This window comes from Mesoplodon bidens (genome assembly GCF_964165515.1).
Source record: "Mesoplodon bidens genome assembly, chromosome: 2".
In the NCBI taxonomy this organism is placed as follows: domain Eukaryota; kingdom Metazoa; phylum Chordata; class Mammalia; order Artiodactyla; family Ziphiidae; genus Mesoplodon; species Mesoplodon bidens.
The window spans coordinates 140,599,660-140,720,554 of NC_138177.1; the positions used below are offsets into that span (position 1 = coordinate 140,599,660).

Consider the following 120,895-nt stretch of genomic DNA (forward strand, 5'->3'; position numbering starts at 1 on the left):
AATAGTGGAGCTGGGATTTAAAATCAGGTCAGTCTGAAACCTCAGTCCTGTGCTCTTTCCATTTCTATGCCTTCACCATGATCATCACTATCACTGTGATCACCATCGACATCACCACCTCCATCACCATCACACCACAATCATACAACCATCATAACTACTATCACAACATCACTACCACCAGTACCACCATCACCACCACCACCACACTTACCACCATCATCACCACAACCACCATCACCAGCATCACTGTAATCACCACAATTACTACCATCATCACCACAACCATCACCAGCATCACCGTAATCACCACCACAATTACCACCATCATCACAACCACCATCACCAGCATCACCGTAATCACCACCACAATTACCACCATCATCACCACAACCACCATCACCAGCATCACTGTAATCACCACCACCTCCTCTACCATCACCACCATCATCACAATCACAACCATTACCATTGCCACTATTGCCATCAACACAAACATCACTGCCACCATCATCAGCACTGTCACCACCACCATCACCACCACTGCCGCTACTACCAACACTATCAGCATCACCATGAGCTTCACGACCACCACCATCACTACTACCAACACCTCCATTAACCTCTCAATTACCCCCATCATGACCATGACCACCACCACCATCATTACCACTGCCATCACTTCTACCACCAGTTCCACCACCATCATCATCATTGTCATTGTATCCAAAGCTCATTCAAAGAGTTTTAGAGTGCTAAGTCCTCCTCACTTTCTCAACTCCTGTTCAGTTGTTAACAAAATCAGCTTTCCCAATGCAGTTTGTCCCCAGATGTGTCAATGCCAATCTTTCTCTGGTGGGTTTCCTACAGGACTTTCTGTGGCTGTATCAGCCAGATGGTTGATACACATAGAGTGTTGTGTGGATACTAAACAGGGCTCCCTGTCCACGAGGAGCACATTGAACAGCCAGGAAAGCGTGCTCAGAGCACATAGTTAGGCAGCATGGCTCCTCGCTTCACCTGAACTACCTGACGTAGTGGGTCCTAAAGTCAAAGTGGCCTGGTTTCAAATCCTGGCTCTGCCTTTAAATGGCTCCATAACTCTGAGCCAGGCCTCTCCACACTTCATCCATAAAATTAGATGAGTGGCACCTATTCCTAGACTTTTTGGGAGAAGAAACGAGATAACGCCTGTAATGTGGTAGCTCAGAGCTGCCAGGTGTCAAGTGTCTACTATTAGTTCTGTCTGCCCCGAGTCTAGCACAGAGCTTGGCCTGTTGGTCCTATTGATTGATCTCCCCTGAACTCCTCTCCCCAGGCGGTGTGATCAATCTCTTACAAAGGTAGAAAGAGCCACAAGTGTTGAAAGGAAGGAATGACAGAACTCAGCTGGAAGCTGAAGGTGGGGCAGGAGGCACTGATCAAAGGGGACTTCATTGGTGATTGAGCTCACTTTGAGGAGTAGGCAGGGTTTCCCTTGGCCCTGATGGATGGGAAGGAAAAGCAGATTTATTGTCCCTTCTCTGCCTTATTTTTGAGCCTTGACCATTGTACAGTTCATGCTGCAGGATGCCCACCACAGAGCTGACTTGCAAACAAGCTGTTGAATGAATAAAATATAAAGTGACTTTATTTACATATTATGCTATGACCACCACTAAACTGGGCACCCCTGAGAGCAAGAACCACACCTTCTGCCTCTCTGTACCCCAGCACCCAACAGGGTCCAACACATTGGCAGTGAGCTGTGTTTGCAAGCAACGTAACACAACTCCAGATAATTAAGCAGAAAAGGAACACATTAAAGGATCTTGGGTATCTCACTGCATCTCTGGGAGGCCCGGAGAACCTGGCTTGGAGACTACACAGCCTTGAACAAAGCCACAGAAGGTGCACGGGCTTCAGCAGTTGTGGCACATGGGCTCAGTAGTTGTGGCTCGCGGGCTCTAGAGCGCGGGCTCAGTAGTTGTGGTGCACAGGCTTAGTTGCTCCGTGGCATGTGGGATCTTTCCGGACCAGGGCTTGAACCTGTGTCCTCTGCGTTGGCAGGTGGATTCCTAACCACTGCGCCACCAGGGAAGTCCCTGTGCTGAGCATTTTCCACACTTTCTCTCCCTTAACCACCAGCACATCCCTGTTAGGTTGTGTACTGTCCCATTTTACAGATGAAATCCGCCTTAGACTTGCTCAAAGCCACACAGGTAACAAGAGGAGGAGCTAGAATTTGAACCCAGATGTGCCTGTGCCCTGAACTAGAGTTCTCGCCTGCTAAGCTCTTTTTCAGAGCAGAGCTTAGCCTTAGGGATATGGCTGCAATGGCCATGAGTTAGCAGGATGGGCTGCAGAGGGAGACAGGGGCTGCAAGACCATTTAAGTAGCAGAGCATCCTCCAAGCTTTACGTGCCTCCTATCCTTTTGGTCTCACTTGCCCCTTACTCAATTCTGAATTCCTCAGGTCGGAGACTACTTTAATTTACCTTTGCCGCCCAGCCACTGGCTCAGGGCCCAGCCCCCAGTAGACCCTCCACGATGTGAGTTGAGTGAATTGATTGGATGCCCTGTGTGTTTCCAAGACAACAGGCCTGTCCCATTCATCTCTGCAGCCCTAGAGCCTGGCACTGGGTCTGGCACGTGGAGGGCCCTGAATGGCCACTTGGTGCTCACCAGGCTCCTCATAAACCCAAAACCTTCTCCAAGGAGACTTTAGGCCTCGACTCCCTCCCTGTCTTAACCTCGTCAGAAAATTACCTCCCATTTATCTCATCCTCGTGGACAATTTAACCTTCCTAGGTCACCATGTGCTTCTTGTTCTTCTCCGCTGGAACCTGATTAGAACATCGACTTGATCCCCTTTTAACAGCTTGTGTCCTGGCGGCTCTCCAAAGCATGGTGTCAGCTCTTTGCCTGCATCATTTCTAATTCTAACAACCCAAAGTGGGGTATTACCTCCATTTTCCAGAGGAGGAAATGGAGAGAAAGTGCAAGCAATTTGCCTAATAATCGAAAAAGTCTGATTAGAAACCCAAATCCTGTTAATGCTAAAACCTGGACTTTAAGGCCTGTCTACGGGTCTCGCATTAAAAGAAAAGTGTGTAACAGCTTCATCCATTCTGTGTGTGTGTGTGCGCGTGTGTGCGTGTGTATATTTGCTGCTATGCCCAGGCACTCACTCCGATAGACGCCAGACTCATCATAATGACCCAGTGGCCGCCCTCCAGGAATTCAGAATCTAGAGGGGATGTTTTATTTATTTTTAAATTAATATATCATAGAGTATCTTGGCCAAGGTCCAGTTATTTTAACAGAGAGAGTTTAGTATAAAGAAATATAAGGTCAGTTAATGTTGTTGACTCGGTAGCTGAAGAGTCAAGAAGGAAACACTTAGGAGAGAGTAAGTGCAAGAAGCTGCTGACTCCGAGGGCTGGGGGACTAAGGGAAGAGGTTGGAATTATTCAAAGTAAACACTTGGGGGAGGGCCCTGTGGGCCTGGGACCCAACCCCTGGGGAAGGGGGGCTGGTTGCTGCTGCTGGTGCCTGTGAGGATGTTCTGCAAGGACTGGGAAAACTGCAGACTGGATCCAGCTGCTGCTACAGGGAGGAACTGCTACTGCAATAGAAGCACTGCTGGGTTCTGCTCACAGGGAGAGGATGGCAGACACAAGTCCTCTGGAAGCAAATAGGAGGGAGCAAGTCCCTTCTTCCCCCTTCCCCTCCCCCACTCCAACTGATGGCTGAGCAGCCTTTCTCCCTCTCTCCCCCCCTCTGTCTCTCTCTTCCTCTCTCTGTCTCTGTCTCTCATCTCTTGAGCACATGCACAGATCCTAATGTAGGGCCAGTGGGCAAAGCGGAACAGGGTAGTTTGCAGAATCCCATCTCCAGTATCCAAAGCCAAGCATAGAAAGACAGGGTTGGAGCCGAGAGGCGATAACTTACTAACTGACACACAGGATAGGAAAGGGTCTGGACTGGAAATCAGCGTTCCTGAACCTTCTCCTGCCCCTTCCACTAACTTGCCATGTGGTTTGAAGTATGTTGCTTTACTTCAAGCTTTGGTTTCTTCTGCTGCAGAATGAGAGGGGTGCTCTGAACTCCTGCTTCTCAAACTGTGGTCCTCAGACTAGAAGCTTTGGAATCTCTTGGGAGCTTGTTAGAAATGAAGACGTTCTGATCCCACCCCGACATCCTGAATCAGAATCTGCATCTTGGCGAGATTCCCAGTGCACGGTCAAGTTTGACAAACAGTGCTCAGAGTGCCCCTCCTAGCCAGGCCCAAGGCTGGCAAGCATAACAAGGCCAGGGACAGGACCGAGGCTCGTGGTCACACAGGTCTGACTCAAATTCTGCCATGGGAGCGGCAAGTTGCTTAGCTTCTCTCAACTTCAATTTCCTCATCTTAAAAAAAAAAAAAAAGAAGAAGGATTTAATGAAACTCATGGGATCACAGTAAGGATGAGACAAGGTGAAATATGCAAAGTCTCCAGACACCAGCAGGAGGGCCTTAAGAAGACTTTTATAGAATCTGTTACAGAAGCAGTGTAACAGTGTGGGTCAGTACATCAGGACAGTCAGTCTTCCTGGGAGCAACACTGAAACCGGACCTCAATGAATTCACAGGACATCAACAGATTAACCACACTCCAAGGAGACTGGCATCTGAAGAGACTTCTTAAAAAGCCAGAAATGTCAAACATTTGTTCTCGTCTCTAGAATAAACAGTGTGCACCTAGGAATGCCTCGTATTGGTTGTGTGTTCTTGAAGTCATGATGACTCTTCTCCTGGCCTCAGTTCCCACATCTGTAAGATGGGATCATTTTGTAATTTTCCCATGGTGGACATTACTTATATAATGAAAAGACATTTGCAGAGTCGTTTATTTTTTAAAGAGTGACTCCAATGCTTCCGGCTTGGGGACTGTACTGGTTGTGCCACATTCCGGGATAGGGCCTTTGGGAGGTTAAACAGCAAGAACTCCAGGCATGCTGAGGTTGGCGTTCCCGCAGGACTCTAAGAGGAGATGTCCAGTAGCATTGTCTATATGGGATGAGAATGGGGTATGTTTGTATATGTGTGCCCGATATGTCTCACTCACTTCCTCAGTGTACAAATGTGGTCACATCTTTGTTTTTCAAATTAACTGCTCAAGCCCCCACCAGCCCTTCTTAACAGAGAGTCCAGTATCTCTCTGTTAAGAGACCTGTTTCCTGTATGACAGACTCTAGGTCTATCCACCTCATTACAAATAGCTCAGTTTCGTTTCTTTTTATGGCTGAGTAATATCAGAAAGAGAAAGACAAATACCGTATGCTAACACATATATACGGAATTTAAAAAAAAAATGTCATGAAGAACCTAGGGGCAAAACGGGAATGAAGACGCAGACCTACTTGAGAATGGACTTGAGGATATGGGGAGGGGGAAGGGTGGGCTGTGACAAGGCGAAAGAGAGGCATGGACGTGTATACACTACCAAACGTAAGGTAGATAGATAGTGGGAAGCAGCCGCAGAGCACAGGGAGATCAGCTCGGTGCTTTGTGACCGCCTGGAGGGGTGGGATGGGGAGGGTGGGAGGGAGGGAGATGCATGAGGGAAGGGATGTGGGAACAGATGTATATGTATGACTGATTCACTTTGTTATAAAGCAGAAACTAATTAAAAAAATAAATAAATAAACTTAAAAAAAAAAAAAAAAAAAAAAAGAGACCTGTTTCCTTCCCAAGGAGGATTGAAGTCCTTATGTCACTGTTGTAATGACTCACCACTGTCAGATGGTGTCACTGTTCAACACCCCTCCAGCTGCAGCCCACAGAGGCCAACAGCCCTCTCCTTCATTTCCCCAAACAGAAGAGCAGAGCTAAGCACTGCCCCGAACCAGCCCTCCCCGTCCCTCGGTGGATGCTCATCCACTGGATCCCTGTGGCAAGCTGTCGGTTGAGACTTTTGCCCTTTCCACCAGCTCCAGGACCAGGGACAAGCTCGTGGGGTCCACCTGCTGGGTGTCTCTACCTTCAGATCTCAAGGAGAAGGGGTTGAGGAGGGGGCCCTCTTCTCCCCAGCGGTGCTGGATTCTTATGTAAATTGGCCCATGTTCCCCTCAGATCCCCTGCTTATCCGAGCCTGAGTCCAGAGACCCTGCACAGAGCCAAGGTCAGTGCCAAGGCGTCTTGCTTGGGAACGGCATTTCTGTCTTGCCAGACACCTGGTGCCCAGAAAGGTTTGGGAGCCTCTGCATATAGGTGAAGAGTGAGGTCACAGCAGGGCTGGGGGTTGAGCACTAGGAGAGCCACGGGCCAAGGAGGGGGCCCTGAGCCCCACCAAGGCTGGGAAGAGGGAGGGAGGGGGCAGTGCCAGGTGGGAGGCTGAGCAGACTGGTGGAAGGAGGGCATGGGTCACAGGCCAGGGGGGACAGGGTTTCAAGGAGAGAGGACCAAGAGGGCAGGGAGGAGGCCTGAAAGGACCCTCTGGGTCAGGCAATTCTAAAGTCATGGGTGGTCTCGATGCAAGCATTAGGAGGGGGTCACAGCAGCCTAAGTGAGGTTGCAGTGGGATTAGGAATGAGGAAATGGGCAGAAGTATGTGTAACTTACCCAAGGAGTGTGTCTGTAAAGAGAAGCCAGAGTTGGGGTAGGGAGGGGGGCAGGTCCGGAGAAGGCTTTGCTATCACAGGGGGGTGCCCGTGAAGATAGCACACAGAAGGGGTAATTGACTTGACTGAGGGAGGAGAGAGAGGGATTGAGGGCAAATGTTGGGAGGAGACGGAGAGGAACAGGAAGGGTAGGTTGGCCCCATCTTGGGTCATCATGTGATACCAGCTTAAGGAACCTGCTTGTAGCCAGCAGGGAGCCATGGAGCTGGTAGAGCAGGGGCTGTGCTTGGAGAAGATCATGTGACTGGATGTTTACTTCACATTTAACCAAGCTGGAGATCTCTGGGGTTGATGTTATGTTTTAAGCCAACTTACCGAATGAATACCAGTGATCTAATTAAGACATATATTTCTACACTCTGACTTCTCAACCCTATCATCTCCACAACAATCTGCGCCACATTTCTGTGCTGGTGAAGAAAGGCGGGACTTGACTTGGGCTAAGGTATTCATTCACTTGACCTTTATTACAAAGATAAAGTTGTCAGTTTCTTCTGGGGAATCAAAATGTTCTAATTCGATTAGATATGATGATGGTTGCACAACTCTGTAAATATACTAAAAAACCATTGAAGTGTACACTTTAAACAGGGAAATTTTATCATATGTAAATTCTATCTCAGTAAAGCCGTTAAAAATTTTTTCATACCCAGCTAACGGGCAGCCGCCTATGAAGCACCAAGCCAAGGGGAACAATAGGTTTTCCAACCTATGATGAAAGAGTACTGTCTTCCTGGAGGCTCCAGCTCTCCCAAGCTGCCTACACACATTGTTCTCTGCTACTGACATCTGCGGCCCAGCACTGCTGGCCCACGCTCCACCGGTCCACAGCCAGCGATAGGCTGAGTTTTCATTGCTGTGGACCAGAGTTCTAATTATAGAACCTCTGACCTTCCCCATGGCATCCCCACAACCTAGCAGATTGTCTAACACATTGTAAGTTGCTCAGTATTGAATGAATGAAAGAATGGCCTAGCTGGAAGGAACATAAAGATTTCTTTTTAATATCCCTAACTTTAGGGACAAGAGTACTGATTCTCAGAGAGCTTAGCGAATAAGAGGCAGTGGGTTCAGTTCAGCATGTCCTTAGTGAGCATCTGTCTATAAAGAGTTATTCTGAGGACTGTGAGTGACACCAACACAATGAAGGTCAAGTCCTCGCTCTCCACAAATAGGGGACTTAAACTGCGTCATGCCCGTACAGGAGAAGGGAAGAGACGCTGAAAAAGTCCTTGAATCAGGCTCTGAGCCGGAGCCGTATATTCGCCAGTCTCCTTCAGTCTCCTTCAGTCTCCATAATTTTATTTTCCCCAATTTACAGATGAGGACATTTAATCTCCGGGACATGAGACACTAGAGGAAGATTCAAAATTGGAACGCAGGTCTATCTGGTGGCAAAATCTAAGCTCTTTTCCTAACACTATTATAATTCAAGAAATAAAGGTCAAATGAGTTCAAACAAAGAAGTTGCCTGCATCTCTTGGAGATGAGAGAGTACTTGATTGAAAACTTTGACAGAAAGCCATGAGGTGGAGGGAAGGTAAGGAGATGGGTGGCTGTCTTGGATGGAGAAAATGCAGAAGGAACTTCATGTATGAAGAAAGGCCCATAAATCAGTTTAGCTGGAACTAGAGTCCATGTCAGGCAATAGTGGGGACAAGAGGGGAGTGGGAACTTAGGGCCATATCATATGCAGACCCTTGAAAGCCAGGAAGAGAAACTTGGACTTACTTTGAAGATAGTGTTTCAACAGGGAGATGGCACACATAATCAGAGCTGGGCTTTGGGAAGAGTAACCTATCAGTGTATGCAGGCCAGCTTACAAAAGTGAGAAACTGGAGGGAGGGAATCAGGAAGTTGCTGAAATCATGCAGGGCCAGAAATAAATGGGTGTTCGGTGGAGTTGGAAAGGAGACAATGGTTTATATTGCTATAATGTACATGTGTGTGGATGTGATCCATCTGTGCTATAATTATATAATTGCTGAGTACATCTACTCAGTAACAATAAGAGATATTTACTGAGTACTTACAGTGTACCGGGCACTTTGCTAAGTGCTTTATAAGCACAAATTCATTTACTACTCATAGCAGACTTAAATGGATGCTGTTATTATCCCCATTGTACAGATGAAGAAATTGAGGCTTACACAGAATAGGAAACACATGCCAGGTCATATAATTAGCAACTGCAGAAAATGGAACTCAACCCAGATTTGTGTGACTCCAGAGTCCATACTGTTACCCACCTGTTACATACTCAGTCCTCATGGCTACCTCTTCCTGGCTCAGCCCCCCCTAAAATAAGAAGATTTTGATGGAAATTTAAGGGCAACCTCATACAGTGGAAAGAACATGAGACCAGGAGTGCCACAGGCCTAAGTGTGGTGGAATCCTGGCTCAGCTACTCACCAGCTGAGGGATATTGGGCAGTTACTTGACCTCTCTGAACTTACTCTTTCTGTAAAATGGAGATAAGAGACCAACTTCCCAGGGTTGTTGAGAACTTTAAAAATGAGGAGATATGGAATATCCCTAGGCAGTGTGTGGCACATAGTATCAAGTGTTCAATAAATGGTGGTTGTTAATAATGAGAATAAAGGGGCATTCACATGAGGGCAACCAGGCTGATGAGAGGACTAGAGATCGAGCCATGTGAGGACCACTGATGAGCAGTGGCTGTGCTCACCTGGAGAAGGGAGCTATAATCATCACCTTCAAATGTAGACAGTGTGTTGTCAAGTGCCAGGAGACAGGGAAGAATCATTCTGGGTGGCTCAAGAGGGTAGAACTGGGACCAGCGAGACCCATCCAGGAGTTTCGAACCACCTGAGCTGACTCACATTGAAACAGGCTTCTTTGCGAGGTGGTTGGGATCCTGTCATTGGAGGGTTTCCAGAGAGCATCTGTGCCATCCATCTAGAAGGGATGCTTTGGGGGACATCCCTGGCTGTCCAGTGGTTAAGGCTCCATGATCCCAATGCAGGGGGCACAGGTTCAATCCCTGGTCAGGGAACTAAGATCCTGCATGCCACAAGGCACAGCCAAAGGAAAAAAAAAAAAATAGAAGGGATGCTTTGCAACCATGGTTCTTCTCAAACTTGGGTGTGTCAGCATCCCATGGAGGGCTTGTGAAAGTACAGGTTGCTGGGCCTGCTTCCAGAATTTTTGCTTCACTAGGCCTGGGGTGGGGCCTGAGAATGTGCCTCTGTAACCAGTTCCCAGGGGTGCTACTGCTGGTCCGGGCCCAGGCTTGGAGAAACTCCACTCGAGAAAGCAGTAGTTTCTAAATCCCAGGCCCATTTGGTCAGTACATAGCAACACTTCCAGAAGGTGCAGCAAAGTCAGAAAAGTCATGAAATGCAGCAAGTGTTTTGCAATGCCAAATGTGTTCAGTTTGAAGGACTGTCCTTTATTCTGAGACTGTGACTTTCCTACTTTCTCCAACGTTAAGATTTCCTTCCTTTCGTGGAAAGATGATAACAGATGGCGGTTCTCTCGTTAGTTTCTTGATTTCTTTACATGGCAAAATAACAAGCTGGCAGCCCTGTCATGGTCTTCAATTTTTTAAAACATCTTTTTGGTCCATGTACTTCTAAAATTGAGGACACGCTGCTCCTGGGCATGTAAGAGTTTAGACTGAGTTTCTCTAAGAGATGCCATCCAAAGTTAAGCTAGGGGTCTTTTAAAAAGGCATTACACACCTCTTTGCCTGGCTGAGCTGCTTACTCGGAATATATGTGACCTTTTATTGATGCTTCAATGTATTATTATACACATCTATTACTATAAAGCCCTGTCAAACCCACAAACATGCCCTCAGGGAGGCTACTTAGCAAAGGACTGTTTGTCCCTCATTAAACCACCCAGACTGCTTTCCAGTTGTGAGTAGCAATCCTGCTGCCTCTGCAATTCACTCTCACCCCATCCGCTGTTGTCTATTCTTCCACCCATCACCCACAGAGTGTCAGGCCGCCAAGCTTATTAAATCAGTGGTTTCATTTTACACATTTTTAAGTCAGTAGTCTGTGACTTTGGGACTGTTTATCTCTGCCAAGGAATGAGGCCATAGGCCCAGTACACGATCAAAGAGATTTGCCCCTTTCTTCTGGGAAATGATGACAGATAATATTCACTGGGAATTTACCACCTGCCAGGACTTCTCTAGGGTGGATAAGTAACTTGCCTAAGGTTCATATATGGAGGAGTCAGGATTCAAATCAGAGCTACGGGAATGAGATTGGTACAGCTAACCTGTATTCCACCTGCCTTCAGGGGTGTTTGCAATGCTGAGCAGCTGGAGGTCTGAGCACTGAATAAATGAAGGTTCATAGATGTTATTGTTTGTATGTGATGCTTAGTCAGTGATAATTTTTTAAGGGGTGTACTGATTTTGTTGGGAGAAATTGAAATTATTCTGATTTCAAGAATCAAGATGGAGAACAGCTAACTTCCGGACACTGGCCCTGTGCTGGGCACTGGGCAACTAGGAGACAGCTCTTTTGTCCCCAGGAGCTCACAGCACAGCTGCAAGAGAGGAAAGCAGGACTGGGTATGGGAAGGGAGGAGCAGGAGACTGCTATTTTTGTGAAAAAACCTCTTATTGTGCTTTGGCCTGTTGAACTATATATATGCTTGTGGCCTTCGCTGAAGTTGAACAAAGCCCGGACCCATACCACTTGTGTGTGCCTGGTACATGATAGCTTTCTTAGGAGGTCAATGCCCAACATCTTATTCTCTTTGTCCAGCTCCCTAACCTCTCCAAACACTGATATCAAGGGCACATCAATGCCTACATTACAGTGTTGTTTTGAAGGTTATATTAAGATGATGGATGAGTCATGCCTGGTACAACAGGTGCTCAATTCTTCTCCTTATGATGATATGCCAGAAAAATTTCCCTCCCTGTTAAGTATTCTGCATAATTGGACCACTCATGAGGTATTTAGCATATTCTACTTTGTACTGTTATATTGTATTTAATTGTATTATGATATTGTATTTAAATGTAGAGCATTGAGAATTGTGCCTGACAAAGAATCATGTTCCATAAATATTAGCTGCTATGATTATTATGATTGGCATTGCTTTTTCTGCATATATATCTTACCTACCACACTATGACCCATGGGACAGAGGTCCTGTTGGATGTATCCATCTTTGCTCTCCCAACCTGTTCCCGGCAGTGATAGGCACATAGTAGGCATTTGACCAATATTTTTGGAATGGACTATGGCCTATCTTATATAGTTATGAATATGTATATAACATTCCCAGAATTTCACTAACAGTTGTGTTTGTCTCTCAGTTGTATAGTACTCACATTCTGCCTTACTTTATAGTTAGCTTTTGTCATGTCTCCCCATTAATCCATGATCTTCCCGTGGACAAGGACTGTGTCTCTATAACCTAAGAACCAGTTCAGTTTGCTGTATGGAGTTAAAGGTGGATACACAGAAAAGTGTTTATATGAAATAAATGAAACTTAAGCTTCAGGGACCCTCACTTACCAGAGCACCTCCTGAATCCCTGGTTAATGAGTGTCCTCAATTCAAAAAGTAGAGATTATTCACTACATGAGAAAATTCGAAATGTTTTGAAAACTTACAGCTCATAATTGAAAGAAACTTAATAGAAATTTTTCCGAATTTGATAATGATCCGAAAAAATTTGCCATGACATTGACAATAGCTACTTATATACCAAAACGTTTCCAAACTATCAATAATAAAAAGCAAATGTTGGGCTTCCCTGGTGGCGCAGTGGTTGAGAGTTCGCCTGCTGATGCAGGGGACACGGGTTCGTGCCCCGGTCCGGGAAGATCCCACATGCCGTGGAGCAGCTGGACCCGTGAGCCATGGCCGCTGAGCCTGCGCGTCCATAGCCTGTGCTCCGCAACGGGAGAGGCCACAATAGTGAGAGGCCCACCTACCACAGAAAAAAAAAAAAAAAGCAAATGTTGATCAGCCATGTTGGAAGAAGTACTGAACTATCATTTTATTCTCTCTGCTTATAAAATGATACTATAAAATTGTTTTCACATGAAGAAATGATAAAAGAGAATTGAGCCCCAAAAATATAAGAAAAAAGTATTAGAGAGGTGTATCCAGCAGTTTAATAAAAATTTTGTTATTTTTCTAGATTTTTTTGTTTGTTTGTTTTTGCGGTACGCGGGCCTCTCACTGTTGTGGCCTCTCCCGTTGCAGAGCACGGGCTCTGGACGCGCAGGCTCAGTGGCCATGGCTCACGGGCCCAGCCGCTCCGCAGCATGTGGGGTCTTCCCAGACCGGGGCACGAACCCGTGTCCCCTGCATTGGCAGGCGGACTCTCAACCACTGCGCCACCAGGGAAGCCCATTTTTCTAGATTTTGTGATATTTGTGGTAACTGTCAGCTTCTTAAAATGTATAATTCGTGCTTTTTTTCTCATTCTAAATAAGTAACCACATTGATGCTTCATAATTTTGTGGTCTTTTCCTTAAAAAGAGCATCCTGAATTGTATAAAACTTAGACTCTGGGAATTCCTTGGTGGTCCAGTGGTTAGGACTCCACGCATTCACAGCAGAGGGTGTGGGTTCAGCCCTGGTCAGGGAGTTAAGATCTTGAGAGCTGCATGGCGCAGCCAAAACAAACAAACAAACAAACAAACAAGCTTAGACGCCATAAAACCTGGAAATATCCTTATTGATACAGGTTGCTTGTTAAAATAATAATCTGACTGTATTACTCTGAAATTTTTAATGTTTTTTCTGGCCCCCAAATGAAGTCCAGAATCATTACTGTGGCCTAGCTCCTGCCTGTCTCCTCCACTCTTCTCCTTGTTCCTTAAGCTCCAGCCACACAGGACTTCTTCCTGTGGGTCCTCCCAGGCCCAGAGCCTTCCTTCCAGGAGGCTATTTCCTCCATCTTGACCAAGTCTCACCCCCAGTCGTTGCCTGGATGATGCCTGTTCACTTTTCAGGTTTCTCAGGCAAACTGTCCCTTCTCCCCCAGACAAGATCTTGTTAAAATGAAGATTCTGATTCTGTAGGTCTGGGGTGGAGCCTAAGATTCTGCATTTCTACCAAGTTCCCGGGTGAATCAGGTGCTGCCGGTCCAAGGACCACGTTTTGAGTAAGAGGCTCTGGACCTCATGAAGTCCCTTGCTTTACTACTCTATGTTCCTCTGCTGTGCAACTTGTGTACTGTGTTCAAAAACATGTATGATAACGAAAATTCACTGGAACTTTGCCCATCATAACAAAACTTTGAAAATAAATGTCCTTCAGTAGAGGACTGATTGAATAAATTAAGCCACACACACAAATACCCCCGTACACATACATACAAACACACACTGGAATACAAGGAAACCATTAAAAATGTCTATAGCCTATGGTTCAGTTTTTATAAAGCAAACTGCAAAGTTCATGTTGAGTTGATCTTGTTTGGGAAATTATGTACATATATGTACGTGGGCCCAGAGGTATGTCTAGGAGGATGTTCATGAATATGGGAACTTTAGTTGTCTCTGGATGATGAACCATTTGAGATGATTTTTTACTTTCTTTTCTGGCTTTTTTTGTATAGTTTGAATTGTTTAGAAGAATATACCCCACATTTCAAAAGCAATAAAGCTACTTTTACACAAAATATAATAAGTTATAGTATTATTAATCTGCTTTTTAAAAATATTGCTCCTTCTAAAACAGCCATGCCTTTAAAATAGCCACGACAAATTAGTAAGGGCTAATTTGCTAGATTGATTCATTAACATCTTGGAAAGAAGACAACAGTGCCCTAAAGGCAAAGGATCAGAAAATGGACTCCGATGGCTTGTCCACTACTCACCCCAATGATGTCCATTTACCATTTCTTTGCCCCAGACTCAACAACCATAGACTCACTCTCTCAGTCAGTGTAACAGAATACTGTAGAGTGGGGAGCTTAAACAACAGACATTTATTTCTCACAGTTCTGGAGGCTGGAAGTCTGAGATCAGGGTGCCAACACGGTAGGGTTCTTGGTGATGGCCTTCTTCTTGGTCCACAGGTGGCTGCCTTCTCACTGCACCCTCACATGGCAGAGAGAAAGAGCTCTGGTCCTATCACCTCCTTATAGGGGCACTAATCGCACCATGATTAGCTCTTCCCTCATGACCTCATCTAACCCCAATTACCTCCCAAAGCCCTCATCTCGTAAGACCATCACATTGGGGATTAGGGTTTCAACTTATGAATCTGAGGGGACACAAACATGCAGTCCATAGCACTCATCTTTTCTCGTACTCTGCCCCCAACCTATCACTTTACAGTTGGCCCTCCATGTGTGCAGTTCTGTATCCACAGATTCAACCCCCTGGGAATCAGGTGATACTGTAGTATGTATCTAGTGAAAGAAATCCACACATAAGTGGACTCGTACAGTTCAAACCCATGTTGTTCAAGGGTCAACTGTATAGACATATATATATATATAAAATGTATACAACTCTTCATGTGCTTCCATAGTACCCTATAATTCCTTATCATAATACTTAGCACATTGATTCATAATTGCCTATTCATTTGTCCAGATCCCTCACAATGATCTGTCAGGACAATGACTGTGTCTAGTTCACTACTGTATCCCCAGTACCTTGCACGATTCCTGCACATCAATAATCACTGAAGACTGTAGACACGGTTAATTTCCATCTAAAATTGATTCCCCTTCTCCTCCAGGATGTTGCTGTATCTGATGGAGCCCCTGGAACCGTGGCCACTCTGGCCATTATCAGGGAAGCTAACCCAGGAAAGACAGAATAAGCAGAAGACAGGAAGAACCGGGTCTTTCAAGAAGTCATTGAGGGGCTTCCCTGGTGGCTCAGTGGTCAGGAATCTGCCTGCCAATGCAGGGGACATGGGTTTGAGCCCTGGTCCGGGAAGATCCCACATGCCGCAGAGCAACTAGGCCCATGCGCCACAACTACTGAGCCCGTTCCCGTGAGCCACAACTACTGAGCCCGTGAGCCACAACTACTGAAGCCCACGTGCCTAGAGCCTGTGATCTGCAATAAGAGAAGCCACCACAATGAGAAGCCTACACACTGCAACGAAGAGTAGCCCCCGCTGGCCACAACTAGAGAAAAGCCCTCGCGCAGCAATGAAGACCCAACGCAGCCAAAAATAAATTAAAAAAAAAAAAGTCATTGAGCTAATGACTTAACCAACTCTGGGTCAAACTACACTCAGGCTTCTGGCTATATGAGAGAATAAACACCCTTATTGTTGCTGCTGTTTGAGTTATAAAGCATCACCAGTGAGAGGTTGAGGAAACAAATGAATTACTCTGACCACAAGCATAAGAAAGCCAGCTCCCCTAGAATGGAGTTAAAGTCTTGTCCTGGAGACTTCAAAAACTGCTTACTGTTCTTAAGATACACAAGGTGATAATACAACAAAGGCTTTATTATCTTTGTTAGCTTATTATGGTTTTCCAGATAAACTGGGCTTTTAGGCAAAAGCTTTTGCAAGGGAAAAGAATCTCTTATTAGGGCTTCATTTAAAAACAAAGATAATATTCTTAGAGATGTTTCAGAGTCCATACACATTCAGTCCAATCTCCTAAATGTTAGCACGTGTAATCATAACTTGGAGACCTGTTAAAAAGCTGACTCCTGGGCCTCACCTAGGGAGATTCTGATTCAGTGGGATGTGGTGGGGTCCTGGAATCTGCATTTTAGCCGGCAATCTGATGTGGATGGTCTCAGACCACACTTCAAGAAACCCTATTCTTTTTTTTTTTAAATAAATTTATTTATTTTATTTATTTATTTTTGGCTGCGCTGGGTCTCTGTTGCTGCACGCGGGCTTTCTCTAGTTGTGGCGAGTGGGGGTTACTTTTCATCGTGGCACGTGGGCTTCTCATTGCGGCGGCTTCTCTTGTTGCGGAGCACAGACTCTGGGCACGTGGGCTTCAGTAGTTGTGGCACACGGGTTCAGTAGTTGTGGCTCACGGCCTAGTTGCTCCACGGCATGTGGGATCTTCCCAGACCAGGGCTCGTATCTGTATCCCCTGCATTGGCAGGTGGATTCTTAACCACTGCGCCACCAGGGAAGCCCAAGAAGCCCTATTCTAAAGTTTGCACTTCGTATCTCTAGAACCTAACCACAAGATATGGTGTTTCACACAATAATCAAGGGAGCAGATTCAAGTGATGGAAAGATCCAGAAAATGGGAGCCATATCTGGGCTTCTCTATTCACCAGAATAAGGCACTGATCAGGCAAGTCTCTCAAGCTCTGTCTGAATGACCCCATTTATTAAAAACAACTCAGATTAATAGTTCTCTGTATTGCCACCCCTCAGACTGGTTGTGAAGACCAGATGATCTCAGTAGCTGTCCTGTACAAATATAATAAAATGCTCTTTGTTAGGACTCTGGTGTTTACTGAGCTCCTTAATAAGTAAAATTATTTGTGTTCCTTAGGCTCTATTCATTAAGCAAGAAATGGGGACTCACATTTTAGAAAGATTGTTTCATGGTCAAACTGTAAAAGGGATTTTGCTTAATTTCCAGTTAACCTGAGTACTTGTTAACCAGAACATCCTATTCCTAAGCATTCTAACTAGGTTTTTATGTAAATAATATACATTTATTAACAGTAATTAATGAGTAGACTCCCTATCAAAGGGAGCTTCCTTGACTTGTGCAAAAATTAATGGGCCCAACAGCCCACAGAATTGGAGAAAATATTTGCAAATCATGTGTCTGATAAGGGATAATATCCAGAGTACACAGAGAACACCTAAAACTCAACAACAATAACAAAAAGCCCCAATTCAAAAATAGGCAAAGGATTTCAACAGACATTTCTCCAAAGAAGATATAGGTATGGCCAAAAAGCACATGAAAAGACGTTCAATATCATTAATCAACAGGTAAATGCAAATCAAAACTACAATGAGATACCACCTTACAACCATTAGGACGACTACTGTCAAAAAATCAAAATAGAAAGCAACAAGCACTGGTACAGCCACTGTGGAGCAATATGGCAACTTAAAAATTAAATACAGAATTACCATACAATCCAGCAATTCCCCTTCTGGGTATATGCCAAAAGAATTAAAAGGGTCTCAGAAAGATATTGGTACACACATGTTTATAGCAGAATTATTCACAATAGCTAAAACATAGAAGCCACTCAAGGGTCCATGGATGGATAAATGGATAAGCAAAATGTGGTACATAAAATGGAATATTATTCAGACTTAAAAAGGAAAAGTAATCAATATCAAAATTATTAATGAGGTATTCTGCATTCTCTTTTTTGTACTGTCTTTGAAAGCCAGTGTGTGTTTTACACTTAAAGTATGTCTCAGTTTGGACTAGCCACGTACCAGTAGCTAGAAGCTATTGTGTAAGAGAGTACAAGTCTAGACAATTCATTTTTGAAGCCTAGTGCAAACAGTCTCTATTTTGACTTTTACATTTACTTGAATGTTTGAGCCTCTGCCTACATTCTTCCTTCATTCATGGTCAGCAAACACTGGCGTGCCCACTATGCACCAAGCATTATGCTAGAAACTAGAAATACAAAAGTGGACATTTTAACCTAAAGCTCAGTCTGTGAGGGTGAGACACCCAGAGATGATTATGAAATAATGCAAAAGAATCATGACATAGACACCCTCTATTTTATGAGCACCTGAAAGGAGAAGGAAGGAGAAGGAAGTGCCATAAATGTAGTTTTAGAGGTGTCCCTGAGTCGACTTCAAGGACCTGTAATGTCAGCTCTATGAAGAGGATGGGATAAAGCAGAAACTAATAAAAAAATATATATTAAAAAAAAAAAAAAGAGGTTGGGAAATGGCATTCCAGAGGTGTCAGCTTGAGCAAAGGCCTGAAATGAGAGATAGTGGGGCCCTGGGAACGTCCAAAGAGTGCGTGTTAGGGCAGAGACGAAAGAGAGGAAAGTGCGGAGGCAAGCAAGGCCACTGAAGGGCCTGGTAAGTCATGTTTGGCTTCTAAAATAAAAAATCTACACTTCCTAAAATTTCATAAGAAGTAACTGTAGGGGCTTCCCTGGTGGTGCAGTGGTTGAGAGTCCGCCTGCCGGTGCAGGGGACACGGGTTCGGGACACGGGTTCGTGCCCCGGTCCGGGAGGATCCCACATGCCGCCGAGCGGCTGGGCCCGTGAGCCGTGGCCGCTGAGCCTGCGCGTCCGGAGCACAGGCTCGGCAACGGGAGAGGCCACAGCAGTGAGAGGCCCGCTTACCGCAAAAAAAAAAAAAAAAAAAAAAAGTAACTGTCTCTCTACAGGATTGCGGTGGAATGCAAATGACACTGGATTTAAGCTTTTGCTGGTAACAGTCACGCTCCTCTGGACTGGCTGCTCCTTGAGGGCTGGGCCGTCTGCTTTGCTCACTACCCTGTCCCAGGGCCTGCAACGCTGCCTGGCAGAGCGGGAACTATAAGTTTACAGAGCCGGTACCTTCCTTCAGTCCTTTCCCCCAGTCCTCCCCTCCCCCTCAGTACAGAGGGAGAGGGGGAAGAGTGCCAACCCTAGCCTACGCTTCTTAAGTCCTCGGGAGTTCAGAGGCAGGCCTTCACCCTTCTAGGATGTTTCCTCATCTATAAAACGGGCTCACAGACCCGCCGCGCTGGACTGTTGCGTAACTCAAATGAATTTACAGAAAGCGCCTCGAAAAACGAAAAGGTGCATCTCGTGGCCATGAGGGCATAGAGTGACACGACCTGTGGAGGTCGAGGCCAGGTTTCCACCCTCCCTGGCCGGTACGGGCATCCTCGGCCAAGCTGCAGGGTCACTGACCCAAGTCGTGGGGCGCCCCGACCCGACCCCCCAGTTGGTAACCGAACGCGTGACCACTTAACGAGCCTCACGAGAAGGCGCCACCTAAGGAGGAGGGGAGGAGGTTGCAGCCGCGCCCCTCAGCGGCGGGGCTACTCCTCAGTCCCCAGGGCCGGGAAACCTGAATCCCGGAGCCGCAGAGTGCCGTAGACCCCACCAGCGCCAGGGTCCCCGGCCACCCCCTCCCAGCGTGTCTGAGAGGAGAAGAGGGTGGAGCGGCCTGACTCCCGCAGCCAATAAAAGCAGCAGGTTCCTGGTCCGATCTCCGGCGCGGCTCGCCATTGGTCACCACCCGGGTCTCGGCCCACCGAACCTTTGCGACCCGAGCCAATCGCGAGGCGGCGAGGGTGTCCTCGGGCTCGCGGGGAGCGGGCCGCGGGTAGCGGCGAGCGCCGGCCGGCGAAGAGCGGGTGGCGGTGACCAGCGGCGCGAGCCGGCATCCCCTCCCCCGCGCGGTGAGCCGCCGGCTCCACCATGGAGCCCGCCGTGTCGCTGGCAGTGTGCGCTCTGCTCTTCCTGCTCTGGGTCCGCGTGAAGGGGCTGGAGTTCGTGCTCATCCACCAGCGCTGGGTGTTCGTGTGCCTCTTCCTCCTGCCGCTCTCGCTCATCTTCGACATCTACTACTACGTGCGCGCCTGGGTGGTGTTCAAGCTCAGCAGCGCGCCGCGGCTGCACGAGCAGCGCGTGCGGGACATCCAGAAGCAGGTGAGCGGAGCCGGGTGGGGCGGGAGACTGGCGCGAAGTGGTGCGCGGCGCAGGGGAGCCAGGGCTTCGCGGAGGAGGTGGCGTCTGAGCGGGATTTGAACTAAACAAAAATGTAACTGGGGGGAGGGGTGCTTCCGGAGAGGGAACGGAGTAAGCAAAAGAGTAGAACAGAGCATTGCTCCGACATTTATAGAGTGCCTACTATGTGCAGAGTACGTGCGGGGATCTGCAGGGATGTAAAGAATCATAAGAGAGGGTAGGTGAGCCATGCTCAAGTAGCTCTCACCGGGCCCAATCGATTTCAGAGGAGGAGGGGGTCTTCAGGAAGGTTCACCTGGCGCCGGAGACTGGGAAGCAGGGGGAGTGATTGGGGGAAAGTGTGAGCATAGGAGAAGAGAGGCAGAAGGTTGGAAAGTCAGTTTGGAACTAGGTTGGGGAGGGCCCTTCAGTTTGGAGTTTACTCCTTAGCAAGAAGGAGCTTTCCACCTTCTTATAATAGAGGACTAAAGAGAGAAGGTAGCCCCACACCAGGGTGGGGAGCCTCACAGACCCCGCGCCAGGCGCTCACTCTTGACAAGGCAGTGCCCACCTCCCAGTAACTCTGTACGCCCTCCCCTGTGTCAGCACCCACAGAACCCCTGCCCCTGCTGCCGCTCACAGCCGCGCCTCGTTCTTCATGGCCACAGCTGGCATGGGCATCAGGCCTGGGCATCAGGCCTGGGCAGTTTCTTGGCTCCCTCTGCCCCTCCTTATGTTCCTCTCTTACTGGCGTCAGGTTGCAAAGAGCTTCTGTTTCCTGCTGCCACCCTCGCCGCAGGTGTAGCAGCCTCCATGTTCTCTTTGCTGCTGGCTGGGTTCTGCCTCCAAGAGCATGAAGATGGATGCGGAGAGCCATCCCTGTGAGGGATAGACCTTGGGCCAGGTGGGAGCAGGCAACATCTGGAAGCGCTTTACTCGGGCTGCCATGGGTTGCGCTGGTCACAGTCACAGCTCCAGAGCCCAGCCTACCCTCCCTCCCAAATGCACCCTGTTGCCTAGTTCTTTCTATGTGTTCAGATTCTTGATTTACCTGCTTGTCTGCCCCATCAGAGTGTGAGCTACTTGAAGGCAGAGACTGCTGTCTGACTCCCCTCTATCCCATGGGCCCTGGCCCAAAGCAGCGCAGTGAGTGCTTAGGAACCTAAGCTAAACCAAAGGGCTCACTAGGGACAGAAAGACAACGGGCCTTGCCAGTCCGGCCCACCGCTGAGGACCTGCCCTGTGCCACCCCCCCATGCCATTGATGACCATTATTTCTCATCCTCACAGCAACACTGATAAGTCTTTTTTTTTTTTAACTTTTATTTGCTTTTTGCTTTTTTCTTTTTTTTTTTGCAGTACGCGGGCCTCTCACTGTTGTGGCCTCTCCCGTTGCGGAGCACAGGCTCCGGATGCGCAGGCTCAGCGGCCATGGCTCACGGGCCCAGCCGCTCCGCGGCATGTGGGATCTTCCCGGACCGGGGCACGAACCCGTGTCCCGAACCCATGTCCCCTGCATCGGCAGGCGGACTCTCAACCACTGCACCACCAGGGAAGCCCTGCATTTTTTTGTGTGTGGCATTTATTCCCAGGTCATAAGTTTTTTTGTTGTTGTTTTGTCTTGTTTAATTAATTAATTAATTTTTGGCTGCATTGGGTCTTCGTTGCTGCACGCAGGCTTTTCTCTAGTTGCAGCGTGCGGGGGCTACTCTTTGTTGCTGTGCAGGGGCTTCTCATTGTGGTGGCTTCTCTTGTTGTGGAGCATGGGTTCCAGGCACGCGGGCTTCAGTTGTTGTGGCACATGGGCTCAGTAGTTGTGGTGCGTGGGCTCAGTAGTTGTGGTTCATGGGCTCTAAAGCGCAGGCTCAGTAGTTGTGGTGCATGGGCTTAGTTGCTCCGCGGCATGTGGGATCTTCCCAGACCAGGGCTCGAACCCATGTCCCCTGCATTGGCAGGCGGATTCTTAACCACTGTGCCACCAGGGAAGTCCCGTAGGGCATAAGTTTTTATTTCTTCAGTTTCTTCTGGAATATCATTTTCTTCTGTGCAACCTCCTCTTCTGGTTTAGTAACAATCTGCTCTTTTTCAGTAAAGATCATCTCAGTGTGGCAGGGAGAGCTCATGTATGGGTTGATCTGACCATGAGCTCTGTTAAGTCCTGTGCTGCATCTTGGGGGCTTTATTAACTTGGATGTGCTCAGTGACCAGAGAATCTGCATTTAAGCCCTTAAGTTCAGCATTGCTCTCTGCATTTTTGAGCATGTGCTGTCAAAATTCAGCACTCTTTTTGGGCCACTGACCCCGCCTCCAGCCCCACTGTTTGGCCTGGGCACACCTACTAACTCCACCATTGTAACAACGGAATGGCACACATTGCTTCTGTAAAGTGATATCCTTCAGATACTTGGTGGCTTTTTGGATATGCATACCCTTAACGGCCTGGACAGTTTCACCCGTGTTCTTAAAGTGAACACGAAGATTCGAACCTCTTGATTTGCATGGTTTTGTGGGGTTTTCTGGGTCAAGTGAATACCGAATCATTTTTAGAGGTCACCTCAGGCAGCTTACCGGAAAAGGACCACCCTGGTAGGTCTTGTACCTGTTCTGCAGGTGGGAGATATTGAGGTTCAAACTGTAAGTCATGTTCCCAAGATGGTATAGCTAGTAAATGGGTCTGGAACTCAGGTCAGCTTGATGTCAGAGCCTGAGCTGTGACATTTCTTCTTTCCCAGCCCATTTCATTCCACCCTGGAGGTCTGGTTCTGTTGCCTCACACCTGGAATGTGATAATAGCTACCTGACCAGTTGCCTGTTCCCTGGGCCCTCCCCACCTCTCCTTGGCCTGCCCTTAGTCATAAGGGCAACACTCCACAGGATTACCTCCCTGCCCGAAATCTTGGTTGGCTCTGGTCAGGATCCAACCCAACCAATGTTTCAGGCGTGATGGCCTCTGCATTCAGTGTTTCAGGCTTGATGGTCTCCACGTTCACTTCATGCCCCACTGCCCCCCTTCCCATTCCAGGCTGCATGCAGCTCTCCCAACCCATCCTCCACACCTCTGATCTTGTATTAAGTCCTGCGACTGCAGAGTTAGGCAGGGGCAAGGTCTGCCTGGTCATCCCTTTACCCGCTACTCACAGGAATCCCTTCCTCAGTAACACCCCTCTGCGCGAACACCTCTGCTTCACGTGGCACCCTGGCCTCTCCGATCGCAGAACAGTTCTTCCCCACGTTGAACTGTTTGCCTGACCAGCTTCAGTCCAGCTTCTTCCAAGGACTCTTGGTTGCAAGTGATAGAAAATCAACTCCAACTGGCTTGAGCAAAAAGGGACTTCGTTGACCCAGGTCTTGAAAAGTCCAGGAGTAAAAGTGGCTCAGACATCACTGGATCCAGGATTCGTCTCCAGCTGCCATCCCTTGGCTCTGCTTTCCTCTGAGTTGACTTTACTCTCAGGGAGGCCGTCTCCCTGCGGAGGCCCCAGCAGTTTCTGGCTTACATCCAAACAGCCTAGCAACCCAAGTGAAGTGAGAGGGCCTCTCCCAGGATCGGTCTTAACTGGCTTCACTTGGATCACAGGCCCATCCCTGAACCAGTCACTGTGGCCAGGAGGATAGAATCAGACCTCAGTCATGTGCCCACCTCCTGGGGCAGGAGGGGAATCAGCTTCACCTGGACCAAAGGAAGATGGGAGTGTTACAAGCAGATGAAGAGGACATGGATGGTCGCAGGTCACAGCAACAGATAGGCACCTCCCTGCCCTTGTCCAACAGCAGGAAGGGAATGCTTCCTCCCATGTTCCTGATGGGCTTGTCATTTCCTGGGCCATTCTTCTCTGTATTTTGTGCTCTGGTCACTTACAGAAGGGTTTTGCAAAAGTCCTTCCTTCCATTGGCTTGGTGGGCCTCCCCTGCCTGTTCTCTCCCCCTGCTAGTGATGCGTGAGTTAACATGCGCAAATGCTTGGAACAGGGCTTGGCACCTAATAAGCCTCAGTCAATGTTAGCTGTTACTCTGTTGACTATTAACTCAAGCCCATTTATCCTTCCAGGCCTAAAGTTCGTTAGCTCTGATGGTGAATCTGGGCTCTGCCCTTCAGTGGTTGTGTGACCTTGGACAAGTTATTTTGCCTCTCATTTTCTTCGTCTGCAAAAGGAGGCAGGTCATCCCAACCCCCTGGGGTTGTTGTGAGAATTAAGTGAGACGAGATACAGCAGTGCTTGGTACAATGGTGGCAGCTAGTAAATAGTTATAATTTGTGCGGTTGTTATCACTACCATTACGAACCCTGTCCTGCACTTTGCAGTGAGAATCAATGTGTTCAAAGTGCTTTGATCCCGTTCTCTTGCTCTTTTTTCCTTCTGCTTTGTGATGTGGCGGCACTTTGGCTTTTCTGTCGGCCTCACTAGCCAGGGAGGGTCCGGAGGATAGGACCCGTGGGTGTTTCATCATCCCGCTCCTCCTGGTACCCGGAAGGATTCAGGGTCTCGGTAAATTCCCAGCTCCCTCTCCTGAAAGCAAGGCTGTGAGCTGCCCAGGGGATCTCTGGCAGGCCCAGCTCAGCCTCTTCTCATGTCTGCAGGTGCGGGACTGGAAGGAGCAGGGCAGCAAGACCTTCATGTGTACAGGGCGCCCTGGCTGGCTCACCGTCTCACTGCGGGTTGGGAAGTACAAGAAGACACACAAAAACATCATGATCAACCTGATGGACATTCTGGAGGTGGACACCAAGAAACAGGTGAGAGTGCCATGGTTCCCTGGCTCTGGGAGTGGGTGGGGCACTGCCCCTGGTGCAGATGACTCACGGGGAGATGATTTTAGCCAAAGGCGTCCCAGAGTGGACAGGACCAAGGCCCTTGGTCATCACAGAAGGCTCTGCCCACCATTGCCATCCTCTAGAGCCTCACAGCTTTGGAAAAGAATGGTCATAGCCCCATCTCACAGGTGGGCAAAGTGAGAGCTCAGGGGGATTCTTTGATTATCTGCAATTCTACAGGAAGACAGGGATGGGGAAATCATGGGCAAAAATGAGAGACAAAAAGGAACCTATTTACCTCTTCCCAGTAAGGAAGCGTGCTGGTGAAAATTGGGCTGTGGAGGTGGCTCAGAGGGTGGGCCTCGTTCCAAGCTTTCTGGGGACCCACTTGTTAATAGCCTTAGATGTGTGCATACTCTTTGGCCTATCTAGCATTTCTACTTCTTGAAACTGGGCTCAAGGAAAAGGGAAATAAACTTAAATCAAAAACAACTCGGAGAGAGAGATTGTATTACGGCTTTGTTTTTAATCAAAGACAACACAATATTGAATAGTAGTGAGTTGTTAAATATGGTATATCCACGTGATGGCATTTTGTTGTGACACCTTGGCCAAGTTGCTTAATTTCCCTGTGCCTTTTTTTTCCTTAACAGCTTTCTTGACATATACCTGACATACAATAAACTGCACGTAAAATGTACAATTGATAATAAATTTTGACATTTGTATGCACCTGTGAAACCATTACCACAATCAAGACAATGAACCATCACCCCAAAAGTTTCTTCATGCCACTTTGTAATCCCTTCCTCAGGTTCCTCCCTGCCTCTTTTCCCCACATCCCTAAGCAAATAATGACCTGCTTTTCATCACTATAGATTGGTTTGTATTTAGAGTTTTATATAAATAGAATCATGCATTATGTACTCTCTTTTATTTTGTCTGGCTTCTTTCACTCAGCGTAATTATTCTGAGATTCATCCATGTTGAAGCATGTATCAGAAGCACATTCTGTTTTTATATATATTATATATATATATATATATATATATATATATATATATATATATATATATATATATATATATCACAGTTTGTTTATTCTTTCACTTATTGATGGATATTTGGGTTGTTTCCAGTTTGGGGCTGTTACAAGTAAAGTGGCAAGGAGCATTTGTATATAGTCATTGGGTGGACATATGCTCTTTTTTTTCTTTTGGGTAAATACCTGGCAGTGGAATAGCTGGGTCATATGGTAGGTGTATGGTTAACTTTTTAAGAAACTGCCAAATTGTTTTCCGAGGTAGTTGTAGCATTTACTTTCCCGCAAGTATTCCAGTTGTTCCATATCATCGTAAACTTGCTATGGTTAGTCTTAATTTTAGCCATTCAGTTGGTGTATAGTAGGTATCTCAGTGTGGTTTTAACTTGCATTTTCCTAACGACTAATGAATGATATTGGGCATCTTTTCATGTGCATATTTGCCCTTTGTATATCTTTGGTGAAGTGCTTGTTCAAGTCTTTTGCTAAAAATTTTTAATTGGGTTGTTTGTTTTCTTACTAGAAATAAGACCTTCATCATATATACAATTCGTCAATATTTTCTCCCAGGCTTTGGCTTGTCTTTTAAAAACCAGAAATTTTTAATTTTGAGGAAGTCGGATTTAGTAATTTCTTTTACAGCTTGTGCTTTTGACATTTTATTTAAGAAATCTTGCCCTACTCCATGTCACAAAGGTTTTCTCTTCTGTTTTCTTCTAGCAGTATTATATTTTTTAGGGTTTACATTTAGAACTATGATCCATTTTGAGTTAATTTTTGCATATGATGTGAGATATGGGTCCAAAAAACTTTTTTTTGCACGTGGATTTCCAATTGTCCTAGCCTCTTTTGTTGAAAAGACAACCCTTTCTCCACTGAATTGCCTTTGCACCTTTGTTGAAATCAGTTGTCCATATACACAGGTCTGTTTCTGGACTCTGCTGTTCTATTGATCTATTTGCCCATCTGTATGCCAAGAACACACTGTCTTGATTACTGTAGCTTTATAATAAAAAGTCCAAAAGAATGAGTTGGGAAGTATTCCTTCCTTTTCACTTTTCTGAAGGAGTTTGTATAGAATTTGTATTACTTCTTTAATAATTAGTGGAATTAACCAGTGAAGCCATCTGGGCCTGGAGTTCTGTTTGTGAGCAAGTTTTTAACAAGTTAATTTTTTTTAATAGATATAGGGCTCCTCAATTTATTTGTTTCTTCTCAGTGAGCTTTGGCAGTTTGTGTCTCTAAAGGTATTTGTCCATTTCACTAAGTTGTATAATTGATTGACATAAAGTTATTCATAATATTCCCTTACTGTCCTGTGAACATCTGTAGAATCTGTAGTGATGTCATGTCTTTCATTCCTGATACTGGTCATTTTGTGTCTGCTTTCTTTTCTTCCTGAGCAGTCTGGCTAGAGGTTAATCAGTTTTACTGATCTCAGAGAACTAGCTTTTGGTTTCATTGATTGATCTTTCTTTTTGTTTGTTTGTTTTCTATTTCACTGACTTCTACTTTGATTTTTGTTAATTTCTTTCTTTGGCTGACTTTGGGTTTAATTTTACTCTTCTTTGCCTAGTTTTTTTTTTTTTTTTTTTTTTTTTTTTCGGTATGCGGGCCTCTCACTGTTGTGGCCTCTCCCGTTGCGGAGCACAGGCTTTGTTTTGGATGCACAGGCTCAGCGGCCATGGCTCATGGGCCCAGCCGCTCCGCGGCATGTGGGATCTTCCCGGACAGGGGCACGAACCCGTGTCCCCTGCATCAGCAGGCGGACTCTCAACCACTGCACCACCAGGGAAGCCCCTTTGTCTAGTTTTTTAAGGTGACAGCTGAGGCCATTGAATTAGACCTTTCTTTTTTTTTTTAATATAGATGTTTAGTGCTATAAATTTCCACCTAAGCACGGTTTTAGAGCCATCCCCAAATCTGATATCTTACCTTTTCATTTTCATTCAGTTCAGACTACTTTCTGGTTTCCTTTTTTTTTTTTGCGGTACGCGGACCTCTCACTGCTGTGGCCTCTCCCGTTGCGGAGCACAGGCTCCGGACGCACAGGCTCAGCGGCCATGGCTCACGGGCCCAGCCGCTCCGCGGCACGTGGGACCCTCCCGGACTGGGGCATGAACACGTGTCCCCTGCATCGGCAGAAGGACTCTCAACCACTGCGCCACCAGGGAAGCCCTCTGGTTTCCTTTTGATACCTGCTTTGACCCAGAGGTTTTTTAGAAGTATGTTATTTAGTTTCCAAATATTTGGGATTTTCCAGAGATTTTTCTGTTACTGATTTCTAATTTAATTTAGTTGTTGTCAGAAAACATACTTTATATGATTAGAATGCTTTTCAACTTATTGAGACATACTTTATGGCCCAGAATATGGTCTACTTGGTAAGTGTTCCTTGTGCCTTTTAAAAAAAAAATGTGTATTCTGCTGTTTTGGGGTGATGTGTACTGTGTCAATTAGGTCAAATTGGTTGATAGTGTTGTTCAAGTCTTCTATATCCTTATGAATTTTCTCTTTACTTATTCCATCAATTCTTGAAAGGGGGATATTGAAATCTGCCTGTGATTGTAGATTTGTTTATATCTCTTGAACTTCTTTCAGTTTTTGCTTCATGTAATTTGAAGCTCTGTTATTAGGTATATAAATGTTTGGGATTTTTATGTCCTTGATTAATTGATCTCTTTTTTTAAATAAATTTATTTATTTTTGGCTGCATTGGGTCTTCATTGCTGCACGTGGGTTTTCTCTAGTTGCGGCGAGCAGGGGCTACTCTTTGTTGCGGTGCGTGGGCTTCTCATTGTGGTGGCTTCTCTTGTTGCGGAGCACAGGCTCTAGGCATTCAGGCTTCAGTAGTTGCGGCATGCATGCTCTAGAGGGCAGGCTCAGTAGTTGTGGCGTACAGGCTTAGTTGCTCCGCAGCATGTGGGATCTTCCGGGACCAGGGCTCGAACCCATGTCCCCTGCATTGGCAGGCGGATTCTTAACCACTGTGCCACCAGGTAAGCCCAATTGATCTCTTTATCATTGTGAAATGAACTTTTTTTAAAAATTTATTTTATTGAAGTATAGTTGATTTACAATGTTGTGTTAATTTCTGCTGTACAGCAAAGTGATTCAGTTATACATGTATATATTCTTTTTCATATTCTTTTCCATTATGGTTTATCACAGGATATTGACTATAGTTCCCTGTGCTATACAGTAGGACTTGTTGTTTATCCATCCTATGTATAATAGTTTGCATCTGCTAATCCCAAACTCCCAATCTTTCCCTCCCCCACCCCACCTCCCCCTTGGCAACCACAAGTCTGTTCTTTATGTTTGTGAATCTGTTGTTTCGTAGACATGTTCATTTGTGTCGTAGTTTAGATTCCACATATAAGTGATATTATATGGTATTTGTCTTTCTCTCCCTGACTTACTTCACTTAGTATGATAATCTCTAGGTCCATCCATGTTTCTGCAAATGGCATTATTTCATTCTTTTTTATGGCTGAGTAATATTCCAATGTATATATATACCACATCTTCTTTATCCATTCATTGTCAGTGGACATTTAGGTTGTTTCTATGTCTTGACTATTGTAAATAGTGCTGCTATGAACATAGGGGTGCATGTATCTGTGAAATGACCTTTTCTATTACTAGTTATATTCTTTGCCCGGAAATCTACTTTGTCTGATATTAATGAAGCCACTCCGGCGTTTTTTGACTAAGTGGTGACATGGTGTATCTTTTTCCATCATTTTTCTTTTTTTTTTTTTTTTTTTTTTTTGCGGTACGCGAGCCTCTCACTGTTGTGGCCTCTCCCGTTGCGGAGCACAGGCTCCGGACGCGCAGGCTCAGTGGCCATGGCTCACGGGCCCAGCCACTCCGCAGCATGTGGGATCTTCCCGGACCGGGGCATGAACTCGTATCCCCTGCATTGGCAGGCGGACTCTCAACCACTGCGCCACCAGGGAAGCCCCATCATTTTCCTTTTAATCTATTTGTATCTTTATAGTTAAAGTGTTTCTTGTAGGCAGCATATAATTAGGTCTTGCTTTTTTATCCAATCTGACAATTTCTGCCTTTTAATTCAGATTTAAGACCATTTACATTTAATGTTATTATTGACACGGTTTGGTTTAAACTTGTTGCCTTGCTCTTTGTTTTCTATTTGTCTCATTTGTTCTTTGTTCCTTTTTTTCTGTCTGCTTTTGGATTACTGAATAATTTTTATGATTCTGCCGTAGCTCTTTTGTTGACTTACTAGCTATAAGCCTTTGTTTTGTTATTTTAGCAGTTGTTTTAGGATTTATGGTATATACTTTCCTTGTCACCCTCTACCTTCAAGTGATGGTATCCCATTTCATGTACAGTATAAGAATCTTAGAATAATATGCTTCCATTTCTCTTCTTTCCACCTTTGTGCTATTGCTGTCATCCTTTTACTTTTATATATGTTATAGACCCCACACGACATTATTGTTGTTATTAATAGTTATCTTTTAAAGAAATTTAAATAATAAGAAAAATCTTATATACTTACCCATATAGTTACCATTTCTTCATTCCGTTTTGTAGATATGTATTTCCATCTGTTTCATGTTCCTTCTGCCTGAAGAACCTCCTTTGACATTTCTTATATGGTGATTTTGCTGGTGATGAATCTTTCAGCTGTTGTATGTCTGAAATAATTTATTTTGTCTTCATTTCTTTTCCAACTTGTGTTGTGGTAAGATACACATAACAATTACCATCTTAACCACTTTTAAGTGTGCAGTTTGGTGGTATTAAATATATGCACCTTGTCATTCAGCCATCACCACCACCCATCCCCATGACTCTTTTCTTCTTGTAAAACTGAAACTCTATATCCATTAAACAATAACTCCCCATTCTTCCCTCCCCCCAGACCCTGGCAACCATATTCTACTATCTTTCTATGATTTTAACCACTCTAAGTAACTCATGTAAATGGAATCATGCAGTATTTGTCTTTTTGTGACTGGCTTATTTGACTTAGCATAATGTCTTCAAGGTTCATCCATGTTGTAGCATATTGCAGAATTTTCTTACTTTTTAAGGCTGAATAATATTCCATTGTATGTACATAGCACATTTTGCTTATCCACTCATTCATCCATGGACACTTGGGCTGCTTCTATGTTTTAGCTATTGTGAATAATGCTGCTATGAACATGGGTGTACACATAGCATTTCAAGACGCTGCTTTCAATTATTTTGGGTATATACCGAGAAGTGGAATTGCTGGATCACATGGTAGTTCTATTTTTAATTTTTTGAGGAACAGCCATACTGTTTTGCATAGTGGCTGCACCATTTTAACATCCCCGCCAACAGTGCACAAGGGTTTTAATTTTTCCAAATCCTCACCAACACCTGTTATTTTCTGTTTTTGTTTTGTTGTTAATAATAGCCATCTTAATGGGTATGAGGTTGCCTTCATTTTTGAAAGATATTTTCAGAGGGCATGGAACTCCAGGTTGACAGTTTTTTTCCTTCAGTACTTTAAAGATGCTCCAGTGTCTTTTTTTTTTTTTTTAATAAATTTATTTATTTATTTTATTTTCGGCTGCATTGAGTCTTTGTTGCTTCATGCGGGCTTTCTCTAGTTGCGAGCAGGGGCTACTCTTCATTGCAGTACGAGGGCTTCTCCTTGTGGTGGCTTCTCTTGTTGCGGAGCACAGGCTCTAGGTGCGTGGGCTTCAGTAGCTGTGGTACACAGGCTCAGTAGTTGTGGCTCCTGGGCTCTAGAGCACAAGCTCAGTAGTTGTGGTGCACGAGCTTAGTTGCTCTGTGGCACGTGGGATCTTCCTGGACTAGGGCGTGAACCCGTGTCCCCTGTGTTGCCAGGCAGATTCTCAGCCACTGTGCCACCAGGGAAGCCCTCCAGTGTCTTCTTGCTTGCGTTCTTTCTAACAAGAAATCTCTCATCCTTATCTTTGTCCCTCTGTATGTAACTTATCTTTTTCCTCTGGCTACTTTTAAGATTTTATCTTTATAACTAGTTGTGAGCAATTATTACAATGTGCTGTGGTATAGTTTTCTTCATAATTCCTGTGCTCGGGAGTCATGATTTTTCATCGAATTTGAAATTCGGGGGGTCATTATTTCTTCAAATATTTTTCTTTCCCTTCCTCTGTCTCCTTTGAGGACTGCTGTTACACATACGTTGGGCCACTTGAAGTAGTTGTACAGCTCAGCTCACTGAGCTGAATGAACAGCAGTTCATTGAAGGTTTTTTTCCTCTGGGTTTCATCTTGGATAGTTTCTACTGCTGTGTATTTAAATTCATCACTCTTCTTCTGCAGTGTCTAATTTGCTTTCAGTTCCAACCAGTGTATTTTTCATCTCTAACATTGTGGTTTTCATTTCTAGAAGTTTGATTTGGATCCTTTTGCTGCCTTTTAAATGTCTGTACTTAACTTTCTGAACATAGGGAATACAGTATCAATAATTACTTTAATGTCCTTGTTTGCTGATTTTAATATCTGTGTCAATTCTGGGTCTGTTTTATCAAAACAGATTGATTGATTCTTCTCATTATGGGTTGAGTTTTCCTGCCTCTTTGCATGCCTGGTGAACTTTGATTGGATTCTAGGCATCATGAACTTTACCTTGTGTGGGGTGCTGGATATTTTTATACCCCTGTAAACCTTAGTGAGCTTTGTTCTAAGATAGAGCCGAGTTACTGAGAAACAGTTTGATCCTGTTTGGTGTTGATTTTTCAGGTGGGCCTGGAGCAGCATGTAATCTAGGGGCAGTTATTCCCCGCTGCTCAGGCAAGAATATTCTGAGTACTCTACCCAGTGCCCTGGGAGTCATGAAGTTTTCCAGTCTGGCTTGTGGGAACAGATACTATTTCCTGCCCTGTGTGAGCCCCTGGCACTGTTACCTGCCAGGCTCTTCCCCTGGCCTCAGCCTCTGATAATTTCGTCCTGTGTATGCACCAATCAGTACTCAGTTGAATACTCAACGGGCACTCTTCGCAGTACTTCAGAGTTTTCTCTCTGCAGTTCTCTCCTCTCCACTACTCTGTCCTGCAGACTCTATTCACCTTGGTCTTCTAGGGCCCTCGACTCAGAGTCCACTGGGCTCTCCTTTCCTGCACTGCCTAACTCCAGGCAGTTAGCTGGGGCATTCATAGAGCTCACCCTGTTTGTTTCCTGTCAGCAATCATTAACTTCGCTGCCTGATGTTTACTGTGTTGAAAACTCCTGTGTCATATATTTTGTCCTTTTTTTCTCCAGGCAGCAGGTTAAACTGGTTCTTTTCGCTCCATCTTGACTGAAAGCAGAAGTCCTCTTGATGGCGTATTCGTGTGTCCATTAAAAATCATGTTTTGGGCTTCCCTGGTGGCGCAGTGGTTGAGAGTCCACCTGCCGATGCAGGGGACACGGGTTCGTGCCCCGGTCCGGGAAGATCCCACATGCCGTGGAGCAGCTGGGCTCGTGAGCCATGGCCGCCGAGCCTGCGCGTCCGGAGCCTGTGCTCCGCAATGAGAGAGGCCACAACAGGGAGAGGCCCGCGTACCACAGAAAAAAAAAAAAAAATCATGTTTTTTTTAAGCGTAAACTTTTTTTTTAATTATTATGTGTAACATAGGCAAAATTATGTAAGTCAATAAATTTTTAAGGATTTCCTTCTACTGCTGGTCACCTCAGTTCCTCCAGTGTTTGGGTCATAATCTTCAAGATAGCCCTTTCAAAAAGAATTTTTGCTCAATACACAGTTGTCTTGTCAGTCAGTCCACAATTCTTTTAGTTGGGCTTCTTTGATCTACAGTGGAATATGGACACACTACAAAATTCCCCACCTGTAATCTTTGGGATCCAATTTCCCCAAGCAGTTTACTTTAGGACCGTGTTTAGGGTCAGAGGGGATGAATCTTCCTGGTTCTGAATTTTACACACCCTAGAAAAAGAGAAGCATTAGTTCCTATTGAAGATTATGTCAAATTGAATAGTATGAGAAACTACAGGAATACTGTATCGGTAGAAATACCAGGTCTAACATGCACAAAGCCAAGAAAACCAATGATGCCAGATACTGAATTAATATTGCCCTGTCCTTTGAACAAAAATCATGTTTTCCAGGAGGATTTAATGACAAGGGATCATGTCACAGTATAGCATTAAATTTTTTTAAAAAGTCTGTGTTATGTGTGTTTGCATTTGTGGGCGTGTGTGTGTGTGTGTGTGTGTGTGTGTTGTATTAAAACATAAAAGTAGTAATATAGATATGCATGGGAAAAGACTGAAAGGAGATATACTCCAGTATTAACATTGATAACTTGGAAGAACTAGGATTAATGATTTTTGTCTTCTTCGTATATGCGGTTTCTTCCAAATAAATGAGTATTTCTTCTTCTAGAAGAAGAATAAACTAAGTATTAAATATAAAGGTATTTGAAAGAACAAGATTAAACACTATCTAACCCAGCACCAGAAACCCCATTCACTGTAACTAAAGGTGGTGGAATGCTCTGGAAAGAGGCTGTAAAGCCCATATAGGAATCCCCATGTTGATTGTTTGGGAAGGTCTGGGATAACACCTTCTGCAGACAGAAGCCCCCATTAGGCCTGGCAGCCTCCTTGTGACCCAGGGTCTCTCTTCTGTGTCAGCAGATTGTCCGCGTGGAGCCCTTGGTGACCATGGGTCAGGTGACTGCCCTGCTGACCTCCATTGGCTGGACTCTGCCTGTGTTGCCCGAGTTGGATGACCTCACAGTGGGTGAGAAATCAGACAGATTTCGTCAGAGCTGAGGAACCTCGGCCCACCTTCCTTCAGGTCCAGGAGTCACCACTGTCCCATCTGTGACGGATGTCACCCTGTCTCGTCCAGCACCAAAGACAAAGGCACTCACTGCCTGTCAGTCCATGTCTGAACAGCTTACGTTATCAGCATGCACTTTTCAATCGGTGGTTGGAACCTGCTTCCCTGTGACTTGCATCCATCGCTCCAGTTCTGCCCCGTGAAACACACAGAATAAGTCTAGTCTCTCCTTCCGTAGGATTCAAGGTCCCAGAGCCTTTTCTTCTCCAGGGGAAACACCTTCAGGTCCTTTAACTGTTCCCAAGGGACACGGCTTCCCCCACGCAACCAACCCTCTTTTCATCAATGTCCCTGTTGAAATGAATGTGCACAGACAGGTTTCTAGGTTGGGTCTGGCCAGAGGTGATGGAGCGAGCGCCCTTGACGGGGTCTCCCACCCATCTTCCACCTCTAAGCAAGCCCTCATGCCCACATCTTAGGCCCTCCTTCTCTCTCCTGCTCTCTACATCCATAGAGATGGGAAATCTCCCCTAAGATTTGCCAGCCCTGTCATGCCTCCTTCATGCTCTGAGTTTCCGCAGCTCCAGCAAGGTGTCCTTTTCCCAGCTCTCCCCAACCCCCTTCCAGCTCTTCCTGGCTAATGCACATGTCTCTGCAGGGGGATTGATCATGGGCACAGGCATCGAGTCTTCATCCCACAAGTATGGCCTGTTCCAGCACATCTGCACTGCCTACGAGCTGGTCCTGGCCGATGGCAGCTTTGTGCGATGCACACCGGTGAGTTCAGAGTTGGGGGATGCCCCCACCAGCCTGCTCTGGGCATTAAAGACCCCTGGGAGGTGGCTCCCCTGGGGGTGCTTCATTTCAAATACACCTGTCCAGTCTGGGTCTGTATCCATAATAATAACAGATTTATGTAGCCCCTGATATGTGCTCAGATACTGTTGTAAATGCCTCATGTATATTAAGGCATTTAATTGTTAAACAACTTTATGAGGTGGGTACTATTATTAGACACATTTTACAGATAGGAAACTAAAGCACAGAGAGGTTAATGAACTTGCCCAAGATCACACAGCTAGTAAATCCCACACGGCTGGGATTCAAACCCAGCTTATCGGGCTCCCAAGTCAATGCCCTTAGCAGTTCATGTCACCATACTGTCTTGAAGTCAGGCCCAAGCATCAACATTCTATGCCAGTGGTGAGGTGTAACCAACAGTAATCAGAGGGGCCGTTTTGGAGAAATAAAAGGCAATTCCACGGCCCAATGTAGGATGCAAACAGTTATGGAGCAGGACAGATGGAAACTTTAAATAAACTCAGATCTCACTGAGCATATCTAAGGAGCCCCTGGGATGGGAGGAACAGTGTGATCCTTTAGAAGTGAATGTTTCCGGGCTTCCCTGGTGGCGCAGTGGTTGAGAGTCCACCTGCCAATGCAGGGGACGCGGGTTCGTGCCCCGGTCTGGGAGGATCCCGCGTGCCACGGAGCAGCTGGGCCCGTGGGCCGTGGCTGCTGGGCCTGCACATCCAGAGCCTGTGCTCCACGGCGGGAGAGGCCGCGGCGGTGGGAGGCCCACGTACCGCAAAAAAAAAAAAAAAAAAAAAAGTGAATGTTTCTGAGAGCCACCAGAGTTGTTGGCCTCACAGAGTCCAGGGCAGGACTGCAGGCTTGAGAGCTCTGGTCTGGACAAGATAGACCTCTTTCAGGATTCACACCAGTTCAGCACCTTTCCCGAAACGCTCGCTGGGCCCTGCCTTCTAACCTGTTTATTATGAACAGAGAAAGGAGACAGGCATTCATGAATTACTTCCCTGCTCTGAGGTCCAGTTTCCTCATCTGGCAAATGCGTTGTCAGGAGGAGAACGTAGATGCCGTATATTAAGGTCCTAGCACAGAGCCGGGCGTGCGGCGGACACCTGGTTATTACTGCTGTGAGCTGACGGTGTGATCAGGCGGTGGCCCAGATGGGCATCGGGTGGCCCATGTCTGCTGTTGCAGAGACTTCTGCCAGCCTGCTGCAGAGCTCCCCTGCTCCATCATGGCCCTCACCCCACCACCTCGCTGCACCCACCACACCAGCACCAAGGGCGTTCAGCGTGAGCAGAGACCATGCAGGACTGTCCTCTCCGTAAAGCCTGGACAAGGCTAGACTTCTTCACAAGGGGCTTTATTAGAATCAAAGAAGATGCCTTAGAACGGCCAGATGAAAAGTTGTTTGTCTCCAAGACAAATACCAAAACAAGAAAATCATGAGGTTAGAAGGAGGATCGCTGGATCAGGTGTCAGGCGGCCTTGCCTGAGCCCGACATCGCTGCACTGAATTGGGGGGAAGCCTTGGGTGAGCCATTGTCCCCTCTTGGAGCCTCACTCTCCTTAGCCATTCAAGCAGGAATGTTAATGCTCTCCCCGGACTGTGGTTGGGGAGGGGGGAATTCACAGCTAACGGAATGGGAAAGGCTTTGTAAGTTTCAGTAATGGCCCATTTTAATGTCCCCTGGCTACCTTGACCCTCATTAAGGGTTCATCTCTCTCTAGCCTGGCCTGGGACCCCTGGCCCTTGGTCCCTCATTTTAGGACTCTGGGCAGAGCTGGTCCTGGCCTCTTCCTGGGTAGCCTGTGGTCCAGGGGCTGTGCCCAGGTGGAGGAGAGAGGATGTACTCTCCCTGAGCATCCATGATACAGAGGGCAGTGTAAGGTCAAATGTCATGCTGAAGCTGCAGGGGGAGGACTGAGGCCCAGAAAGTGCAGTTGCGAGGTCCTTGTTCAGGTTGACACAGATAGTGCCAGGACAGGGATTTAGCCCGGGCCCTGCGTCCTCTGCGCCCCGCTGATGACTCACTGCAGCGCGGGGTTTGGGGGTCAAACATTCAGCATGTGTCCACTCCGCCTCACAGTCGGAAAACTCAGACCTGTTCTACGCTGTGCCCTGGTCCTGTGGGACCCTGGGCTTCCTGGTGGCCGCCGAAATCCGCATCATCCCCGCCAAGAAGTACGTCAAGCTGCGGTTTGAGCCGGTGTGCGGCCTGGAGGCCATCTGTGACAGGTTCACCCGTGAGTCCCAGCGGCAGGAGAACCACTTCGTGGAAGGGCTGCTGTACTCCCTGGAGGAGGCCGTAATCATGACGGGGGTCATGACGGATGAGGCAGAGCCTGGCAAGGTAGGCCTGGAGGAGGAGGGCCTGGACGGGCTGGGATGGAGCCTCATTCCCCACCCTGACCCTGGCAGCCACGCTCTTTGAGGCTGCGACCTGGGTCAGCCCACCTGGGCAGCAGGAGCTATAGTCGGCCGTCTTAGGCTGTGACCAAAGTATCCATTTACTCTGCCCCTACCATCTGCCAGGTGACGTGTGTGTCTCTTGATAGGCGTACTCTTTGATCCTCACAGTAACCCCATTTTATAGATGAAGAAACCAAGGCTCCAAGAGGCCATGTAAACTTCCACAAGATGACAAAGCCAAGATTTGAGTAATGGATTTGATGCCTCAAAATCCAGATTCACACCCCTTCAGCGTACACTGTGTAATTTTTAACAGCCGTTCTTTCTCCATTGAGAAAGGATTTGTGCTTATTATGAGAGGCTTGGAAAGTGTACAGAAGTAAAAGGAAAGAAAAGACTCCACCTATAAATATGACCCAATCCAGCTCTTGCTAATGTGTTTGATAGATTTATTTGCTCTCTTTTCGATGCACAGATTTTTTTAAAGCTTTTACAAAAGTAGTATAACAATGTTGAAATATATAAAGAAAAAGTTAAAGTGCATCTCTTCACCCAAGCATGCTCCCAGGGTAACCACTTGTAACACTGCACTCTTCAAGGCCTGTGCCTGTGCGTGCGCATGTACGCGTGTGTACATGCCCACGCCCTCGTTTTATCCCATGCTTTCTGTTGTTGCCTGTAATTAGCCTAACTCATTGCTTCCCGATGAGCATTTATTTTGCTTAAAATGTTTTGCTCTTACAAGTAATATTGCATTGAAGATTCTCTTGCATCTATCCTTGGCCTCTTGTGCATGCATTTCTGTAGGATTGAGTCCAAAAAAAGGAATTCCTGACCCAAGGGGTTTGAATATATTAAATATTGATAGATATGACCAGTGACCTGCCAGAAATGTGTGCTTGTGTCCACTTCCAGCGACGCAGTGGTGTGTGAGAATACCTTTCCCCCACCTCCTTGCCAGTGCTGGATAGCATCACTCTTTCATTTTTGCCAATCTGATAGGGTTAAAAATAGTAGCTCGTTTTATTTTGCAGTTCTCAGATACTTTCAAGGTTACCATCTCTTTGCACAGTGTTTCGGTTTGTTTGTCTTCAGCTGTGATCACCTGTTCAAATTTGTAGTTTCTGGTTTAGTGTGATAAGCATTTCTACATATCATTACATTACCTTCATGTTTAATGACTGCAGAAACATTGCAGTGAGCAAATGCCCTATCATCTACTAAACCACTGCCCCATAGTTGGAAATTAAAGTTGCATCCAGTTTTTCATCATTTTAATTAATGTAGCAGTAGACATCTTTTGTCTATAATTTGAATAACACCTTCAAGTAGAATTCGTACAACAAAGGATAGGCACTTTTAAGGCTCTTGATCTATCCCTATATACTTAAAGCATTTTAAAATCAAAAAGGACTCAAAAATCATCTGATACAATTCCCTCTCCAAATAAGGAACGGAGGCCCAGAAGGGGAAAGAGGCTCCTCTGAGGATCCACAGCAAGCATGGGGCAGATTGAAGTTTGGGTCTCTGACTCCTGGTTGGGTGTTTGTTCCCTGCCATACCAGCTTCTAGAATTTGGCATCATCTGCAAACTTTGATAGAGCACCATTCTTTATGGGTCATTAGTGAGCACTGGAGGATGGGGATCCTGGAGCAGGAGTGGGACTTCAGACACTGAGCCCAAATGTTCTGGTGTCCCCGGGCCCTGGCTCTGCCTGAGCTCAGGTCGGGCCAAAGCCCAGGCAGAGTGTCACTCTGAACCTAGTCACCTGGCAAGGAGGTCTCGTCCAGAGGTTTTCCGCCTTGTCTGAGATGTTCCTCTGGAGGCTGCCAGTGGTGATAAGCTAAGGGCCGGGACCAAGGGGTATCACCACCCCCTTTGTACTGAAAGTCATCTCTTTGATGTATTAGATGCCACCTAAGGTTGCAGTTGGGCAAAAGGGATTGTACAGCTTTTAAATTGTTTGAACACTCTGACCAGTTCCCTTATTTCCCAGGAAGACCAAGGTTTTCCCCAGAGGCTTGCCTGGTATCAGTGGCAGAGGGGCCAGGCCTCGAGCCACAGACTTTTGCAAAGTGTTCCCATGATGCCGGATGAGAACGGGGCCTGGGGCCGCGGGAGAGTGATGGGTGCCAGAGGCCTGTGCATGTTTCATCGGAAGAGCATTTCTCCCAAACATGCCTGTTTGGCAGGCTGCTCAGGCATTTGTCCCTGCGTGCCCAGGCACTGTCCACCCTGGGAGAAGGCAGCCACCCCTGTTTTACGGGGGAGCCCAGAGATAGGAAGTGGCTTGTTATCTAAGTGCTTGGATTGGAACTGGAACTCCTGCCGCCTCTTGGCTGCCACGGCTGCCATATGCCCCAGGAGAGACGTGCCATCCAGGTTCTTTATCATGTCCCAGGCTTCTCTGGCACAAAGAGTTACCGATGAGTCCATGAACACCAAGAGTGCCTGTATCCAGGTTCCCCCGAGTCTCGGGTTCATCAGGCAGCTGGTGCCACTGCTGGTGTGTGACCAGGTCCACCTGGGGTTAGATCAAGTTGCTCTGTTCCTGTTAGATCTGACTCCCCTTTGCATTCGCAGGTGGAGGCCAGCCTGTGGTGACTTCTTCCCTGCCCTGCACTATCCACACTCTAACTGACTTGGACAAGCAGGCTCTTTAGCCCATTTCCTGGTACTTCGTTGCCTGGTTTCCCCACTGCAGAGTGGCCTAGCAGCAGAGTGGCCTGCACACAGCGGTGACCCCCAGATGGACTGCAAGTGTTGGCTGCCAGAGGTGGAGGGCAGAGGTTGCCTGGCTCCAGGGTGGGGGGAGCTGCCGAGGGGCTGGGTGCAGTGAGAGGGCCGGGAACTGAATACCGTGCCCCTGTTGTGGGCAGGCCCTGTGCTTGGCACTTCCTGCATTATCTCTTTTAGTCTCTCTAACCATTTTGCCTGTACTGAAAATGAGGCTCAGAGAGGCTAAGTAACCTGCCAGGATCAGCCTAGTGCATTAAAAGTGGAGACAGCAAATCAGTAAACAGTAGGCACACAGCAGTCCCATTTATATAAATCTGTGTGTGTGTGAAAATAAAACCTAATGAATACACATCAGTTTTTAGCAGTTCCCCCTGGAGGATGAGGCTACAGGGGCATCTCTCAGGTTATACATTACTGCAGTGTCTGAAGTTTTCACAAGGAGCGTACGTTGCTTTTAGAATCAGGAAAAAAATTAATAGTTTTTTTTTTTTTTTTTATAATGCCCACATTCTAGAACCCACCATTCAAGGTTCTCTGCCATCCGCCTTGGCCTTCTTTTGCAACATGGAATGTGCTTGAGTCCTTGCCTTGCCTCTTGCCAGCCTTGTGACCTCGAGTAGTCCCTTCAACCTTGATGATTCTTTCTCCTGGTTAGTGAAGCAGGGACAGCCCTGCTGTGCAAGGTCGTGGAGGAGAGAAAGAAGGGACGTGTGCAAGGTCATGGAGGAGATAATGAATGTATGCAAAGTCATGGCGGGGACAAAGAGTGAACACGCCGGGTACTGGCGCTGCCTCCCTGGAGTGTGGGCACTTAGCCCGTGCTGTGATTATTCTCCAGCCACTCTGGGCTTGCTTACTTCTTGCCTCTGCTCCTGTCTTTCCCTCCCTGATGGTCCCCTGGCAACATTCTACCTCTCCTACGTGGCCTCCACTCTCCGCTTCCTCCTGTCCCTTTGCTGGGTGTGATCTCACCTGCCCCATAAAAGTCGGGTGCCTCTCCCACCCCAAGAGAAGCTGGTATGACATGGGCCCGAGCGTCTGCAGTGTGTGTGTATGTAATTTCTAATAGGCCCAAAGATCTCCCACAAAGTATTTATTTTTATTGCCATTTTACATGTGAAGAAACAAGCTCAGAGTGTCCTGCGCCAGGTCACACAGCTAGTGGGTGACGGCCAGGGTCTGGCCTCAGCCGCCCAACCTGAAGCCCATGACCCTTCCGGGTTGCTGCCCTGCCTGTCTCCAAAAGCATCGGCCCACAGTTCCTTTCATGAGTGAGGAAGCTGAGGCTCAGAGAAGCTAAGTCATCCCAGGGCACACAGTAGATAGAGTCCTGAACCATTTAGGACTGAAGAAAACACCAGCTAAATATATGATTTAGGCTTGGAGACCACGGGGCCCAGTGCCAGGGAAGGCTGTAGCTTTACTGTGAGCTTCCTCCGTTGATGGTGGCTGCGTGGGGGGAGCGCTGTGGCCAGAGGATGTGGAGCTTGGTCCAGGGCAGCAGGGAAAGCACCGTGGTCAGTTAGTGCTGTGTCAGCTGTGGGACCCAGTGGGGAGGATGACCCACGCTCAGTGTTCGTGCCGACGCTGGCCTCGTGGGAGGGAGGTGGGGAGGAACACGCCTGTATGGAGCGCTGCACTGTGGCCTACGGCGACAGACACCGGCACTTCAGTTCTCTCACGGAGGAGGAGTAGCAGGCTGAGCTCTCGAGCCTGTCAGGAGTTCGCTGTCGGGCCCTGGGCTCACCACTTAACCTCTGTGAGCTTCTCTCTCTGCTAGAGAATGCTGGCTCTGCGCATTAACCTCACCCGGCTTTCAAGAGCCTCCAAGGCAATAATAGACATGAAAGAGCTCTGGAGAGGCCAGGAGTGCGCAACAGAAGCCAGGTATCACTGTTACACCCCGATGGCATTGGGACTTGCCTGTGGCCTGACACAGTGCCCTCTGTCATTGCAGCTGAATAGCATTGGCAACTACTACAAGCCGTGGTTCTTCAAGCACGTGGAGAACTACCTGAAGACAAACCGCGAGGGCCTGGAGTACATCCCCTTGAGACACTACTACCATCGCCACACGCGCAGCATCTTCTGGGAGCTCCAGGTGAGGCTAGGATTTCCTGGTAGTCCTGGCTCCCGGCCAGGCTGGCAACCAGGATGGTTTCCCCTCCCTTGGGGGAAAAGAGTGGCTTTGTCCTAGGGACCAGAACAGCCTCTTAACCCAGCAGCACAGTGCTTCCTTCTTCAGGAGCAGCCACCTTGCCTTAAAGCAGCGGGCTCTCCTCACACACCTGCCTGTGCCAGAAGGTGGGGCACGGGGCCCAGTGCTTTGGGGAACACAGACCTGTCCTTGAGGAGCTGTAGCCTAGCCAAGCAGACAGACTGCGGCCTGAGAAGAGGAAGTGGCTGGTCCTGCCCAGGGCTGGAGGTAGCTGTCAAGCCGTGGCCTTGACGTGTGAGCAAGAATTTGCTGTTGTGTGATGAGCGACGGGGAGCAGTGACATTTTAAATAAGCGGTCAGGGAAGGCCTCTCAGGAGATGCCTTGTGAGCGGGACCTGAACATAGGGAGGACACGCCAGGCAGAGGAAGAGCCAGAGCACAGGTCCTCAGATGGGCTGAGTGGGTAGCTTTTTATTTATTTTTTTAATTGAAGTGAAAACATAAAATGAAACATTTTAACGTGTACAGTTCAGTGGTATTTGGTACATTCATGATGTTGTGTGTCTACTATATCTAGTTTCAAAATATTTTCATCACCCTAAAAGGAAATCCTGTACCCATTAAGCAGTTACTCCCCATTCCCTTTCCCCAGACTCTGGCAACCATCAGTCTGCATTCTGTCTCTATGGATTTACGTATTCTAGACATTTTATATAAATGGAATCATACAACATGTGGCCTTTTGTGCCTGGCTTCTTTCACTAAGCCTGTTTTCAAGGTTCATCCACGCTGTAGCATGTATCAGTACATCATTCCTTTTTGTGGCTGAATAATTCTCCATTGTATGGTTGGACCACAGTTTGTTTTTCCGCTCATCTGCTGGTGGACATTTGATTTGTTTCCACCTATCGGCACTGTGAACAATGCTGCTGCAAACATTCATGTACAAGAATTTGTTTGAGTACTAGTTGTCAGTTTTGGAGGATACATGCCTAGGAGTGGAACTGCTGGATTGTGTGATGATTCTGTGTATAACCTACTGAGGAACTGCCAAACGTTTTCCATGGTGGCTGAGCCATTTTACATTCTCAACAGCAGCATGTGTAGGTTCCAATTTCTCTACATTCTCACCAGCACTTGTTGTTTTCTGGTTTTTTGCTATAGCTATCCTAGTGGGTAAGGAGTGGAATCCCACTGTGATTTTGACTTGCATTTTCCTAATGACTAGCAATGTTCAGTATCCTTCCATGTGCCTATTGGCCATTTGTATATTTCTTGGAGAAGTATCTGTTCAGATCCTATGCCCAATTTTAATTGAGTTACTGATCTGTGTTGTTGAGTTGTAAGAGTTCTATATATATTCTGGATATTAGACCCTTATCAAATACATGATTTACAAATATTTCCTCTCATTCTGTAGGTTGTCTTTCACTTCCTTGATAATGTCTTTTTTTTTTTTTTTAGATTTTTTTTGACGTGGACCATTTTTAAAGTCTTTATTGAATTTGTTACAGTATTGCTTCTGTTTTGGTTTTTTGGCCATGAGGCATGTGGGATCTTAGTCCCCAACCAGGGATGGAACCCGCACCCCCTGTATTGTAAGGTGAAGTCTTAACCACTAGACCGCCAGGGAAGTCCCGATAATGTCTTTTTTTTTTTTTAACTTTATTGAAATATAGTTGATTTACAATGTGATAGTTTCGGATGTACAGCAAAGTGATTCATATTCATATATATACACATATATATTCTTTTTGTACATTCTCTTCCATTATAGGTTATTACAAGATATTGAATATAGTTCCCTGTCCGATAATGTCTTTCGATTCACAAAAGTTTTTGGTTTTGATGAAGTCCAGTTGATCTATTTTTCCTTTTGTTACTCGTGCTTTTAGTGTCGTATCTAAGAATCCATTGCTAAATCCAAAGTCATGAAGATTTCTTCCTGTGTTATCTTCTAAAAGCTTTATGGTTTTAGCTCTTATATTTAGCTTCTTGATCCATTTTAAGTTAAGTTTTGTATATGGTGTGAGGTGGGGGTCCAACTCCACTCTTTTGCATCACAGCACGGTGCACGTTGTCACAGGAAGTCTGCGTGTTTCTGAAAACAGCAAGAAGGCCCTTGAGCTGGACCCATGGTGGAGAATGCTGTCAAACAGCAGCCATAGCCTAGATCATGCGGGCCCTTGTAGGTCAGGGGAAGACTTTATATTTTACCTTGTGTGGTAAGGAAGCCAGTGGAAGACTTGGTGCAGAAAAGTGACATGACCTGATGTTTGTTTTAAAAGGATAATTTTGACAGCTAGGTGGAGAGTGGACGGGTGGGGGTGGCAAGAGTGGGAGAGTGGAAGAAAGAAGATCCTGTCGTCCAGGGTCGTAGCGGTGGAGGAGGAAAGGGGTCTCAGACCTGGGAGGTGCTGTGAAGGTTGGAGCAACCAACAGGATTCCCCACAGATTGCCCTTGGGTGTGATTCCGAGGTTAGGAACCCAAGCAACTGGGTGACCCGAGATGCCGTTGACTGCTAGGGACCACATGGGGGAGGGGTCTGGGAAGGAAAATCAGAAGTTTGGTTTGGGACGTTGTCAGCGTGAGATGCTTTTCAGACATCCAGGTGAGACGTTGAGTGGGTGGCTGGCACATATGTCAGATCTTCAGGGCAGAGGTCGAAGAAATCCATATCACTGTGGGTATCATCAGCAGAGAAATGTTAATTAACACCGGGGGACTAGATGAGTGAGGGAGGTTAGAGAAGAGAAGTCCCAGAGCCAAGCCCTGCAAGTTGAGGGAGGAGGAACCAGCCAGGAGAGGAGAAGACGCCGTCAGCCCGAGGGGAGGAGAAACCCAGGAGGACTGGCATCCCGGGAGCTACTTGAGGACAGCATGTCAAGAAGGAAGATGAACAGCTGTGTCAAATGCCCCTGAGCGAGATGACGACAAAGCATCGACCCCTGGTCTTAGTCGTGAGAAGGTCACTGATGACCTTGAGCCATGGGGCTGAAAGCCTGACGTGGGTTCAAGAGAAAACAGAGACAGGCAAGTGGAGACAGTGAAAATGGAAATCTGAGAAGGCTCAGTATAAGGGAAAGCAGAAAAGTAGGGTGGGAGCCAGAGGGGGATGTAGGATCGAGGGGAAGTATTTTGTGTGACTGTTTTATTTTTTATTTTGATTTTTTTTTTTGGCTGCGCCGCACGGCACATGGGATCTTAGTTCCCCAACCAGGGGTCAAACCCGTGCCCCCTGCAGTGTAAGTGCAGAGTGTTAACCACTGGACCGCCAGGGAAGTCCATGTGTGACTTTCAAGAAGGGAGAGGTTACCGCATGTTGACGTGCTGGCAGTGCAGGGGAGAGGGTGTGCTCGCAGGGTGAACCTTGAGGATGGATGGATCCTGTGCCCAGGTGGAGAGGTTGCCTTTAGGTGAGAGCATGGAGATTCACCCACTGGACAGGAGGGAGGAAGTGTTAATGGAACAGTTGCTACAAACAGGAGGACCATTTGGTGGGGGGAGGGTGTGGGAGTTCTTCTATTTTCTCAACGAAATAGGAAGCAAGGATTTTAGCCAAGATGGGGGGTGAGGGGTTGTTGAAGGACTGAGGAGAGAGGAGATGGGAAATTGTCCCTTAGGGAGTGGGAATGAATTAACTGGGGAAATGTCATAGGATTGCTGGGCAACACTGGGCCTGCCAAAGATTCATGACCATGAGTTTACAGTGAGACCAGCCCTGGTGGTTGTGGATTTTCACACGTTCAGCTCTGTGGACGGGGTACAGCCTAGGGAGAAAGTTAGATTTAACCACGGTTGAGGTTTTGCAAATGAGTATGACAAGTGGGGCGGGGTTGGAAAAGCCAGGACATGATCAGGATGAAATCCGAGCCAGCTGAGGGGGGCCAGTGAGGATGTGCGGGGCTGAAGGGACTGATATCGTGGCCTGGGTGCCCCGTGGCGTGAAGAATTGACGTCAGAGCACTGGAGGGCATGAGCAGCAGGAAGGAGAGTTAGTGGTAGTCAGAGGGCGCACGCTCGGAATTGAAACTATGGAGATGCCAAATGAAGAATGTTGCCTACCATCCAGTTCTGCAGGAATGAAATCATTAGGCCTTGCGGTCACCGTCAACCGCCCCTGAAAGAAATTCAGGGCAAAGGTCAGTAATGAGGCACTCTGTGCTATGGGAAAACTGGCAGATAAAGACAGCCTTCAGATAGGTAGATATTTTGGGGAGAAAATTTTATGAACCCAAATTCTTGGATCTTCCCATACTTAGAAAAGTACCAAAACCATTAATAAGATGGCTGTGCCTCATAACTAGCAACAACCTTCGACCGAGACCTGTGCTTGATTACACGTACGCTTCGCCAGAATCACATACATACTGATCTGGCCTTTACCTCTTCGGAACGGTTTCTCAGAGCCGTTTGAGAGCGGGTCTCCCAGGCTATAGTCAGTGAGACACTGAATAAACTCAACTCACAGCTCTGACGTGCTTTGTTTTTTTCCAAGTCAGCAGAGGCAATGAATACAGACAATAGGACAACATCGAGAGGTCAGCAAACTTTCTTAAAGGGCCAAATAACAAAAGCTTTAGGCTCTGCGGGTCCTACGCCCTGTCGCAGCCGCTCAGCCCTGCCCTTGTAGCACAAAAGCAGCCACAGGCAGTGCACAAACAGACGTGCATGGCTGTGCTCCAGTGATACTATGTATAAACACAGGCAGGGGGCCAGATTTGGCCAGCAGGCTGGATCCGCTTGCAGACCGATTCCCACGGGCTGTAGCTCCTCATCCCCTGCTCTGGAGTGTGACAAGAGAGTCAGGGCAGAGGCCAGGTGGAAGGTAAGATCGCTGGAGGACAGAGAGGAGGCTGGGGCGTGGGAAAGATCACAGAGGTGGATATTAAATCACATCAGTGATAAGATGGGTGTTGAAGAAGGTGGCCGTGACCTGGGAACGAGGGAGATGATGGGGGTGGAGATGATGGGCAGGTGGCTGCAAAGCCGCTGAGGGTTTTCAGGGAATGGGAGGGGCAGAGACCTAGAAGCAGTAATGAGGAACCCACCTCACCTCCGTCTACCCCAGAGGGTCATGGAGAGAAAATGATACCACCTCGGAGGGCTGCAGGGGCCAGCCAGGTTCCAGCTAAGAGCAAGGAGAGGACACGACGGTCGAGAGAAGAGCTTGAGGATGGAGGGGGTTTGCTGCTGTCTAGACCACGAGAGAGCACAGGGGAGGGGTTTGGCAGATGGGGGGACAGTGGCCAGGGGGGTCAGGTTAAAAGACATTGCATCGCTGTAGCACATCAAGGGTGCTAGTGGGAGGCACCCAAAAGTCCACCGTGACTGAGATAAATAGGGATGTCAGGCATGAAGGAATTACACCTGGTGGTCTCCTAGGAGGAGGTGTCGGGTCCCTTCTAGTCGTGGGCTAGGTCTCTCAGGCAGGATGTGATGGGGCAGTGGTAAGGGGTGGAGGAGTGGCCAGCAGAGGCTTCATCAAGGCCTGGGGAGCTCTGGGCTTCCCCCATCCCTGTTAATCCTCTGAGCAGTGTCCAGGCCCAGAGCGTTTGGTGGAAAGTTTTGCCAAAGGCAGAAGACCCCCGAGTCCCTCTTTATCCCTGCCAAGAGCAGTGTTAAGGATGTGGGAGGTGTGGTTTTGTCAAGAGCAGGGATATTTAAGAGACAGGAAAGGAAAGAGGGGCCAGCAAAGTATGTGAGGGCACATTAGAATGATAACAGCAGCAATGAACATGAATCACTCCTTACATGTTAGTTCTTAGGCCAGACACTTCACATGCATTCTCTCCATCTTCCTAACAGCCCTGTGAGGGTAGGTGCTAGTGCTGTTTCCACTTTACAGATGAAGAAACTGGTTTAGGTTATCTAAAGTAACACAACTCAGTAAGAGATAAGAGTGTATTGGTTACCTATTGCTGCATAATGAATTAACCCCAAATTGTGAGGATTACAACAACTGCCCTCTGTTATCTCAGTTTCGAGGCTCAGGGATTGGAGAGCGATGACGTTGGTGTTTCTGGCTCAGGGCTGCAGTCAAGGTGTCGGCAGGGCTGGTGTGCTGGAGGCTCTAGTAGGGCTGGAGAGTCTGCTTCCTGGAAGGGTCCCTCACGTGGCTGTTGACAAGAGGCCTCCGTCCCTTGCCACCTGGGCTGCTCAAGTGTCTTCACAACAGGGCAGCTGGCTTCCTCCAGAGCAGGTGATCCAAGAGAGAGACCAAGGAGGGGTCCTCAGTGCCTTCCATGACCCAGTCTTGGCACCTCACCACTCCCGCCCTACTCTCTTATTAGAACGGAGTCACCAAGTCTGGCCCACACCCAAGGAGGGGGGAATTAAGCTCCACCTCTTGAAGAAAGGAGTAGCAGAGAACTCCTGGATGGGTTTTAAAACCACAGAGCTAGACCGCCTGGAGGGGTGGGATAGGGAGGGTGGGAGGGAGGGAGATGCAAGAGGGAAGGGATATGGGAACAGATGTATATGTAGAACTGATTCACTTTGTTATAAAGCAGAAACTATAAAACAAAACAAAAAAAAACAAAAAAACCCCACAGAGCTAGGTTTCAAAATGAGGTTTGTCTTATATTTTTGTGCTGTTAAACACTAGCCTGTACTGCCTGAAGTTAAAGGAAGAATCTGGAAGGATGGGTATTTTACTACCAAGATGTGCGCACAGGAAGTTTGTTCAGGAGAACTCTGGTGATCCTCAGCTGCGAGGGGAAAGGGAAGCAGGGCCGGGCAGAGGGAAAAGGGGAGGTGTGAGGCAGTCACAACAAAGACCGCAGCCAACCCACAGGGAGCTCTGGGGCTGGATGGCCCTCCAGAGCTGTCCCACCTTGAGGCCAGGGGGCTAGGACTTTGCAGCCCCACCCCGTGAAGGGTGACCTTGGAGGTATTGCATGTTGGGTTCCAGACCACTGCAATAAAGCAAATATCACAATAAAGTGAGTTACACAAATTTTTTGGTTTCCCAGTGCATATATATATATTTTTTTAATTTAATATTTTTATTAGGCTATAATTGCTTTACAGTGTTGTCCCAGCGCACATAAAAGTTATGTTTACACTATACTGTAGTCTATTAAGTGGGCACTAGCATTATGTCTAAAAAAAGGGGGGGGCATACCTTAATTTAAAAATACTTTATTGCTAAAAAATGCTAAAAAATGCTAACCGTTATCTGAGCTGTCAGCAAGTCAGAGTAGTGACATCAAAGATCACTGATCACAAATCAGAAGTGCAATAAAACAAGGTCTGTCTGTACAGTGTCAGGCATCCAGGACAAAGAATGCAGTAGCGTTGTGTGCCGACGCCCAGGATACAGTGATAAGCAGGAGGACGCTGCCATTTGTGACATGTATTTTTTTTTAAGCCCATGGACTTGTCTGTGCATCGAATGTCTCTAGAAGGGTCCACAAATAATTCCTCAGAATGGTTGCCTTTGTGGTGGGGAAAGAGATTGGGATGGAGGAGGAATGATGAGTGGTCAGGGCTGTGAGGGAAATGGGGTCAGGGCTTAGCCTTTGAGGGGGATTTCTGCTATGAGCCTGTGTGGCTTTTCCAAGGACAACCAAGGGAACAATAAAAGCCACGCTATTTCCTGAGCTTCTGTTGTGAGCCAGGAACTGGTGTAGGAGCTGGAATCTAACAGAGCAGAGAGTAGACAGGCCCCTCCCTCCCTCATGGGAGTGGGCTGGTGATCAGAGGAGATGATTCCAGGGGAGGGGAGGGGAGGGAAGAGGAAGAGTCATGCAGCCTCTGAAGCTTAGCCTGGGGGCTTCTTTGGGCAGCCACCACTGACCCTAGTCTGACGTGGACCCTTTTATGAGCTGCCTCTGCATCTCTCTGTTGCAGCTCTTCACACCTGAGGTCAGGGACCACGGCTCGATGATCTGGGTATCCCCAGCACCCAGCACAGAACCTGGCACCTGAGCGCATAGGCGCCTCGTAATTGTCTAACGAATGAAGGAATGTCCTTGGCTTCTAGGGCCCAGGAGCTATGGGGATGGGGTATCAGGTGCACGCTGGCAGCCCTCAGGAAGACGGCAGACTGGGGGCAGGGAGGACGATCGTGAATGGGGGGCTCCTCCTTTGTGGAGGTTTGAGGCGTGGGAGAGGAAGGACAGCCCTGCTCAGGGGGGTTTCCCAAGAGGCCAGCTTGGGGGAGGCAGGGGGGGTAGCACTGTGCAGGGCCACAGGAGCAAGAGAAAGTGGCTAGCTCTGCCTAGGACTGAAGGTAGCTGTCAAGCTTGGCCTTGACAGGTGAGCAAAAATTTGCTGTTGTGTGTATGGAGGGATGGGAAGCAGTGACATTTTAATAGGGGCGTCAGAGAAGGCCTCTCAGGAGATGCTATAAACCGAAGGGCTCATCGTTGAACCTGAGCGAGACCTTCCCCACATTGGTGGGAGCCGTCTCTGGCGGTGTGACCTTAGGGAAATGGCTTAAGCTCTCTGAGTATCCATCCCTCTTGCCATTCAACAGCATTCTCAAACATTTATGGAGTGCCTGCTCTGTGCCAGCCACACTGACCTCAGCCACTAGAACAGCAATGATAGCTTCGTTGTTATTTTGCTTCAGGCAGTGGGCTGAGTGCCTTCCATTTGGTATCTTACCATTCATTCTCACGAGCCCCATTTTGCAGATCAGGAAACTGAGCTCAGGGAGGTTAAGTCCCCAGCCCAAGATCATCATCAGAGCTGGTAAATGCCGGAGCTGGGAATCAAACCCAGATCCAGCTGGGTAAATCCTGGGTACCACCACTCCCCCCCAGATAGGAGTGGACCTGTCGCATTTCTGTCCAGTACCAGAGGAGGACCCGGCCCCTGGCACCTGGGGACACTGGGCCCTGCTGAGTTCCTTCTCTCCATCCCCAACCCTTGTCTTTCAGGACATCATCCCCTTTGGCAACAACCCCGTCTTCCGCTACCTCTTTGGTTGGATGGTGCCTCCCAAGATCTCCCTCCTGAAGCTGACCCAGGGCGAGACGCTGCGCAAGCTGTACGAGCAGCACCACGTGGTGCAGGACATGCTGGTGCCCATGAAGTGCCTGCCGCGGGCCCTGCACACCTTCCACAGCGACATCCACGTGAGCCGGGCCGGGAGCTCAGCGGGGACGCGGGGTGAGGGTGGCCTGCGAGCAGCAGAGAGAGGGGAGTGCTGCAGAGCCTGCCTCCTGGGGGAGGAAAAGCACCAACACGCCTTCCCTGGCCCCCCAGGTCTACCCCATCTGGCTGTGCCCATTCATCCTGCCCAGCCAGCCAGGCCTGGTACACCCCAAGGGAGACGAGGCCGAGCTCTACGTCGACATTGGTGCCTACGGGGAGCCGCGTGTGAAGCACTTTGAAGCCCGGTCCTGCATGAGGCAGTTGGAGAAGTTCGTCCGAAGTGTGCACGGGTGAGCGAGTGCCCAGGGTGTGGCCGTCAGCCACAGGGCGCTGATGGGGGTGCTTTAGACGTGTCCAGGGGCTCCCACTCCAGGTTGGAGGCCAAAGCTGAGGTTGGGGGGGGGGACTCAGGACCATGAAAACCACACAGAGGCCTGGACAGAGCATTGCTCAGAAACATCCTGGAACAAACCATGGATGTGCAAAATCCACGTGGACGAATCTCAGAATAATTATGCTGATGGAAAGAAGCCAGGAAAAAAGAGTACTGTATGATTCTATTTATATATATATTTTTTATTTATATAAAGCTCTGGAAAATGCAGATGAACCCATGGTGACAGAAGGCGGTTCTGCCTGGGATGGTGGAGGGTGATGGACAGACAGCACGGGAATTTGGGGCATGAGGAAAGTTTGGGGGTGATGGAGATGGCCGTTATCTGGACTGTGGTGACAGTTTCAAGGTTACAGACATACATCGAACTTGTCAAGCAGTGTGTTTCTTTGTTTAAATTCATTAAAAAAACATTTTCTGCTTATTTTATTGATTTATGTTATTGAAGTGTAGTTGCTGTACAATATTATGTTACAGGTGTACAATTTAGTGATTCACAATTTTTAAAGGTCATAGTCTATTTATAGTTATTATAAGATATTGGCTACATTCCCTGTGTTGTGACATACATCCTCGTAGCTTCAAGTTGTACACTTGCCTTATGTGCAGTTTACTGAACATCAAAAAAGAGAGAGAAAGCAGCCTGGCGACCGTATCGGGGAGACGGGCATTCGGTGCACTGCATTCTGCTCCGGACTCTGCCTCCACTGCCACTTAAAGCCCTGAGCCCAGATTCCACCCCCCGCCCGCCGTCTGTAAAATGGGGATAAAAATTCCTGCACCAGCCTCAAGCACTAGCTCATTAGGGGGATTAAACAAGAGAAATCCTCCAAAAGCGCGTCCTGCCCTGCAGAGCAGGCGGTGCATTAGGGGCGCATTAGGGATGGTTGGGGTTCTTTGCGCCCCTTTCCCCTCCCCGCCCCTCTTACCCCCATCCCCAAGTCCTCACCCTTGTGTCTGCGCTGCAGGTTCCAGATGCTGTACGCCGACTGCTACATGGACCGGGAGGAGTTCTGGGAGATGTTTGACGGCTCCCTGTACCATAGGCTGCGGAAACAGCTCGGCTGCCAGGACGCCTTCCCGGAGGTCTATGACAAGATCTGCAAGGCTGCCAGGCACTGAGCCGGAGCCCACTCGGAAGAAGGCGGACGCGAGGGCGGACCCTGTCCCCAGGGCCAGAAGGCATCTATCTTCCCTTCACTCAAGCTTGGCTGCTCTGCCAGATCCACACTTTCAGAAAGAAACCCCTCCAGAGACCCCACCCAGATGGCCCCGACAGCTTGCTCCCAGCTTTCAGGGGCAGCCAAGTAGAGTGGACAGGACATGAGATTTGGAGTCAGACAAACCCGAATCTAGTTCCCAGTTCTGCCGCTCATTAGCTGTGTGACTCTGAGTGAGTCACTCAGCCACTCTGAGCCCTGCTTCTCATCTGTTAAAAGGGGGTAATGCTGTCTGCCTGCTGTTGTCATCTAAGTCAAGCACCTGTCGCAGCAGAGATGCCGGAGAAGTGGCAGCTTCTGTTAGCACGGCTTCCCACTCAGCGTCACGTCGGACTAAAGTGCTTTGGATTCAGTGGTTGAGTCCGGGAAGGCTCCATGTTAGGTCACCTGGGCTCGGGTTTGGCTGAAGTGGGTGCCCTCGAGTTGCGCTGCCATCACTTGTCAGCTGCAAGACCTCCTCGCGGAGGGAAGGAAGGAAGGTTCCTCTCCATCCCTGGGGTCTTGGGAGGACGACAGATGGGGCGGGCGGGCGGGCGGGCCCAAGATGTGCTGTGCCAAAGCCAGGTCTGATTCCAAAGTTCTCCCTGCCATGCTCGGTGGCGCCTTGCCCCTTCCTCCTCCATGCTCAGGCTTGCAGGCCCACTGCAGCCATTGCCCAAGTCCACTCAGAGGGGACTGTGTCCTTGGAGAAGACACTTCAGGGTTGAATCCTGGCCGGGCCCAGGCCTGGGACACCTGCCCAGGTTGGGTGAGTGGTCTCTGCTCTGAATTGAATCCAGAGGACCTGGGCTCATTCTTGGCTGTCCACCCTCCGTGGCTCTTGTTCCCAGGACCCGCTTTGCCATGGTGGGGCTGTGTCCTCTGCTCTGCAGTAGGGGTGGGAGTTGGGGGGTGGGACCGCGCCAAGCAGGAAAATGGAGCCCACCGTCACCTGGTTGCGTGGGCTTCCTCACTGCAGGGCTGAAAGAAAACAGCATCAACTTGATTTCTCCAACCGCTCATCTCCCCCTTTTTTTCTTTCTCCCCCGGCCCCCAACTGTAGTTAATTTTAGTGCCTTACAAATCCTAAGCTCAGAGAAAATTCAGCTCCATTTCCATTCCAGAGGGAAGGAAACCTTCCCAGGTCCCTGCCCACCTAGTAAAGCTTGGTTGTTTATGCAGCTCCGTCTTCAGAACTGCCCAGCCTCAGCTGAAAACCCAGAATCTGAGAGGGAATTGTGTAAGGGAAGCTGGAATCAAGTGAACTGTGCCAGGCGGTGACATTTTGGGGGAGAGAGAGCGCACTGCACCGGGAGCCAGGAGGCCTGGGTTTCAGATCTTGCTGTATCCTCCACGAGTTCTGCGCCCGTGGGCACGTCATTTGTCCCTCTGAGCTGCAGTTCCCTCATCTGTCATATCAGCACACACAGGACCACCCGAGGCCCTTCTGCGTTAGAAGTGCAGAACTGTCTTAAACACCATGACTGCAAACCCCGTGAAAAGCCTCTTGTGTGCGGATAGTCAGAGGAAGAGCAAATGATCGAAGTGGACGCTTGGGGGCTTGTCTGCCACTTAAGGTCCTTCCTTCAGCCCAAAGCCAGCTCTCATCTTTTCAGAAAGGCGCATCCATGGCCTGAAAGGAAGTGTCAGTCTTGTCACCACAGGTTGCCAGAATCCTCCCAGAGCCACGATTTGCCTGCCGAGGCTCACTCATCCTTCCCTGGGCTTGGCACGCTGTAGTGTCTTGGCATGGTCCTGGGAGTTCTGGGCGCATTCAGGGCACCCAGAAGGCAGAGGAACCACTCTTCCCCATTTGGCCTCTGGAGGGGGCATAAGAAAAAAATAAACCTCATTTTCTCGCTTGTATGCAAAGCACGTGAATACTTGGCATTAGCTCTCCTAGTGGGCCCGTGGGCTTCCCGCTCGGCGCTAAACTGATGATCCTACTTGCTGTAGACGAATGGTGAGCCCGAGCTAGATTAGCCCAACAGATAAGGCCCCATCCTTTCACCAGTGGGGCCGCCGTCCCTGGGCCCCTGGGAGTGTGGGCAGAGATGCCAGCAGCTTCTGTTATCCTCAGTCCTACAAACCAAAATCCTGCCCTTCACAGACCTCACTCGGAACCCGGGGCTCTGAAGGGAGGGTCTGGGGGTCACACCAGCCTCAGGTTAGTGTTTTGCTTCAGTGATATCTTGCCTAGAAAGGGGCAGTCTTCCAAGCATGTTGAGCTGAGTGACCAGCTCTTTCTTGTAGCCAGTCTTGTCACTACCCATCCAGGTGGTGGTTTCAGGTGGAATTAAACTTGGCACATGGCGGGAGTGGGGCAGCGTGTGTGGAAAGTATAAGAAGAGGCCTCCCTTCCGGAACGCTGAGTTTCTCTGCATGAAGGTTTTCTGTCAAATCCGGATTCTAGCCAGTTTCTTTGGCTGGAAGGATGCATAATCTAATTAGCTGTTACTGAAAGGGAAGGGGTGGGGATGGGGGTGGCAGTGAATGCTGTGTGATTTTTAGTTTTTTCCTTAATCATGGGGGCCGCGGGAGAAGGCATGGGTCCCCCCCACCCCCCAGCAGGCTCTTGCAGCTGCAGGCGCTGTACCTACTGTCTGAACACTTCATGTCCCTATGGCTGTGTGGCCCCCACTTCTGTAAGAATAAAAGTGTGATCTGGAAAGTAGCCTTTGTCGTTTCTTGATCAGGGGACCACGACGTGGAGGCACTTCTGGCTCAAGTGCAGGCTCCAGTTTCCCTCTGAACCCGCGAGGGCTGGAAGATGGCGGGGAAGGGACAGGTGTGTTAGGGCAGAGGGACCAAGGTGATTTTCTTAACTGTTTTTGAATTTCCATCACCGTCACAATGATCTGGCATGGATGTTGATCATGTTCCCCTATCTGCAGGGTGGAGAACAGAGTACAAGGAGGAACTTGGAAGCTAGGAGACCAGTGAGAAGAGTTCAGGTGAGGTGGGGCTCAGATCGAGGTGGGGCTGTGCTTTTCAAGGCACCAGACCTGACCGAAGCTCTGGGCTGCAGTCCTGGCTTTGTCACTTAGATGACCTAACTCATTTTGGCAAATCAGTTAGTCCTATTGAGACTCCTCATTTACACACTGGTAGAGACCACTAACTGTCCACCAAAACCCCTTCCTCCCTTTGAGCACACCACTGGACTACATTTCCCAGCCTCCCTCGCCCTCAGACGTGCCCTTGTGTTAGAGTCGCTCCGGGAGAATGTGAGCAGAAGTGGTAAGGCCCTGTGTGAGGTTCTCCTGGCTCTTCTGTTATTTGGACGCAGATGACAACCAGGCCATAGGTGGTAGCAGAGTCATAAGGGGAAGGAGCTAGATCCCTGAATCACTGTATGGAGAACTGCCCACCAACCTGAACTTTGGCCTGGTCTGGGAACAAGAAATAAACTCACTAGTTGAGTCACTGCATATTCAGGACTACTTGTTCGAGCAATTTAGTTCACCCTAATTGTTACAGGTCGTCAGGTTTAAATGAACAGAGACACAAGGGTTGAGTTTAGTGCAATAAAGTTTTATGCAAATGCATAGATATACATGATGGACATTTTCCTAAAATATATGTGATGTCAGGGCCCCATCCTAAAGTTGTTTGAGAGGAACCCCTTAGGAAATTCTTCTTCCAATTGTTCAGTTTCACAAATCAGGATTTGTAAATTCTCCTTAAAGGAGAAATCTTTAATGTCCTTAAAACAGATTTTGTAGTTGAAACCTGAAATATCACCTTATATTTGAATAGCATGCAACATACAATATCTTCTTTAATCCTCACAGTCCTGTAACAAAAGCAGGTCAGTTTTTATCCCCATTTTACAGATGAGGAAAGTGAAGCTCAGGAAAGGTCAAGTGATTTGCTTGGAGGCCACATTGAGGCCATTAACGAGTTAAACAAGGATGCAGACTCATGTCTTAAAACATCAAAATGCTTCAAGAGCCTCTCCCCGAGCTAGTTGAGACCGTAGCTCCAGGTCTAGAAACAGTGAAATGAGACCCTTGGCTGAGCCCCACACGTAGTGGGGAGTCAGGAATCTCTTCATGAACTCAGCTCAGAAAGGAAGCCACTAGGGATCAGCAGAGGGTTCTGCTTTGACCCAAAGCATTTCCTTCTGCAAGGGAACCGTCTTGCCCTACCAGACCCTGTGGGCACTGTGGGCAGTGCCCAGACACCAACATTCAGGCCAGAGTTGCAACAGTTGGTTCTCCAAACTTGGCTTATATAAGAAAAATCACACACACACACGCACATACACACACACGTACACACACTACACAAGTTAAATGTAGATGTGTTTCAAAAATACGTTTTCTAGCTATGTCCTGGTGTTAAGATGGCCTACAGGTTTCATCCTGTAGGATCGCTGTAGTCATTGCAGGTTGTGAAATATTGGGAGGATTTGTTGAGTTCTAGGAGGTGGTATTTTGATTCTATGGACTGTTTGTGACCTGAAATTCATATGTTGACAGTGTTATGGAATTGGGAGGTGGGCCTTTTGGGAGGTAATTAGGCCATGAGGGTGGAACCCTCATGATAGGAGTGGTGTCCTAAGAAGAGAAATGAAACAGCTAGCCCTCTTTTTGAGGATACAAGATGCCCATCTGCAGACCAGGAAGAGGGCTCTCATCAGATCTTCCAGCACCTTGATCTTGGACTTCCCAGCCTCCAGAACCATGCAAAATAAATTGTTGTATAAGCCACACAATCTGTGGTAATTTATTATGGCAGCCTGAACTGCTGATGACAGATGGTTTGAAGATAGTTGAGCCAAGGAACCCAGAAATAGCTGAATCCTGCTCTGCCCATCATACTCCTCCCCATGGGTTTCCCTAGGGGGCAGATCCAAAGGAATGATTAAAAAAAAAATGGGGCACTGTAAGATAATAAAAATAAATAAAGATAGATATAAATGTATATCTATAGATAGAGATGATAGATAGATAGATAGATAGATAGATAGATATAACTGATAGGTAGATACTCCTGGTTCCTAACACTGAACTCCTAAATCTCTTGGAATTTCCTGGGTAATGGGGTGTCTTTTGTTCTAATGAGGTGACTCTGCGTGGGCACCTGGATTCCTCTTGGATGGGGGCTGGTCACCAGAAAGGCCAAGCCATGATTTCAGCCCCTGCCACCACCACCCCCATCGTCCAGGGTGGGGAGAGGAGCTGGAAATGGAGTTAATAATTGATCATGCCTGATTAAGCATGTTCCTGATTTTGTAAGACCATTCGTTCTTCTACATACGAAGGAACCATGAACAGAGCTCACAACCATCTCCTGCATATAATCTGTAACAGAATTGCAGGGATTGGCAGTAAAAGCAAATAAAGTCAGCAATCTAGGGATCAATGACCACAGCCTGAATCACTCTTGGCTGACCAATTAAACAACAGATAGTTGTGCATTCGTTGTATGCTTGGCACTATGCTAGGTATCCCAGCATTACAACAACAGGTAACCTCTGCCTGAAATTGCCAACTCTCTGTTTTGCCACCTTGACTCATATGAAGGACTTGAGGTATATCAAGCATATTTTCAGCTTAACTGATGAGTAAACAGAGTGGGTAATACCCCCAAATCCTTAAAATAAGCAGAATAAGCAACACTTTATAGGATTTGCTTATAGGGGTCTTCTCCAACTTTCTGATGGATGCCTACAATTCCTCCACTAGAGTCCTATCTTGTTAATATAAGGGTTAAAATGCAAATAACTTCAGAAAGGAAAACATTAAGTTGTTTTTAATCAATTATGCCTCCTTGTTAATAAAATACTTAGGAGTAAGTTTTTAGGAAGACGGGATGAGAGCAAGAAAGAGTGCAGGAAAGAGGCATTGGCAAGTGGGTAAAAAGTTGAACTGAATGTTGAGAAAATGAGTGACCCACAGGACTGAGTCAAATAAGTTATGAATTATTGTTTTGGATGAGCAAAATCAAGGTAGATTGTTACATAAGAATAGAAAAATACTAAAATATGGCTATTTCTAAAATTTTTCAGAAATTTCTCTACTAAGATAAAAAGCAAATGTGTACGACAGTGAACAAATCAAACGGTTATTGATAATAAAGCCACAATGTCAAGGGCCTGAACCAAGATGGTGGAGTAGCAGGACGTGCTCTCACTCCCTCTTGTGAAAACACCAGAATCGCAGCTAGCTGCTGGACAATCATCAACAGGAAGACACTGGAACTCACCAAAAAAGATACCCCACTTTCAAAGACAAACGAGAAGCCACAATGAGATGGTAGGAGGGGCGCAATCACAGTAAAATCAAATCCCATAACTGCTGGGTGGGTGACTCACGGACTGGAAAACACTTATACCACAGAAGTTCACCCACTGGAGTGAAGGTTCTGAGCCCCACATCAGGCCTCTGAACCTGGGGGTCCGGCAACGGGAAGAGGAATTCCTAGAGAATCAGACTTTGAAGGCTAGTGGGATTTGATTGCAGGACTTCGACAGGACTGGGGGAAACAGAGACTGCACTCTTGGAGGTCACACATGAAGTAGTGTGTGCATCGGGACCCAGGGGAAGGAGCAGTGACACCAGGGGAGACTGAACCAGACCTACTTGCTAGTGTTGGGGGGTCTCCTGCAACGGCAGGGGGTGGCTGTGGCTCACCGTGGGGACAAGGACACTGGCAGCAGAAGTTCTGGGAAGAATTCCTTGGTGTAAGCCCTCCCAGAGTCTGCCATTAGCCCCACCAAAGGGCCCAGGTAGGCTCCAGTATTGGGTTGCCTCAGGCCAAACAACCAACAGGGAGGGGACCCAGCTCCACCCATCAACAGTCAAGCGGATTAAAGTTTTACTGAGCTCCGCCCACAAGAGCAACAGTCAGCTCTACCCACCACCAGTCCCTCCCATCAGGAAACTTCCACAAGCCTCTTAGATAGCCTCATCCGCCAGAGGGCAGACAGCAGAAGCAAGAAGAACTACAATCCTGCAGCCTGTGAAACAAAAACCACATTCACAGAAAGATAGACAAGATGAAAAGGCAGAGGGCTATGTACCAGATGAAGGAACAAGATAAAACCTCAGAAAAACAACTAAATGAAGTGGAGATAGGCAACCTTCCAGAAAAAGAATTCAGAATAATGATAGTGAAGATGATCCAGGACCTTAGAAAAAGAATGGAGGCAAAGTTCGAGAAGATGCAAGAAATGTTTAACAAAGACCTAGAAGAATTAAAGAACAAACAAACAGGGATGAGCAATACAATAACTGAAATGAAAACTACACTAGAAGAAATCAATAGCATAATAACTGAGGCAGAAGAACGGATAAGTGACCTGGAAGATGGAATGGTGGAATTCACTGCTGTGGAACAGAATAAAGATAAAAGAATGAAAAGAATTGAAGACAGCCTAAGAGACCTCTGGGACAACATTAAACACAACAACAGTCGCATTATAGGGGTCCCAGAAGGGGAAGAGAGAGAGAAAGGACCCATGAAAATACTTGAGGTTATAGTCAAAAACTTCCCTAACATGGGAAAGGAAATAGCCACCCAAGTCCAGGAAGCGCAGTGAGTCCCATACAGGATAAACCCAAGGAGAAACACACCGAGACACATAGTAATCAAATTGGCAAAAATTAAAGACAAAGAAAAATTATTGAAAGCAGCAAGGGAAAAATGACAAATAACATACAAGGGAAATCCCATAAGGTTAACAGCTGATTTCTCAGCAGAAGCTCTACAAGCCAGAAGGGAGTGGCATGATATACTTAAAGTGATGAAAGGGAAGAACCTACAACCAAGATTACTCTACCCGGCAAGGATTTCATTCAGATTCAATGGAGAAATCAAAAGCTTTACAGACAAGCAAAAGCTAAGAGAATTCAGCACCACCAAACCAGCTCTACAACAAATGCTAAAGGAACTTCTCTAAGTGCAAAATACAAGAGAAGAAAAGGACCTACAAAAACAAACCCAAAACAATTAAGAAAATGGTCATAGGAACATACATATTGATAATTACCTTAAACGTGAGTGGATGAAATGCTCCAACCAAAAGACACAGGCTTGCTGAATGGATACAAAAACAAGACCCATCTATATGCTGTCCACAAGAGACGCACTTCAGACCTAGGGACACATACAGACTGAAAGTGAGGGGATGTAAAAAGACATTCCATGCAAATGGAAATCAAAAGAAAGCTGGAGTATCTATACTCATATCAGATAAAATAGACTTTAAAATAAAGAATGTTACAAGAGACAAGGAAGGACACTACATAATGATCAAGGGATCAATCCAAGAAGAAGATATAACAATTATAAATGTATATGCACCCAACATAGGAGCACCTCAATACATAAGGCAACTGCTAATAGCTATAAAAGAGGAAATTGGCAGTAACACAATAATAGTGGGGAACTTTAACACCTCACTTACACCAAAGGACAGATCATCCAAAATGAAAATAAATAAGGAAACACCAGCTTTAAATGACACAATCGACCAGATAGATTTAACTGATATTTATAGGACATTCCATCCAAAAACAGCAGATTACACTTTCTTCTCAAGTGCGCACAGAACATTCTCCAGTATAGATCACATCTTGGGTCACAAATCAAGCCTCAGTAAATTTAAGAAAATTGAAATCATATCAAGCATCTTTTCTGACCACAATGCTATGACATTAGAAGAAGAACGAAAGCATACGTCTACATGAAGACCTATATGGGACTGCTTATAGCAGCTTTATTCAAAATTGCCCAGATTGGAAACAACCCAAATGGCCCTCTCCTTGAAAGTGGGTAAACTGTGGTATATCCATTCAAGAGAACACAAGTCAGCATTAGAAAGGAACAAACTGCTAATACAAGCAACAGTATGGATGAATCTCAAGAACACCATGCAAAATGAAAGAAACAAGATTCTACATACAGCATGATTCCATTTATATGACATTCTGGAAAAGGCAAAACTATAGGGCTGGTAATCACATCAGTAGTTGCCAGGGGCTGGGGCCTACAAATGGCACAAGGAAACTTTTAGGGGTGATGGTAATATCCTTTATCTTGCTTGTTTGGGTGATTAATTACATGACTATATACATTTGTCAAAACTCACAGAACTGGAAAAAAAATCCCATAGAGCTCTATACCTAAAAAGGGTGAATTTTACTGGCTATAAGCTTTACTATTATAAATCTAACTTTTACAAAAATCCTTCTGTGTCTTCTCACAGGTCAGATAAAGTCTGAGCAGCTTAGCTTCACAATCAAGCCCTCTAAGGACTGACCTAACCAATCCCACCTGCCTTATTCTCTGCAATTCCCCTTTACACACTCCATGCATCATCCGAATCGAACCATCTAGGATTTTCCAGACAGGCCCTGAGCTTTTTGGCTTCCTTTCCTTTGTTCATGCGCTTTCCTTTGTCCTAATTTTTCTCCTCCCTGAAAGAAGTGAACACTTGTGGAAAGAACACAGCTTGGAACCCTGGGGAAGGGGCACTCTGTGCTGAATTTCCTAAGAGTCCCCCTTTCCTGTTCAAACTTCCAAATCTCCCACCAAAGCAGCATGCACAGAGGCCCAGGTGGTACAAGGGGAGTGACCGGGCGTGAGCAGATGGGGCGAGGACAGGAAGACTGGTCATGGTGAAGGCTATCTGTGCCTTAGCCTTCCTGGGTTCAAAGGGCCTTCTCTCCTGGTCTCACCCTCCAGAACGCTGTGGGTAAAAGAGTGGGGAGAGCATTCTGGACATAGAAAAGTCCCAGGCCCCTCCTGCCCTCATCCTTCTCACACTGCCCTGTAACTGTAGAACGGGGGTTGAGTGCCTTCCCCAGAAAGGTGGGAGCCACTCTGGGACAGAACTGCTGTCTGTCTGGTTCTCTTCTGCAATGTCCCAAGATGTGCCTGCCACATAGCAAGTTCTCAATTAATTTTTGAAGGTTACATGCATGAATGCTGTTGCCTAGCAGCAGCTTTAGGAAATCCCTTTCTCTCCCCAAATTTCAGTTGTCTCAACTGAAAAACATTGAGAGTAATTCCTACCTTTTAAAGTTATTGTATCCAGTAAATACATATAAAATCACTTTGAAGATTATGAACTCTAGTGATATAAGAATTTATTATTATTGTTATTATAAAAATGGATACTTATGATTTCAATTTCAGATTTCTGGACAAGGAACGTGACTTTAGTTAAAAATACTAAAAAGTGAGTATGCCTACTGAAGTATTTAGGAGGAAGTATTGATGTCTGCCACTTACTTTGAAATTTATCAGATTGTAAGGTAATTAATAGATGGGTAGAAGGATGATAATAGATAGGTGATTAATAGATTAACAGACAGGAAGATATGTCATAAAACAAGAAGAATAAAACATTAATGGTAGAATTTTAGTGATGCATATACAAGGGTACACTGTAAAATCCTTTCTATTTTGGTGTATGTTTAAATTTTTCATAAAAAAATGTCAAGTGAGGGGCTTCCCTGGTGGCGCAGTGGTTGAGAGTCCACCTGCAGATGCAGGGGACACGGGTTCGAGCCCTGGTCTGGGAAGATCCCACATGCCGCGGAGCAATTGGGCCCGTGAGCCACAACTACTGAGCCTGCACGTCTGGAGCCTGTGCTCCGCAACAAGAGAGGCCCCGATAGTGAGAGGCCCACGCACCACGATGAAGTGTGGCCCCCGCTCGCCACAACTAGAGAAAGCCCTCGCACAGAAACGAAGACCCGACACAGCCCAAAACAAATAAGTTAATTAATTAATTTTTAAAAAATGTCAAGTGAAAAAACTTAGGAAAAATAAGCTTCTGCCAAATCGAACTGGAAGTTTCCTTGCCTGGAGCACTGACTCATCCTTTAACAAATATGCATTGAGCTCCTTCTACACGTGCCAGCTAGACACTGGAGTTTGAGTATAGAGAAGTTCTCTTTAGTAGGGACCACAGGCATGTGAATAAATAATTACAATATAAAGGGAAAGTGCTCCAAACTGGGAATGCACAAGAGGCTGAGAATAAAGCGGCATTGTCTGGAAAAATCAGGGAAGCCTTCATATTTAAGCAGAGTTGTGGAGGATAAATAGGAATTTTCCAGACAGAAACTAGGAGAAGAGTGTTTCAAGAACAGATCACAGTGTGGCCAAAGCATGGCCTGGCTGGAGTGCAAAGTGAGCATGTCCACACGGCCAGAAGGTGGCCAGCTGGAGTAAAGAGACCAGGCTGTAAGAGCCAGAAAGGTGACCAGATGGAGAACTTGCTCCGTTGGTCCATCAGCCACATTTATGAAGCACCTCCTATGTGTATAGCTCTAAATAATGGAAAGCAAAAGGCCGCCTTTCCACACAGGAGTCAAATCCCAGGCTGCCTAGCTGGAAGCCCAGAACCAGCGGTTTGGCAGAAAGAAGCAGGTGAGGCTTGGCAGTGACAGGTGAGAAAGATTAGCTGCCACTACACATTCCAGAAGGAGACTTTACAACACTCCCACACACGCCCTCTCTCGCCTGGACTGAAGACAGCAAATTGTTCAAGGCCAAGTTGTGTTCCACACCCATGGCCTCTGCAAACCTGGCCAAGGAGGAGAGACTGAAGTACAAGATCTGAGTCAGAGCCCTGGTCCCTGCCCTGCCTGTTTGGCTGCGGGCCTCTGAGCCATTTCCATCACCCCCACCTCTGCAGGCACTCACGTATAAGATGGGAAGACAGCCCTGACAATCACTCTTTGCCTTTCTACAGCAGCCTCACAGTCTGTGGACCCTACACTCTTCCATCCACACCCACACTGGGTCGTGGCCCGCACCCTACAGCCGTAGCAGGGATTGACAATAGCACACCAACATGGAGGGTTTGTGAGGCCCCAGTGAGAGCACCTCCATCCTTCCAGACTCGATTTGTTCTCATTAATTCTTTACTCCTGCCTTAGTTTTACATTTATTTTGACTTTTCTAAACTTCTAGAATCGAATGATGGCTTCTGTTGGTTTCAATCTTTCCTATTTAATATTAAAAGCTATTAAAGCTATGAATTTTCCTCTAATGGGTGCTTTGACAATATTACATAGGTTTTGATATAGAGTTTTTATTGTAATTAATTTCTAAATGGACTGTAATTTCAAACTAGATTTTCTCTTAGACCCAAGAGCTTTTAAGAAGACTACTTACTAGTTTCCAAGTACTTGGTTTTGAGGGTTATCCTTTTATTGTTAATGTCTTGTTTTATTGTACTCTGTTTAGAAAAAGTAACCTAAAATTTTCTATGTAGGGTGTTTTTAATTTAGATATTTTAAATGAAATTTTCTTAGAAGATTAACTTTTATAAATGTTCCATGAATATCTGAAAATAATGTGGAGTAAAACACACCTATTCAAATCCTCCAAATAATTATTTACATGTCCTTATCTGTCAAATTCTCAGGTCTATTAAGAATTCCCGGGCTTCCCTGGTGGCACAGTGGTTGAGAGTCTGCCTGCCGATGCAGGGGACACGGGTTCGTGCCCCGGTCCGGGAAGATCCCACATGCCGTGGAGTGGCTGGGCCCATGAGCCATGGCCACTGAGCCATGGCCGCTGAGCCTGCGCATCCAGAGCCTGTGCTCCGCAACGGGAGAGGCCACAACAGTGAGAGGCCCGCGTACCGCAAAACAAAAAACAAAAAAACAAAAAAACCACAGCTGTTCAGGAGGCCTGCTGCAGCAGGGAGTGGCAGGGTGGGGAGTGGGCAGCGCAGGCTGGCACGTCCAGCAGCAGCAGTAGTGTCAGTGTTTGGGCAGCTGTTCGGGGCTGGAGGGGGTAAAGCCGGCAAGGGCGGCCCGACCCCCCCACACACACCGGGAGGCCATCCAGAGGCTTTGGAACACAGAGGAGATCCTAAGTAAGAAGCAAGAATTCCTGGAGAAGAAGGTAGAGCAGGAGCTGATGGCTGCCAAGAAGCACGACACCAAAATCAAGTGTGCTGCCCTCCAGGCACTGAAGCGCAAAAAGAGGTATGGAAAGCAGTTGGTACAGATCAACGGCATGCTGTCAACCATCGAGTTCCAACGAGAGGCCCTGGAGAATGCCAACACCAACACCGAGGTGCTCAAGAACGTGGGCTATGCCACCAAGACCATGAAGGCTGCCCACGACAACATGGACGTCGATAAAGCTGATGGGTTATTGCAGGACATTGCTGACCAGCAGGAACTTGCAGAAGAAACTTCAACAGCTATTTCAAAATCTATAGGGTTTGGAGAAGAGTTTGACGAGGATGAGCTCATGACAGAATTAGAAGAACTAGAACAGGAGGAACTAGACAAGAATTTGCCGGAAATCAGTGGACCGGAAACAGTCCCTCTACCAAATGTTCCCTCTGTATCCCTACCAACAAAACCCACCAGGAAGAAGGAAGAGGAAGACGACGACATGAAGGAATTGGAGACCTGGGCTGGATCCACTTAACCGGTCCAGTGCGGGCTGGGCCCAGTCTGATGGCCTGCGCGGCGGGCAGGCGCGTGTGTGTGCAGGGTAGGCAGGTTCCAGCACTCTCGAATCTTCCTCCAAAGCAGTAGAGCAGCATCACTGCTCACTCTGCATAGCATGGTCTGCACCCAGCGGGACAGGCAAGGGGCGGGGGAGGTGCCTGCTGTTTATAATGTTGACTTTCTGTAAAATAAACTGTATTTGCAAATCCAACATTGAGCTTCTGGACTACACTAACTCCACTGCTGAACTTCAGTGGATAGGGTCGACCGTTCGCAGTAGAAATGATCTGAAAATGTAGCCTCTGTCCTTTTAAGTCAGCTGACTTGTCACACATCTCTTTGTAAGACTTGTATGGTACTGGCAGGAGTTGTTTGTTTGTTTTTTTATAAATTTATTTATTTTGTTTAATTATTTTTGGCTGTGTTGGGTCTTCGTTGCTGCGCCCAGGCTTTCTCTAGTTGCGGCGAGCGGGGGCTACTCTTCGTTGCAGTGTGCGGGCTTCTCATTGCGGTGGTTTCTCTTGTTGCGGAGCATGGGCTCTAGGCACGTGGGCTTCAGTAGTTGCGGCACACGGGCTCTAGAGCACAGGCTCAGTAGTTGTGACGCACGGGCTTAGTTGCTCCGCGGCATGTGGGATCTTCCCGGACCAGGAATCGAACCCGGGTCCCCTGCCTTGTCAGGCGGATTCTCAATCACTGCGCCACCAGGGAAGCCCAGGAGTTGTTTTTTAAAAGCCATAGGCTTTTCCTTGTCCTTAGCTGTAATAAAGCATCTGATTTTGGTTTCCTCGAGAGCTGTATTTCAGTCCATCGCCTGTGTACTGGCCCCTGTGTTTCCCACTCTGGCCCACTCCTCACTCCCACTCCCCTGGTCTTTTTGGAGTTTGTGACACTGATTTGAAACGGATGGTGTTCTCTTGAGAGCGCGTGAGATTGTTAGAGTTAAATCCCAGCTATACATTTTTCTAACGTAGCTCTAAGGTCCTTGTTGCTGTTTGTGATAACTGATAGATAACTCATACATTTATAATCAGATGAAACTATGGTTTGCACTGTCTATTAAATATCTCAATTAATTAAAAAAAAACAGCTGTTCAAAACCAGGCAAAACTAACCTGCACTACTGGAAGTCAGGAGAGGAACCACCTGATGGGGAGGGAGGTTGGGGGGTGGCCCTGCGGTGCTGGAAACGTGTCCTTCAACCCTCTGGGGGGTGGTTACATGGTGAGTCCATTTTGTGACAATTCATGGAGCTCTTCACTTAGGACTCATGCTGCCTTCTGTATGGTTATTAGACCCCAGTAAAAGGTGGGCTTAAAAAATGAAGGACAGGGCCTCCCTGGTGGCGGCAGTGGTTGAGAGTCCGCCTGCCGATGCAGGGGACATGGGTTCGTGCCCCGGTCCAGGAAGATCCCACATGCCGCGGAGCGGCTGGGCCCGTGAGCCATGGCTGCTGAGCCTGCGCGTCCGGAGCCTGTGCTCCGCAACGGGAGAGGCCACAACAGTGAGAGGCCCGCGTACTAGAAAAAAACAAAAAAAAAAATGAAGGACAGGAATGAGAAACGGAATGAGGCTGATGCCCAATGCCATCTGGTGAATGAAGAAGGCAGGCACACGAAGGCAAGAGCTTAGCTGTCTTACAAGAACACCAACAAACCGAAGATTACATCATATATGGGGGCTGGCTGCCTCTGGGGAGGGGGAGGAGAGAGGAGGGGGAGGAGAGGGGAGGGGGAGGAGGGGGAGGAGGGGGAGGAGGGGGAGGAGGGGGAGGAGGGGGAGGGGGAGGAGAGGGTACTTGCTCAACCAGAGATGAGACATAGGCCAAGTCCCGGAGCTGCCCCTGAGGCCTCAAGACAAATATGAAGAGAATGGAGGGAGCATTTCCCTAGAAAATAAGAGAGTGGGATGGCTCTGGGTGATGTCCATTAGCACAGTGGTTCTCAAACTTGTCCCTAGAACAGCAATATCAGCATCACCGGAGAACTCATTAGAAATGGAAGTTCCCAGGCCCCACTCCAGGCTTACTGAATCAGAAGCTCTGGCGTGGGGCAAGCCCTCCAGGTGAGGCTAATGCCTGCTCAAGTTTGAAAAACCACTGCCTGAGAGAAATGAGAAAGTGGGAGTGGGTGCTAGTCCCTGGGAGAAAAAAATGAGGTGGGATTGGCTCCCTCAGAGAATCAGTTCCCGGGGGGAAGGAGAACTTGGGGCTGCCTGCAGAGTTAGGAGAGGGTTCCCTGCTTCTCACTGTGTATCCCCCACCCAGACCCACTCACCCAGGTTCCCAGAATCATCTGGGAGGCCTTTATGCCTATCCGCTTGGGAGACGGCAGGAACGGTGGTTGGTTGATGCGTTTGCGTTCCTTCTCTGGAGGAAGCCACGTACTGGGACCAGATGTGGCCTAGAGGTGAGGAACAAAAGCTGAAAGCTTGGCGAGGTCTGGCGGTGGTCAGCCTGGGGCCAGGCCTGATGAAGGCTCCGGGCAGCTGACCTCACCCCCCTGGCAGCCCTGAGACTTGAGCCAAGGCTGGTGGGAGGTACCTGGCCACCTCCCAACTTACCAGGAGCCCATCCTCTGGGGGTGAAGGGGCCCTGGGGTACTCTCATGACCCCTGCCACCCACTCTGTGCCCACCCATCAGCCTGAAACCTCTTTCCAGGTTCCCAAGGGCCCTCCCGGTCTGGCAGGGTCCAGAGAGGTGCTCCAGACCCCAGTCTGGGGAGCAGAAGCCACACGGACTTTGCAGCTAAATGAGCTGGGCTCCAATCTTGGCTCCTTCTCCCCCTTGCTGGGAGCGTGGGCAAATCCCTTCCTATCTCTGGGCCTCAGTTTCCTTTCATGAAATGCAAAAGACAATCCCTCCCTCCAGGGGGCTGAAAGGTGCCCGCCCCAGAGCAGGTATTCAGGAAATGTGGGTACCCTTTTTCATTCCCCTGGACACGCCCACCTTCCCAAGCCCTTAGCAGTTCCCTCCCTGGGTGGGCAGAACCTGCTTGGGGGTCGACTTAATGTCCAGAGCCTACTCAGATGACTGGCTGCCGAGCCCCCAGAAAGGAGCCCACCACTCCCCTAAATAGAACAGGTGTGCGGCTTTCTGTCGGACAGACCCCTTATTCACACTTGGTCCCGCTCCAGTTTTCCCCTCATCCTCTCTAAAGGGGAGGGAGGGGCAGAGATCAATGCCCACTGGGCACTTCCTGGGTGCCAGACTCCATGCTATAGGCTCTAGTACTAACCTTATTGAATTCTCACAGCCACCTGGTCACGCTCATGGGACAAGCATATAAACCAAGGCTCAGAGAGTGACAGACACTGATCCAATGTGACTAGTAAGTACAATGCCAGGATTGGGAACCAGGTGAGTCTGGTACCCAACGGTGAGCTTTCGGCTGAAATAGCCACTTCCACCCCACCCTGCCCCCGCAGGAAAGCCCCCTTCCAAGAGAAGAAGGAAGGAAGGCCATAGGGGGACAGTGACTAGTTTGGGGGGACACTGGCTAAGTGTGGCCCAATAAATTCTTTCTGGAGGGGCTTCCGGGTTGCGGGAAACTTTTGAAAAAACTCCACGCTTCTTATTGTGACATGAGTTAAGTTCTTCCACGAAGCTCTTGAAATTCATCAGTTCCCTGGGCCGTTTTTTCTGAGAAACAGAGGAGGAAAAAGAATATGTTATGTCAGGAAAAGCGAGAGCTGCGATTCTGGACCCTTACCACAATCAGAGACAAGCAGTTGTCCAATGAGGCATCTCTCTCCCCCATGCCTGCCACTGTCCCATGGCCAGGCCAGTCCACCCTGACCTGGGCGACAGAGACGAAGCCCCCCCAGCCAGGGGTGGGGTGAGTCTGATGGGGTCTCTAACAGCCCCTCGTCCGTTCAGTGCCCTGCAGCCCAGCTTGCCTTCATCCATTTCTTCTTTCTTTCACTTGTTTCGTGGACATTTACTGAGTCAGGCACTGTTCTGAGCAGGAGCGATAGTTCAAATATTTAAAAACCGGTGTGACGGGGGAACACTCAGGATTCTTAGGGCAGCAAAACTACTCTGTATGATACTATAATGGTGGATACATGCTATTATATATTTGTCCAAACCCATTGAATGTACAACACCAAGAGTGAACCCTAATGTAAACCATGGACTTTCGGTGATAATAATGTGTCAATGTAGATTCACTGATTGTAAGAAATGTTCCCCTCTGGTGCTGATTTCTTTTTTTCTTTTTTTTTTTTTTTTTTTTTTTGCGGTACGCGGGCCTCTCACCGTTGTGGCCTCTCCCGTTGCGGAGCACAGGCTCTGGACGCGCAGGCTCAGCGGCCATGGCTCACGGGCCCAGCCGCTCCGCGGCATGTGGGATCTTCCTGGACCGGGGCGCGAACCCATGTCCCCTGCATCGGCAGGTGGACTCTCAACCACTACGCCACCAGGGAAGCCCTCGTGCTGATTATTGATAGTGGGGGCCTGGGCATGTAGCGGGGACAGAGGGAACATGAGAACCCTGTACTTTCTGCTCAGTTTTGCTGTGAACCTAAAACTGCTCTTTAAAATGTCTATTTTTTTAGATAACGCAAAATAACATCCTGTGGCCTGGGCATTGGCTCTAGGGCCTACGGAGTGTCTGAGGCCCCTGCTATGCTGGCAGGACACCTTAGTAGCTGGTCATGGGGAGGCCTGGGAAGCCCCAGGGAGGAGCCAGGTTGCAGGGCTCATTCAGTGGCTATTTACCAGCTGGTCCCAAAGAATTTCAACATTTCACCACCCCCGCTTCCTAGCACTCCTGATGCCTTTACCACGGCACCCACTCCCTGCTAACATTCTATATTGTTTTCACTTGCGATTGTGTTTCTTTTTGCACTAGAAAGTAAGCACTTACTAGAAAGTAAGCACCACTGGGGCAGGTTCCTCTGCACCTAGAAGATTACCTGGCCCAAGGCACACAAGAGTGAAGGCACAGTAGAGACAAAATAAACAGTTAGACAAATACTTAAGTCCAATTACTATGAAAGCAAAGCCCACGGTGCTAGGGATCCCACAACATGAATTTGACTGGTACAGGAAAGGGGGGCATCAAGCTAAAATTCTACCTCAGCTTCCCCTCCCAACCCTCCAGTTCTCTGCCACTAACCCAGTCAGCTTAGCTGGGTCCGAGATGGCTGGGAAGTGTCTCCAAAACAGCAGGACACCCAGGCCTGTACCATCCAGGTCCCTGCAGGCCTGGCAGCCTGTCTCCCATCCAGGCCTGGCCCTGGGGCCCCCTGCACCTCCCCTGCGATTCGTGCTGGTACAGAGGAGAGGGGACTGGAGGTGAAGCCAGACAGATGCCGTGGGGTTCAATCCCGGCTCTGCCCCTACCAGCTGCGTGGCTAGCCTCAGTCTCCTCCTCTAACACAGGGTGCCTTACCCTGCCCTAGCTGGGAAGAGGGAGTGAGCAGGCTATGGGAAGTGTCCTGCGCAGAGCCTAGCACACAGGCTGCTGTGGATAGGTGAGGCCTGATTTCCTGCCAGGGAAGCCATAGCCCGGCTGGGTACACACCTGCACAGAGTAATGTCCATAAGGCTGGAGCTTGCTTCGGTCACCAAAGTGTCATAGAGGCCGCAGGTGCCCATGGATCATGCCAGGTACGCCTCGATGCCACTTTTGAAGGCGTAGGTGCCCAGTGCCAGACTGCTCCCCTGGAACAGAGCACAGAGCACAATCCCTGCAGGTCCATCACCCCCTCGGGGCCTCGGTTTCCCCATCTGCCCTGGAGTCCCCCCACCCAGGTCTGCACAGGAAGGTGGGCGAGGCCTGGCCAGGGTAGGGGGCTACCTGATGAGCCAAGGGGGGCTGTTTGTTGGTCATCCTGCACATGAGGCCCTTGGAATGAGACCAGTTCCAGGCACTCTCCTCCAGCTTCGTGTATGGGTTGCCCTTCTCCCCATAATTTCTAGGGCCTGGATAGTAGTTCTGGGGGCAAGAGGGAGGGACATAAAAGCCGTTAGTCCGAGGCCTTGTGCTTCTGAGTGCACCTGAGGAAGAGATGTCCCCCCGAGGGTAACGGGATTTTCAGAGCCCCTGTGTGTTAACTGCCCCCCAAACACACAGCACTGTGGGCCTGTGAGCCTCTGCCCCTGCTCAGACCCTCAGTTTCAAGTTCAGACTTCACTGGGGCCCCACTGGTCAGTCCAACTTACCCCTCACTCTTCCCTTCCTACATCTGACGCTTCAGCCAAAGTGAGGTCCTTGCTGGTCCCCAAACCTATGCCATCCTGGCCACCTCCTTGCCTTTGCTTGCTTGTGCCATTACTGCCACCCAAAATGCCCTTCCTGCCTTCTTGGCCTTGGAAAATTCTTCTAATCCTGCAAAGCCAGCTCGAATGTCATCTCTCCTGGGAATGAAGCCTTCCCTCCCTGATCACCCCAGACAGCTGCTTGCTTTGGTGGTCTCGGAAATCCCAACCATTACACCCCTGTGATATAGCCCTACGTTTACATGAATGGGTTTCCCACTGGGCTGTGAACAGTGCTGCGACCTGGAGGGATCTGGAGTCCTGGGTTCGAATCCTGACTCCACTGCTTCCTAGCTGAGTGACCTTGGGCATGCCACTTAATCCTTCTTAGCCTCATGGCCCACATTTCAAGCACAGGGACAGTAGAACTTTCTTCCAAGGTAATGAGGATGATATGAAATAACGTCTATAAAGCCTCCTGCACGTGCCCAGCCCATAGTGGGTGCCAACACCTAATAAGTCAGGGTGGGGTGGCTGTCTTGGTGGGGCGGGGTAGGAGAGAAAGATGTAGGAGAGGTTGAGAACTGTGGCTGGAATGAGCATCTGGAGCCTCGACTGCCAGGGTCGGAAATATGGCCTTTGTAGGTGGAATGAGAAGAGCCACCCTGCAGTACAGGTGGGTGAGTGGGTAGCCATCTTTGGGTCATGACCAGGCAGGATGTTTTCTGCTGCTTTGCACCTTTTAGCCACACGGGATCGCTGCCACTCCACAGATGGCTCGGCCCTGCCTACCTCCAGTCCCTGGAACCTCCCAGGACGCAGCCCAGAACCAGACCTGAGAGAGAGGGTGGGTAGTCAGGCTGTGGCAGGCATCAGATTCGTTCACCCTCAGAGGAACCAGAATGCACATTGCCTCCTTCCAGGGCCCAGGGTTTCCAGGTACGTTCAGGAGAAAAGCCCCAAAGTAGGAAAGTGGGTCTCAACATCATGTGCTGGCTGCTTTACTCGCCTTAATATCTTGGTCCTAGAGACATCCTGATGAGATCAAATCAGTGCCGCTTGCAATCAATAGATGGGGAAACTGAGTCTCAGAGAGGCAAACCTTGTGCCCAAGGTCCCACCTCCAGAAAGGGGCAGCACAAGGGTTCTAACTTCAAAATCCATGCATGATCCTTCTGAGCTTCTACTGTTTCCCAGGCACTGTGCAGGCACCAGAGGTGGGAGAGAAATAAGCCCCACGGTGTCTAGGGAGACCTCAGAAGTGAGGGTTATAACAAAGGGGCGGAGCTGCTGATCCCGGAGCTCCACAGACCAGGAGGAGCCCAGTGCCGGCACTCTGTCGGCAAAGCCTCATCTCTCCCTTCAAACCTTCAGGTTCAGAGGTGCAGTAACACACCTGGGCTGATGTGAACACCCCTGACTTTAGCTAGAATGTTATGTTTCAGGGCTTCTGGGACCCAGGCAGGAGTGCTTAATTCTGGGGGAAGTGGGAATTGTCACTTACAAGATTTTTTTTTAGGTGGATCTTGAAGAAAGAGTCATCTTCCCAGAAGGCGAAGTGGAGGGACAGGTGTCCCAGGTAGAGGGAGCCAGAAGAGCACCTTTGAGCCAGTTGGGAAAGGTATACTGGGAAGAGAATGGGAAGGCCCTGAAGGCCAAGCGAGGCATCCAGACTTGATTCTGAGGCATGAGGACACTTAGGAAGGCGACTGGGGCAATAGTAGGTGACCAGGAAATCAGTCCTGGGGGCGCCCCTGGGCAGGGAGAGTGTGGCTAGGGCTTGGGCAGAGGTCAAGGGGATGGAAGGAGGAGGATGGGAGACAGAAGCACAGACCCCCGTGACTACAGGGGAACAAGGTGCCCATGGGTTTCTGGCTCTGGCCGCTGGGCAGTGCCATTGCCCAGGAAGAGCAGGCCTGTGGGAGATGCTGACATGGCAGGAGGGGGGCATGCAGAGTTTGAGAAGCCTGGAGGACCCCGGGGTGGGGAGCTGAAGCCATGTGCATGGAGCCTGGCTGCGCAAGAGAGAACACCCCACAGAGGGTGGTGGGGAGGGCAGGGCCTGGGAAAGAGAAGCCATGGAGGGAGGCTGGCGGAGGAGCTCCAAGGACACAGAGCCCAGTGTCCCCAAAGCCAAGGGAGGGCAGAGCTTACTAGGAGGAGGATGGAGGCAGAGCCCAGTGCCAGCAGAGAAGGCACTGGCTTTGCAGGGGTGTGCTTCAACAGCCCATCCGCTCTGGGGAAGGATTCACAGGACCCAAAGCAGGCACCCACAGCTTTGGCACTGGCACTGGGGAGGCCCCCATGGAGAAGTCAGCACCCTGCACAGGTGGCATTTGTAGGCCTGTCCCACCCACACTGGGGGGATAACCGGAGGGACCAGAGGCCAGAGGAGGCCATCAGGTTCCCAGCCCAGAGCAAGATGACAGCTGAGAAAGTCAGGCCTTGGATGTGAGCTCTCCCGGGGCTGCCTTCTGCCCACTGGGGCAGTGCCATGTCCTTGAACTTTCTGTCCAGCCCCAAGCCCAGGAGAGTGGCTCGGGGAAATCCCGCAGGGCCCAGTGAGGTTGCTGCAGGAGCAGATGTGGGGACCAGAGAGGAGAAGAGACAGCTAGAATGGAGGGACAGGCCGTGGGACCTTCACCCTGCTCAGCCAACCCTTGCAGATGCTCCAGCGCTGGGGACCGGGAACAGGAGGAAACAGACAGCGTCTGATTTGTTCCCCCAACTCCTCTGCCTTCAGTGGGGCTGGGCTCTGCCATTAGATCCTGTCCTCCACAGATGGTCAAGGAACAATCCAAGTGAGCCCAGCCTACGGGTCAAGTGCAGTTGTTATGCGTGGACACCTTGGACTCAATCCTGCCTCTGCCGCTTAGTAGCTCTGTGACCTTGGGCAGTCACTTAACCTCTCTGTGCTCGTTTCTGTCTGTAAAGTGGCGATGATAGTGCCTGCTTCACAGGGTTGTGGTGAGGATTACATTAATTAGTACACTCAAGTGCTTAGAACAGTGCCTGGCACATGGCAAGTGCTGCATTGTGTCGGCTATTATTACTTTAGGCTTGAAGGTGATCACTCATTTTTCAGTGCCTCCAGGCAGCGCCTCTCCCTACCGTGCCGTTACAGCTTCTGCACCTGAGGATGCATGTGCACGTCCCCTGAACGTGGCAAGGAGTAATTCCCAGGCTCCATAGAAGGTTTCACAGTGGTGGGGTGTGGAGGAAAGGCCCTGGCTTGGGGTTTGCCCATTTGGCCCACTGGGGCAAGATGTTTATCCTCTCTGAGTCTCCAGGGCCTCGTCTGGAGTGGTTATAAAAAATTAGAGTGAGGGGCTTCCCTGGTGGTGTAGTGGTTGAGGGTCCGCCTGCTGATACAGGGGACCCAGGTTCGTGCCCCGGTCCGGGAAGATCCCACATGCCGCGGAGCGGCTGGGCCCGTGAGCCATGGCCGCTGAGCCTCCGCATTCAGAGCCTGTGCTCCACAACGGGAGAGGCCACAACAGTGAGAGGCCCGCGTGCAGAAAAAAAAAAAAAAAAAAATTAGAGTGTTTTGGAGAACCAGTACTTAGTAGGCAGGCATGGGCTTAGTCCACAAAGACTTATCACGTGCTTACTATGTGCCAGGCGCTGCTAGGACCTGGGGATTCTGCAGCGAACCAACCGGGCAGATGTGGTCCACCCTCGGGGGCTGCTGTGCACTGGGGGAGAGACACTGAACCCACAGCCACAATCGGGGCTCCTGGGAAAGGGAGATGGCACCTCATGGGGTCAGGTCAGACCTCGGAGCTGAGAGCTGAGGGATGATCAGGGGGTCCTTAGGTGAAGGGGCCGCTGGGGGTGGAATGGCACTTCTGGTAGAGGGGAGAGCAGGAGCAAAGCACAGGGCGAGTGCTTTGCCTCACTTTGAGGAGTGAGGAGGGCAAGGGTGTCCAGCCCAGAGAGCGTGAGGGGCAGGGGAGGAGGGGCAGCACTGGCAGTGTGGGCATGACTCCTGTCTTTGCCTGCACAACCCTATGGAGCCTGAACCCCACTCATCCCGACCCACACCGATGCCATGGCAGCCCTCCCGCCACCCCCACCTCTCACCACAGCCACCTCCCATCTAGATGCCTCCGACCCCCTCCCCCACAAGCATGTCACTCAGTAACCCCCCATCAAAACCCTCCTCCGCTGTCCTCCCACAGCACCTGGAAGCAAACCCGAGGCCCTCACCTTGCCAGAAGGGCCTCATATCCTGGTCCTCACCCCTCTGCTCTTGCCTCCTCCCCCTCGCTCACAGATTCCGTGAGACTCCATTGCTCACCTACCGTTCGTTTTGCTCGAACGCCACCTCCTCCCAGAGGTCTTCCCTGACTACCCTATAAATGGCACCTCATCATTCGCCATCTCTCCCTGTCTCGTTTTTCCTCATGGCCCTCATTACATGTGATTTGCTTCTCTGTACCGTTGTTTCTACCACTAGGACCACAGCTCCATGAGGGCAGGGATCTTGTCTTCATCACTGCTGGATCCCCAGGGCCTGGAACAGTACGTGGCACTAGAGGGCGCTCAACCATTATTTGCTGGATGGCTGGATGACTATAGATATGGAGGAGTTTGTTGAGCTCCTAATGTATGCCTGGCTCTGTGCCAGGGACTCAAAGATGAACCAGACCCATCCCTGCCCGCAGGGAGCTCCTGGTCTGGTGGGGGAGATGCAGAAACCTACGACAGCCAGTGGGCTGAAAGCTGTGGCACTGGAAAGCAGAGGGGCTGTGGGGTCCCAGAGGGGAGGCTGGCCAAGCCTGGGAAGAAGAACAGTAGGAGAAAGGGTGCTTCCAGCCACACCCAGGCTGCAAGCTCTTCGGACAGAGCAGAGGGTAGGAGGGATCCCACTCCGTGTATGAGAACACCTACCCCAATGAGTCCTCGGAAGCGAACCTCCCCGGAGCTGAGCAGCCCCCGGGTGCTGCCCGGTTTCTCCTGCAACTCTTCTAAGAAGTCTTTGGAGCTGTAGGAGCCAGGTCCCAGCTCTTCCTTCTGCCCCCAGAGAAGAGAGCAGAGGTGAAAACTTTACACTTGGGAGTGTCCACGTGGGCAGGAGCCCAGGCGAGGATGTGTTCCTTAAAGGATGAGCTCTACCTGGGCCTGGGAGGACACTGCAGGCCACCCTGGGGGCAGGCAGGACCGGGCAGGAGGACCTGGCACCAGCGGTAGGGCAGGGTGGGGCCCCAGGGGCCTCACCTGCTGCCGCTTCTCTTTCAGGATGGCCCGGTACTGGAAGCGGGGCAGCTGCGTCAGCCGGCTGGCTTCCTGGGCCTTGGCGCAGCCTGTGCCCACCTCCTTCTTCAACTTCTTGACGCTGAAGCAGGTCTCCTTGCAGCCATAGGTCCCAGGTCCTATGTGGGACTGAGTCAGAGCACAGTCTGAGCGAGGCCAGCCGCACCCACCAGTCCACCCACGGAGCAAGTCCTCGTCAAGCTGTCACCCTGACCTGGGAGTGGACAGGCAATACCCCTCGGGGGGCCCCTCCCCCAGCCCCGAGCCTGGCCCTCAAGGTGCAGCCATGGCGTCCTCTGTCACTGGCCCCCTTACACTTCATAGAGGGCCCGCAGCCAGTCTGTGCAAGACCTGCAAGTGGAACCCAGGTCTCTGTGGATCCGACCCATGCTGTTTTCACTACAGTCCTGCGTTTATCAAACACATCGAGGCCACAGCTCTGAGTCAAGCTCTGAGCTGTGGGCTGAGGTCACGGAGGGGTGTGAGGCATGCCCCTTACACAGATCAGCTCATCTGTCACGGGGAGGGACTCGGAGGGGCAGTGGCCAGACCACGTGGGAGACTTGGGAAGCTATGCAAACTCACCACGTCCACAGAGTAAACCCTGCAGTACGGGGCCTCCCTGAAGGTGCTGAACTTCTGGTTGGGATAGACAGCAGAGACGTCAAACCTGGGAGGGACACATGCCCAGAGAGAGGCACCCAGCCCTGATGAGGGCAGTTCTGGGTGGTGGGGGAGTTGGCATCCCACGGGAGGTGACTTTGGAGCTGGCCCATGAAGGCTGAGGCCAGGGCTGCCGCCTCCTCAGGGTCTTCGTCCTTCCAGGTTCCCTCTCCCTAGATTCCACCCTTGTCTGGTCCCCTAACCCACTGCTGGGAACCTTTACTCAAAATCACCTTCTCAGTGCAACCACCGGCCGCCCCACCCCCTGCACTCGCAGGCTCCTCCTCCCCACTTCCTTTTTCTCCATAGCCCTTATCACTAGCCAACATTTTATATCTTTTTCTTTTTTTGTTTATTATCCACTCCCACCACCCCTCCCATATGAAGGCAAGCTCATGAGCAAGGGCTTTGCTGTTTTGTTCACTATTTTATCCCCAGATGCTAGAACTGTGCCTGGCACATAGTAGGTGATTATATATAATCACCTATCATATATATATATATATATATATATATATATATATATATATACCACTTATGATACGATACGTATATCATAGGTGGTATATATATATATATATGATATACACATGATATATGTCATACATATGAATGAAGAAAGACACCTGGGCTGAAATCCCATGACTTTTGGGCTGAGTGACCTACTATGGGCCAGGCCACTCGGCCTCCCTGAGCAGCACATAGTAGGTGCTTCTGAAATGATTTTAAATAACTTAATAACGGTAGTAAAAGACTCTGGGCCGGGAAGTGAGGCAGGCAGGAGAGGTATAGAAATTCCCGCCCCCACCCCTCACTGCCAGCCCTACGCCCCCGCGAAGGGAGCGCCCGTGAACCAGTTGGTGGCCATGGCGCTGGCCCGCTGCAGGCCAGACCGGCTTCTGCCACCGCCGCCACCGCTGCCACGGCAACCCAGGCCTTGCGATTTCTGATCGCCACAGACCTGTGCGTTGCGTGTTTGCCCACGCTGCGCCCCTGCAGGTGCACCCGCAGGGTCCCCGACTTTTCCATTCGGCTATACACATTTTCATTGCTGCCTTGCCAGACATCCTTCCCTGAGCCCAGCAGATTTAATGGCCCCTCGCGGTGGTTAATACGGATGCCAGTTGGTCGGGTTTTAGAGTCATTTGTTGAGGAACCGTTTCCGATTTCTTGCTTTATGGCAGAGCCCTGCGCAGGGCCTGGTGGAGCGCAAAGGCCTCTTGATGTTCACCTTATGCTGGTGGGACCAGTGAGACACACAGAAAGGGCTCGACTTAGGCAAAGGGCAATCCATTCCTTCTCCACTCTGGGGAGGGGAGGAGGAGAAAGAGGGAACGGGCAAGGGGGGCCAGAGCGTGGAGGGCAGGAATAAGGTGGTCAGGAGAGAGGTAGGATTGCAGGGAAGGTGTCAGGACCCATTCCCGCCCCAGTTACCTGGACACCCACTCAGGGCAGACATTGTGCAGGGTGCCTGGGACCCAGATATGGTCCCTTCCCGGAGAATCCAGTGGGGGAAACAATGACTACACAGTGTGACCAGGTCAGTGTGATAGGGAGGCCTCTGACCCAGACTGTGGGTGTGTAAGTCCGGGAAGGCTTCCTGGAGGAGGAGAATTCCAAACTCAACATTGAAGAGTGTGTGTGGTTTGCTAGGTAAAGAAAGGGGTTGAGGGTATGTGCCCCCAGCAAGTCATGGTCAGCTCTCTCCTCTCATCCTGCCTCATCTCCCACCAATGCCCCACAGTTGTGCTACAGACTGTCTAATATCATCTCCCATGATTGCCTTTGATCCCCCCAAGGGTTTTAGGCTAAGGTAGGGCAAAGGGCCATACGCCATTTGACGATGACAAGACTGAAACCAGAGAGAAACAGGACCTTCCCGGGGGGTCCTGCATCCAGCCTGTGGTGGAGATGGATTACCAGGACAGTGGGTCTCCTTCCAGGCCCCACCCAATATCCTTCTGACATCCCAATATAGCATTTAAGCCATGAGCTGGACTCACGGGCCCCAGGCTGGCAGGCACATTGTCACGGTTGGCAGAGCATCCACCCTGCACTGCTGAGCTGAAGGTCAGAGGCATCAGGCCTTGGGAACACACACAGAATAGCCACGCCAGGCCATCCAAGCATGGACTTTGCCCCTTCCCAACCATGCGACCTTGGGCAAGTCACTTCCTTCTCTGATTCTCAACTTTCTTACCTATAAAATAAAGCCAGTAATCTCTGTATCTCCAGACTGCTGTGAAGATTAAATGAGCTAATTTAGGTATGCTCCTGGAACATAGCAGAAGCACAACAAGAGGTCATTCCCAGCCCTTGGAAAGGGAACTTACAGAAGGTCCAGGGGCAGAGAGTGTGTGTCATTCACTCCTGGTGCAGTACGTGGCACATAGGATATGCTCAGCAAATATTTGTTGAGTGACAAGTGAACGAATAAATGAATCTAACCCAACTTCCCAGTAATGCATAAATCTTCAAAGAGAATCATGTTCGAGTCCTAGCCCTGCTGCTTCCTAGCTGGTGGCCTTGGGCAAGTTACCCTCACTAAGCTTCAATTTCCTTGTCTGTGACATGTGACTGCAGTCTCCTGGAGGAGCTGTTTTGAGGAGTGAGTGACATGTGACTGTGTCCACTACCACATCCTATGTGCTAGGGAGGCCCTGCAACCAGCCCCAGGGCTGCTCAGGTGTTCTCAGGCCCAGCCCTGCCTGGGGCTGCTTTGCTTCTCTCCCATCATGAAAGCCTTGGCTCTGGGACTTATGGAGGAATAACCACAGGATATAGGCCAAGGTTCATTGGGCTGGGAGTTCTGGCTGCCAGGCAGCTCAGAGCAGGCCAGAGTGAGTCAGCTCTGCAGCAAGGCAGCCTGCTCTAATCAGCCCAAAGCCTTCCCATCACAGCAACTTACTGATCACAGCAATTAACTCTCTCTTGTAGGTACTATTGCAATCCTCTCCAACCCCTATTATACAGAAGAGGAAACTAAGGATCAGACAGGGAGAGTAACTTGCCCTGGTCACATCTAATGAGCATCACACAGCAGATACAAAGCTCATAACTAAGTTTGCAAGAGTTTCTAACCCATCTTCTAGAGCCATCTATTATGTCAATAAAGTCAAGTCAAGTTTCTTAGCCAGGATTCAGGCCTCTGTGATGGGGCTATGGCTGTTACCTTATGTCCTCATCTGCTGCCATGTCTTCCCCATGCTCTGTAAGTTTCAGCCACATGGGGCTACTCTGTCCCTAGGCATACCCTGCCCTGGCAAAGCTCTAGCCTTTTCATGTGCCTTTCCTGCTGCTGAAATGCACCGGCAACCTAACGTCCCCATCCAACTCCTACTCATCTCCTCAGAGTCAGATCAAAAGCCAAAGCCACCCATTAGGATGGCCATTATAAAAACAAACAAAGGGCTTCCCTGGTGGTGCAGTGGTTGAGAGTCCGCCTGCCGATGCAGGGGACACGGGTTCGTGCCCCGGTCCGGGAAGATCCCACATGCCGCGGAGCGGCTGGGCCCGTGAGCCATGGCCACTGAGCCTGCGCGTCCGGAGCCTGTGCTCCGCAACGGGAGAGGCCACAGCAGTGAGAGGCCCGCGTACCGCAAAAAAAAAAAAAAAAAAAAAAAAAACAAAAACAGAAACAAATTACAAGTGTTGGTAAGGATATAGAGAAATTGGAACACTTGTGTATCGTTGGTGGGAATATAAAATGGTGCAGCTCCTGTGGAAAAAAAAGTATAGCAGTTTTTCAAAAAACTAAACAGAATTACCATATGACCCAGCAATTCCACTTCTGGGCATATAGCTAAAAGAAGTGAAAGCAGGGACTCAGACAGATATTTGGACACCCATGTTCATAGCAGCATTGTTCCCAACAGCTAAAATGTGGAAACAACCCAAATGTCCACTGATGAATGAATGGATAAACAAAATGTGGTATATACATACAATGGAATATTATTTAACCTTAAAAAGGAAGGAAATTTTGACACAAGTTTACTACATGGATGAACCTTGACATTATGCTCAGTGAAATACGCCATACACAAAAGAACAAATATTGTATTATTATTCCACTCATATGAGGTACATAAAGTAGTCAAATTCACAGAGACAGAAACCAGAACGACGGTTGCCAGGGCTAGGGGAAGGAGGACATGGAGAGTTGTTTAATGGGTACAAAGTTTCAGTTTGGGAAGATGAAAAAGTTCTGGAGATGGATGGTAGTGATGGTTGCACAATGTGAATATACTTAATACTACTGAACTGTACAGTTAAAATGGTAAATTTTATGTAAAGTATATGTTATGACAATAAGAAGGGGGGAAAAAAGCCAAACTCCCTGGGAATCTGTCTCTGTTCCCCCCAAGCAGGTCAAGAGCCCAAGTTTCATCTCATGATCACCAGCAATTTATAGTAACAATTTTTAATTAAAAGTTATTAAATTTTACATTTAAAATTACAGGTGAGGGGGCTTCCCTGGTGGCGCAGTGGTTGAGATTCCGCCTGCCGATGCAGGGGACACAGGTTCGTGCCCCGGTCCGGGAGGACCCCACGTGCTGCGGAGCGGCTGGGCCCATGAGCCATGGCCACTGAGCCTGCGCGTCTGGAGCCTGTGCTCCGCAACGGGAGAGGCCACGGAAGTGAGAGGCCCGCGTACCGCAAAAAAAAAAAAAAAAAAAAAATTACAGGTGACGGATTTCCCTGGTGGCACAGTGGTTAAGAATCCACCTGCCAATGTAGGGGACACAGGTTCGAGCCCTGGTCCAGGAAGACCCCACATGCCATGGAGCAACAAAGCCTGTGCGCCCCAACTACTGAGCCTGCGCTCTAGAGCCCACAAGCCACAACTACTGAAGCCCGTGCACCTAGAGCCCATGCTCCACAACAAGAGAAGCCACAGCAATGAGAAGCCCGCGCACCGCTATGAAGAGTAGCCCCCGCTCGCCACAACTAGAGAAAGCCCGTGTGCAGCAACGAAGACCCAGTGCAGCCATAAATAAATAAATAAATAATAAATAAATAAATTACAAGTGAAAAATATCTACAGAATGTTGTTTTAATTTACCTTTTTATTGCTCAAGTGAAATATTTTTTCCAAGTTTACAAATTGGCTCTATTTCCTCTTCTGAAAATGCTGGTCTGTTTTTCAAGAAGATAAAGCAACAGGGTCTCAGGAGCCCAGCCCCAGATGGAATGAGGGGTGGGAGGGACTCAGAAGTTCAGACCTGGGACTTGGTGGTCCAATGGGTAAGACTCTGTGCTCCCAATGCAGGGGGCCAGGGTTCCATCCCTGGTGGGGGAAGTAGATCCCATACGCATGCTGCAACTAAGAAGTCCACATGCCACAACTAAAAAAAAAAAAAAAAAAAATCCCACATGCTGCAACTAACACCGGCGCAGCCTAAATAAATAAATAAATAAATAAATATTTTAAAAACGAAGACGTTCAGACCTGCTACAAAATCCAAGTCCTGGAGGACTAGCAGCTTTGCGTCAGGGAGCACAGCCCAGTCTTCTGGAGGATGGGGAACTGATGCCAGGCCTGGGGGAAGACTGGCAAGAGCAAGACAACTGGGCCACAGGTGGAACGCAGACTGGGTGGGAGCTGCTAGTTATCCAGAGTGACGTTCACCAGGTTTACCCACCACACCTACGCTAGCCCTGGGGAGGGAAGGTCACCCTCATGTCACAGATGAGGAAAGAATAAAGTGTGAAATGATGCAGCGACTCATTCAAGGTCACACATTATTAGGGATTAGAACCAGCACCTGGAGCCCTGTCTTTCCACTGGGGCCGACTGCAGGGCAAAGAGGAGGCAGAGAAATCCCAAGTGGGGAAGCCTGATAACTAATGGCCAAAGGGCTTCCCTGGTGGCGCAGTGGTTGAGAGTCTGCCTGTCGATGCAGGGCACACGGGTTCGTACCCCGGTCCCGGAAGATCCCACATGCCGCGGAGCAGCTAGGCCCGTGAGCCATGGCCGCTGAGCCTGCGCGTCCGGAGCCTGTGCTCCGCAACGGGAGAGAGGCCACAGCAGTGAGAAGCCCACATACCGCAAAAAAAAAGAAAGAATAATAATAATAATGGCCAAAGGAAGAGCTGCAGGAGGGGGCAGGCTCCATTCAGAGGAAGGAGAACACTGAGGGACTGTGGGGGGGATGGGAAAGCAGCAGGAGTGAGGGTGGCTTGGGGGCCGGGTTGGAAGGGCCAGGCCTGACTCTCCTGTTCAGTGAGCTCGCACAGGGTGGAGCAGTGCTCAAGGAGGAAGGGCCTGGCTTTTGAGGGTTCAGCAAACTGGGTTCCAGGACTGCTTGGGCACACCCAGTTCTGTGACCTGGGCAAGTCCTTTTCCTCGTCTGAGCTTCAGTTTCCTCATCTCCTGAGCAGAGAGAGTAAAAGCACGCCTTTTGCCATGCACCGGGGGTTACACGCCCCGCGTCTGGCACTGCACCTAACAGGCACACCTGGTTGTGCAATGCGGGCGTCTAAAAGCCGCTGAGCATCGAAAGCGTAAACACCCACAGGGCGCTCCCGAGCCGACGCTCTGACCCACCCACCGGCGGGCGGCGCCCCGGGATGGGAGGTGGCTGCGCCCCGGGCCTCTGCGCGCTGACCCTTGCCTCCCGCGCCGGGCTCGCTTGAGGGGCGCCCCCCATCCACGGCAGCCTCCGGAGCAAGGCTCGGGGGAGCCGTGGGGCAGCCATGGCGGAGCCCGAGGCCGCGGCCGAGGAGCTGGACGCCCTCATCGACGACCTGGACTACCTCCCCGGCCACTTCCACCTGGAGATGCAGCTGAACTTCGGGCCGCGCTCGCCGGCCTCGCTCCACGCCCGGGATCTGAAGCTGCAGCGGGACGGCCTGCGGCAGGAGCTGGTGCTGGCGGCTGCCACGCAGAGCCCCGCCGTGCGCCACCTCCTGGGCGCCTTCGCCTTCTACCTGGAGGAGCTGGACGAGGCCCGAGAGAGCTTCCTCGAGGTGGCCCGCAAGGACCCGGGCAACCTCAACGCCTGGGCCAATCTGGCGCACGTGTACGGGCGGCTGGGGCAGAAGGAAGAGGAGGAGGCGTGCGCCGCGCGGCTGGCCGGCCTCATGGGCCTGGCGGGGGACCGCGGGGCCACCGGGGATCCCCCGCTCCGCGCCGCGCGCTGCCTGGCCGAGCAGGGCTACGCGCACGGCTTCGACGTGGGCTGCGCCAGCCTAGAGGAGCGGGCGCGGGTGCTGGAGGCCGGCATCGAGCTCTATGACAAGGCGCTGGGCTACGCGCAGCAGGTGGGTGACCCCTCCCCAGGCTGGGAGGGCTGGGGTCGCGGCCCCTAAAGTCTGCAGGGATGCCCCTGGCCTCCAAATTCTCAACGAACCCTGGCCCTTTGGCTTCCGGAATACCGTTCCAGCGTGCCCCTCCCACCTTGGGTCCTAGACCAGCCTTGTAGCTTTTCTCTGCCGGACTAGGGCGTGGCCCCACTTCCCAGCGGGTTAGCCTGCGTAAGTTTCTTTGCTGGCAGTACTGCAAACTCCACACACCAACTCATCCCTCTCACCTTGCTCCTCCCAGCAAGTACCTGTCCCTGCACCTGTCCACACCCACCTAAGTATAAGGCACAGCTCCACATCCCGCCAGAAACAGGCGGCATTCTTGCCTCCTCTCTCCCCCTCACGCACCATAGCCATCAACTCAGACCCCTGTCTGAGATCCTGTCCGCTCCGCCTCCTCATATCTCCAGGGTCTATCCACTCCTCTCCTGCCTCCCCCTGACAGCCCAGCCTCCATCATTCCCTGCCTGGGTTCCTGCCCTCTGGCCTGACCCTTCGGCCTCCTCCTCCACCCTTGCTGCCAGTGTCATGTTGCTCAATCCTTCTGGCCATATCCGTCAGCTGCTTACAACCCCCAGTGACTCCCCACTGCCTGGCACGTAAGTCCCAGGCTCTCCGGTGGGCACTGGAGACCCTCCGTGACCTTGCTCTCTGCCTTCCCTCTGCCGTGTTCCCCCTTCCAGCCAGGCTTTTGCCACCGTCTACTTCCCCTTGTTCCCTGTGGGCCAGGTCTCCTTACAACCCACCTTGCCACTCTTTCGGCCTCTTTCGGAGGTGCCCTTTGCTCTACCCTTGCCTGGAAGGTTGTCCTCGCTCTCAGACATCCACTCCGCTGACTTTTCCAGGCTGGGTCAGGCATCTCCCCTGGGCTCCCACAGCACTGCTCACACTGTCCATTTACAAGTCTGTCTCCCCACCTCAATCTTGAGATCTTCAAGAGTGGGGACAACATCTGTCTGATTTCCCACTGTAAAGCCAACATCTGGCCAGTGCCTGGACACAGTGGCACTCAGTAAATGCATCTTGAGTGAATGTATGTGTAGCATAGGGCCCAGAGCTAAATAGACAAATGCTAGGTATATTAGATACCCATTGTTTTATGACAAATATCCTCTGAGACTTAGCAGCTTGAAACAATAAGCACTGATTGTCTCAGAGTTTGCGTGCTCAAGAACCCAGGCATGGTTTAGCTGGGTACCTCTAGGCTGTGGTCTCATCTGAAGGCTTGCTCAGCTGGGGGGGGTGGGGTGGGGGTCTGCTTCCAAGCTCACACTCATGGCTATTGGGAGAATCAGTTCCTCACTGGCTGTTGGCCAGAGGCCTCCCTCAGGTCCTTGCCACAAGGACATCCCATCACTTTTGCTATATTCTCTTCATTAGAAGCAAGTCACTAGGTCTAGCCTCCAGGCAGAGAGAGGGGGTTACACAAGAGCACGAATACCAGGCAGTGGGGATCACTGGGGGCCATTCCAAAGGCTGCCTGCATTGGATGGCAGACAAATGATGTAGAGGCATTATCCTCTTGTTACAGAAGAGGAAATCACAGTTCAGAGAGGTACCGTGACTTTTCCTTGAAGGCACAGCATAGGCAGGGTTGAGCTAATAATGATGACTATTTTTTTTCTTTTTTTTTTTTTGCGGTATGCGGGCCTCTCACTGTTGTGGCCTTTCCCGTTGCAGAGCGCAGGCTCCAGACGCGCAGGCTCAGCCTGCGGGCCCAGCCGCTCCGCGGCATGCGGGATCCTCCCGGGCCGGGGCACGAACCCGTGTCCCCTGCATCGGCAGGCGGACTCTCAACCACTGTGCCACCAGGGAAGCCCAATGATGACTATTTGTGATAGTTAAAGGACAACAAGGCTTCACACATGGGTAGGATGGCTCCATTCACAAAGCCTCTACACACCCCCTTGGAGCCTTTTCCACCAAAGCTTATGGCTCCCCCATAAGAGGAAATGTGGAGTCAAGACCTCAGGGAATGCTGGGTGGGAGGCACGGACTTGACTTAAGGGGAGCAGGGCAGGGTGGAGGTTAACACGGTAGACTCTGGGTCAGACAGTCCAGGTCCAAATCCCAATTCCCCACGCTCTCACCTCCAACTAGTCCGTAGCATGACTGAGCTTCCCCTTCTATGAAATGGGGATAACAATAGTACTTGTATCCTAGGATTCCTTATCCGTAAAATGAGGAACAGATCCTGCACAGAAATAGCAGGATCACAGGTGACCTCTGCCTCTCCTGACCTGGGAGAGCCTCCTCCCCCCTAACCTGTGTGCAGCTGTGGCTATCCCCTGGGGCCAAAAGGAACCCAGGTCTCCTGTTCTAGAGCCTAAGCACAAGGCCCTGAATGCCAGCCGCCCTCAGTGGAAGGCGTGGCCAGCTTGGTGTATGTTGAGTATGGTCACAGTCTCAGAGCAGGGCCTGAAAAGCCCTGGACTGGGAGCCAGGAGTCCTGGGTTCTCATCTCAGCTGCAACCACTCACGGTGGGGCCTTCACCTGTCTGGGTGGTGGTTTTCCCATCTGTGAAAGTGAGGGAGGGGGGACTGGATGGTCTCTGAGGTCCCTTCCTGCTCTCAGGAGAAGGCTTCCTGGAGGAGGTGAGCAGGGAGGCAAAGTTTTGGGCATAGGGAAGGAATGGGGGCCGATTCCTCCCTCCCAGCCACAGTGGGGGCCGCACTGTCCCCTTCAGTGACTGCCCAGAGGAGAGAGTGTCAAGCAGGGCACTGCCCTGTGCTCCAGGGAGGGAGCTGACTGTCTCAGGTGGGAGGTGGCCTGTGCTGTGTCCTTGGGCCTGGCCCAGAGGCTGCTCCCCAGGTCTGCACAGAGTGTCTGTGGTCAGAACCTCCCCCCCAGTCCCAGGAGAAAGTGGGGATTTGGAGTTCCCCCATTTCATCATCTGAGGATTAGGAGAGATCATGCTTATAAAGTACCTGGCACAGAGTAGATGCTCAAGAAATAGTCGCAATCAGGATGACAATGATGATTTTGTAGTTAGAGCAGGAGGCTTGGGTTCAAGCACCCAGGTCGCTTATTATTTTGCTGTGTGACTTTGTACAAGTCACTTTTCATCTCTGGCCTCAGTGTCTGCTTTATAAACATTAAACAATGGTGATTTCTGCCTCAGTTTACTGTGATTATCCAATCAAATCATGGGGTAAAAGTGCCCATAAACTGGTAAATTCTGGGCATGTCTGAGACACACATGCTCAGCATCTTAACATTTATTGAGCACCTACTGTGTGCCAGACCTTATCATTAAGAACTCCTGCCTTTTAGAAGCTCATGGACAAAGGGAAGAGCAAACATTAGTTCCTTCAGTAACTAGCCTTCCCTGAGCCCCCCTCTGGGAGTGGGGGCCAAAGGGGCGTGTCAGAGGTGTGCCTATGACTGGCTGAGGTCACCGGCGTTCATTACATGGCCTGTACCAGGTGACAGTCATCTCTGAGTGCTGTACACCAGAGACCATAGTTTCTGAACCAAAAACAGGACCCCCCCCCCACCGCCAGAGGCTGACAAGGGAAGTGCACTTCGAGGACATCAGGACCCGTGTTGGAGTCCGCAGGGACCTGGCAAGTCCAGGTCCTGGGGATAGAGTGACAGTAACTGAACTTCAGAGAGGACACACTTCCTTTCAGCACAAGTGACTGAGGGAGGCTTCTGGAAGAGGGAGTAGTGTACTGGCAGGAATGAGAGGAGGGCAATCCCGGCAGGGGCGTGGTGTGTGCAAAGGTCCTGCGGTGGGGGCTTTAGTGACAACTGAACTGGAGCAGGGGATGAGACCTGGAAAGAGGGCAGCCAGAAGCTTCATGGGGAAGAGCACGTGGTGGCCCTGAGGAACTGCTGATGTGGTCTCTGAGGTCTGGTTCCTGCCCTCCTCTCAGCCGCATTTCCTCTTACTTCCCTTGAACCTTACTTCCCAGGGACCCTAAACTTCTCATACTTCTCCAGACATGCTGTGCTGTTTCACAGCTGCCTGTGCAGGAACTTTTCCCTCTGCCTAGAAAGCAAACTCCATCCATCAAAACCCAGCTCAAATGTCACCTCCCCCTTGAAAACCTTCCTTCACACAATGCCCACCTTCACACAGTAATATTCATGAATGCTCTTCTCCGGGTGCCTTGCGGACTTCATCTTAGTCCTCACAAGAACCCCCTGATCCCATTTTACAGATGTGGGAACTGAGGCAGAGCAAGGCTAAGTAACCTGCCCAAGACCACAGAGCTAGTAAGTGGCAGTTGAGTTTACGCCACTCTGACTCCAAAGCCTTTGCTCTTTCTGGAGAGGTGGGAGAATTGGGGTGCAATAAGTGTGAAGCAGAGGGCCGGCAGGATGGGGAGGGGAGCCCCCCACACCGGCCACCTCCTGGAAATCTAGAGTGGAAGTGTGGAGAAGTAGAGAGAGGGTTGCCGGGTATAGGGAGTGGTGGGGGGATAGGAAGGATGAGGGCAGAGGTGAAGTCAGCATGGGGTCAGGGAAGGAGGAGTGGGGAGAGCGGAGCAGCCGCTGAGGGGCCTCCAGTTGAGAGGGTCGCCACCCACAGGAGCACAGCTGGGGGTGGGCGGCCAGGAGTCTGACCCACCCAGTGCTGCAGCTCCAGGAGATTTTCCATCCTGAGGGGGCTGGGACTGTCCCAGGCAAGGAGGAGCCCCTGGAGCTCAAAGAATAAAGAGCAGCCAAAGAACCAATGACGGCTGCTCATCTGCTAACGAAAATTACAAGAGAAAACATTACAAAAGTTAGTAATTCAGCCCATAATCCAAAAATAAGCAGCACGTCTGTGTACGAGTGGATGAGTGTCTGTGCCTTCCCTCTCAGCCCTTCGTTCCCTCCCTTTCCTCGTCCTCAAGTTACAAAAATATGATGGGGCAGATTGCTTTATCCGTCATTCCTCCCCACCCCCGTCACCTCTCCACACACACTCACAGATGGATTCTTGGTGGAGTCTCCAGGCTGAGTGGGTATTAGGAGCAAACACTTTGCAGTTAGACACACCCAGTTAAAATTCTGCCTCCATCACCAGGTGGCTACGGACAAGTCACTTCACATCTCTGAGCCTCAGTTTCCTCATCTGCAAGGTGGGATTCTAACATCACCTCACAGGGTTGCTGTGAGGATTAAGCAAGAGACCGTGAAGGGCTCCAGGCAGAGTGTAGATCATGTTGGGGCCCAGCCCCTCACCTTGCCCACCCTCTGGCCACCACAGCCCTCAGCTTTGCTCTATAACAGTGGTTTCTGTCTTGCCCCCTAGAGGGTGAGCCCTCTGTCTTGGGCGACCCTCTATCTCTACCTACCACCCCGTGTCTGGAACGGGGTTGGACACCCAAGAGGGGTTTGTGACTTGCTAAATTTAATTTGGTTTCTTAGTCTTTTTTTTTTTTAAGTAAGGACTTTATCGACTCTATTCATTTCTTTTTTTTTCTTTTTTTTTTTTAGAAGATGTTGGGGGTAGGAGTTTATTAATTAATTTATTTATTTTTGCTGTGTTGGGTCTTCGTTTCTGTGCGAGGGCTTTCTCTAGTTGTGGCAAGCGGGGGCCACTCTTCATCGCGGTGCACGGGCCTCTCACTATTGCGGCCTCTCTTGCTGCGGAGCACAAGCTCCAGACGCGCAGGCTCAGTAGTTGTGGCTCACAGGTCTAGTTGCTCCGTGGCATGTGGGATCCTCCCAGACCAGGGCTCGAACCCGTGTCCCCTGCATTAGCAGGCAGATTCTCAACCACTGCGCCACCAGGGAAGCCCAGTTTTTTAGTCTTAAAATCCCCATTATTTTTCTAAAATAAAGTAACTCGAACTTATATTTCTCTAAAAAAGTAATATCTCTGTCCCAAGCTAACTCAATCATTTGAGTTTCTTCCCCTTTTCCCAGAATATTGTGTGGCTTCACTCACACACTCACGTACCTGCACACACACGCACAGATACACACACATGCAGATCCTTCACCCCTGCTGCTGGCCCAGAGCAGGCTCAGGGTGGTAATAGGAAACACCACCACAGTGGGTACCATTGATCCAGCCTGTACGCCAGGCACAGAGCTCAGAATGTTTCATTCATTAGCACATCTGATTTTTATTCAAACCTCACAGACACACTGCCACTGGTATTGTGACTCCCTGTTGCACAGAGAACAGAACAGGCTCAGGGAGGGGACTTGCCCCAGGTGACCGGGTGCACACAGGCCATCCAGGTTTCACCTGGCCTGCTGGGGCGGGCGGGGATGGACCCAGTGCTGGTAGGCCCAGCAGCCGGCCTCACAAACAACCAAAGGTGCAGGTATCCACACAGTCGCCTGGCAGGAAGGACCGACACACACAGACACACACAGCTGTGCCACCAGCGGGGAGGCCAGCCCCAGGACCTGGGAATTCCTCAAGGAGCTGCCCTCCCAACAGCCCTCCGCCTCCCACATGTCCCCCTCTCTCCCCCAGCCTCCCTTTCTCCCTCTCCCCTTCGTCCCCCAGCTCCAAACCCTGACAACTCTGGCACATGGTGCAGGCAGATGCGCTGCTGGGACTGAGGTCAGAGTGTTGGTGTGGGAATCTGCAGGCTGCAGGGATGCCCTGGGTGACCTGGGCTGGCTGTGTAACCTCTCTGAGGGTCCATGTCTCCCTCTGTGAAATGTGGACAGTGGTACCAGCCTGGCAGGGGTGTGGGAGGAGGAACTGGGGTCATGGAGGGAAAGCCCAGCCCCAGCGAGCTTTGATGGACACATCCTTCTCATCCTCATCCCCTGATGGGGCTGCCAGGACTCCTTCTAAGTGAGCCCCCGCCCTCTTTCTGCTTCCTCCCACTTCCTCCTGCCCCTTCCTGAGCTCGCCCTCAGCCCAGCCCAGCCCAGAACCAACTTTGGGAAAAGAACAATGACATCGGGGAAGACCCCACTCAAAGCCAGGGGTCAGGATTTGGGTTCCTGCCTCAGCCCTGCCCCGACTGGCTGTGGGACAGTGGGCAAGTCCTCTGTGGATGGTGGACATTTCCTCCTCTGTCACTGGACTAAGGTGGTGGCCAGAGTGATTTCAGGGACAGGAAGGACTTTGATAATAGAGAAGTTGGGGAAGGAATGAACCTCCTGGCAGAAGAAAACATATAAACACACAGAGGGAGGTAGGAAACCACAGGTTGGGGAATGTCAGGCACGGTGTTTTGAGGACTTTAGAGTTGATCTCCAACTTTTGAGATCATGGGCAGGGTTTCTCCTCCCATGGTGATTGCAGACACACACACACACAGCTCCACAAATCTGAGTGGTTTGATTTGGATGATGCTGGACGATGAGCTAGGGACTGTGCACTTGTGTGCTTTTCACAGATTATCTCACTTGCTCCTCCTAGAAATGCTGGGGAATCAGAACTGTTATTGACCCCATTCTACAGATGAGCAAACTGAGGCTCAGAGAGCTGTAGCAACTTGCTCAAGGGCACACAGCCATGAGTGGCTGGCTGGAACTGAACTCAGTTCTCTCCGACATAAAGCCCAGGCTGAGGGACAGGTTTCCTGATACTCTAGCCCCAGCCTTCTGATGGCCTCGGTGCTGCTCACATTTGCATAGCAGCACCTTCTGAATTTGCTGCTGGCTTCTTTCCCTCCACACCTGGCAATTTTGGGAACTGGGTCTCCCCTCCTTATTGATACAGGACACCAGAGCCGAAGTTGCCTGTAGCATCATCTGACCCAACTGCCTTCTTCACAGGAGGAAAGATAGAGTGTGTTAAGGGTGCACACAGCCCGGACCCATGGGAGGGGCTGAGAAAATGCAGGACTTCTTCAGACCTACCCGGGGCCAGAGCTGGATTTGTACCCAGGACTGGACAGGGTCCCTTTTCTCTAGGGACCATGGAATAGAGAAGTGGCTCTACTCAGTCCTGCGAGTCTGTGGAACCAGTGCAAAGCAAAGCTGGCTCACAGAGTCTGCATCTGCGTGACAGACCTAGGACCAGAAAGGGGGTGACAATGGGGAGCTGCAGTCGATCTGCTCCACTCTTAAAATCCACAAAGACCATGCAGGGAACCCAGCCAGGGCTGAATAGGTGACTCACCACCATGGCACAGCACCCACCCCCCCAATCCCCCCTACCCAGTCGCACTGATCACTCCCACCCATGTGCCTGTGACACAGGCAAACCCGGTCGATCATCCCTGCTTATAGATGCGGAAGCTGAGGCCCAGGCTGGGCCAGCGGACTTTCAAGGAGCCCTGGAGGAGGTAGAGGCAGGGGTGGGACTCCAATCTCAACCCTCTGTTTACTCCCCACCCCCACCGAGGCAGGAGCTGGATGAGGAGAAACCCCTGCCCAGCCTTTCTGGGGCAGACCCCCAAGGGTGCCAGGCCAGCCAGGTGGGCTGGGGCTGGGGCTCCGCATGCAGAGCCCGAGGCTGCTCTGTGTCATCACAGAGGACATTCCAGTTGAGCAGGAAGAGCATGGTCCTGAGACCTGTCACCTGGTGACTTTTATTTCTGCAACATCAGCCTTCACAGACAGGGTCAGCCTGACGAGGTGGAAAGAACAGGGGCACTGGAGGGAGGCAGGTCTGAACTTGAATCCTGGCACTTCCCCCTGGGCTGTGGGGCTGGCCGGGCGGCTTTTCTCTTAGCCTCTGTTTCCTGTAAAAGGTGGAGGATACATTACACCTTCTCGGGCTGCTGCGTGGGTGGATTCAGTGCCATGATGCACGAAAGTGCCCAGTGGACAGTTGATGGTTGAGAAATGTTCATTCTCTTTCCTCCTTCTCATCCCCCCTCCCCTGAAAGAGAATCAGTCATCTTTCAGGAACTGACTCTGACACACACAATACAACGTCCACAGGGGCAGAGTTCAAACTGCAAGGCAAGCATTTTCCTTAAGAACCAATAAGGTCTCTGTATAGCCTATGCAGACACATATAGATTCATAAACCATTAGCATATTGAGATCTTCTATTGAAATCCTCTAAAATAGCTAAGCCCTGCAACATTTCCTTCTGTGGGGACCACCTTTTGAAGTAAATGGAGTAGCCAGCTGAGACCCATCCTTATATCTGCCAAGTTAACACAAACCTGCTCTGTGATGTCTAATCCTAATCCTGATATTCTCTGTAGATACTGCCAGATCACCCACCTTTGTCAGTTACCCACCCAGCTGTAGCAGCGTGGATCTTCAGGCTTCCAGAGGATCACAACGGCTGATCCTTTTGCTCATTTAAAAAGAGATGCACTGGCCTGCCATTTTCACCTGGCTCTCTCCAGTGCTAGACTCTCGTGCAGTGGTTCTGTCAGATTCCCAGGTGCTGCTGATGTGGCTGGTCGGGGGACCCCACTTCGAGGACCACTCATCTGGGGTAGTCAGGTGCAGGAACTCTGAGGCTAAGCTGCTGGGTCCCCAGCTCTGCTACCTTCTAGCTCTGCCACTCTGGGCCACAGGTGCCTCTTCTGTAAAACTGGGATAATCGTAGTCCCTACCTCCTAGGTAACCCCGGAGTTAACACATGTAAATTATGTGCCTGGTACATAGTAAGTGCTCAGTAAAATGCACTATTATTAGTATAGCTAAAAAAGCAGCATTTCCAGGTCTCAGTCCAGGCTTTCACACTGGCTGTGTGTCATCTTTGAGGATGTCTTCTCACCTCAGTGTTCCCATCTGTACTAGAGGGGTGATGATAACCCACTCTACATTCCACAAAGGGCTTTCTGAGGATCATGTGGCATCGGTGTGAGTGCACTTTGTAAATGGCAAGCACTGTACAAACACTTGCAGCGAGGTGTTGTGGGAGTAACATGCACTTGAAGTCAGAGACCTGGCCTGAAATATCAGGTGAAGTAGGCACGTCTCTGCCTCTTTGAGCCTCCGTTTCCCCATCTCTATAATGAGGGAAATACCGGTGAGGGCCTCAGAGGAGCTGGGAGATGTCCTGAGAACCCCTTGCCTGAAGTCGGTGCCTCATCTCACCCTCAGCTAGTACCAGGATCTAACCAGCTACTTAAGGGCAGTGCTGGTGCCTGGGCCTTGCCAGCTTGAAGCCTCGGCAGGCTCACGCTCTGGCCAGTGCCCCCTCATAGACCCCAGTACCCCCAGCTCACGGGGTCCTGATGAGGATGAACAACAGAAAAGGTGGGGTGTCCTGCCAAAGCCCACACGGGGAGGCCCTCAGTCAGTATTCCTCTCCTGGCAGAGGTCCTGTCAGCCCCTCCCAGGCTGCCTCCAAATATATTGCCTCTGGGAGCGATCAACTCTGGAAGTGAATTCCTTGCAGCCATAAGAGGTTTCACAGCAACTTCATTCTCCAGGAGAGAGGAGGGGAGGGGCTAGTCAGAGGCCTGTTTAATTTAATTTAGCATACCGTGGCTTGCCAGGTTGCCCCTGGTAACAGCTTCAGCTGCTGCTTCAGTTACAACTAGAAGGATTTTTAAAGAGACAGCCCATTTTAGTACCAGAATTGCACAGCAAAATGTATGGTCTCTCTCTACTAGCTCCATCACAGGGACGGAGGATTGGAACCCAAACACAGTGAGGCTTCAAACTAGGTCTGTTTATACCATTAACTCCATTCCTGATTCGCAACCCCGTAAGCCCTCCTGCAAATGTTACTCTTAAGTGGGATCTGAGGAGGGGCTACATTTGGGATTTGTCATAGAGATATCACTCAGCTAACTACTTCTCTGAAAATCAGTTTTAGTCTTCAAGTAGAAGGGAAGGAGGAGAGTTAACCTTTAGGAGTTGCCCCTGCAATTTAGGCACTCTGCCACCAGGTGGTAGTATTGCTTACTTAGTGCAAACCATAACCAGGCTTGACTTACTCAAGACTATCAGAATGGTGGTGAAACCACTGGGTTTTAAGTCCTGATACTAACCAGTGTGTGACCCTGAGCAAGCTGCTTCACCTCTGTGGTCTCAGTGTTCTCAGAGACATAATAAGGGGATTGATTGATCAAGATAACTGAGTGCTGTGGACAGGCTTTGGGCTAGGACTAGGAAGGCATGAGTCTATGTCCCAACTCTGTCATGTACTAACTGTGTGATTTGGACACATAACTTAATTTCTTGCACCTTGAATACCAAACAAGAAAGTGGAGGGTTTCCCTGGTGGCGCAGTGGTTGAGGGTCCGCCTGCCGATGCAGGAGATACGGGTTCGTGCCCCGGTCCGGGAAGATCCCACGTGCCGCGGAGCGGCTGGGCCCGTGAGCCATGGCCGATGAGCCTGCGCTTCCGGAGCCTGTGCTCCGCAACGGGAGAGGCCACAACAGTGAGAGGCCCGCATACCGCAAAACAAACAAACAAACAAACAAAACAAAAAAAAACAACCAGAAAGTGGCTACGAACCAGGGAGAGCCCTGAGGACAACACACTGCTCTTCAACACTGGGGACTTGTGGACCCCACGGGGCACGTGAAGCCCTAGGAGCACAGTGGGGGGGGGGTGGAGAGGTGGAGAGTGGGGTGAGGCAGGATAGCCCCAGACTCCAGAGGCTGAGACCTCGATGCCCCACCTAGAACTGAAATAAGGCAAAGCAGCCTCCTAGACACGCCTAACCCTGCACGTTTCTAACCCAAACCAAGAGAAAGGGGGCAAACGTTTATGGAGATTTATGGGCACGGTCTCCAGGCTGGTCACTGCCTCACAATGCCCCTTTGCAGGTAAGGACACAGCCTCTGAGGGGTAACACATCCACCCAGGGTCACCCCCCTCTTGTGGCCAGACCTGTTGGCCACCCGAGCCTTTTCTCTCTGCACTGCAGCCCTCCCCTAGTCTAGGATAAATGCTGTCACTTGTGGTCACATCTCCTTGTCAGGAGCCTGAAAGGGGGAGCAAGTTCTGTGTCTCCCCACCATGACTCAGTCTGGCCAACCTCAAAGCAGGCATGGGGCCAGAGGTCACGAGATCACAGCCACAGGCAACCAGGGAGACTGAGGCACACGTGCCTTTGGTCCTTCACACAGACAGGTGCTGACATTATGTCAAGGTCCTTGGCCAGCTTGGCCCACAGTAGGTGCCCCATGAATCTGAGTCCTCTTCCCATGTCCCAGGTCCCATGCAGGTGCAGCAGGTAAGATCATCTGACAGCCCATCCAGCTTTTTGCTTTGGCCATTGCACTCTCGAGGATACCCTTTAGTCCTTGGGTCCTGCCGCTCTCCCCTCCAGACAGCCCTGTTCCCAGCCAAGCCCCCATACACGTATTCCAACCTAAGTAACAGGATGACCCTTCAAGGTGATATGGATGCAAAAACACACCGGATCCTGGCACTCCCCACCCCTAACCCCCTCTATGCCTCCCTATTGCCTTGCAGATGACTTCCAGGTCCTGAGCCTGACACTCAGGGGCCCCTCCTGATGTTCCCCTGCTGGTTCATCCCCTCGCCCCTTACAACTGGGGTTCTAGCCGCTCCGGGCTGCATGCAGCCCCCAACACACCTGCTCGCTCATCTCTGAGGTTTTGCACATGATGTGCCCTCCATCTGATGCCTTCTCTCACTGTATCCACCTGGTTGGTTCCTACTTGTCCCTGAGAACCCTGCTCCAGGACGTCCTCCTCTAGAAGTCTTGGGGGTCCCCCTGGATCATGTAGGAAACCTCCTCCCATAGCCCCTGGTGTTCCTTCTGCTCTAATTTTGTTTTTGGATTTCCTGCCAGACCTGGCTTGGGTCGGCGTTCAAGACACTCCCCTACGGGCAATCACACTGCTCACTGAGATCTACTCACAGGTCCCCCTTCCTCTCTTCCTCTGAACCATCCAAGGCCACCCCAGAGCAGTCGCAGCCTAACTTGGCAACGTTAGGTCCCGCCACACCCCAGTCATACTCACCGTGCCCCATGCTCCCCAGCTGCCCACTCGTGTCCGTTCTGAGCCCCCCGTCTGGAATGCCCTTGTCCCCCACCTCACCCTCTCAAATACCACTGCTATTCAAGGCCCACCTTACAGCCCATCCTCTATGAGACCTTCTCAGAATCTTCTGGCTGGAAGTGGCCTCTTCATCCTGCGGCATTTGTCTGCATCCCCCTCTCAGCCTTGATCAAACCCTGCTTCATATTATAGTTATGGGTAAGCCAGTGTAATGAGGGGAGCAAGGGCTTTGGAGACTAACAAATGGGGTTCAAATCCCAGTTCTGACACTTGCATGCTGTGTGACCTTGGGCAAGTCATTTTGCCTCTCTGAACTTCAATATATGCCTCTGTAAAATGGGATGACACCTACCTCATAGGTTGTTGTGAGACTGAGATGATGAGGGTCAGGATCCTGGCACATGGCAGGCGCTCCTTCAAACCCCGTTATTTATGGTCTCCCCAACCGAGTTGTGAGCCCATGTGGGCCAGGGTGCAGGTCCCATTCAGTGCCACAGCTCCATAGCACCCAACACATCATAGTTGGCCCTCACCGTAGACGCCTCACACCATAGAAATGCTTGCTGGACTGAATGCTTCATCCTAGCTGCTGAGGGTGGGGTGGAGGGATAATAGGGGCCCTGAGCTGAGAAGGCCTCTGTGGGTGGCGGGTGGTGAGTGAGTGCAGAATGGAGCCTGGAGATCAACCACAGGAGCTGAATGTGGAGGGAGGGGCTGGAGCCTGAGGCAGAGCCGCCGATACGCACTGGGGGTTTTATTGGTTTTCATTAAAATTCTTTCCCAAGGCAGGAGCAGCTACTCCCATAAATAACGGCATAAATATGTTATCCGGTGCCCAAGTCAGTCTAAACGCACAGCAGAGTTGGCAAGAAAAACAATGGGAAAACAGTTCAGGGTGGGGTCCTGGGCTTCAGCTGAACTCACTAACATGCCCAAAGGGGCTTTCTCAGGAAGGTGCAAGCTGAGGAATGGCACCAAAGGGGAGAAGCGGGGGAGAGAGAAGGTGACTGGTGGAGTGTGGGCCCTGCAGTAGGGGTGGATCCAGGGCACAGGTCGGGGTGCCAAGGGGAGAGGCGCTTAGCCTGGAAGGCAAGATGGGAGGGAAGGAAATGGATGCCACGCCTGCTCTGTGATGGACACCTTGCTCGGGGCGTTCACACAGGTCATCTTGTCAAATCCTCTGTGGTCACAGAAGTGAAGTGACTCGCCCAAGGTCACCCAGCCAGCCAGTGGCAGAGCCAGGACTATGACCAAGAGTGTACTTGCTGCTTCTCAGGGTTCAGGGAAAGCATGGGAGTCTATGAACCATGTCCCAAATGCTTCAAGAGCAGCAGCACAAGCCATTCTCTGCTTCCCTAGATCCCAAAGGAGGAAAAAAGGGGCTGGTACCTCACCATGGCAACGCTCTTCATCAGGTCAGGCTACGGGTTGGGGATGGGATGGTGGGGATGGTGGGGAGGGACGGGGAGAGATGGGGCCTGGAAGCCAGGGGAGAAATGGCTGAGCCCATCTGCGTGGCAAGGGCTCCCCGAGTTCCCCTCCCTGCCCACTGGCCTGGGGAGGACTCGCGGCACCCTGGGGACGGCTGGGAGGGTGCTGACCAGCCGTGTCCCCTTCTCTGCCACAGGTTAGATGGCATCTTCCTGGAGCTAGGCAGCGAGGAGCAGAAGAGGTTGCCGGCCTTCAACCGCACGCTGGCCCTGCTCCGGCAAGTCCTCAAGTCCTCGGATCCCCACCACCAAGGCAGGACCCGTGGGGACGGGTGGGAGAGGAGCCTCTGCCCCGCCCTCCCTGCACCCGCCACCAGCCCTGCCAGTCTTGTCACTGTCCCCACCTCTAGCACTGTTTCGCTGTCCCTCACCCTCTGTCTCATCCACTCCCTTGTTCACCTCAGGGAGCTCGCACACCTCGCACAGGTGAACGGGCGCCTGCAGATCACTCCAGGTGCACGTGTCCAGGCCTGCCTGTGACTGAAAGTGTAAGAGACAGAGTTCTCGCCATTGCAGCCTCTTTTCCCCATTTTGTGGTGGGAGGAGGGAAGGTGTTCTGGAGGGGAGTCGAGTCCTTTTTCCACAGGGACCAGAGCTCCAGAGCTGGGGAGAGCTGGAGTCAGAGAGCGGGGTGTCCCGCGTGACACAGTAAACACAACAAGCACTGAAGCTGTTCATCCCTCCGCTCACACGTCCCTCTCCCCACCCTTGTTTCTCTCGGTCCCTGGCTGGCCCACAGTGATTTCATGCCACTTCCCCTCCCTTTGTCTTCCTGGGGGCTGACACCTGGGGTGGCACTGGCCCCCTGCCTCCTCGTGGCTCCCCTCCCTCTATCCACCCCACTGCTGCCTGAGACCCCTCTCCCGGCCTCACCCTCAGCTCTGGCCTGGTGCTACCTCGGGATGCTGCTGGAGAGGAAGGACACCTTCTCCATCACCCCCATGGGCATCCATGACTGCGGGTTTTCAGGGACCGACCCCCTGGACTGCTTTGGCAAGGTATGTGCCCCCGGCCACAGAAGCTCTCCGAACCCGGATTGAGACTGACACCTCAGCCTCCTCTCCTGGAGCCCGCTGCTTCTCTGGGTGTCGACCCCACCTCCCTGCCTTACTCAGGAAGTGTGCTTACTCCAGACCTTTCTCTCCATCCCAAACAAAGCCAAAGTGCTCCCTTGTCCTCTTGGCCTATGAGTCAGACCCTCTCCACTTCCCTAGGCCTGTCTTCTAAGCTAGTCACGATTTCCCAGATACACCCTTAGGCCTTTCCCCTTCACACCCCTGGGGGCAAAGTGGAAAGAAGACGAGGTTAGCTGGGGTCTGGATGCCAGCTCTGCCCATAGGCCCTGTGACCCTAAAACAAGTCACTTCCATCTCGGAACCTCTTTATCTGTTAATTATGTGATCTGTCCACCATCTAGGCTATTGAGAGACTGAAAGGAGGTAGTGGATGAAACTGTTCACTGTAAACTGTGAAGTGCTGTTCAAGCCTTATTCTTGGCACCTCGTTTCTGTGGCAGTTTCCACACTTAGCTCAGTTTTTGAAGACTTTCCTGGAGGCTAGGGACCCTGTGATTTTCGTTCCCCTTGCGGCCAGCACGACGCTCTGCCCGGGACACGTTCCTAGCATTTGCTGGTCAGTAATGAGCAATTTCTTGGTGAGAGATCTTAGTGAGAGCAGAGCATAAACACTGGTTCACGTGTGTTCCGAGAGTTGTGTCCAATTTAACGCACTGCCTTTGCCCCTCCTCGGGAACCTATTCTGTGCTGGGCACAGAGGTGGACAGATGGGGCCCCTGCCCTGTAGGAGTTCACCGTCTCAGGGGCAGCAACAAACACAAGGCAGGCAGCTGTCAGTAACAATATAGGGGTGGTGGCGGGGGAAGTGCTGTGCCCAGCTAGAAACACTGTGTGAGTCTGGGGGAGGTAGAGGCTGATTCCGGCCCCTCCCCCTACCTGCCTCAGGAAAATGGGGGCACACACAGCGACGTGTCTGAGGAAGAGGGGTTTGCCTGGGGTCTGGAGGGATTCACTGGACATGTCCCGTGAACATGGCAGAGAGCATGGCAGTGAGTCAGGCTCTCAGGAGTTGAGTGCCAGTGAGCTGTGCCCAAAGTGTTGGGTCCCAAGATGTGGTGGATATGAGGAATAAGATCTTTGGGGTAATATGGCTTTACTGAGAGAAGGGGTTCCAGTTCTGGCAAACAGCCAGACAAATGGTTTGCTCTTACCTCTTCCCTTACCCAGGCCATTGAGATTGCCAAGGAACCCCCCATCCTGAATCACCTGGCCAAAATCTTCCACTTCCTCGGAAAGCAGGATATGGCCATTGGTACCTGCAACATGGCCCTGGACATCCTACGAGATCCGGAGCTCAACTGGCCGGCGTACTGCACAAGGGCTAAGGTGAGTCTACCCGCAGCTCCACCCCATCCTGCCATCCAGAATCAGAGAACAAGGGCCAAGACCCTGTGGCCAGAGCCCAGAGGTCAGGGAGGCTTCATGGTGGAAGGGAGCTTAGGTGTCATCAAGGCTCACAGTTTGTGTTCTCTAAGATTGTTGAGTGAGAGAATGAAGGAGCTTCCCACCCACTGCTCATGCCTTCTGCAATGACCTGGCCAACAACCTGCCAGCCTCCTCTTTGATTAGAACCTTAGGCAGTCATACTGACCTGGGTGGGATTCTGGCCTCTCCACTCATCACTGTGGGACTTGGGGCAAGCCACTTACCCCTCCAAACCTCCATTCCCAAATCTGGAAGATACGGATAATAACATCTATCTTAAAAGGTTGTCAGGGGGCTTCCCTGGTGGCGCAGTGGTTGAGAGTCCGCCTGCCGATGCAGGGGACACGGGTTCGTGCCCCGGTCCGGGAAGATCCCACATGCCGCGGAGTGGCTGGGCCCGTGAGCCATGGCCGCTGAGCCTGCGCGTCCGGAGCCTGTGCTCCACAGCGGGAGAGGCCACAACAATGAGAGGCCTGCATACCTCAAAAAAAAAAAGGTTGTCAGAAGACTAAGTGAAGTAACATCTAAAGCAGGTGCCTGGAGCATGGGAGGTACTTGTGAAAGGCAGAGGGTATGTTGGAGGAAGTCTGATGTCATAGATCAGAGCTCTGGCTCTCAACGCCGCTGGCCTCGGTTCAAATCCCACAGCACCGCTTACACGCTACAGGACTGTAGACAGAATACTGTTGCCCAAAGTCCGAGCCCCAGTTTCTTCTTCTATAGACTGGAGGTGATTGTACCTGCCTCACAAAGTTGTTATGAGAATTAAATTAGACTCCTGTGTAAAACTCAGTACTGACCACATAGTAGGAGTTCATATGTGGTTGAGCAGTATTATTAGGTATATTTTTAACTGGCTCACTGTCGCTTGAGGCAGTCCACTATTGTCACTGAGCTCAGCAGATTACTCATTTAACTGAGAGCTGCCTGCCTCTGGCTTCCCCCTCCTGGTCCCAGATCTGCCCTCTGGAGCCCCTACAGAGCCCATCTGCTTGGGGACAAAGAGCTGGAGCTCTGAGTTCACTTTGCTCCAGGCTGGACAGCCTTCTCCACTACCTTTCATGGGACATGATGGCGAATCTGCTCCCTTGGTCTTGGTCTGTATGACATAATCATTTTGCCAGCAGGTACTAGACAGTCAGTTCCTTCATGGCAGTTGATGTGGTCATTATCAATAGTAGTGATATTACTCATGATTGATAGTAAATAATAACACCTTTCTATAACACTGTGCATTTCACCCAGCACTTTCAATTTTTTTTTTTTTTTTTTTTTTTGCGGTACGCGGGCCTCTCACTGTTGTGGCCTCTCCCGTTGCGGAGCACAGGCTCCGGATGCGCAGGCTCAGCGGCCATGGCTCACGGGCCCAGCCACTCTGCGCCATGTGGGATCCTCCCGGACCGGGGCACGAGCCCATGTCCCCTGCATTGGCAGGCGGACTCTCAACCACTGCGCCACCAGGGAAGCCCTTTCACCCAGCACTTTCATATTCATGGCCTGATTGAATTCTCGCAAGATCCTGTGAGAGGCCAAACGTGTGTCATTTTCCTAATGAGGCAACAGAGAGGCAGTGACCTTCCCGGGGTCCTGCATTCCGTTAGGGGGAATCCAAACCTCACTCTCCTCACGCCATCACAGGTTGGCCTGTAGCGTATGCTCGCTGTCTCCCTGTAGCTCCAAAGATCACACTTACTCCTCAGATGACCAGACTGGCACCAGGATGGGGGCAGGGCGTAGTGAGGAGGAAGGAACAGAAGGGACGGGAACTCATCTGTGTAAAAGCCTCAGTCCCTGCTGTGACCCTAAGGCCCTACCTGGCCCATGACCTTGACCCACCCCGGCTCAGCTCCCTCCCTCCCAGCCACACTGGGGTCCTTGCAGCTCCTGAGGCATGATCTTGCCTCGGGGCCTCTGCCTAGAATGCTCTTCTCCCAAATATCCCGTTGGCTTCATCCCTCACTTCCGGGAGGGCTTGAAGAAAAGGCGGAGCTGCCAGCAGTCATCTTCCTGAAAATGTCAGCTTCTCGCCGACACTTTGTGTCCTCCTGCCTCTGTCTGTTTTTCCTTTTTAGCACTTATCACTCCCTAACACACTATTTGCTGATTTATCATGTTTATTGTCTCTCCCCCCAGTTGAAATACACGCTCCATGAGGGCAGGGAATTTTGTCACTCTGCTCTCTACTATATATCCTCAGTTCCTGGAACGTAGCAGGCTCTTGATGAATATTTGTTGAAAGAATGAATGAATGAACTGAGCACCTACCATGTGCTGGGTCCTGGCTAGAACATATTCTCTCCATTGTCATGGTAACTCTCCAAGGAGGATCTTAGTGTACTGGTTTTTCAGATGTTTTTCAGATAATAAAGAGGGGGAGGGGCTGGAATTCAGCCAAGTTCAATTGGCTCCAAAGCCAGAGCTTCCCACTCCCACCCCACCCCCACCTCATGAAGCTGTCTTAGAACCAGAGCCCACAAATGGCTATAAAGCATTAATACCTTCAACGACAATGACCCCCTTTTTCTTACTTCCTCCTTCTCCACACCTTCCCTACCCCTCCTGAGCCTCTAGATTTTCTAAATGCTCCAAATAAATGTGGGGAAAAAGGGAGGAAGTGGTGATGAAAGCACGGGTCTGGAATCATTTGTAATTTGATGCTTGTAAGCTGGGGCCACCTGCCATTCTTCCCACACTACTTGCTTACACAGACTCTCACAAAATCGCTGCTGCCATCCCATCTCAAATAACCCCCTCCCCTAGTCACCTCTATTTCATCACCCTGTTTATTTTTTCATAGCACTTGTCACCACTTGAAGTGGTACCACGTACTTGTTTATGATCATCTCCCCTACTAGAATTTCTGCCAGGGCAGGGACCTCCTCTGTCTTATCACCACTGTACCCCAGTACCTAGCACAGGGCCTGGCATATGGTGGGCACTCAATACATATTTGTTGACTGAATGAGTGAATGAATGAATGGCTCTTACTTCATCCAACGCCCTTCATTGTACAGAGAGGGGTCAGTGTACTAAGGCCCAGAAAGCAGAGTGGCTAGCCCAAACTGGCACAGGACTAGGACCTCAGACTCCCGAGTTCCAGTCACAGGGGCTTTCCACTGCACCACAGAACCTCCCTGAGTTGCTGTTAAGAAAAAAAACTTTATTTAGGATAGAAAAGAGGGCAAGGGTCCTTGCTTGGAGCATCTTCCCTGAGCTGACTCTCTGTGGGCAGATCCACGTCAGAGCCTACCTGCATGACCTGGAGCGAAGCAAGATGGGGCTCGGGGGCATGCCTGACAGGAACCACCTGGCCTGCGCCAAGGCCGACCTCGAGGAGGTGGTCAAGGTGTGCCCAGGCCTCAAGACCTACCTGAACATCGGCCAGGTAAGGTAGCCTCTTGGCTAGGGGAGCCAATAGCTGACTAAAAACCTATTAACTCTCTGCCAGGCCAGGCCCGGGCACTGAGGACACAGGGAGGAACGCGGGGCATCCCCAGGCCTGATAACAGTACCTGCCTCCTACTGCATTGGTGAGGATTATAGGAGATGATGCACCTACAGCGTCCAGAACAGGGCCCAGTTCTTTCTAAGCACTCAGAAAGTGTGGGCCATTATTCTGTATCCTTCTGTGCCTTCCGTGTGCACGGAATGACTACCAGAGTCATATCTTATGTATGAGAACACTGAGGCCCAGAGATTGCCCCGCTTAAGGTTATATGGCTGAGAGCGCTGGGGCTGGAACTGGAATCAGAGTACTGTCTCCTTTGCCAGGAGAGGGGCACCAAAATTTGCGATGAATAATTGTCGAGGGAGGGAGGGTGGGAATGAATGCGTGGAATTTTTAAAACAGCAAGTGTGGGAAAGGAATGAACGGGGAGCAGCGACGGCAGGGGAGAAAGGCTCACCCCGAAGCCCCCACCCCAGGTCTACTACTACATGGGCGTGGACGCTGTGCAGGAGCAGCTGGCGGTGGATGAGGCGGCGCTGAACCAGGCACTGGTCTTCCTGGCCAAGGCCGGCGAGTCAGAGCTGGGCGCCACGCTGCCCGAGCTGCAGCTGTTGCGCGGCAAGTGCCTGCGCATCAAAGGCGAGGAGGCCAACGCGGCGGCCTGCTTCAAGCGCGCCGTGGAGCTGGACGACGCGGGCTCCAGCCACACCGAGGGCTTCGGCTGCCTGCTCGAGGCGCTGCTGGCGCAGTGGAGCCAGGCGCAGCTCAGCGACGGCGAGCTGGGCAGCGAGGTGGACGCGTGGCTGCGCTGCGCCCAGGACAAGTACCCGGCGGCGCGCCTGCGCCAGGAGCTGCAGCGCGTGTGGCGCGGCCACACGGGCGAGATGCTGGGGCTGGCCCGGGCGTTAGTGGCACAGGGACGGCCGGCGCTGGTGCGGCTGCTCTTCGAGACCATGGAGCGCGAGGGCGCGGGCCCCCGGCGGGGCCGCCGCGCGTTCTCCTACGGAGGTCCCTGAGGCCCCGCCCTGTTGAGGCCCCGCCCACAAGTGATGGGACCTGGTCGGGGAGCTGCACACCGGCTTTCACTGCCGTAAACTGGTGGGTACAGGGAGCCCATCAGATTCTCTTTGGGGAATTGGAATGGAAACGTTAGGACCCTAGGACGGTTTGACGTGCCCACGGAGGCAAAAGGGCCTGATTCAGCTGGGGCAGACGCGAGGGGCCACTGGGAAACTGTGAATTGAAGGACCAAATTGTACAAATATGCAGAAAAAATAATATGGAGCCTCCCAAGAGATACAGAAGATAATTGCCTCCATTTTGGTGGCTTTCTAATACCCAAGAGCCTGTCTTTGGATTCCGTGAGCCACGCTCTATCCTTATAATAAGGCCCCCTTTACTTAGGTTGACTGGAGTAGGTCTCAGGTCCTGCCTCCAGAGAGGCCGTGGCTAGAGAAGAGGGCACAGCTGCCAAGGAGCAAGTAAGGGAAGGGCGGTAGTCTACACCTGGCAGCTCAGGGCTCTCTCTTGCCTCTCTAACAGCCTTCCAGCAGGCCTCAACCTTGGCCAGCTTGGTCTGAAAGGCCCTCAAACTCCCTGAAATAAAGCCCATCAGTAGTACCTTTGCTTGAGTTCTCTGTTCTTGGGGGAAAGTAGGGGCACCACCCAAGGAAGTGCCAACTGCCCCCAATCTCAAACCTTCTACAAAAGAGTGAAGAAAATCTTGGAATTTTACACTCTTGGAATCATAGTCATAGAATCTTAGGTGTGGAATTTTATTGTCAGAGACTTAGGCTCTGATTGCCAGCAGAACAGCCAAGCTGGATTCTTGTGGTCCTACTTACTTACAAGAGCTAATTTAACCTAAAATTCCAAATCAAGTGCTTTCCAGACTGCAAGAATGCTGGTTGTACGTAACTGCAATGCCAAGACCCCCTTAACGGTTTGTGATTTATTTTTCACTTTCCCCCTTTTTAAAAAAAAAGTTATACTCACTGCTTTGTTCATTTTCCTGATGCTCAGACTGTACCAAGGATAGGCCAGCACCCCTGCATCACCTCTCATGTCCCCAATGACAGATGGAGAACAGACCGAAAAGTGCAATCCCTAGAGATCATGCACCGGGATCTCTCATTGTGCACATGGGAAGACTGAGAGCCCTGGAAGGGAAGTAGCTTGCTCAAAGTCACACTTCCTAGCCTCCCCACCCCTGTCCCTCCAACTTACTCTCAGCATTTTTCAGGTTTGGAAAAATACTAATAAACTGGTAACACTGAAGCATTAAGTGTTTACGTGTTAAGGGTTTACGTGTCACCTGTCACCTGGGGCACTCTGATATCCATTGGGATAATGCTGTCGTTCCAGGCACCTGTGAAATCCAGACAGTGAGGCCACCCTAAGGCCCCTGAATTCCACCTCAGGGCTCATCATGGCTCACTACTTCAGGTGGTGACTTTCTTTCCCTCCTTCCTTCCTCTCATCTCCATTGCAGGAGAGTCCAGGAGGTGACTGGACAGCAGGTAGCATACACAGCCCTGTCCACTTCTCCCCCATCCCTTCTCCACCCGTGGCTGTGACCTGTGACCTTCCCTATGACAGGAACCCATCTCTTTCGTCTCCTGCTTCCCCAGACAGACAAACTGAATTCAAGGTGGTTTACTGGCGAAGTTGGGAAGTTGGTGAGGTTCGTCCCTTCCCCAGGCTTCCTAGTTTGTTTCCTTCCTTGCTTTTCCTGTCCTCAAGGTCATGCATTTCTCCCCCCATTCCTGCCAGACCTTTTCAATAAAGCTTCTTTCTGATAATCTCATTCACAGAATCATATAAATGACTAACAAACACCCATTAGGGCTTCTGTCAGGGGTACTGACAGAAGCCAACAAGAGAAAGGAAACCCCATTTCTGGGACTGCTTCTTGTGTGCAATACACTTCATACATGTAAACTCATGCAGTTTTCTCACCAGCCTTGAAAAGTAGGCATCATGATCCTCATTACAGATGAGGACATTGAGACACTGAACAAGGTCACATGTAAGCATGGGAAGAACCAGACTTTGAACTAGACCCGCCCCGTGTGTGCTGTCTCCTGGGACACAGCCCTTCCTGGGAGATACGTCATGGGTAGTCTAGAGCTGGACCTGTGATCCCCAACGCAATCTGTCACTACCCTCCTCCGTCCCCACGGTGTACTAGTCTCCCTGCTCGAAAACTGCCTTACCTCTGTGTCTCTGTACATCCCGTTCCTCCACTGGCTTTTTTCCTGTGATTTCTATCCCAAGTGCTAGGCTCAAAGGTGCCTCCTCCAGGAGGCCTTGCCAAATCCTCCAGCTCTCATTAATCACTCCGTTTTGTGCACACTCTCAAGGTATTGTGTCCCTCTGCACTGCTTATATTCCCTTGTCCTTGCACCATAATGATGTCACCATGCCTGTTGTCCCCATTCAGCTCTGGCTCTTTACAGCAAGGACCACGTCTGATTCAGCCCCATGGCCCAGCACTGAGCTTGGCACATAAGACAGGCTCAGTTTTGGTTGTTGAACTGAGTAAACTCACAGCAGGGACGTGGCTACGTCAGTCCCAAACAGGTGACTCCATCACCAGGTCCACAAGGGCTGAGGTTGGGGCCAGGTCTGCCACCTAGGGAACTTTGCAGGCTCAACCGGAGAGCATGGGCTTTCTTTCCACCTCCTCTCCAGCTTTAGACCAAATCCCCAAATCTGCGGCTAGGAAACTGAGGCCCAGGTAGGGAAACTGAGGCAAGAGAGCAGGAACTTGCCCAAGGTCAAGCAATGAATCAATGACAGATAGAAACTCGAACCCCACCTCCAGCCCCTTGGGCCAGTGTTCTCTGCCCTTGGGGCTGCCTCCTTTGCCAAGTTCACTTCTGTTAAGTCCAGGAAGACCACAGGCCTATCAGTCATTCACTCAGCATTTATCGAGCACCGGCCAAGTGCCAAGCATAGTGCCAAGCTCTGGGACTACTGTGCAGAACAGAATAGACCCTGCCCGGGCCTTCAGGGAGCTCACAGTCTAGAGCATGCAGAGCAGGTCATGCAGGACCTCGTGGGCCACAGTGGGGACTTTGGAAGACCAATGGGAAGCTCTCGGAGGTTTAAGTTGGCAGAGCTGGCTACTCCACCCTCCACACTGTTCACACTCATTCTGTGTTAGTGGCCTTTCCCCAGCCCAGTGGGGAGGAGAGGATGGCTGTCCCTGGGGCTCAGGACGTGTCCTTGGCCACGCCTCTTCAGCAAGCCACTGCTGAGGCCAGGCCTGGCAGTCCCCCAGGATCGTGGCTCTGGCTGGTTTGATCTTTATTCAATTACAGCTTTGAGTCCTGTGGAACACCCCTGCCTACTGGGCAGCTGGGAGGACAACTCTCTGCCACACAGCTGAAGCAGCAGGAGCTCCTTAGGGGAGCACTGCAGAGTAAAAGCCTTAATGACCCCATAATCAGAGTAATGAAGATGAATCGCACCTTGTGCTGCCTGCCGAGCCAACATCAGGTGCTAGAAACTCCTGTTTAGCCAGCATGAGCTAGGCATGTTAAAGATCATGAAAACAGGTAAGATTTTTCAGTTATAGGTTTTTAGAATCTCAGTATTGAAAAGAGCCTTAATCATCACCTCTTCCAGCCTCTCCATCTAAATCAGAGCTCCTCTCAACAGTGAGTGTTCTGAAAGGAGTATGTAAACCACTTGCATGCCTCTGGCAGACAGGCAGCTCACTATCTATTGATGGAATCAATACATTCTTAACAGTCTAAGTTTTCTGAGTTTGTCCTTTTATTGAGCTGAAACCTTCTTTTATGTAATTTCTATGTCTTGATTCAAGTTCACCTTTGCCACATAGAACACAGGCCCGAACAAGCAAGGTGACCTTGATCAAATCACTTTGCTCTGGCTCCCATTCTCACTTCATGTTGTGGCACCTATTACAGTGTTTGAATTGTTCAGAAGGTGGCTGGCTACTCTGCCCGCAGCCTGGCTGAGCTCTGGCCTGGCCTCTAGCTGCCAGTGCCCACCCTGGAGCCTGCACAGAGCGGGTGCCAGCAGCTCAAAGCAGAACGGAACAGGTCTTCTCCCGTCTCTAATCAGGCCCCGAGGGAGCACCCTGTGTAGATGGTGGTGGCTGGATGCCAAATGAAGTGAAATATCTCCTTTTCTCAGGCTGTTAACGTTTTTTCTTGTTTAAGGAAGGGGAGGATAATGACATTTAACACTTTACAACTCAGCAGTAAAATGAGCAGATGGAAACAGATCCCCAGCATCGTGGGCATGCTTCCAGCAAGAAACCCTCCCCGGCTCTGGCTCTGGCGCCACGGGGCTGAAGTTACTGGCAAGGTTTGCTGAGGGGGTGAGGGACACCACCTGCTCGCTCCTGCCCCGGCTCCTCCCCCAGGCTGCCTCTCCAGGCTGCACATCGGTAGTACCGGCCCCCCACCACGTCCTGCTTCCCGCCTCTGCTCACCCTGTTCCACTTACCTGAAGTACCTTTCCTACACGCCCCCCACCGCCCCGCCCCGGGTCTGTTTGGACTATGACCTCTCTAGTTTGGAGATGAGGAGGAGAAGCAGAGGGGGTTGTTCTTGGAGAGAGTGGTGAGCAAAAACTCCTGTGGAGCTGTGGAAAAGCCCCAGCTGGCCTCTAGATGGCCACAGAAGAACAATTTGAGCAGTGAATATTCCCACAGGGAGGTTAAAAAAAAAAATCGTCATCATTATCATCATCAAAACTATTTACTGAGAACTTGTCATGGACCAGTCCCTGTGGCCCATGCTTCACACGCCTCACCTCATTTAACCTTCACAAGCCCAGGAGCTATGTATCAGCATTGTCTCCATTTTACAGATGAGGAAACTGAGGCTCAGAGAGGTTCAATAACTTTCCTGAGTTCCTCCCACACTGCCTTGATTTTTTTTTTTCTTTTGCGGTACGTGGGCCTCTCACCGCTGCAGCCTCTCCCGCTGCGGAGCACAGGCTCTGGACATGCAGGCCCAGAGGCCATGGCTCACGGGCCTAGCCGCTCCGCAGCATGTGCAATCCTCCCGGACCAGGGCAGGAACCCGTGTCCCCTGCATCGGCAGGTGGACTCTCAACCACTGTGCCACCAGGGAAGCCCTGATTTTTAAAAAATATTTATTTTATTTATTTTTGGCTGCGTCAGGTCTTAGTTGCGCAGGCTCTTCATTGTGGCGTGCGGGCTTCTCTCTAGTTGTGGCTCGCATGCTCAGTAGTTGCGGCACACAGTCTTAGTTGCCCCGCGGCATGTGGGATCTTAGTTCCCTGACCAGGGATCGAACCCACGTCCCCTACATTGGAAAGTGGATTCTTAACCACTGGGCCACCAGGGAAGTCCTCCCCCACCTAACACACTGCCTTGAATGGCAGACAGGCTAAAGAGTACTAACGAATGGCTTTTTAACTATTTGGGGTTTAGATTAGTTTCTCTTCTACCACATATGTTGCTCTATAAACTGCACACTTAAAAAATCTGAATGCACTTTTCATATTTATGTTCCCAAACCAGTCTATAGCTCTATGCTGGGGCTTGTTCTATTTTGGCATGTAAATTTTTTCATTAAATTGCAGCTCCTCTGTGAGTTTTATTTGTCATCCACAAAGTAAAAGAAACAAACCTAAGAACCCCTACCGTGGTGGAGAGATACTGCTTCCATCTGCCCAGTGCCCCTCCCTGCTGGGAATAGAACCTCTCCTTCCTGGGCTACTAAGCACTCCTTCCCCACTCTGAGTGGTGGCAGAGGGCTGCCAATCATAATACCCCATCCCCTGACTGCAAATGCAGACATGTGATCCAGGTTGGGCCAATCAGAGTCCTTCCCAGAAAGTTTTCCAACTGAGTGCAAGGGACAGAAGATGCTCTCTGGGGACTTCCCTGGTGGCGCAGGTTAAGAATCCGCCTGCCAAAGCAGGGGACATGGGTTTGAGCTCTGGTCCAGGAAGATCCCACATGCTGCGGAGCAACTAAGCCTGTGCACCACAACTACTGAGTCTGAGCTCTAGAGCCTGCGAGCCACAACTACTGAGCCTGAGCGCCACAACTACTGAAGCCCGTGCACCTAGAGCGGGTGCTCCGCAACCAGAGAAGCCACTGCAATGAGAAGCCCACGCACCTCACCCAAGAGTAGCCCCCGCTCGCTGCAACTAGAGAAAGCCCGCATGCAGCAGCAAAGACCCAGCGCAGCCAAAGAAAGAAAGAAAGAAAGAAAGAAGGGAAGGCAGAAAGAAGATGCTCTCTGTCTGTCTGTCTACTGGAATAGCTATTAGCGACTGTCCCTGTTAGGATTAGGCTTAGCTGTGGGCATCAAAGACCTGAAAACAGTATCTTAAACAAGATGGTGTGTGTTTATCTTGCAAGGCCAGCTCAAGTATCACCTCAGTGCCCGCCATGCCCCCTCTCTGCTCACCTACCCGGTACCCACTAATGTCATCCTACTGCAAGTTCCTGACACTCTCCACCTGGCTGGAAGCACTGGGTAGCTGACACCCCTGGGAGCAGCCTTCAACCAGTGGGGAATGGAGACTGGATAAATACCTGAACCTCATAAACAGGGGTGGGTGGGGGGATAAGATAATTTGGAGGAATGTGGAATTGAGACCCAGTGGCCCATAGCTGTAAGCTGCCCATTCATTATCACACGCTGTATTCATTTCTGGCCCTTCTTTCTCTCATTTCCCTGCTCTCCTACCAGTGTTTCCTGAGATCACCTCCCAAAGAAACTGCTTGCCCTCGAATCCTTGACTCGGGGCCTGCTTCTAGGGGAGCCCAGCTTTAGACACCCTGAAGTCCTCCCTCATCCCAAGAGAAGGACTCTGCCACCTCCCAGTACTTGCATGGCACCTTGTTTGTACCTCTAATACAGTACATCATGGCCTACCTTGTTGTATTTATTAAGTATAAAATAAGAAGGAATAAGCATTTATTGAGTACCAGTCCCTGTCCCAGGTGTCTTGTGCTCATTCATTCATTTATTCACTAATTAATTCATTCACCAAATCTTTATTGAGCATTTATAATGTGCCAGACAATGATTTAGGCCAGGCGTTGGCAAACTGTGGCCCACAAGCCAAATTAGGCCCACTGCCTGTTTTTGTAAATAAAGTTTTCTTGAAACACAGCTGCGCTCATTGTTTACATGTTTTTATGGCTGCTTTCATGTTATAACAACAGAGTTGAGTAGTTGTGACAGAGATGACATGGCCTGCAAAGCATAAAATATTTCCTGTCTGGCCCTTTGCAGAAAAAGTTTGGTGCCCCTTGGAATAGGCACTGGGGCTCCTGCAGTGAACAAAACAAACAAAAATCCTGCCTTCCTGGATGGAGCTTACATTCTAATGGGGTCGACTTGACCTGGGGTCGAGTCAGGTGGTAGAGGGGGAATGTAACACAATGAACCACAACCTAGATATTTAATATGTTAAATGATGATAAATGCTACGGAGAAAAAAAGTCAGGAGAGAGAGAGTATCAGGAGTGCTGGGGAGCAGGGATGGGGATTGTGGTGAAAATTAGGGTGTCAGGAAGTCCTGGCTGTGAATGTGACACTGGAGCAAAGACCTGAAGGAGGTGAAGGAGTGAGCCATGTGGACATGGTGGGGAAGAGCCATCAGGTAGTGGAGCAGCAGACAGGAGGGCCGTACTGGAGTATTAACAATAGTTCATCCAATATCGAGCGCTATGTACCAGGTGCCCTTCAAGTGCTTTACATACATAATCTCATTTAATTACTTAAAAGTCATCATCTCATTACACATTTAATCTTACAAAAGAATGATCTGAATATATTTCTATTCTTAATATTAACACAGAGCTTTCCGTTTACAAAGTTCTGTAATGTTTTTCATTTGCTCTTCATAGTATTTCAAGGAGGTTACTGACCCCATTGTAGTGCAGCCAAAGACCAAAAAGGTCAAGTCCTTTGCCCCAGGTCACACAGCTAGTAAATGCTGGCTCTGGAAAGCAAACCCCTCTCTGTTTGGATCCAGATGCTGCCTTCTTCTCTCTAAGCCACCAGCCTTGGAAGGCGTCAACTCTACCTGGTCCATCCACTCACACTTAACTCAACTCTGCACCAAAGAGAAAAGGCAAAGGCTTGTTGGAAAGAACTCAATTCCCATCATCCTTCCAGATGAGGGTGACCAGGTGAACTGCTGGCGTCACACTCAGACCTCACAGACGTGATTCTTCCCTCTGTCCTGGGGCATCTGCATTGAGCCCCAGACTGCTGGCTATGCCACTGCTCTGCGGCACTAGCCCAAAGCAGGGGCTCAAAAGGGAGTTGTTGGTCAACAGAGTAACTGTTGCTGAGAGTTTTGTTTCATTGCATGTTTAGCAAGCCTTTCTTATGAATTGAGGGATTATTTAGAAAGACATTAATTCAGCAACTATGTACTGAGATTTACTATGTACAAAACTTTTCTACATAGTAAACAGATTTACTAGGGCAGGGCTAGAGATGAACAGGACATGGGCCCTCCCCTCTGGAAGCTCGCAGTCTATGGGGGTGAGGAGATAAATGTTTTGCCTGTGCTACATGTGCTACATGACCAACTCTGTGCCTGGCATTGTGCCGGCCAGGGCACTTTCACCATTAAAAATAATTGTAATAAGGGCTTCCCTAGTGGCACAGTGGTTAAAAATCCTCCTGCCAATTCAGGGGACATGGGTTCGAGCCTGGGTCCAGGAAGATCCCACATGGCGTGGAGGAGCTAAGCCCGTGCGCCACAACTACTGAGCCCGTGTGCCACAACTACTGAAGCCCGTGTGCCTAGGGCCCGTGCTCCACAACAAGAGAAGCCACCACTATGCACACTGCAACTAAAGAGTAGCCCCCGCTCGCTGCAACTAGAGAAAGCCCGCGCACAGCAACGACGACCCAACACAGCCAAAAATAAAATAAATAAATTTATTTTTAAAATAATAGTAATAATTGTAACAATAGCAAACATTATTGAACCCTGGCTATGTGCCAGGCACTGTGCTAAGCCCTGTACCTGGGCTAACTCCTTGTATCTCACCTCAACTCCATGGGGGAGATGTCACTACTATCCTCAGGATGAGGCATCTGAGCCTCAGGGAGGCTGAGTATCTCACCCACAGGCACACGGTAAGTGGGTGACAAAGTGAGGATTTGCACTCAGGTCTGTTTGCCCCACCGCGTGTACACACTCATGTGACACACCTGAAAGACAGAATGGGCCAGAGGAGAGACACAGAAAAAATGTCGAGGGGTCTCAAGAGAGGGGGAGGCCCTGCCAGAGGGGACTTGAAGGGAGGGTTCCTCAAGAGGATGCCATTGTGGTGGTTGCCAAACAGTGGGCCTCCAGCAGAGGGGATCCGTCAGACAGGAAGAGTCTGTTTGGGTGACTGCTCCCACAACTTTGGATATATGTTTGATACAAATAACATTGGAGGCTCTGAGTGGGGAGATCAGGCTGTGCGTCAAACAGACCTGGAGATGAATCCTTTCTCTCCCTGTTACTAGTTGTCTTGACCATGCACAAGCTAACCAACCTTTCCAAGCCTTGGTTGCCTTATCTGTAAAATGGACATAACAGTGATATTTGTACTGCATGGGGTTTTATTGTAAGGACTTAATCAGACATGGGTGTAAGGTGTTTAATACAGCCCATGGCACATAGCAAGGGCTCTACAAATGTGAAAAATGATGATGATGGTGACGTCTGGTGCCACACTCTTCAATTCTGAGGAATCTTGATTTAAAAAAAGAGGCCCCTTGGGCTTCCCTGCTGGCGCAGTGGTTGAGAGTCTGCCTGCTGATGCAGGGGACACGGGTTCGTGCCCCGGTCCGGGAAGATCCCACATGCCGCAGAGCAGCTGGGCCCGTGAGCCATGGCCACTGAGCCTGCGCATCCGGAGCCTGTGCTGCGCAACGGGAGAGGCCACAACAGTGAGAGGCCCGCGTACCGCAAAAAAAAAAAAAAAAAAGAGCCCCCCCCCGCCCCCACTCTGGCCTCTAATCATCCTACACTTGGACAGTGAATAAATGAACAAGGGGAGTTCTGGGCCCAGGGGGAAGAGGCCCCTTGGAGAGAGAAGGACATTGGCATCCTGCACTGTAGCCAGAGAGGGGAGTCTGAAGGAAACAGAGGCGGCAGCAGAAGGATGGCTGTCTCCTTATGGTGGCCGAGGGCAGCCCTAGGGTCCCCGGAGTTGGAATGGGCTGGAAGAATGAGCCAGTTGCTCTCAGTTACATCTCTCATGAACCCTTCACAACAGCCTTATGTGGTGTTCTGTGTTACTGATGAAGAAACAAGGAAGCAAGAGGCCCAAGGTTGCACAGCTGGGAACTGGCTGGGCAGGATTCCCAGGCAAGGCCACCCTCCCACCTCCAGTCCAGTCTGTCTGGGCCAGGCTGGGCTAACAGCATAGGGAGTGGGCTCAGGAGTCCAACAGGTGGACTGTCCCAGTGGTTCTCTGGAGTCTGTCCCCTCCTCTCCCCCACCGCCCCAGTCTGGGCCATTACGGGAGTCTCCCATCCAGCCTCTCTCCCCATCCTCTTCCTCCAGTCTCAGTTCACACTTCACTCAGGCAAAGAAACACAACTGACCACGCCCTTCCCTGGTGTAAAATCCTTCCATTGCCCACAGAACTGCCTCTCACACTGGCCAGCGCCCTCGGCAGAGAAGGCAACCATCTTCCTGGAGTGACAATTACACTTGTTTTCCAAATATAACTAATATATGTTGTAGAGTGGAATGCAAAACGCCCAGGGATTTTTCTCAGAAGAGGAGCTGTTTTGGGTTAAGCCTCAAAACAGATGTGTGTATGTTGGCGGGGGTGGAGCAGGAGAAGTATCATTCTTCACAGAAAAAGTTTCACTGGCCTCAAAGATGAGAAACTGGCAGGCTGGTCCAGCAGGCCCTGGCACAGTGGCGCCCACTGCTTTTCCAGTTGTGCTTCCCTGATGCCTGGGTGTACTCTGTGCTCCAGCCAGAACTATCTTGAAGCCTTTTTCCTTACTTACTGTCCCTCTGACTAGAATGTCTTCCTATTCTTTTTAGCCTGGAAAGTTCCTAGTTACCATTTAAGGTCCGATTTCACGCACCCTCCTCCGAGAAGCCCTCCCTGATCCCACCCCCTCCTTGTAACGCTGCTCCCTCAGCATCTTGCTCTCCCCTCTTCATAACGTCTTACCACAGGCTGCCGTGACCACCACTTTGAGAGACAGCCTCTTCAGGAGGTTATGCTCAAGTTGAGGTCAGGGAGTTCACCGTGAACTCAGCCTTTTGTTCATTCAGCACACACTTGGAGCCTCTCTGTGCCAGGCCATGGGTCTGGTATGCATGGACGACTCAACCTGTCCTCGGAGGAGCTCCGATCTGAGAGGGAGACAAACCATCCATTCATTTATTGATTGATATATTAAAACAAGCAAAAAGCAAAACATTTTGCTGAGCCCTGACTGGGCCAGGCCCTGTGCTCAGGGCTGTGCCTGCCCCCAAGAGACGCCCAGTCTGGCCAGCAGCCGGTGGAAACCACTAACAGCATGGTGGGTCCCCAGGGCTGTGGGGCACCAAGGCAAGTGTGCGGTCCTTTGCTTTTGCTTTGTTGTAGATGACAATGAGTGAATGAATGAATTTTTCTTTTTCTTTTTCTTTTTTTCTGTTTTAGGGAACTTGTGAGGTTTTAACCATGAATGGACTCTCTAAATCAAGGCACCCAATTAATGACTGATCCATTAATTGATTGAAACGTCACCCCGGAAGTTGCTAGCAGAGAAAGGGCTATATTCTGGTCTCCACCACCGTGGACTTTCTCAATGGGGAGCAAATCTACTCTGACCAGGGCTGGCTGGAGTGGACCCTGCAGCTCCCGGCTGCAGAGCCTCCTGTAAACTCCCGGTAAAAGGCAGCAGTTCTGGCCTGCCTCCCAAGAGGGTCATGAGCATTAATTAGTTACCATTGGTAAAGTGCTCTGAAGATGTGGGGATGTTTAAACACGGCGAGTCATTAGGCCTCTCCACACCACTATGCTGTACAGCCGGCAACTGCTAATTGAGAAATAATTAACACCTCAGGGCGCAGAGGATGGGTGCCTGGCTTTTCCAGGATTGGAAAGGATGTAATAAAGTACACGAGCAGCAGGAAGAAATATAAGGCTACTTTGGATCCCGAAATATACTGGAGATTATTCAACTTCTGCCCCCAGAGAAGCATGGGGACTGTTGCCCCAGTAAAACCTTTGGGACTGCATTCCTTGGGAAAGCCCCGAGCACAGTGCTGGGCTGCAGAAGCTGTGATGCTCTTAGAGCAAAAGAGCTCAGGTCCAGCCCAGGTCTGCCTGGCCTTCTAGCTGGTGAGCAGATGCCAGTTGTGGAACTCACCAAGCTGTATTTTCCTCATCTGTTAAGACTGGGATGACGACATATGTCTACCATCCCCCCACCTGGCACCGGGTTGTCTGATGCCCTTCCTCTAGGTCAGCAGATCTAGCTCAGGCTTCACGTTAGGATCACTGGGGACTGTAAAGTACCATCATTGTGGGGTTGGGACTGGGGGCACAGGGTGATTCCCAGTTCAGTCAAAGTTGAGAACCACTGGTTTGGTTTGTGTATCAGGCACTGTGTTGGGAGCTGTGGGAAATAAAGCTGTAAATCCTACCACACCCCGTTTTTCCCTCACACCAGCTCCTTATTTCCTGATTCTGTGCCTGTGAGTTGTCCTGGACATTTCACTCCACTCCCACTGCCATTCTTGTGTTAGCTAAACCCCACTCATCTTTCAGGCTCAGCTTGAAGCTCACCTCCTCAGGGAAGCCCTCCTTCCCTGTGCTCCCACAGAACTGTTCTCAGCCCCCATTACACCACTGATCGCACAGTGTTTTTCCTGGCAGATTCTGGCAGGCTGAGAGCTTCTTGGGGCCAATAGCAGAATCACCAGTGTCTTGCACTGGGTCTGGTAGATTTTAGGTGCTGAATAAACTATAGCTGTTATCAGTTAGGTAGAGTTATATGATATGCAGCTCTCGCTCAGGACATTTGCACTTCTTCCCTGTGTCTGAAACATACTTCCCCCAGATATCTGCAAGGTTCTCTCAACTCCTTCAGGTCTTTGCTAAAATGTCACCTTCTCCACCAGGCTTTCCCTGATCCTTCTGTTTTAAATGGCAACCAGTCGACCTCCAACCCTTTCC

At 50.0% G+C, this 120,895-nt stretch overlaps 3 protein-coding genes and 2 pseudogenes across 5 annotated transcripts; 3 read left to right on the forward strand and 2 right to left on the reverse strand.

Annotated features, from left to right (window-relative positions):
• The first annotated feature begins 19,832 nt into the window (after positions 1-19,832).
• Positions 19,833-56,271, forward strand: DHCR24 (24-dehydrocholesterol reductase). The gene is made up of 9 exons (XM_081226596.1): positions 19,833-20,186; positions 24,784-24,939; positions 34,633-34,738; positions 35,439-35,557; positions 37,681-37,944; positions 42,701-42,844; positions 51,791-51,988; positions 52,119-52,297; positions 53,370-56,271. The coding sequence occupies exons 1-9, from the start codon at positions 19,956-19,958 to the stop codon at positions 53,521-53,523; spliced, it is 1,551 nt and encodes a 516-aa protein (XP_081082722.1). The 5' UTR covers positions 19,833-19,955; the 3' UTR covers positions 53,524-56,271.
• On the reverse strand, positions 22,211-22,745 carry LOC308611880 (large ribosomal subunit protein uL22-like; annotated as a pseudogene). The gene has a single exon. The product of its transcript is annotated as a large ribosomal subunit protein uL22-like (transcript).
• An 8,459-nt stretch (positions 56,272-64,730) lies between the features above and the next one.
• Positions 64,731-67,040, forward strand: LOC308605006 (charged multivesicular body protein 4b-like; annotated as a pseudogene). The gene is made up of 2 exons: positions 64,731-64,776; positions 66,321-67,040. The product of its transcript is annotated as a charged multivesicular body protein 4b-like (transcript).
• Positions 67,041-69,261: 2,221 nt separating this feature from the next.
• On the reverse strand, positions 69,262-79,246 carry CIMAP2 (ciliary microtubule associated protein 2; the record flags this gene model as incomplete). The annotated part of the gene is given in 10 exon segments (XM_081214683.1): positions 69,262-69,441; positions 70,519-70,680; positions 72,569-72,618; positions 72,621-72,645; positions 72,649-72,708; positions 72,845-72,982; positions 78,139-78,261; positions 78,466-78,630; positions 79,087-79,179; positions 79,181-79,246. Coding segments are annotated over 10 exon segments (1,062 nt in total).
• A 6,288-nt stretch (positions 79,247-85,534) lies between these two features.
• On the forward strand, positions 85,535-109,490 carry TTC22 (tetratricopeptide repeat domain 22). Its single transcript, XM_081225106.1, has 7 exons — positions 85,535-86,430; positions 100,643-100,698; positions 100,911-101,035; positions 101,653-101,771; positions 103,017-103,175; positions 106,507-106,659; positions 107,199-109,490. The coding sequence occupies exons 1-7, from the start codon at positions 85,864-85,866 to the stop codon at positions 107,736-107,738; spliced, it is 1,719 nt and encodes a 572-aa protein (XP_081081232.1). The 5' UTR covers positions 85,535-85,863; the 3' UTR covers positions 107,739-109,490.
• The last annotated feature ends 11,405 nt before the right edge of the window (positions 109,491-120,895 follow it).

Bases quoted from the DNA above. Each gene is read 5' to 3' on its own strand.
- TTC22 (XM_081225106.1), top strand. From the start codon at position 85,864: ATGGCGGAGCCCGAGGCCGCGGCCGAGGAGCTGGACGCCCTCATCGAC. The intron at 86,431-100,642 runs GTGGGTGACCCC...CTGCTTCCCTAG, and splicing joins CGCTGGGCTACGCGCAGCAG to ATCCCAAAGGAGGAAAAAAG. The intron at 106,660-107,198 runs GTAAGGTAGCCT...CCCCCACCCCAG, and splicing joins CCTACCTGAACATCGGCCAG to GTCTACTACTACATGGGCGT.
- DHCR24 (XM_081226596.1), top strand. From the start codon at position 19,956: ATGGAGCCCGCCGTGTCGCTGGCAGTGTGCGCTCTGCTCTTCCTGCTC. The intron at 24,940-34,632 runs GTGAGAGTGCCA...CTGTGTCAGCAG, and splicing joins AGGTGGACACCAAGAAACAG to ATTGTCCGCGTGGAGCCCTT. The intron at 42,845-51,790 runs GTGAGGCTAGGA...CTTGTCTTTCAG, and splicing joins GCATCTTCTGGGAGCTCCAG to GACATCATCCCCTTTGGCAA.